The sequence below is a fragment of the Ranitomeya imitator genome, chromosome 4 (genome assembly GCF_032444005.1).
Source record: "Ranitomeya imitator isolate aRanImi1 chromosome 4, aRanImi1.pri, whole genome shotgun sequence".
In the NCBI taxonomy this organism is placed as follows: domain Eukaryota; kingdom Metazoa; phylum Chordata; class Amphibia; order Anura; family Dendrobatidae; genus Ranitomeya; species Ranitomeya imitator.
The window spans coordinates 409,166,334-409,303,093 of NC_091285.1; the positions used below are offsets into that span (position 1 = coordinate 409,166,334).

Below are 136,760 nucleotides of genomic sequence, written 5' to 3' on the forward strand. Positions count from 1 at the left end.
TTTGTGATATTTCACCCATAATCCCCATACAGATCAATAGATATACCCATATTGCTATCAGAAGTAGATGAAATATGTTCCTGGGCATGTGTATTTGTGATATTTCACCCATAATCCCCATACAGAACAATAATTATACCCATATTCCTATCAGAAGTAGATGAAGTATGTTCCTGGGCATGTGTATTTGTGATATTTCACCCATAATCCCCATACAGATCAATAGATATACCCATATTCCTATCAGAAGTAGATGAAATATGTTCCTGAGCATGTGTATTTGTGATATTTCACCCATAATCCCCATACAGAACAATAGTTATACCCATATTCCTATCAGAAGTAGATGAAATATGTTCCTGGGCATGTGTATTTGTGATATTTCACCCATAATTCCCATACAGAACAATAATTATACCCATATTCCTATCAGAAGTAGATGAAGTATGTTCCTGGGCATGTGTATTTGTGATATTTCACCCATAATCCCCATACAGAACAATAATTATACGCATATTCCTATCAGAAGTAGATGAAGTATGTTCCTGGGCATGTGTATTTGTGATATTTCACCCATAATCCCCATACAGAACATTAGTTATACCCATATTCCCTTCTTGCTATATTACAAGAAGTCATTTCCTGGGCTGCATTTGTAAAATGTGCTGCAATCTAGTGGTGGAGTCTAGTATTGCAGCCCATCATCCCAATATGTAGTTTAGTCTGTCCCGTAACAAACATGCTGTTAGATGATAGAGACCTCACACTGAATGAGGATTTAGGATAGGAAAGTGAGATTGATTCTCATGATGAGGTGGAAGAATGTGTCCTGGATTCTGAAACAGAGCAAGATGGTGACAGTGGTGAGGATGAAGAAGTTGGATCATATTATATTGGAAAAGATAAAAATACTAAATGGAACAAGAAGCCATAGTTCAGCTCAAAAGGTTCCGCCCAGAAGATGATGGTGAAAAGTCACCATCTGCACCACCTCACAAAAGAAGGAGATGCACCACCTGCCAAACGGAAAGCGGAACCAGAAGGCTTTCAAATTATGAATGTCTCAAATGTCATAAAGCAATTTGCCTGACACATGCAAAAATGGTGTGCAATTCTTGCTATTTGCTCTGCAAGTGTGACTTTTCTGGGGAAACCTCAGCATCTACTTCTGATTGAATATGTTTTTAATAGTACTTAAGGTACCTTAAAATTAAGCTTGTGTTCAAAAATTTTCTTTGTACATTTTTTTGAGAGAGTCGAACTGGGGACTATTTGGCGGGAGTTTTGAAAAGTTTGTATTTCATAGTTATTAGTTTTATGTTAAGTAAATGTTTTTTTTTGCAACTGATTATGTGTAGTCTCTTTTATTACATCCCTATGAAGGTCACTGATCACTTTTAGAGCACTGAAATTGCAAACATTAGATATTATAGGTATTTTTCCAGCAGGCGCCTGACAGGCACATTGTATGTGAACTCGTTAGTCCGAATATTGTATGTGACGGAGGGTTAAGTATAGATTGGATGATTGGTAAATTATGAAGAAGTTGAATGCATCTGCTTAAAAATATCTAATGACCGAAGATCAGCCTAAATGCTTTATGATGTAATACACCAACAGAAATGAAACCGGCGAAGGAGCGATTGCCTGGGAAGAATAGCAGCATCAACTTTAACTGGCAACTGCTCGTCTTTCTCTCAAAATAGCATCCAACCAAACATGCTTCATAGGGTGATCAGACGGAAAAAAAAATGGTTTAGCGAACTGGTATCTTGGTATTAGAACAGCAATTAAAAGAAAATACCCATGAATTGCATTTATTCTTCTTCGAGAAGCCGAAGGCTACATTCAATAGTAAAGTAGGTAGTATACGGCATTCCAGGTTTTTATTCATGGTGCTCGAGTAGGGTTCCACTCAGTGTTCTAGCATGGATTCAAGAACTGGTGTAACACATATAGCAACAGATGATGCAATTAGGTTTGTGCTGTTCATCCTCCTCTACCATTGCCTCTCCGTGGCAAATGGTTTTGGTCAGACCAAGGTCCAAAATGGGGACTGAGACGGTACTCTTATGTTTTGTATTGCATATGAAGAAATGACCATACCTGCCTTTCATAGTGGAGTTCTTTCATCTATGTAAGGCTATGTTTACACATCATTTTCTGCTTTTACAGCAATCAGAAAACAAACCAATTTTCTCCAATGTATCATCCGATTTGCATGCTATTTTTTTTTATAGCTAAAGCCGGTAGATTGTCTGAACTTTTGTTTATCACAGATTTTTTTTTTTTTTAAAGAATCCCATAGACTTTAGTGGCCAAGTCTGATTCACAAAACAGATGCGAATAGGACTTGCTCGGAGTCTCACAGACAAGACGGATCAATTTTTTTAAACAGATGCAGTGTATGGATAAATTTAACTCCATAGGTCGGTGAGCTGTCCAAGAAAAAAAAGTGTAAGGCTATGTGCACACGATGCGGATTTGCTGCGGATCCGCAACGGATTTTTCCACGCAGACACGCTGCAGATCCGCACTGTGATGTGCAGTACAATGTAAATCAATGGGATTAAAAAACAGCTGTGCAGATGGTGCGGAAAAATCAGTGCGGAATTGCTGCGGATTTCTAAGAAGTGCATGTCACTTCTTTTGTGCGGATCTGCAGCGTTTCTCCACCCCTCCATGTTAAAAATCCGCAGTGGCAAAAACCGCAGAAAATCCGCACAAAATCCGCATAAAAAATGCACAAAATCCGCATAAAAACCACGGCAAATCCGCAGCTGCGGATTCTGCCAGGAGATGCAGATTTTGTGCAGAAAATTCTGCAACTCTCTTCCTACGTGTGCACATAGGCTACATTTAGCCTATCCAAGAGAACTGGTATACAGAGGTAAGCACATACTTTTCTGCGCCCATACTATCATCACTAATTTCCACGTTAATTTCATGGTTTATGTAATATACTTACAAAATATACCATATCTATGACAAGCTCAAAGGAGTTTCTCATGGTAAAAAAGCAGTTTCCTAAACCAGTGCCTCTCCAGCTGTTAGAAAAGTAGACTTCTGATCAAGAACTGACTGCAGCAGGCGATCACTTATCAGTAACATATGCCACCACTATGATTTGTGAAGGTCTGACCTCTGGGACCCTCACGCCAACACTAGGTCACGGGTCCTACCAATGTGTCAGGGATCCCGGGGAGGATATCTTTATCGTCCCCACTACTCACACCAATTTGTCACGAACCGGAGTTGTTTGGTTGCCCCTGGTTTCTTCTGAAGGGGATTTATCTATATCCCACTTCCCAGTTCCAGTTTGGAACTTGCAGCTTTCTGGAGCCTCCCTTACCCCAGGTCAGACTAGGTACTGCACCTGGGGTAATTAGTCGCCAGAAAGGCTGCCTGCTATGTACTGGCTATTGGGCACGATGCAGCGAGGGCGATATAACTACTCCTACTCAGGCAAGAACAATAATTATCAACGCTGTCCATCGCTACGAGTCCCAATTGCACAGAACAAGTATGCTGCCACCAGCTCCGATTAAGCGGGTCCGAAGCCAACCCCAAATCAGTAGCACAATTCACTTCAGAGGACGCACAGTTCGTAATAGAGCAGAAGAGACAAGCTAGCAATTAAATATTTTACTCCATTATAAACACTGCCTAATTTTTAAAGTATAAAAAGATATTAGAAAGGAGTCGATTTGTATATACCGTATTTTTCGGACTACAAGACGCACTTTCCCCCCCCCCCCCCAAAAAGGGGGGGAAAATGGGGGGTGCGTCTAATAGTCGCAATGCAGGCTTACCGTGGCGGCAGAGGTCCGGTGGCAGAGGTGCAGCGGCAGAGGAGGCGCAGTAAGCGGGGTCCCTTTCCCCGGTATGGAGATGCAGCAGCCCGGTATGCAGCAGAGCCGGGTGAATCCTGTTGTTATCGGTGGGCGCGGCCATTTTCCTGAGGCCGCGCGTGCGCAGATGAAGCGCTCTGCTTCCCGGGGCCTCAGGAAAATGGCCGCGGGAGGCCGCGCGTGCGCAGATGGAGATCGCGGTGGCCATTTTCCTGAAGCCCCGGGAAGCAGAGCGCTCCATCTGCGCACGCGCAGCCTCAGGAAGATGGCCGCGCCCACCGATAACAACAGGATTCACCCGGCTCTGCTGCATACCGGGCTGCTGCATCACCATACAGGGGAAAGGGACCCCGCTTACTGCACCTCCTCTGCCGCTGCACCTCTGCCGCCACGGTAAGCCTGCATTGCCTGCACGGTAAGCCTGGGACCCCTCTCACGCCATACCTCTCACTGCACCTCCTGATCCCAGCACCTCCTGATCCCAGCACCTTCTCATCCCAGCACCTTCTCATCCCAGCATCACCCCACCTCTGCCGACACCTTGCCTCCTGTGACCCTGCTCTGCCACCGCCAGCCCTCAGGTAAGATACTGTAAATTCGGACAATAAGACGGACCCCCATCTTATAAAAAATCTTTTTTTCTGCAATTTTCACCCCAAATTTGGGGTGCGTCTTATGGTCCGGTGCGTCTTATAGTCCGAAAAATACGGTACATTGCAGATTACAAAATAAAATAAGGATTAAAATAGAAGATTACACTCACATTTTGCTTAAGTCATTGCAGGCTAACCATGCTGGTTGAGGATCCAGACATCACAGTGCATGACAAAGACTCTTCATGGATTAAGCTCCCAGGTAAGACTAAAAGCCGGGCTAAGTTCAGAATCCTATACCTCTGAGCTTGTGACATCACTAAAGAGCTGGTTAATGATATGCACTGGTCTCAGAGATATTTACATTCTCCAAGGTCTGAGACAAAAGAAATTCCTGAGTGAGAAGGGAGGGACAACAGGTGGCTTTGCAAGATTGGTCATCTGCAGTTTAAAGCCACACTGCTCACACACTAGCTTCAAGTTACCCAGTGTCTTGGCCATATGGCTTGTTTGTTGTATTCAGGGGGGAGAGAGGGGGGTCAAAGCTGCCATGTGCTTTCAGGACCATGGTCACATGTGCAAAACTCCCTCAGCTATGGTATTTTACATTAACGTGACACCTCCCCCTTTTGGACTGCGCTACGGAGGCAGAACTTCTCGGTACTCCTCCATGCGTACCTCAGCAGGTTCACACTGGCGGGATAACCCATCCACATTGCCATGTTCCCTGCCTATTTTGTGTTTGATGGTTAAGTCAAACTGCTGAAGGGCAAGGCTCCAGCGTAGCAACCTTCCGTTGGTTCCACACATGGCGTTTAGCCAGCGCAGAGGGTTGTGGTTAGTCACCACAGTGAAGGTGCGACCGTACAAGCAGGGCTGCAAGCGCTGCTGAGCCCAAACTATGGGCATGCACTCCTTCTCGATGGTTGGCTAGGCCACTTCCCTTGAGAGAAGTTTAGCTCGGGCTCAGGTACAACACGGGGTGCTCTTGGTTCCCCGAGTCGACCTGGCTGAGCACAGCACTGAGGCCAAACTCGCTGGCGTCGGTCTGCACCAAGAACATTCGACTGCTTTCAACACGGGCATTGCACAGTGCTGTTTTCAATGCCTGGAAGGCCCCCTCACAGCCGTCGGTCCAGTTGACGATGTGGGATAGCTTCTTCCTGGTGAGGTCCGTCAAGGGTTTTGTCAGGCTACTATAGTGCTGTACGAAGTGCCTACAGTACCCTGCGGTGACCAGGAATGACATCACCTGTTTCTTGGTCTTGGGAGTGGGCCAGTTCACGATCGCTCCCACTTTCTCAGGCTCTGGCTTTAGGGTGCCCCAGGTAGTGGACCTCACTCATGCCCATCTGGCACTTTCCCGGCTTGATAGTCAGACCAGCCCGATGAAGTCGCCTGAGAACCTCCTCGAGATGCTGCGGGTGTTCATCCCAGGAGGAACTGAAGATGGTAATGTCATCCAGGTATGCCACCGCGTACTTCTCCAGTCCCTGAAGAAGGTGGTTAACAATCCGCTGGAGAGTGGCAGAGGCATTCTTCATGCCGAAGGGCATGACCATGGACTCGTACAGTCTGAAGGGTGTCATAAAGGCGGACTTTTCCTGCGCTTCTGGGCTCAGGGGAATCTGCCAGTATTCTCGACTCAGATCCATTATGGTCAGATATTCTGCGCCAGCTAACCTCTCAAGCAGCTCCTCGATGCGCGGCATTGGGTGCGTGTCAGAGGCTGTGATGGCGTTGAGTCTCCTGTAGTCCACGCAGAACTGGGTGGTCCGATCCTTCTTTGGCACGAGAACTACAGGTGAGGCCCATGCGCTTTTTGACCATTGAATCACCCCCAGCTGTAACATCTCATCGATCTCCTGGCACATAACCTGCTGCACCTGGTCGGAGATTCGATAGGGTGTTCGCCATAATGGGACATGATTCCCGGTGTCCACCTCGTGGACCGCTAACTCAGTCCTCCCAGGTCGGTTGGAGAACACGGCCCGGAAGGGTTCCAGCGTTGTCCGCAACTGCAACCGCTGGGGTTCGGTTAGCGAGGCTCTTACCTCCACATCCTTAATGGATGTCCAGGAGGGAGTCTTTCTCCCTGTCTTCGGGCAGGCTACAGACCGGTAGGACGAAAGGTTCACGTTCGTGATGAGCCTTCATCATGTTGACATGAAAGGCCTTTTGCCTACCCCGAGAGTGGTCAAGCGTGACCACGTAGGTGACCGGGTTGAGCTGTTGGTGGACGACATATGGGCCTACCAAGGCTGCCTGAAGCTTATCCTTTGGTACGGGGACCAGCACCCACAGGTCCGCTCCAGGGCGTTCTGGTCGTACCAGTGTTTGTGATTAGTCAAATACCCAAAGATTAAAGGGCCTCTGTCACCCCCTCCAGCCGTTATAAACTAAAAGAGCCACCTTGTGCAGCAGTAATGCTGCATTCTAACAAGGTGGCTCTTTTAGTTTTTGGTGCAGTTATTGCCAAAATAAAGTGTTTTATAATTTCGCCAAAATACCTTTCTTTAGACAGGGAGGCAGGTCTTAACCCCCCTGCTGGAAACGCCACACTGCCGTCACTCAAAGCTTCAGGGGCGCCGCCCCCTCCGCGCTGTTTTCCCATGAAATCCAGCGCCTGCGCTGTTTACTACTGGCTGGTGCAGGCACAGTGAGCTCTGGCCGTCTGACCTCACATGCAGTCTTGCAGACTGCGCCTGCACCTGCACCAGCCAGTACTAAACAGCGCAGGCGCCGGATTTCATGGGAAAACAGCGGAGGGGGCGGCGCCCCTGAAGATTTGAGTGACGGTAGTGTGGCGTTTCCAGCAGGGGGGTTAAGACCTGCCTCCCTGTCTAAAGAAAGGTATTTTGGCGAAATTATAAAACGCTTCATTTTGGCAATAACTGCACCAAAAACTAAAAGAGCCACCTTGTTAGAATGTAGCATTACTACTGCACAAGGTGGCTCTTTTAGTTTATAACGGCTGGAGGGGGTGACAGAGTCCCTTAAAGACCAAAGTAATCATATGGTATACTCCCAAAAGTACATGAAACCACAGAAGGGAAGTACAAGACCAAAAAAGTAAAATTTAAGATATTTTTTTCACAATGAATTAAAATCAGAAATCATCATTGTACAAAAAGGGGATTTAAACAAGGCAAAGTGAGCTCCAAGCAATCCATGGCATAAGTAAAAGATATCAGTCAAATGCAAAGTCTTAATGGTAAGTATGTCAAATAGTTCCAGTATATATTACACAACAGTGAAACAGCAGGCTCTGGATTGTAAAAGACAAGTTTCACGGTAAATGCACAGACTGCCTATAAAGACTATCAACTATTAAAGTGCAAGTGCATGGCCCCAAAAATTTATATCGGTGTATACAGTCTATTAAGGAAGATCCTATAGAGTTATACCAGTGTATAAGGTCTATAAAAGAGGATCCTATAAAAATTAAGGATGACTTTTAGTAAGGTGCAAGTGCATCATTGTAAAGTAAATGCAAGTATAAGGAGACTATTCAGGGGTGTCAATGTAAACAATAAGAAGGCAGCAACACCATGCTGTTACCTGCATTCGTAAGGATTGCTGTGAGAAAGGAAACCCGTTGTACTTCCCTTCTTCTTTGGTTTCAGTGTTTCTGATCAGCCTGAGCCTGTGTCATGTTGTCATGCACCAACTGCGTCAAGGTCTGCATCTTGTCACGGAAGTGCATGACATACTCCACGATGGACACTTCAGAAGAGTTCAGCTCCTCTTCCCAGGACTCTCTTACCAACGCAAGGGGTCCCTGGACTCACCTGCCGTACAGGAACTCGAAGAGGGAAAACCCCATTGAGGCCTGCGGAACCTTTTGGAAAGCGAACAGCAGGTGTGGGAGGTACAGCTCCCAGTCGCGCACTTGGGTCTCAACCAGCATGTGGAGCATCTGTTTGAGGGTACCATTGAAGCGTTCACACAAGCTATTGGTCTGTGGATGAGAGGCACTCAATACCAGACGCTTCACCTGTATTCTCTTACAGAGAGCCTCCATTAGGCGAGACATGAATTGGGTCCCTTGATCGGTAAGCATCTCCCTGGGAAATCCTACATGTGAAAACTTAGCCAACAGTGCATCCGCCACCTTATCTGCCCTAGTTGAGGACAGAGCCACTGCCTGTGGGTACCGGGTAGCGTAGTCTACCACAGTAAGGATGTATTGCTTTCCAGAGCTGCTGGGGACGGCCAGCGGGCCCACAATGTCCACCGCGATTCTCTGGAAAGGCTCCTCTATCACTGGCCTTCCCCACTGTTTGACAGGTGACACAGGAGCAGCAGTAGTTTGACACATCTGTCCCCATCTTGGGCCAATAGAAGTGTTGAGGCAGCCGGGCCTTAGTTTTGCTGATCCCCAAGTGCCCAGCGAGCGGGATCTTATGGGCAATCCGCAACAACTCCAGAATTGACAACCAGCTGTCTTTCCCTCAACCACTCCTTTTGTGATTTTCCAGGTACTGTCTCCCGGTACAACCTCCCTCGTTCCCAAAACACCCTCTCCTTATCAGTCACGGAGGTGGGCATCTCGGCAAGTTGTCTCAAATTCTCCAGGCTCGCATCTGAGCGCAGAGCAACCTGGAACTCCTGGCTAGGTGAAGACAGAAGCGACGTCAGGGTCCTTACCTCAAGGGAACCCTCTGGGACCCACTCTGAGTCCTTCTCTTGTTCAGTCACACCTGTGACTGAGGAGGGTCCAGAAGGCAGACCGTTATCTGCGTTCCGGGCACTCTGACTGCGGGTGACAGCAGCTACGTAGGCTGTCTCCCCAGGGATTTCTGCTATAGGAAAAAAAATGGAGACACAAAGCGCAAAATAGGGTCTTATCCTCTAGATAACCAAGAGAGTTTCTTAGAATTGCTCACCTGATTTTGTTGAATGAAAAGCATGTAGCGATTTTGGCTGCTGCAGATCCACAAGCCGATCAACGGCCGTATGACAATATAAACTGTGCACGATGTTGTATGTGGAATTTCCTGAAGAAGAGGTCACACTGACCTTGAAACGCGTTGAATAAACCACCTTTTAAATTTATTATCCTTGGAACTTCATCATTAAGGCAGCGCGGATTTAACCCACACCACCTGCACAGTTTACCGTATATACTCGAGTATAAGCCGAGATTTTCAGCCCAAATTTTTGGGCTGAAAGTGCCCCTCTTGGCTTATACACGAGTCAAGGTGGGTGGCAGGGTCGGTGGGTGAGGGCGCTGAGGCATACTTACCTGCTTCCAGCGATCCTGGCGCTCCCCCTGCCGTCCCACGGTCTTCGGTGCTGCAGCTCTTCCCCTCTTCAGCGGTCACGTGGGACCGCTCATTAGAAAAATGAATAAGCGGCTCCACCTCCCATAGGGGTGGAGCCGCCTATTCATTTCTCTAATCAGCGGTAACGGTGACCGCTGATAGAGGAAGAGGCTGCGGCACCGAAGACAGCTGTCCGGGAGAAGGAGCCGGACGCCAGGACCAGGTAAGTATCACATATTCACCTGTCAACGTTCCAGCCGCCGGGCGCCGCTCCATCTTCCCGGCGTCTCTGCGCTCTGACTGTTCAGGTCAGAGGGCACGATGACACATATAGTGTGCACGGCGCCCTCTGCCTGATCAGTCAGAGCAGAGAGACGCCGGGACCGGGCGCCGGAACGAGACGCCGGGAGCTGCAAGCAAGAGAGGTGAGTATGTGTTTTTTTGTTTCTTTTTTTACTGCAGCAGCAGCGACAATGGCAGAGCTTTCTATGGGGCAATATGAACGGTGCAAGAGCACTATATGGGGCAGAGCTACAGGGCAATAATGAACGGTGCAGAGCACTATATGGGGCAGAGCTATAGGGCAATAATGAACGGTACAAGAGCACTATATGGGGCAGAGCTATAGGGCAATAATGAACGGCGCAGAGCACTATATGGGGCAGAGCTATAGGGCAATAATGAACGGCGCAGAGCACTATATGGGGCAGAGCTATAGGGCAATAATGAACGGTGCAGAGCACTATATGGGGCACAGCTATAGGGCAATAATGAACGGTGCAGAGCACTATATGGGGCACAGCTATAGGGCAATAATGAACGGCGCAGAGCACTATATGGGGCAGAGCTATAGGGCAATAATGAACAGCGCAGAGCACTATATGGCACAGCTATGGGGAAATAATGATCTATTTTTATTATTGAAATTCACCGGTAAATGCTGCATTTCCACCCTAGGCTTATACTCGAGTCAATAAGTTTTCCCAGTTTTTTGTGGTAAAATTAGGGGGGTCGGCTTATACTCGGGTATGTACGGTATATTCCCCGGGGATTTCCACAGACCCATCAGCCGGCGCTGCTATGGGTGCTACCTCCCCATCCACCCCCATTACCTCTGGAGCAGTGCTACTTATGGGCCAGTTACCTTCCTCGGTGGCACTGGTAAGTTGCATGGCATCACCTTCCTCACGGTCCCCATGTACCTCCCCATTTTCTTGAGCACCGACGCTTGCTCCTGTTAGGGGTTCCTCAGCCATCCCACCCCACGGAGTGACATGGCTGAGCACTACTGCACCTGTGGACACATCAACCTTTGCAGAAAAATGGTTATCAGGTTCAGTTGACACATTTACAGCAACGTTCCTAGGGAAAAAATGGTTATCGGGTAAAACATGCCTATGCTCATCATTAGCATCATCAATATTACTCTCGGCGCTTTCTGAAAAATCATTATCAAGTACATCATTACCCGGGGAAGCAGTGTCAGGTAACACATGCAACTTCCCATCATTATCAGCATTCAATTGGGGAGAGGAGTCAGGGACATAGTATGCAACCATTCTCCCCAAATCAGTCCCAAATAAAACGTCAGTGGGCAAGTTATCAGACAGCCCCACTTCCTTCACCCCGCTCATGGCACCCCAGTCAATGAAAACCCGGGCCATCGGCAATGGACAGCAGATGCCCCCAATCCCGGTGACAGTCAGGGTTTTCCCGGGAATGGTCTCTTCAGGGGCCGCCAGTTCGGGTCGGATGAGGGTCCATTCTGCCCCGGTGTCCTTGAGGCCTGTAGCAACATGGCCCCACACGGTGACGTGCTGTACGTTGTCACACACCCTCCCAACTGCCCCCCACCTGCATTAGGCTCTGGGGCCTTGGCTGGGGGGGGGGGGGTTCTTCTGTTTCGCTGGACAGTAGGGACTGATATGACCTGTCTGTTTGCAGGAAAAACACTGGCGGTCGGTGGTAGGTCTGGGGCTGTTGGTAACAGGGACAGGGCCTCTGTTGTGTTGGCTGGCAGGGGCACTGGCGTTGGTTGCAGGCTTACCCCCTCTCAAGCTGGTGGTGACTGGCTTCCGCACTTCCGATCTACGGTTGGCCTTGTAGGCATCTACAATCTGCGCTGCTTTCGTCACGTCTTTGGGCTCTCTGTCCATCACGAACTGTCGCAGCTGGGCAAAGATGTAAGAACTGGTCTTTGATCATCAGGTCTCCCAGCTGCTCAAAGGTAGTCACTCAAATAGAATATGTAATTCACCGCACACTCTTGTGGATTCTCATGCCAAATTTGTACAGATTTATTACTTCATAATCTGGGAGCATAACAGAATAGGTGAAATATACAAGGAATGCAATATATAAGAATGTTTCGGCTCCCCCGAAGCCTTTTTCACAATCGCTTATTCCAGATTAGAGAGAAGCGAGTAAGAGGAAGGGATGAAGATCCCAGTGGTGTCATATAGAAACTATTGAAGTATGAGTGTCTCAGTGCAAACGCACATAGCTTGCTGCTGAGGATCTGTGGGTAATGTTATAGGTAGCGGATCCACTGGTTAAAGTGGGTCCTGAGTCCATGCACCACATCACCGTAGCTGTCGTGTGGGCCACGTTGGAGGTTCCGAAATTTTCTACTGTAATCCTCAGGTGTAAGCTGGTACTTTGTTATCAGGGCCTGCTTGATGGCCTCATAGTCACATCTTGCTCTTGAGGAAGAGCCGCAAACGCCTCCAGAACTTTACCTCTTAGCCCTGGGGTCAGGTATCGGGCCCATTTGTTCCCAGGCTTTCTCAAAGGCCGGCAGGAAAGTGTCCAAGTCCCTGTCCTTTTCCATCACAGGAAAGTGCTCAGGCCGGGGCTTCGGTATCTGAGCGTTGTTGGGCTCACGGCTACGAGTGGTGGAGTGTAACCCCCCTGCCGGACCATCTCCAGTTCATATTCTCGCTGGGCTTGGCGCTCGGGTCTCTCCGCCTCTTGGAATTGCAGGACCAGCTGCAGACGTCACTCTATGTCGTCCGCGGAGCATTGTTGCAGAGCCAGCTGCAGGCGGAGGACCGCGCTCCCCTGGTTTCAAGTAGGGCCATCATTCAGTGGTTGGACCTCTGCGGCAGCACCATTTTCGCGGGAGCCGGCATCTGCGGCCACTGGGCTCAGAGCGGTCTGTAGCGGCTTCCTATTGCACCAGTGCCGCGACCAGTTGGTCTTTGTTTTTGCCTGCAAAGTCAATCTGCTGTGACATGCACAAGGCCATAAGAGTGTCCTTGGACTGCTTATAAAAGGTTTCTCCCAGCACCACCATGGTTGCCAAATAAAAGATAGGATAGAAAAACAAAGAGAAAGGGAGGGGGTAATCGCAAGTACACATGGTATCGTCTCAGGACTAGTAAACACTGAGCTTGCTCTCCAAACTTATTTGCGCAGAGTCCTCGCAAAAACTTTGCAAGTTTTTAGTGAGAGGAATGACTGCGCAAACCAGATTACTAATGCTCTATTATCCCACCGCCTGCCGCCAATATGTCCTGATTCACACCGTGACTGCCAACACTAGGTCACGGGTCCCACCAATGTGTCAGGGATCCCAGGGAGGATATCTTTATCGTGCCCACTACTCACACCAATTTGGCATGAACGGAGGTTGTTTGGTTGCCCCTGGTTCCTTCTGAAGGGGATTTATTTATATCCCACTTCCCACTTCCAGTTTGGAACTTGCAGCTCTCTGGCACCCCCTTACCTCAGGTCAGACTAGGTACTGCACCTGGGGTAATTAGTCGCCAGAAAGGCTGCCTGCTATGTACTGGCTATTGGGCACAATGCAGCAAGGGCGATATAACTACTACCACTCAGGCAGGAACAATAATTATCAATGCCGTCTGTCACTACAACGAGTCCCAACTGCACAGAACAAGTATGCTGCCACCAGCTCCGATTAAATGGGTCCAAAACCAACCCCAAATCAGTAGAGCAATTCACTTCAGGGGACGCACAGTTCGTAATAGAGCAGAAGAGACAAGCTAGCAATTACGGTAAATATTTTACTCCATTAAAAATTAGGCAGTGTTTATAAAGTATAAAAAGATATTAGAAAGGAGACGATTTGTATATACAGTGCAGATTACAAAATAAAATAAGGATTAAAATAGAAGATTACACTCACATTTTGCTTAAGTCATTGAGGGCTAACCATGCTGGTTGAGGATCCAGACATCACAGTGCATGACAAAGACTCTTCATGGATTAAAGGGCCACTGTCACCCCCCTGCAGCCGTTATAAACTAAAAGAGCCACCTTGTGCAGCAGTAGTGCCGCATTCTAACAAGGTGGCTCTTTTAGTTTTGTGTTCAGGTATTACTAAAATAAAGCATGCGCACTGGGCATGCGCACTGCGTGTGTCAGCCACTCACCCAGGTCCCCCCGCTGACACACGCAGTGCGCATGCCCAGGAATCCCAGCCCCTCACTGTGCATAATGCATAACACAGTGCGGGGCAGGGATTACCGAGGTGGGTGGCCGCACTGCCAGCATAGGCGCAGTCTGCAAGCCTGGCTGGGATGTCAGACCGCCAGAGCTTACTGCGCCTGCCCCACAAATATTTACACAGCGCCGGCGCCGGATTTGAAAAGAAAACAGCGCGGAGGGGGCGGCGACCATCGCCCCAGAAGAGATGAGTGACGGCAGTTGGGCGCTTCACAGAGGAGGCTTCAGACCCGCCTCCGTGGACAAAGACAGGTATTTCTGCAAAGTTTCAAACTGCTTTATTTTAGTAATACCTGAACACAAAACTAAAAGAGCCACCTTGTTAGAATGCAGCATTACTGCTGCACAAGGTGGCTCTTTTAGTTTATACCGGCTGCAAGGGGGTGACAGTGGCCCTTTAAGCTCCCAGGCAAGAATAAAAGCCAGGCTAAGTTCAGGAACCTATACCTCTGAGCATGTGACATCACTAAAGGGCTGGTTAATGATATGCACTGGTCTCAGAGATATTTACATTCTCCAAGGTCTGAGACAAAAGAAATTCCAGGTGGCTTTGCAGGATTGGTTATCTGCAGTTTAAAGCCACACCCTGCTCACACACTAGCTTCAAGTTACCCAGTGTCTGGGCGATATTGCTTGTTTGTTGTATTGGGGGGGGGGGGGGGGGGGAGAGAGAGAGGGAGGGGGGTCAAAGCTGCCATGTGCTTTCAGGACCATGGTCACGTGCAAAACTCCCTCAGCTATGGCATTTTACATTATCGTGACAACTTGCTATGCAGGAAACTGCTTCATTGAAGGGGCGAGGTGAATGGCACTCTGTATGGTAAAGATAAAAGAGAACACAGCCCTAAACATTATTGTCTAAGAGTCCCTGGGGTCTCAGAGGATGGACTCCCTAATTATAAGGGGGATGACATATTCTACAGATATGTTATCACTTTACATAGACAAGAAAACACCCATTTAGAAGAATATTATAGTAGAAAGTCACTGATCTATACATATATTTGTGCTTAAGAATTAAAACCTAAAATAACGCTCAACCTGTTTATAAAGGGACAATAGCAGCTATATCCTTTACAATAAAAAATAAAATAGCCATAAGCCAACTCTTATGTATCATAGCATTTACGCTGCAGCAAAAACAGTACAAGAAGGTATTGCTTAAAAACCACAGAGACTCCCTTTTCTTTATCATGTTTTAAAGGAGATTTCCAGAATTCCTGAATGACAAGATGTTGATGACCCTTATGGGTCAATGTCAGATGGGTGGGGTCCAACATCCCACACTAATACTAATCAGCTGTAAGGCTACGTTCACACTAGCGTTGCGCCGCCCTGCGTCGGCGACGCAACGCGCGACGCACGAAAAAATGCGCACAAACGCACGCAAAAACGCGCGCGTTTTGCGACGCGTGCGTCGTTTTTTGACGAGAATCGGACGCACAGAAAATGCAACTTGTTGCATTTTCTTGCGTCCGACGCTAGCGTCGTAAACGACGCAAGTGTCAAAAAACGCCACCCAAAAAACGCACGCGTCCCCTATGTTAAACATAGGGGCGCGTCGCCGCTGCGTCGCCGGCGCAACAGCGACGCACATTGGCGGAACGCCAATGTGAACGTAGCCTAAGAAGCACAGGCAGCTTGTACACATATTAACAAGAGCTGCACAGTGTAATGCTGCTCAACATGTAGTGGCCGCTGCAGAGTACTGCAGAACAGCGTCTATTCGTCTCACACGCAGCCCTAGTCCTATTCGGTGTTGTGGTCACGCAAGTTTACTTTGGATTGGTACATTACTGGCAAAGGATCAAAATTTCTGTATTTTTTGCCTTTGGAAAGTGGATCAATTTTCAGAAAGATTCATATCTCAGCATAAAAAACACACAGTATTTTACAATTTAACGTAAGACATACCAAAATTGAAATTTATTTGTCACAGATAAAATGAAAAAATATTAGTGAACATTTTAAATAGCACTGCAGTGCTGTTATCCAATATTACCGTGATTGCTGGAAGAAAGAGTTGCACTAAATGCAGAATTTACATTTGTTTGACGAAGGTCTGTAGTACAACGCTGGCAAACTGTAGCCTGTACTCTATGGACTTAGGAAGGGTAAGGGGACTTGACAGAAAGGAAACGTCAAAACGGTCCCTACACATGGTACAAACCAGACTGAACGCCTGGTATCATGTATTATATTATTATATATTGTATTAGAAAAAATGCAGATTAGCAGAAGGTCTTCAGTCACAATGAAGGTGACATTTATACTTATAAAAAAAAAAAAAAAATCAGACACCTAATTTTGTTTGTGGTTTATCATATACCCCAGGGGGTTGTAAGGACACATGAAGCCAGCTAGTCACACAAAAAAAAAGTTTGCACGGCTAATCTAAGTGTTCAGTCACAATGGATGGGGCCGTGGGTTGTAAGGACAGACACAAAGTCAGGTAGTGAGACGTAGACCATGGAGTGTTATGCACAAAAGTAAAAGTAAACCTGAGTCCAGGAGCCCTTGGGGACCTGATCTATGGCCTACAAGAAAACTGCAACCAACTACATATAAATAAAAACAACTTAAATTAATTGTTCCTTCTATACATTGATTTAAATAATGTGTAAACAGCGTTCTATTTGACCCGCACCCCTCCAACCAGTGTCAAGCTAGGAATACTGCTGGAGCATGGGTAAGAACTGCTCTACTGGGATAGACATGTGGGGATGAGCGAGAACAGTTGTCTATTACAGAGGGTGAACACTAATTATTTCCAGGGTTTGGAGTGTGGGCTGATGCTGCGGACAGACCGGGAACTGACGGAGCTGGCAGACGACGGGACTTGGCTGTTTCTGGAGTTGGCCGTTTTAGACTCTGATCTTCCAGTGGATAATCTGCTGAGACGACCTAAAAGCAACAAAATGTAGTGATACAATCTATATTGCAAATAATGTCTATTATATTCTGGGTTTAAGGTCCCCAGTAATAAATCCCAACAGTAATTTTTCTTTTATGTATATATTTAGCAAGAGCAGTAAAAATATCTATTCACAGTAACGCACCAGTGACCAAAACATCTACTGTAAATGTTACTAATGGCATCTCCCAGGCATAAGTCACTATTATTATAGTGTATTAAAGCAGATCTGTCACTAGGTTTCTCAATGCAAACTACAAATATTATTAAAGGGAACCGGTCATCAGGTTTTTTGATTATAAACCGTGCCCGTTACCTTTAAAGGGGTTGTCTGGTCTAAATCGATAAGTGGACAGCAGGGTCACTAGACGGGAAGCAACCTTGGCTCAATACAAAAATGAAACAGAAAACTGAGCCAGAGTACGACTTGAAAACATGCATGATGTAAGAGCATGTTCACACTGGCCACGGAAACAAAGAAAACCAAAGAAAAACAAACAATATGTGCATATACCCTAAAGAAAGTAAATAAGTAAAAAGCAAGTGCATTAAATAATTAACATAGGGTACTTCGTAAACACTGTTTTTGATAAAAAAAAAAGGATAAAGCTGATCCACCGCGGCAAGGTGTACCCAATTGGAACAGTAACTACACGCTCTAATGTTAAAACCTACCTAGTGTGAATAGTGGCAGAGAGTCACAGGGTCCCAACCGGACACCCAGCTTTGGAGGAACAATATATAAACTGCCAGCTCAGTGAAAGGGGGCCAAACCCTATTTGTACTGAATACAAAAATACGAAAAAGAAACAGAAAACTGAGCCAGAGTATGACTTGAAAACATGCATGATGTAAGAGCATGTTCACACTGGCCATGGAAACAAAGCCAAAGCACAGACCTTGAAAGGACAATAGACCTTCAGTACTAGCAGTTTCTCCACTATTTTCTATACAAATATTAATATTTTCTTAGTATTTACAAATTAGTAAAATGAGTTTTGTTTTCCCACAAAGCCATTTCTGGCAATAGAAACAGACAGCACAAGCCTGTACTTCTTCTATGCACCAGAATTGTACCCCATGAGCCATTTTGGGCTTGGTATCTGGGTCTATATCAACTAGTAGGTGTCAGGTTATCTGGGTACGGGCAGATTCTCTGCCTCTGGCACTCCGATTCTCACTGCACCTTTGTCCCAGCTCTCCTGCTGTCAATCATCTGACTACAATATGACATTTTGGGTGCATATACGGGAAGAACTCATTACAGTCACAAGTAAATGTTATCATAGCATAAATGTATGTTCTTCTTGCTCTCCTGTTCCATCACAACTTCATGTATGATGACTGAAGAAGAATCCTAGGAACATGAACCCATGAATGTAGGGAAGCAGTGGCAGCAACCTTTCTACGTATCAGAACAAGGGAAATGGTATTCTCTGCCATAAATCATATTCCTAAACAGATCAAGGTTTCATTTCACAAACCTATACTAGTGAGTACTCACTGGCAGTGTCTGATGGCATGAGTAATTTCTCTAGGTGTTGTTCTATTTTCTCCAGGTCGTCGCAAGAAAATCTGCATTTCTTCTCTGCAGCTGTGACAGGTTCTTTCAGACAGGTCCGTTTGCGAGCAGATTTGGTTTGGTCTGGTTGGGGTAGGCAGGTAGATGGGAATGAACCGGTTGTAAGGCCATCTTGGAATTTCTGAGCTATGACTTTCAAACCTGGGAGAAAACTACTTGGGTCAGAGGTCAACTCAGATCATATGATCTACAGTGATTACATGCTACATTTCAAGAATATTTAACACTTCTTGTATTCCGAAATCCCACATTACACTTTAATATTTTTCAAGCATATACAGTGGGTACAGAAAGTATTCAGACCTCTTTACTTTTTTCACTCTGTTTCATTGCAGCCATTTGGTAAATTTAAAAAAGTTCATTTTTTCTCATTAGTGGACACTCTGCACCCCATCTTGACTGAAAAAAAAAGTAGAAATGTTTGCATATTTATTAAAAATATCAAATTGTCACAACTATTCAGATCCATTGCTCAGACACTCATATTTAAGTCACATGCTATCCATTTCCTTGGCCATTAACCTGGCGAAGGTTACAAAAGAAGTTCTGCAGTACTCAAGGTTCCTAAAGAGCACAGAAGCCTCCGTAATCCTTAAATAGAAGAAGTTTGGGACCACCAGAAGTCTTCCTAGACCTGTCCGTCCAGCCAAACTGAGCAATCGTGGGAGAAGAGCCTTAGGGAAAGAGGTAAAGAAGAACCCCAAGATCACTGTGGCTGAGCTCCAGAGATGCAGTAGGGAGATGGGAGAAAGTTCCACATAGTCAACTATCACTGCAGGCCTCCACCAGTCGGGATTTTATGGCAGAGTGACCTGAAGGAATTCTCTCCTCAGTGCAAGACATATGAAAGCCCGCATAGAGTATATTTTATATTTTTATATATATATATATATATATATATATATATATATATATATATATATATATATATATATATATATATATATATATATATATATATATATATATATATATATATATATATATATATTTATATTAGTGGGGCAAAAAAGTATTTAGTCAGTCAGCAATAGTGCAAGTTCCACCACTTAAAAAGATGAGAGGCGTCTGTAATTTACATCATAGGTAGACCTCAACTATGGGAGACAAACTGAGAAAAAAAAATCCAGAAAATCACATTGTCTGTTTTTTTAACAATATATTTGCATATTATGGTGGAAAATAAGTATTTGGTCAGAAACAAAATTTCATCTCAATACTTTGTAATATATCCTTTGTTGGCAATGACAGAGGTCAAACACAAGGTTGCCACACACTGTTGTTGGTATGTTGGCCCATTCCTCCATGCAGATCTCCTCTAGAGCAGTGATGTTTTTGGCTTTTCGCTTGGCAACACGGACTTTCAACTCCCTCCAAAGGTTTTCTATAGGGTTGAGATCTGGAGACTGGCTAGGCCACTCCAGGACCTTGAAATGCTTCTTACGAAGCCACTCCTTCGTTGTCCTGGCGGTGTGCTTTGGATCATTTTCATGTTGAAAGACCCAGCCACGTTTCATCTTCAATGCCCTTGCTGATGGAAGGAGGTTTGCACTCAAAATCTCACGATACATGGCCCCATTCATTCTTTCATGTACCCGGATCAGTCGTCCTGGCCCCTTTGCAGAGAAACAGCCCCAAAGCATGATGTTTCCACCACCATGCTTTACAGTAGGTATGGTGTTTGATGGATGCAACTCAGTATTCTTTTTCCTCCAAACACGACAAGTTGTGTTTCTACCAAACAGTTCCAGTTTGGTTTCATCAGACCATAGGACATTCTCCCAAAACTCCTCTGGATCATCCAAATGCTCTCTAGCAAACTTCAGATGGGCCCGGACATGTACTGGCTTAAGGAGTGGGACACGTCTGGCACTGCAGGATCTGAGTCCATGTTGGCGTAGTGTGTTACTTATGGTAGGCCTTGTTACATTGGTCCCAGCTCTCTGCAGTTCATTCACTAGGTCCCCCCCGCGTGGTTCTGGGATTTTTGCTCACCGTTCTTGTGATCATTCTGACCCCACGGGGTGGGATTTTGCGTGGAGCCCCAGATCGAGGGAGATTATCAGTGGTCTTGTACGTCTTCCATTTTCTAATTATTGCTCCCACTGTTGATTTCTTCACTCCAAGCTGGTTGGCTATTGCAGATTCAGTCTTCCCAGCCTGGTGCAGGGCTACAATTTTGTTTCTGGTGTCCTTTGACAGCTCTTTGGTCTTCACCATAGTGGAGTTTGGAGTCAGACTGTTTGATGGTGTGCACAGGTGTCTTTTTATACTGATAACAAGTTTAAACAGGTGCCATTACTACAGGTAATGAGTGGAGGAAAGAGGAGACTCTTAAAGAAGAAGTTACAGGTCTGTGAGAGCCAGAAATCTTGATAGTTTGTTTCTGACCAAATACTTATTTTCCACCATAATATGCAAATAAATTGTTAAAAAAACAGACAATGTGATTTTCTGGATTTTTTTTTCTCAGTTTGTCTCCCATAGTTGAGGTCTACCTATGGTGTAAATTACAGACGCCTCTCATCTTTTTAAGTGGTGGAACTTGCACTATTGCTGACAGACTAAATACTTTTTTGCCCCACTGTGTATATATATATATATATATATATATATATATATATATATATATATATATATATATATATATATATATATACATACACACATATATATATACACACACACACCGTATATACTCGAGTATAAGCCGACCCCCCTAATTTTGCCACAAAAAACTGGGAAAACTTATTGACTCGAGTATAAGCCTAGGGTGGAAATGCAGCATTTACCGGTGAATTTCAAAAATAAAAATAGATCATTATTGCCCCATAGCTGTGCCATATAGTGCTCTGCATGTTCATTATTGCCCCATAGCTGTGCCATATAGTGCTCTGCATGTTCATTATTGCCCCATAGCTGTGCCATATAGTGCTCTGCACCGTTCATATTTCCCCATAGCTCTGCCATATAGTGCTCTGCACCGTTCATATTTCCCCATAGCTCTGCCATATAGTGCTCTGCACCGTTCATATTTCCCCATAGCTCTGCCATATAGTACCCTGCACCGTTCATATTTCCCAATAGCTGTGCCATATAGTGCTCTGCACCGTTCATATTTCCCCATAGATGCTCCACATAAATCTCTGCCATTGCTGCTGCTGCTGCAATAAAAAATAAAAAATGCCATACTCACCTTTCTTGCTTGCAGCTCCCAGCGTCCGGTCCCGGCGTCTCTCCGCTCTGACTGATCAGGCAGAGGGCGCTGCGCACACTATATGCGTCATCGCGCCCTCTGACCTGCACAGTCAGAGCGAAGAGACGCCGGGAAGATGGAGTGGCGCCCGGCGGCTGGAACGGGGACAGGTAAATATGCGATATTTACCTGGTCCCGGCGTCCGGCTCCTTCTCCCGGACAGCTGGTCTTCGGTGCCGCAGCCTCTTCCTCTATCAGCGGTCACCGGCACTGCTGATTAGAGAAATGAATGTGTGGCTCCACCCCTATGGGAGGTGGAGCCGCTTATTCATTTCTCTAGTGAGCGGTCCCACATGACCGCTGAACAGTGGAAGAGCTGCAGCACCGAAGACCGTGGGACAGGTGGGGAGCGCCAGGATCGCTGGAAGCAGGTAAGTATGCCTCAGCGCCCTCACCCGCCGACCCTGCCACCCACCTTGACTCGAGTATAAGCCGAGAGGGGCACTTGCAGCCCAAAAATTTGGGCTGAAAATCTCGGCTTATACTCGAGTATATATATATATATATATATATATATATATATATATATATATATATATATATATATATATATATATATACTCAGACTATGAGAAATAAGATACTCTGGTCTGATGAGACAAAGATAGACCTTTTTGGTGATAATTCTAAGCGGTATGCGTGGAGAAAACCATGCACGGCTCATCACCTGCCCAATACAATCCCAACAGTGAAACATGGTGGTGGCAGCATCATGCTACGAGGGTGTTTTTAAGCTGCAGGGACAGGACGACTTGTTGTCATTGAAGGAAACATGAATGCAGCCAAATACAGAGATATCTTGGATGAAAACCTCTTCCAGAGTGCTCTGGATATCAGACTTGGACGAAAGTTCACCTTCCAGCAAGACAATGACCTTAAGCACACAGCTAAAATAACAAAGGAGTGGACCATTCTTGACTGGCCCAGCCAGAGCCCTGACCTAAACCCAGATGAGCATCTCTGTAGAGGCCTGAAAATGGCTGTCCACCAATGTTCACAATCCAACCTGACGGAACTGGAGAGGATCTGCAAAGAAGAATGGCAGAGGATCCCCAAATCCAGGTGTGAAAAACTTGTTGCATCATTCCCAAGAAGACTCATGGCTGTACTAACTCAAAAGGGTGGTTCTACTCAATACTGAGCAAAGGGTCTGAATACCTACGACCATGTGATATTTCAGTTTTTTGTTGTTTTTTTTTACACATTTGCAAAAATTTCTACATTTGTTTTTTTTTCAGTCAAGATGGGGTGCAGAATGTACATTAATGATAAAAAAAAAGTTAGTCTTACCAGTAGTTCGGTTTCTAGGAACCTTCCATGACCGCATAGGAGGTTGTTTCCACGCCCTAATGGGGAACAGGAAGAACAAAGAGGTTAAAAGACCCTCCCACCTCTTACTCGCCCATGACTTATAACAAATCCCAGAGCTCCTGGATATTTTAAAATCCCAAGAAATAATCAAGGAACATAGGGAAGGCTATTAGCGCTGTCGTGGAAGGTCCCTAGAAACTGAATTACCGGTAAGACTAATTCTATTTTCTCTAGTCACCTTCCACGACAGAATAGCAGGATTACCAACCTATTTTGCAGCTGGGGGGGGGGGGGGGGGACCACGGCCTGGAGAACCTTCCAGCTGAAGGTCAGGTCCTTGCTGGACAGCAAGTCCAACCTATAATGTTTTGTGAAGGTATGGATGGACGACCATGTGGCGGCCCTACAAATCTGTTCTGTAGATGCGCCAGCTCTTTCTGCCCAGGAGGCTGAAGGGTCATTCCATAGCAAGTGATCCAAATATGAATATTTTTTTTACCTGACGTCTTTAGATTTTTTTTATTTTGTTTTTATGAAGTACAACTTTTGTTAATTACAAATTAAAAGTTTAGAATTTTTTTCTTCATCAGTAAATTTTTTACAGATTTTTAAAGTTTTGAAAAAGTGCGGATTTTGGCCTGGTATGGCTTTACATTTTTTATCATATCTCGGGCTAGAATTAAGATAAAGAGGTGGGAGAGGCATCATTGTTCTCAGAACGGTGCCAGCTTTCATTTGATATGTCACAAGACTTGATATTTTGTTTTGGAGAAATCAAATTCAAAATTTTGATGCGCAATTGTGAAAAAAACGTATGTTTTAAAATTGTTAAAACATGCATGTGTGTTACTTGTGTTCTTGTTTATGTTTGCACAGGGATTCAACTTGGGACCTGTCAAATTTGTATTTTTTTTTTTTTAAGCCTTGAATTATCTGATTTTATGTTTGTGTGAGTTTCTTCCCTTTTTCTTTTCAAATTACAACGTATTGAACTCAACATTTATATACAACAATAAAGAAACACAAAAAACAAATCCCAGAGTGCCAGAATAATAATAATAATAATTACATCTTAATCATCATAACACAACATGCTCAGCATTTTCAACCTGAATTCATTGAACAAGCCAAAAGAAAAAAGGTCATCATATCCTCAAGTGTGATTTTCCAAATACAGTCTCATCCTAATTATATGTTAAAAACAAGATTAAAAAAGAACCAATATTTTTACCACCTATTTATACATGTAACAATTTTTTTTCTATATCACTAAACATGTCATTTATGAAGTGTTTAAGAAGAATAGTCCAGGAGTTAAATCCTCGTTTTATAAAATATGAACTAATCAAACAATTAATAGTAGGTTGTTACACTGGCCTTTTATCAATGTGTCCCTTCTAGTGGGTGAAATGTCATCTTGTCCATAAGTGCTCACTAGCAATGGCCATTTCCTTTTGTGTCAGAGTATGGACGGCCGGTCATGGTGCTCGGCTCCACCTGAGTCAATATCTGATTTTTGTAACTTTTACAATGTCTTGTTTTCTTGGATACACAAAGGACGGCGCTGGACCAGAAGCTGCAGAAAAGTCACTTCTACTTCTTCATTTTCACAATCTTTGGAGAGTACAGTAGCCACAGGTCATATTCACAGGTCACATCACCAGTTCGGTCATCCATTGCCGATCTTGTGCCGCCTTCTACCACGTCATGGACGTCACTCTCTTTGCTGAATGAAAAAACCCTTCTGTTTCACTACATTGGATGACAGTCCGGTATTGCTGCTGAGTCCCCTTTCTGCTTCCTGTAACCGAGGTTTTCACAAACTCTCCTCCTCTTCGTAGTCCTGGTTTGTACAATACATGGACTGGATGTTAAGAATATTTTTCTCCCTCCATTTGAGGAGTTGCCTGGGTGTTAAGATTTGGTGTGAATTTGGCCTCTGGAGGCCTGAGCTGCCGGCCGGTCATCTGCTCTGCAGTCACTGTCTACCCCTGGTCATTCTCAGGTTGAGCCCTAACAAAGCTTTCTCCTCTGTCCTCTTCTGCTTATAAGCTGTAATATAACAAAATAATACAGTAATATCTAAAAATCATGGATTATTTGGTATATATAGACCCCACAATGTTAGACTACAGGCTGAACAGATCTGAATGCGAGATTTTCGAACTGACACTAATAGTTTTATTTTTTAAAATATGATCCCATCACGATCCCAGCTTGTATTTTGGTACAAATATGGCTAGGAGCATAGCAGGCACATGTGCAGTTTTTGAAATTTTTAAATTAAACTTTTTTTTGGAAATGCGTTTTAAAGTTTTGCACTTGCATTCGCATAGGTAAAATATTAAATCAAAGATACTCTTGTGACATATCTGGTGAAAGCCTGTACAGTTCTGAGTAGAATGGTGTTTATTTTGTTTCTCTATCTTTTTTCTAGCCTCAGTTATGGGGAGAAAGGTAAAGGCAGGCAACACCGAAATTCGTACTTTCCGAACTTTGAAAATCAATGAAAAAAATTTTTAAAAAAAAATCTAGAATTTTTTTTTCTTCACATTTTGCATTCTCTGACACACTATTACCAAATAACAAAATCTCAAAAGAATTAAAAATATAGTGGTAAAAATCATTGGTTCACTTGACATGGAATGACCCTGAGGTAGCTCTTGTGGAGTGAGCTTTAATGCCCACCGGCGGCGTCATAACTTGAGCCAGGTATGATTCAGCAATCACTCTTCTGATCCATCCTGCAATGGTACTTTTTGCTACTTTCCTACCTTTATTCCACCCTGAAGGGTTAATAAACAGGTTTGAGTCTATTCTCCATGATTTGGTCTGCTCTAGGTAATATAAAATCGTTCTATGGACATCAAGAGTATGAAATTCTCTCTTCTGCATTTTTGGGGATTTTGGCAGAAGGAGGGGAGCAGTATTTCCTGTAAGCGGTGGAAGTCCGAAACAACCTTGGGTAGGAATGATGGATCAAGTTGTAGTACTAAACGGTCATCTCTAGCCGTAAAGTAAGGGTCTCTAATGAACAGTGTTTGAAGTTCTCCAAACGTCTTGCTGTGGTAATTGTCACCAAGAAAGCTGCTTTAAAGGAAAGAATCTGGGGAGTACATGACAAAAGAGGTTCGAATAGAGATCACGTGAGGCCCTTAAGAACTATATTTAAGATGGAGGAATAATAAGCTGTTTCCGGGGACAATTCCTTAGAGCTGACACCATGAATCTTTTAATCCACTGGTGGAAACCTAGGTCGCAGAGAGAGACGGAACTAAGGGCCGAGACCTGGACCTTTAAAGGTACTAGGCCTCAGACCTAGCTCTAGGCCTTTTTATAAAAAGTCCAGGATCTGAGATCTATTGGGGTGAAAAGGGTCTGATAGGTTAGGCATGCACCAGGATGAAATTTTTTTCCACATTTTATTGTATATCACATTAGTGACTGGTTTTCTGGACGTCTGTAGAGTGGCAATTACTTTGTCCGACAGCCCCTTCGCACGGAGTACCTGGGCTTCAGGAGCCAGGCAGCTAACTTCAGTCTTCCGGGATCCGGATGATGTATGGGTCCCTGAGATAGAAGTGGAGCGCCCCCAGACACAGGGCCACGACGTTTTGGTACCGGGCCTCTCTGGTTCAGTTCTGAGGCAGTCACGGTGGCTAGGCCTGGTCCGCGACCCTGCTAAGGGGCGTCCAATGAAGGTGGAAGAGTACAGTCTGTCAGGGGTTTGTGACGCCATCTGTGGTGTTCGGTCAGGGTGACCGACGCTGCTGTGGGGTCCGCTGGGGTGATGGAATAGCAGCCAGATGGTATACCTTCCCACAGGTGAAGTAAATCCCCAGGGCTTCCCAGTAGTGTGGATGGAGATGGTGTGAGGTGCAGGCAATAACGAGGACACAGGATTGCAGTCTCTTTACCTTTTACTGAAGGCTTCAGTACACTCAGTCCAGAGCACGTTCAACCGGGCTATCAGAGACCGGCCGGTCCGATGGGCACATCCAGAGTTTCCCTCGCAGATGGAAATCGTTGCCTACCAATAGCGCCTGTGTGTTGTAGTCCTACCGTGCTGAGCATTCGGAATAGTCCTCACAACTGCTGTTCTCTTTCATTCGTTCTCTACAGCTCTCTCTCTCTCTTTCTTTGGTTCCAGATGTTGCTAGTTTCTAACATCCCCCAGATATGTTATGGCTAGGACGCCACCCCTTTGGCGGGAAGGCTTGGAGGTCTTCCGGGACCCTAGAGACGCCCCTCTCCCAATGTTGCCACCTATGTCTTCGTAGGTGTAGAGGTAGACAGCCAACCTATAATCAACTGTCCAGCGGAATTTGAATTAATGCGTGAAGTCAGTTACTCCTACGGTGATCCGGCCACCGACTACGCGCCTCAGTAAGATGTTGCCTTCCTCGGCACGACTCTTACTGGCTCTCCTTTGTGCTGATCTCGTTTACACTGTTCCACAATATTCTTCCCCTCTTGTCTCTTCCTTAGGATACCGCCGCAAGGTGTGCAGGTGCGGTTCCGTAACATTCTGTTCTGTCGCTAGGCACCTGCCAGGTTCCCACGCCTGACAGGGACCCCCCTGTGCCTTCTCCCCGCAACACCCCCTGCCACGGGATGTTGCCTGGTTCCAACCCAGTCAGCTTCTGACTAACTTCCTCCCCAACCCCTAGTTTTACCAGTGTGAGGAGTGGCCCAATAAATAAAGCCTTTTGCTCCCCCTAGTGGCCGGAGTGTGAAGTGTAATGTGTTCTGGTGAGGAGAACTCTTTAGTGCCATCGGACGTACCGCTACTCGCCTTGGGGCCATACTGCAACGACCAGGTCTCTGGGGCGCTGCAGAAGGTCCATGTTGGTAGGTAGCTGTACTGGGCCATCCACTTGGAGATTGATTACCAGACTGAACCAGCTTCGTTTTGGCCACATCAGTGCCACCAGGATAGTTGGAACTCGATCCTCCCTGATTTTGAAGGGTTTTACCTAACATTGGGATTGGGGGATAGGCTAGGCGAAAGTTCCATTGCTGAACAAATGTGTCTACCCCTTTGGAATTGTCCCTGGGATTTAGGGAGAAATTATTGCGGAGTTGCGAATTTTGAGCCGAGGCAAACAGGTCGATGTCTGGTAGACCCCATCTGGACACTAGCATTGCAAAAACCTCTCGATTCAGTCTCCACTCTCCCGTATATTCTGCCGACTTAGAAAATCTGCCTGCAGGTTGGAGGATCCTTTTAAACGAACAGCTGTCAAGGACAGGAGATGCCTTTCGACCCAACAAAATATTTGGCTTGATATAGTCTTTAGATTGTCGAACCTTGTGACCCCCTGATGGTTTTAGGTTGGCCACTGTGGTGACGTTGTCTGAATATACTCATATGATGACCTGTAATCATCCTGCTTGCTGCCAGAAAGGTTTCCTCTACCGCCTTCAGTTCTCTGACATTGGATGATCTGGCAGCCATCCCTGGACTCGAGACCCTGAAAATAGGTATGTAGAACTATACCCCCCCCATCCCCTCTGGCTGGCATTTGTGGTTACCATGATAAGAGGTGACTGATCCCACATGCTACCCCTTTTCTGGAGATTTCCAGGATTTAGCCACCATGCCATAGATGCCCTCACTCTGCCAGGGGTCTGAACTCTTGTTTAGGGAATTGGGGTTCACCATCCAGTTATTTAAGATGTGAGCTTGTAGGGTCCTGGAGTTTGCTTGGGCCCAGGGTACCGACTGAATGCACGCCGTCATGGAGCCCAAAACAGACATTGCCACTCAGAGGGTAGGAGATCTCAGTTTTTTGAAATTCACAATTTTTTCCATCAGGTTGAGGCGATGATCTTCTGGGAGGAAGGTCATCTGCCTCTTGGAATCTAGAACTAGTCCTAGGAATTTCCTTGCTGTGGAGGGTTGGAGCTCTGATTTTTTTAAATTCAGGATCCACCCTAAAGACTGAAGGACATCTAGCACTTTCCGTACGTGATCCCTGAGGATATGAGTAATCGGGGCTATGATTAACAGGTCGTCTAAGTATGGTACTATACAGATGTCCTGTCCGCGAATGTAGGTCACGGTCTCTGCCATAATTTTTAAAAATATCCTTGGCGCTGACGAGATGCCGAAAGGGAGCACATTGTATTGATAGTGTTTTATTTGTTGATTTTGGAGAACCGCAAATCTTAGATATTTTCTGTTACGGGGAAGAATAGGAATATGAAAATAGGTATCTTTTAGATCTATTGTTGCCATCACAAAATGGGGGCCTATTACTGGAATTGCCGTTTTTACTGATTCCATATTGAATTTTCGATACGTGACATGACGATTTAGACCCTTCAGGTTATTATACGTGCATCCCCAGAAGGTTTCCTTACTATAATGAGTCGAGAGTAGTGACCTCTCCCCAACTCGTGATCCGGTACTGGTGAGATAACATTCACATTCAGAAGGCCCTGAAGATCTGATACTAAGAGGTCCCGAGCACCTGGGGAGGGAAGAGAGGTGACTCTTAACCCCTGAGGGGGAAGGGATTGTAATTCTATTAAGAGACCTTCCCTGATGATGTTGAGAACCCAATCGCTTTCTGAAACTAACATCCACTGGGAAAGGAACCTTAAGAGCCTCCCCCCTACAGTGCCAGAGTCATTGTTTGTCTTCCTGCTGTTTTGGGGGAACAAGGATGTTTTTGCCCCTCCCCTTAGCATAGCAACACCTTCCCGTTTCCCCCCCAAAAAAAAACAACTCTTTTTTGTCGGTTTTTGTTCAGGTAGAGACTTCTTGTCTGTGGCCTTTTCTAAAATTTAATCTAGGGCAAGCACGAAAACATATTCACCTTTAAATGGGATGGAGCAAAGTTTAATTTTTGACGATATCTCCGCTCCACATTTTAAGCCATAGGGCCCTCCTAGCAGAGTTGGATTGGGCCATAGCTTTGGCGGCTACACGGACCGACTTGGCTGGGGCATCAGCCAGGAACCCCGATTAATTATTCAGTAACTGATATATGGTTCGCTAGTTGATCCATCCACCGGCAAAGGGACCTAGCCACACATGTGGCGGCGATATTAGTTTAAGGGAAGAAGCAGAAGTCTCCCAAGATTTTCTCAAAAGACTCTCCACCTTCCTATCCATTGGGTCCTTTAGCTGAGAGGAATCCTCAAAGGGGAGAGAGGTCCTTTTAGCTACCCTTGACACCTGTATGTCCACTTTAGAGATCTCCCAATTAACAGATTCTCCCTCCAAGGGAAATCTATGTTTTAGTTCAGATGGAGTACTTAAGCGTTTTTCCGGAGACTCCCACTCCTGGGAAATCATGTTTAGGACATTCTCATGGACAGGGAATCCTATCTGTTTTCCGCTTTTAGACCATCAAACAATTCATACTGGATCATTTTTGGGGGTTGCTCCTCCTCAACGCCCATAGTATTACGTACTGAGCAAATTAGGTCCTCCATGAATTCTATGGAGAAAAAAATATTGTCTTTTTTCAGAAGATCTTCAAGGTGAAGATTCCTCCCATCTCATTGAGGCCGAACTGAAGGATTCCTCTGAATCAGAGTCAGAGGGCTCAACATATATCTTCCTTTTCTTAGGGGCAGATGGACCTGGAGACAGAGGTGTAGGGGGAGGAGGTGTCAAAGAAGCAAGGGAGGACTGAACCTCTTGTTTCACAAGGGTCCGTATTTCTTCTATTAGAGAGGGGTGTTCAGCCCTAATCACTGTGTCAGTACAACCACGGCATAATTTCTTCTCCCATCTGGACGGGAGCTTCTTGAAACAGATGGGGCATTTAGGTACTGATTTAGAGTTTGTGTGTGTAGACTTGTCTCCTTAAGACAGAGAAAGGGAGAGAAGTAACACACAGGGACTGAAACTTAAACCCCTGTACTAGGACCCCCCTCCATTTCCCATACACTTACTGGGGCAGGGTTAACGCTGAGCTCTGCAGACGCAGGGTCGGTTGCAGAAACATCTTCCATGCGGCATAGCTTACCTGAAGGCATCTTCTGGAGGGTTTATATAGGTTATAAACCCTCCCTCAGCATAGTTATCATTCCCCCTCTTCCTCCCTGGGTCCTGAGCAGGCATTCGCTAACTTCAGCGTGCTCCGCAAGCCGTTCAGTCCTCCGGAGGCCGCAATGGCCGAAAACCCGGACGCGCTTGCGCTTCACGGTGTTACGCAAGGCCCGGAAGTGATGCACTATGACGTCACTTCCGGGATGCCGAACAATGCGCGCAGGAGGAGGAAGGCCGGAGGGGTCGGGAGGCCTCTGACCAGCGGTCACTGGCCCGCTTATCCCCCAGAAGAGGCGCAGGAGGGCCAGGAAAGGTCCCTGTATCCACTGACGTCGGGGAGACTGCAGCAGCTTTTCTGCAGAGGAGGGCTCTTGACCGCTACTGCCTGGCTAGTCAAAGCAGGCAATACTGTAGTTGCCGACCACACAGCATACCCTATAACCTCTCCGTGCCCCATGGGGTCAAGGAAAGATACTAGCGAGTAGGAGGTGGGAGGGTCTTTTAACCACTGTGCTTCCTGTCCCCCATTAGGGCGTGGAGACAACCTACTATGCTGGCGTGGAAGGTGACTAGAGAAAAGAACATTTTTGAATTTACCAAATGGCTGCAATGAAACAAAGACTGAAAAATTTAAAGGGGTATGCATACTTTCCGTACCCACTGTACTTAGTGGAGACAAAAATGTATTTCAATGTACATTCTGTCTACAACTATAAAGGCTCATACCCCTCTGCCTGATCTTACATGCCACGTCATGTGATTTTACCACTATTCAAGGTAACCTCAGAACACAGAACTAATGTTGGTTCTGAATGCTCCCCTTCTCTTATGGGGTGTTATGTCAGATCAGGACTTGCATCTCATGCAAGCCAGCCCCTTGACCAAGTCTGTTCTCTGTAGTCACAGATCAGAGGTGGTGATTTGCTACATGCAAGACAGCCTTCAGTCCAAGCCTCATCACAGGCTGTGTCCCAGGTTTGATTTACTTAAGGTACCGTCACACTAGACGATATCGCTAGCGATCCGTGACGTTGCAGCGTCCTCGCTAGCGATATCGTCCAGTGTGACAGGCAGCAGCGATCAGGCCCCTGCTGTGCTGTCGCTGGTCGGGGAAGAAAGTCCAGAACTTTATTTCGTCGCTGGACTCCCCGCAGACATCGCTGAATCGGCGTGTGTGACACCGATTCAGCGATGTCTTCACTGGTAACCAGGGTAAACATCGGGTAACTAAGCGCAGGGCCGCGCTTAGTAACCCGATGTTTACCCTGGTTACCATCCTAAAAGTAAAAAAAACAAACAGTACATACTTACCTACAGCCGTCTGTCCTCTGCACTCCTCCTGTACTGGCTGTGAGCGTCGGTCAGCCGGAAAGCAGAGCGGTGACGTCACCGCTCTGCTTTCCGGCCGCTGTGCTCACACAGACAGTACAGGAGGAGTGCAGAGCACAGCGCTGGAGGACAGACGGCTGTAGGTAAGTATGTACTGTTTGTTTTTTTTTACTTTTAGGATGGTAACCAGGGTAAACATCGGGTTACTAAGCGCGGCCCTGCGCTTAGTTACCCGATGTTTACCCTGGTTACCGGCATCGTTGGTCGCTGGAGAGCGGTCTGTGTGACAGCTCTCCAGCGACCAAACAGCGACGCTGCAGCGATCCGGATCGTTGTCGGTATCGCTGCAGCGTCGCTAAGTGTGACGGTACCTTTACTCCTCTTCACCTTCCCTGCTGTGGTATGCAGCCATCCTTATAATGTCACATAAGAGCTGTGCTGGAGTGCTTCACAAGCTATGAATGTGCATAATGTAACAACACGCAGAAGAGAAGAGCCGACCATAAAGTCCAAAGTGCGGTGAGAAAATAAATAAAAATGATTAATTACAATAGTATGCAGGTTAAAAATGGGAAAACCAAATCAATGTACACAGAAAAGATCATTAAAAACAAGGTTGCACATCCATTCCACATAACTTCTTGTATGCACTTTATTGATTATAACCTTTACATCGGTACGGGCACTTTGTAATTGGCCGAGTTTACATCTTATTGTTTATGGCCATTTTTCATCTGGGTGTGCGACCTTGTTTTTAATCAACTTTTTGTGTACATCGATTTGGTTTTCCCATTTTAACCTTCATACTATTGTAATTAATAAATATTATTGATTTTCTCACCACACTTTGATTGGACTTTATGGTCGGCTCTTCTCTTCCGCGTGTTGTTTCTCTATGATACCCCGTCTGTCCTATTTGAATGATATATAGTCCAGCTTCACATTTGCAGGGATATTACCTTTAGTCACATGGTAGTTTGATTATTATTACACATTGGTACCCTGCGGGTGTGTGCACACGTTCAGGATTTTTCGTGTTTATTTCACAATAAAAACGCTTAAAAAACGCATACATATGCATCCTATCATTTAGAATGCATTCTGCAATTTTTGTGCACATGATGCGTTTTTTTTCCACGAAAAAAAACACATCGCAGTAAAAAAAAAAAAAAAAAAGTAGTATGTTCATTAATTTTGCGGATTTTTCGCGTTTTTCCCGCTATTTAATGCATTGGGGGGGAAAAACGCGAAAAAAAAAAACGCATGCGGATTTCTGGCAGAAATGTCCGGTTTTTGTCAGGAAATTTCTGCAAGAAATCCTGAACGTGTGCACATACCCAGCCACTGTGAGCATCCATTGTTTTTGTTTACTATGTGCATAATGTGTATGGACATGGCTCCTGTGCCACCTGCCTGCACCTTCATAACTTATATGTGATCTGTCAAGAAACATGGAGTGACAGCTGCAGAAGCAAGGAAAAAGCAGCAGCAGTATAACACAAAAAGGAAGATGGGAGAGAGGGAGGGGTGGAATATCAAACCGCCATGCCACCTGCAATAAGTCGTGGTGGAGGGGCTGGCTCACAGAAGGAGCAAGAAGCAAGCTATGCCCACTGATGTGTGACTGCAGAGAGAAGCCTTGGACAGGGAGCTAGCTTGCATAAGGAGCAAGAAGCAAGCTATGCCCTTTGATCTCTTACCAGAAAGGAGCGCTAGCAGCAGCGCTGTACTAATGTGATAGTGAGTACTAGTAAAATGACGTGGAGTGGCATATAAGAACAGGAAATTTTTGGTGAGAATGTGGATTGGGCTACTTTTTTTTAATCATTCCAGAGTATCCCTTTAACAATCCTAAGAGGGAACATGAATCAGGAATTGGTTATATTTATTAACTTTTAGCACCCTATTATAATGGGACCATTCATTGTAAATAAAATCATCCCCTTACCTCCTGAAAGCATGAATAAGTTTTCAAATCCTCTCTCACACATTGTTGTTGCAGCTTGGCTGGCTATCCGCTCATCTTCGTCATAGAGGATAATAATTTTGCCATGGGCGTTTTTCTTATTACAGTTGTTAAGTAGAAAAGGTAAGTGGTAGTTATGATGCTAATATCTAAAAGATGGCCATACACATTGTACTATGGTTGAAAATTGACACAATGATTGTTTCAGCTGACCGATAAGAGATCAGCATTGTCTGAGGAGACATTGACAATCTTTGAAACAATGTTCCCAGAAGGATTAGGGTACCGTCACACAGTGCCATTTTGATCGCTACGACGGCACGATTCGTGACGTTCCAGCGATATCCATACGATATCGCTGTGTCTGACACGCAGCAGCGATCGTCGCTGGATCTCCCGCTGTCATCGCTGGATGTGTGTGTGTGACACCGATCCAGCGATGCGTTCGCTTGTAACCAGGGTAAACATCGGGTTACTAAGCGCAGGGCCGCGCTTAGTAACCCGATGTTTATCCTGGTTACCATCGTAAATGTAAAAAAAAAAAAAAAAACAGCACATACTTACATTCCGGTGTCAGTCAGGTCCCTCGCCGTCTGCTTCCCGCACTGACTGACTGCCGGCCGTAAAGTGAAAGCAGAGCACAGCGCGGGAAGCAGACGGCAAGGGACAGACACCGGAATGTAAGTATGTAATGTTTGTTTTTTTTTACGCTGGTAACCAGGGTAAACATCGGGTTACTAAGCGCGGCCCTGCGCTTAGTAACCCGATGTTTACCCTGGTTACCCGGGGACCTCGGCATCGTTGGTCGCTGGAGAGCGACCACACAACGACTTACCAACGATCACGGCCAGGTCGTATCGCTGGTCGTGATCGTTGGTAAATCGTATAGTGTAACGGTACCCTTACCCTTCTTTTACCATATGTCCTCGAATGTGCATGGCCAGTTTGAAGGATGATGGAGCAGTTATTCACCACACAGTTTGTTTAATGGCTGCTCCACCATAGATACTAAATAAAATGCAAACAAAAAACCCTCATGTATCCCCATAAAAGGTACATATCAATAAGGACAGCTTGTCCGTAAAAAAAAAAAAAAAAAACAAGTCCTCACACAGTTAAATCAACACTTAAATTAAAAAGTCATGGGTCAAAAAAAAATTGCAATGGGGGTGGAGGTTTGGTTTGCCTGGAGATCGAAGGAGACGTGTGTTTCCGAGCTCCTGCAATTCCTCAGTCGAATTGACTTTAAAAAGTATAAGATTTGTGGTTCTATCAACCAAAAAGCTAGCTAAAGCCTTCAGGACCAAGCCTGGATGCCAAGGAAGAGGAGGATTCAAGTCCACAAGGATATGACAGCCTGTTTTACATGGACCCGGGAAGCGAACGAACATCGAAGGCACAAGTTTCTCTGTTACCAAGAAGGTGACGTTGGAGAAAATTGACATTATACTGCTCATTCATCCCAAGACTCTATGTCCTCAATTAGTTTAAACACGGAGTACAATGAGAATCTGCCTGAAAATGACAACAACAATCCATCCAGCTCAGATGACAATATCTCACTAATAATATTAACAATGGCATCTCATTGCAGGAAGTACAATCGGACACTATCTCTTAAAGAAAGGGACATATGACATTGATCTGACATTCAGTCTGAGGTGGACACGGATATAAACCATATTGACCTGTTTGAGAATATTAAAGCCTCGGATCTCCCAGTAACTGAGGAATATACCGTGTATTGGAACTGTGTAATGTGCTATTCAAATCATTTACAAAATCACTTACAAAGCTTTCTTCTGCTTTCAAAATGAAAGACACGATTCTCAGTGATCCTTCTATAAAAAAGGATTCCTCCTCTAATAAATCAAGTAGCAGATCTGAAACAGACTAGGATGTTAAGGGACCTGACACACCAAGACTTAACACATCTGCTCACATATCTTCGCTAAGAAGACAATAAAAGACTAAGAACCGCAAGGTTCGAAACATGTCTGCCCATGCTATTCTTCCCACACTGGGGGTTGTGATTTTTATGCTGATTTGATGACTCATCTTAAAGAAATTTTTCAATAAAATGTAAAAGTTGTTATGGGACTGTTTGAGCTGGATTCCCTACTTGATTGATTGCTCTTCCTGCCGCACTGCAGTTTCCGTGCTCGGAGTCCTGGAAGATGTGATGGGCGAGCTGACTTTTTTGTACTTTTTTTTGCCATACGAGATTTAAGTACGACAATTCAACAGGTACTCGAAACTCAAAATGCGTTAATTTCCTCAGAAATTATAAATACCAACATGAAAATCGAAAACACACAAAGTATTGTTTTAGATCTGCAACAAAGTCAAAAAACAAACTGCAGCTTCCTTTAAATCACTACAGAAGGAGGTGTAAGGAAAAATTACTTGAAAATTAGAGGAGTACCAGAAAAAGCAAATTTATCAGTTAGATAACTTTATTACAAACATGGCATCCCAACTCATCCTAGAATTATCTAAGGAAAAAAATTGTCCTTAAAGGGAACCTGTCACCCCCCCCCCAGGCGTTTGAAACTAAAAGAGCCACCTTGTGCAGCAGTAATGCATTCTGACAAAGGTAGCTCTTTTAGTTATTGGTGCTGTAAATGCAGAAATAATCCGTTTTGTAATTTGTCCGAAATACCTGTCTTCAGTCCTAGAGGCAGGCCTTTCCCCCCTGCTGCAGACGCCACACAGCCGTCACCCAATTTTTCTTGAGTGTCTAAGCCACTCACCCAGGTCGCAGTGCGCATGCCCAGGAATCCCAGCCCCGCAGTGTGAATAAATCATAAGACAATGAAGAGCGGGGATTCACAAGCAGGGCGGCCGCACAGGAGCAGTCAGCTGGACTGCATATGGGGACAGATGGGCAGCGCTCACTGCACCTGCCCCAGGCAAGACAAAAGAGCGCAGGCAGATTTCAAAACAAATAGCGCTGAGGAGACGACGCCCGGCGCCAAGAAGACTTGAGTGATGGCTGTGTGGCGTCTGCAGCAGGGGGGAAAGACCTGCCTCCAGGACTGAAGAAAGGTATTTCGGACAAATTACAAAACGGATTATTTCTGCATTTACATCACCAACAACTAAAAGAGCCACTAAAAGAGTGAGGAGTGACCTAATAAATAGAACCTTTGCTCCCCCTAGTGGCCGGAGTGTGAAGTGTAATGTGTGCTGTGATACCTGGTCAGATGAACTCCTTTAGTGCAATCAGACATAACATCACCCTCCTTAGCGGCAGTGCGACATTACTGCAACGACCAGGTGTCTGGGGCGCTGCAAAAGCTTTCCAGAACACTACAAAAAGGAGCTGATCCGAGCTGGAATTAGATGAGTTGACATTTTCTTCTACCTTGGAGAACCATTATGGAAACACAATATACTCCATTTCATCTACTGAGGTTGGGCTAGATCTTCTACAAAGACTTAATATCTGTCCTACAACAGAATGAGAACACAACCTCAATGCTTAATTGGATTTCATTTTTGTTTTTTATTATTTTCCTGCAAAAATGTTCACCTTTAACTAAATTTCCTGGCTTACTCAATGTCACTGTAACCTGGATTGCAAATCATATTCCTTTTAAATAACCTTCTAAAAAAAAAAAAAGCAACACTGAACAACAGACTGGATTATAATTTTTATATACCTACCTGGATTATAAGACTGGAGTATAAAAGAGCAGATTGTCTGGTTCATCAGACATTAGTCTAATGTGTATGGGGGCCTTATCTATTCTTTAAAGGGCATGGGCACTTTTAGTCTGACTTTCAAGTAGAGGACCATTTAAAGTGCCTAGGCCTTAGGTCATCATGATCAACAAATAAGGCCCATAAAAACCCTATATAATCTTTACTATATGGAGGGGGGCACAAAAGGATACATAACTCAGGATTTCTGTTGTGAATGGATTCATTGTTCTGGAAAGCATTGCAGTAGGATAGCTGTAAGCTGCAAAGAAAAAAATAAATCTATTAAGCACAAATTAAAGCAGATCACATGGCAAAACATATAGTATTCTTTATACATAGGTGGCAAAGCTTTTCATCAATGCATTTGGGGCATTCTATATACTTCATTATTTGTGCAAATAATTTATTTATATAGTGCTATCATATTCCACAGCACTTTACAGATATCATTACTGTCCCCAATGAGGCTCACAATCTAAATTCAGTATCCTTTGGAGTGTGGAAGGATGCTGCAGAAAACCCACGCAGACACCGGGAGAACATACTAACTCCTTGCAAATTGGGATTTGAACCCAAGACCCCAGCACTGCATGGCAACTGTGCTAACCACTGAGCCACCATAGTGCCCAATTTGCTTAGTAAATCTCTTCCACTGCCCTACTAGTTTGTCGTGAGATGCAAAAAGAAAACAAAATCTCCTAGAAATATACATATGGTACATAGGCAAGGGAACACCATCACTATAAACGCTGCCTATGCCATCGCCGACCAAAAACCTCAGTTCTGTAATTATAGGTGCAAATTCACATTTTCCATAGAACTAGATAAATACTATTTGTTCAACTCTGGTACAGTGGCTTGTGAAAGTATTCACCCCCTCACGCCCTTGGCTTTTTACCTATTTTGTTAAATTAGAACCTATACTTAAAAATTTTTTGTAATCCGATTTGTGTGTGATGCATCAGCACTAAATTGTGTAAGTTGGTGACGTGAAGTGAGAAAAATATAGGCAAAAATTAAATTTATGGGATCAAATAACTAAAAATTATCATGTTCACCCCTTTTGCTATGAAGCCCCTAAAAATTTCTGGTGCAAGCAATTACCTTCATAAGTCACATGTTTAGTGAAAGCAAGTCCTCCTATGTGAGTTCTAAGTGTCACATGGTCTGTCAGTATATACACCTTTTCTGAAAGGCCGCAGCGCCATTAAGCAAGAGGCACCACTAACCAAACACCACCATGAAGGCCAAGGAGATCTCCAAACAAGTCAGGGACAAAGTCGTTGAGAAGTACAAGTCAGGGTTGTGCTATAAAAAAAATACTCCAACCTATGACAATCCCCCCGGAGCATTATCAAATCCATTATCATCAAATGGAAAGAAAATGGTACCACCATAAACCTGCCAAGAGAGGGCCACCAACAAAAACTCTCAGTTTGGGCAAGGAGGGTGTTAACCAGAGAGGCGGCACAGAGATCATTGGTAACCCTGAAGGAGCTGCAGAGTTCCCAAGCAGAGACTGGAGTATATGTCAATACGACCACAATAAGCCATACACTCTATAGAGATGGCCTCTATGGAAGAGTGGGCAGAAAAAAGCCTTTACTTACACACAAAAATTGTTAGGCTCATGTTGAGTTTGCCAAAAGACATGTGGGAGACTCCCCAAATGTATGGAGGAAGGTAATGTGGTCAGATGAGACCAAAACTGAACTTTTTGACCACCAAGGTAAACGCCATGTCTGGCACTAAAGCAACACCGCTCATCACCCCAAAAACACCAGTAAAACATAGTGGTGGCAGCATCATGCCCGGGGGCATGTTTTTTGGCAGAAGGGACAGGGAAAATTGTCAAAGGAGTAGATGGACGGCACGAAATACAGGGATATTCTTGAGCAACTCCTGTTTCAGTCTGTGAGTAGTTTGAGACAGGGACGGAGTTTCACCTTCCAACAAAACTGCTAAAGGAACACTTGAGTGTTTTAAGGGGAAGTGTGTACATGTTTTGGAGTGGCCTAGTCAAAGCCCAGACCTTAATCCAAATGATAATCTGTGGTCAGACTTGAAGATTGCTGTTCCCCAGAGGAAACCATCTAACTTGAAGGAGCTGAAGGCGTTTTGCCTTGAGGAAAGGGGAAAAATCCCAGTGGCAAGATGTGGAAAGCTCATAGAGACTTATCCAAAGTGGCTTGCAGCTGTAACTGCCTGAAAAGGGTGCTCTACAAAGTACTGACTTTAGGGGGATGAATAGTTACGCACACTGACGTTTTAAGTTATTTTGTCCTATTTGTGGTTTGCTTCACAATAAAAATAAAATGTCCACAGTTGTAGGCATGTTCTTTACATGAGCTGATTCAAGCCCTAAAAAACCCCCAGAAACCCTGAAATTCCAGGTTGTGAGGTAGCAAAACACTAAAATTGCCACTGTAAATAAAAGTCTTTGTAATGTAATGCAGTTACCGTATATACTCGAGTGCAAGCCGAGATTTTCAGCCCCAAAAAATGAGATGAAAGTGCCCCTCTTGGCTTATACTCGAGTCATGGTCGGCGGATGAGGGGGAGCGACGACTAGCAAATACTCAACTGCTCCTGACGCAGTCCCTGCATGTCCCATGGTCTCCGGGCGCGGCAGCTTCTTCCCCTGTTCAGCAGTCACTGGTACCGCTCAATAAAGTAATGAATATGGACTCCACTCCCGAAGTATGCCCAAAGACCGATCAGTAACATGAGCGTTCAGTGCATGCAAAATATATACAGTGGGGCAAAAAAGTATTTAGTCAGTCAGCAATAGTGCAAGTTCCACCACTTAAAAAGATGAGAGGCGTCTGTAATTTACATCATAGGTAGACCTCAACTATGGGAGACAAACTGAGAAAAAAAAATCCAGAAAATCACATTGTCTGTTTTTTTATCATTTTTTTGCATATTATGGTGGAAAATAAGTATTTGGTCAGAAACAAACAATCAAGATTTCTGGCTCTCACAGACCTGTAACTTCTTCTTCAAGAGTCTCCTCTTTCCTCCACTCATTACCTGTAGTAATGGCACCTGCTTAAACTTGTTATCAGTATAAAAAGACACCTGTGCACACCCTCAAACAGTCTGACTCCAAACTCCACTATGGTGAAGACCAAAGAGCTGTCAGAAGACACCAGAAACAAAATTGTAGCCCTGCACCAGGCTGGGAAGACTGAATCTGCAATAGCCAACCAGCTTGGAGTGAAGAAATCAACAGTGGGAGCAATAATTAGAAAATGGAAGACATACAAGACCACTGATAATCTCCCTCGATCTGGGGCTCCACGCAAAATCCCACCCCGTGGGGTCAGAATGATCACAAGAACGGTGAGCAAAAATCCCAGAACCATGCGGGGGGACCTAGTGAATGAACTGCAGAGAGCTGGGACCAATGTAACAAGGCCTACCATAAGTAACACACTACGCCACCATGGACTCAGATTCTGCAGTGCCAGACGTGTCCCACTGCTTAAGCCAGTACATGTCCGGGCCCGTCTGAAGTTTGCTAGAGAGCATTTGGATGATCCAGAGGAGTTTTGGGAGAATGTCCTATGGTCTGATGAAACCAAACTGGAACTGTTTGGTAGAAACACAACTTGTCGTGTTTGGAGGAAAAAGAATACTGAGTTGCATCCATCAAACACCATACCTACTGTAAAGCATGGTGGTGGAAACATCATGCTTTGGGGCTGTTTCTCTGCAAAGGGGCCAGCACGACTGATCCGGGTACATGAAAGAATGGATGGGGCCATGTATCGTGAGATTTTGAGTGCAAACCTCCTTCCATCAGCAAGGGCATTGAAGATGAAACGTGGCTGGGTCTTTCAACATGACAATGATCCAAAGCACGCCGCCAGGGCAACGAAGGAGTGGCTTCGTAAGAAGCATTTCAAGGTCCTGGAGTGGCCTAGCCAGTCTCCAGATCTCAACCCTATAGAAAACCTTTGGAGTGAGTTGAAAGTCCGTGTTGCCAAGCGAAAAGCCAAAAACATCACTGCTCTAGAGGAGATCTGCATGGAAGAATGGGCCAACATACCAACAACAGTGTGTGGCAACCTTGTGAAGACTTACAGAAAACGTTTGACCTCTGTCACTGCCAACAAAGGATATATTACAAAGTATTGAGATGAAATTTTGTTTCTGACCAAATACTTATTTTCCACCATAATATGCAAATAAAATGTTAAATAAACAGACAATGTGATTTTCTGGATTTTTTTTTCTCAGTTTGTCTCCCATAGTTGAGGTCTACCTATGATGTAAATTACAGACGCCTCTCATCTTTTTAAGTGGTGGAACTTGCACTATTGCTGACTGACTAAATACTTTTTTGCCCCACTGTATCATGTTATCAGCAGCACATCACTTGCTGATGGATATGTGCTGACGAAATCAAGGATTATTAAGAACACTTAAAAATCATTTCACACGACGAACATTTTTGCTCATTCGTCAGGTGATTGGCAGACTGTTTACACAGGCCAATAATCGGGAAAGAAGGGTTCCTAGGACACTAGGATTATCTGCCGAAGTAAATGTATCCTAAGAAAATGGAGCTGAGGCAATATAATAAGCTGTCAGTTGGATATACTGTACAAGCTTATATAATTAATGGTATATCCTTATATTACTGTGGATGTGTTCCCAATTCCTCTAAAGTAGGAGCGCACTACCTGCTGCCTGGGAGGGTCACATACGGCCCACGATGCCCTTAACTATCTGGTCATAGACAAGCCTGAAATTATCTAGTGCTAGTGCCTGATTATATGTATTTTCCATGTTCGGGAGTAGATGAGTGGCAGGCAACAATGTAGGGATGGGTAACAACTGTGTGGCCAATGGCCATGCCATTTTCTATACAAGGAGTAGAAGGGAAACACCCGGCTGTCAGCGTCTCACAAACTACAAAAGATAACGCTGAATCCATCGTCTCTTCCTTTCTGGACTGAAAATGGAAGAGGACCTCTATCCCCCCAATAGGTGTATGTATGAAGTTTTTTGCAGCCTAAATGGTTGTTTCAATCTGACAATGTGCTCAAACAATTGCAATGTGTGAGGTTAGTTGTACCCATTGAAATGTAAAATGCTAAGGAATATGCTGGAGTTATACAAGGAAAATTATTACTTTTATATAATGTAGCCTGGAAGTGTTCATCCATTATATATTTGCCAAGAGAAAGAAAAACAACCCATCCACTGCCGTATCAACAAACCTAGACAAAACAAACAATTCCATTTTTAATCATAGTCTATGAAAACATGTTTTATTAGGACATACAAACTAGCAAAATAAAAGAATATAACAAATAACAAAAATCCAATTAATTTACCCTTAACCACTTTGAAACATATCCCCGATCATGTCCACAATAGATTTCAAAAAGCGAATTAATAGTGAAGCTTACTGGAGGACATGCGCTAAAATCATGAAGGACACGCGCTAAAACCGTGGAGGACACGCGCTAAAACCGTGGAGGACACGCGCTAAAACCGTGGAGGACACGCGCTAAAACCGTGGAGGACACGCGCTAAAACCGTGGAGGACACGCGCTAAAACCGTGGAGGACACGCGCTAAAACCGTGGAGGACACGTGCGAAAAGCATTAAGCTACTTACTGGTAGCGGCATTTTTCGGAGGCCCATGACAGCACTACGAGAGAGAGGATCCGCCCTTAAGGAACAGGAAACCTACAGATACAAAAGGGTGGCACCTCTCCCATGCATCAGTTGTATTTCAGAGCCTGAGAGGACTACCGCGGTTAGTGGTACACAAATATACATTATATACATTTGGAAACAAAAAATAATCTACTATATTGTAACCAGACACCATATGTGAGATTTACATACTACACTATTTACATATCAGGAAGTGCTACCCCCACGTGAATAGGGAGGGAACTAAGGGTGCTGTCATGGGCCTCCGAAAAATGCCGCTACCAGTAAGTAGCTTAATGCTTTATTCGGACTCCCATGACAGCACTACGAGAGATTTACAGAGATGTAAGCTACCTTAGGGAGGGACTATAGTCTGTAGCACCCTTAACCCAAAGGAGAGATCAGAGGAGGACCCCAAATCCAACCGATAGTGTTTAAAGAAAGTGGAAGGAGATGACCAAGTGGCCGCCTTACATATTTGCTCCACTGACACTCCAGATCTCTCTGCCCAGGATGACGCCATGGCCCGGGTGGAATGTGCCTTTAGATTCTGCGGAGCTGGCCCCCCACCTGCTGTGTAAGCTAGAGAGATAAGGCCCCGTCACACATAGCGAGATCGCTAGCGAGATCGCTGCTGAGTCACAAGTTTTGTGACGCAACAGCGATCTCATTAGCGATCTCGCTATGTGTGACACGTACCAGCGATCAGGCCCCTGCTGTGAGATCGCTGGTCGTGTCGGAATGGCCTGGACTGTTTTTTGATCGTTGAGGTCCCGCTGACATCGCTGAATCGGCGTGTGTGACGCCGATTCAGCGATGTCTTCGCTGGTAACCAGGGTAAACATCGGGTAACTAAGCGCAGGGCCGCGCTTAGTAACCCGATGTTTACCCTGGTTACCATCCTAAAAGTAAAAAAACAAACGCTACATACTTGCCTATCGCTGTCTGTCCTCGGCGCTCAGCTTCTCTGGTCTGGCTGTGAGCGCCGGGCAGCCGGAAAGCAGAGCGGTGACGTCACCGCTCTGCTTTCCGGCCGCTGTGCTCACAGCCAGACCAGAGAAGCAGAGCACCGAGGACAGACAGCGATAGGTAAGTATGTAGCGTTTGTTTTTTTTTTTACTTTAACGATGGTAACCAGGGTAAACATCGGGTTACTAAGCGCGGCCCTGCGCTTAGTTACCCGATGTTTACCCTGGTTACCGGGGACCTCGGGATCGTTGGTCGCTGGAGAGCTGTCTGTGTGACAGCTCTCCAGCGACCAAACAGCGACGCTGCAGCGATCCGGATCGTTGTCGGTATCGCTGCAGCGTCGCTATGTGTGACGGGGCCTATAGTTTCCCTAATCCAATTGGCTAGTGAATATTTTGACACTAAATCCTTTCCTTGGACCTTGGAAGGAAAGAAACAGTGCTCCATCTTTCTTCCAATTATCAGTAGCTGAGATATACTGAAGGAGAGATCTCCTAACGTCTAACGTATGAAGCTCCTGCTCTTTAGGATTAGAGGGATTAGGAATAAAGGATGGCAAAACTATCTCCTGTGATCTATGGAAACGTGTCGCTACCTTCGGCAGATATGCCGGGTCTGGTCTAAGGACTACTCTGTCTGATAAGATTTCTGTGTATGGAGGAGCTCTGGAAAGCGCCTGGATATCCCCTATCCTGCGAGCTGAGGTTATGGCAATCAAGAAGGCTGTCTTAAGTGTCAACATTTTGATCGAGGCCTCTTGCAGAGGTTCAAAGGGGGGTTTTGTTAGAGAGGACAGAACTAAATTTAAATCCAATTGAACTGTTCTATCCTTATATACCGGTCTAGATCTACTAACTGCCTTCATAAACCTCGCTATCCAATAATTGTTAGCTATATTGCATGAAAACAGGGCACCCAGAGCTGAGACCTGTACTCTAAGGGTACTAGTAGAGAGTTTTAACTCGAAACCCCTCTGTAGGAACTCTAAGATTTGTTGTATTGGTACCCCGTCTCGGATGTCAAATCTTGAACAAGACAAGAACTTCCTCCAAGTTCTAGAGTAGATTTTTGTAGTTATTTGCTTTCTACTCTTTAGGAGCGTCTCGACTAAATTTGGAGAGAAGCCTTTCCCCACTAATAGTGACCGTTCAAACTCCACGCCGTTAAATGGAGCACTCCCTGTTGATAAGTTCCTGTATCTTTTCATTCAGAGGAAAGACTCTGCGCTTCCTCTGTTCTAGGCCGCTGAACATCATTTGTTCCTTAGATAGCTGAGGCTTGGGTTCTGTTATACCCATTGTGCCTCTGACTGCCTTTATCAATTTGTCTATCCTCTCTATGGGTAAACAAAAACGGGCAGCGTCTTCTCCCGACGAGGAGGATGATGCTGCTGAATCATCCGATTCTTCACTCTTGTCTTTATCCACAGATGAATCAGATGCCCACTGAGTTCTCTGCTTAGAGCCTCCTGACAGTGAAATATCCTTAATGGATTGCTTGACCTCCCTTCTAACCATTTCCTTCAGACTGGCCACCATAGAAGAGGATTCTTCTGCTACCTTCAGGGATAAGTAAGGTAGACTAGAGTGTAAGATCTACATGCTATATCCCCTCCCCTCTTTCCAGGACCTCTCCGTCTCCTGGATACAGGGGTCACATAGTTTTTTAGGGTGTGAGTCAGGCAAGGGAACCCCGCAGATGGCACACTCCCTATGCTTCGCCTTACTGACGCTTTTCTTTCCCTGCATAAAACATATGAGGGGAAACTAGTCACTAAGTGAACTTTCTCGAAGATCACTTACCAGAGGCTGCCTACACCCATAGAGATACCGAAGCACGAGGGGGATCTTTTTTGGCTGATGCTCCAGACCCCTGTCTGGAGGAGCTTCTGCGGCCAGATCCATCGCTCCTTTTCTCACGTTCCTTCTCCATAAGCTTCTGGGGTGCTTCATCCAGCAGCAGAGGCTGCTGATCCTGATCAGACTCCATCTGAAGCAGTTTGGAGACCAGGAGCAAGGAACGCGCACCTGGAGCCGATATATAGCCCCTCCTTCGGCCAGCGTAATTGCACCGCGCTGCCAGTTGATCCCCTTCCCCCATGCAGCTGCAGGGGATCAGCCGACACCTGAGGGTGATGAGCGCACATTTTCCGGTGGGCGCCGCCATCTTGGAGCCCCTGCGCATGCGCAGAAGCTCCGCGACCCGGAAGTCACAGCTGGCTCCGCCTTCCGACGTCATCCCCGGCCCACAGCGCCTCCAGTTAGCGCTGTGAACAACGTGGGACGCCGAGCCTTGCCAGGAGACTCCGGGTGGCGCCCCCTCAATGCCGCCTACCCCTCAGAGCCCCCCTAAGCCGCTCAAGGGAGGGGAACAGTACACTTACCAAGCGCCGGCTTCGGAGATCGGACACCCCCTGGCGACCGCTCCACGCTGATGAGACACTGCCATGCAGCCCCACCAGAGCCACCGTGTCTCCTTCAGGTACCCCGCACCGGCCGAGGTAGGAGACCCTCTCGCTACCTAATTCGGTCAGGCCAGCCTGGAATCCTGGTAATCTTTCGTAGGATCCAGTCCCTTCAGGAACAGGAAACCAACTGATGCATGGGAGAGGTGCCGCCCTTTTGTATCTGTAGGTTTTCTGTTCCTTAAGGGCGGATCCTCTCTCTCGTAGTGCTGTCATGGGAGTCCGAATAAATCGTGGAGGACACGCGCTAAAATCATGGAGGACACGCGCTAAAATCGTGGAGGACACGCGCTAAAATCATGGAGGACACGCGCTAAAAATCATGGAGGGCACGTGCTAAAAATCATGGAGGGGACGCGCTAAAAATCACGGAGGACACGCGCTAAAAATCATGGAGGAAATACGCCAAGAGGTTAAACATAATTAAGGACCGGATACATTAAAAAATAGCTATATCCTCATATTATAACATGGATTGAACTAATATGTTTTATATAAGCATTTGAGATTTACAGGTCTTTGAGTTTTTATGAAGTTTTTATGTATTTTTGCCACAATTCATCAATTACTTGCGCAAACCGTCACACCCTACCCCTCTAAAGGGGATGGGTGTTTTTTTTTGTGTATTATACCTGAAGAAGGAGAGGGGGAGTTGAGAGCTCACCACATTTGCTTAATTTAAGTGCACAGAAATGTGTCCGATGGGTGCCGATTCTGCTGGTGGGGCACTGCTATCCATAGGAACAAAAGTGGAAGGTTTGAGGCACGACCATCTGGTGATTAAAAAAATATTTATTGAAAAATGTTAAACAGATTGACCCATGAGATATAAGTTAAAACTAACCTGTATCTGATGCATCCAACTGTAACATTTTTCAGTAAATATTTGGTTTAATCACCAGATGTTTGCTCCTCAAACATTCCACTTTTGTGCCCTTGAAGAAGGAGATGATCCAATTCCGAAATAGTTTTTTAATACATCCATTCCCTCCATGCCTTGTTCATCACTACATCCATGGCAGCGCCTGGACAACAACGCCGGCTTGTCTTTATTTCCTTGATCCATTATGTATTTATTACCCTACACATGGTCCTATCTTCCGTGGAATACCTTTATTAATAAGGACGTTTCCCACCTTAGAGAGCATTGGCACAGCACTAGGATATGCCATCACTTGCTGATCAGTAAAAGTACAGCTGCCTGGACCCCCACAGAATCCTGCCTGGATCCCCAAAGAATCACAGAAGTCTTTCACAGCTTTTCAATAGACACCAGTGCATTTAACCTGAATAGAGCTGCTAGAATGTGTTCACACAGCAGATTTGCGCAGGCTATTTCTGCAACAGGTAACATTTTATACTTGTGAATAGGGTTATGTCTTCAGACCTCATGAGTAGTACAGTCACAAAAATATCTGCATCCATCTGCTACTTGTGAATATAACAGTCACATATAGATTTTCCAATGAACTTTATAGCCGTTCCACCAAAAACTGCCTCAAAATCTTTGAAATGTTCAATGCAGATTTGTCACGAATTACACTCCGTGCCTTTCAAAAACTCAAATCTGTGTGTGGGATCCAGACCAAAAAATAGAATATGGATTCCAAATCCGAACCATAGGTCAATTACTGCTGCAGATTTTTACTCTGCATGGGCACGAGATTTGGCATAATCTCTTCCACTTTGATAAAAAAGCCACAACCAACATGTATGCAGAGTGTGAACATACAAGTACAGTTCTCCGCCCATATGGCCAGAATATTGAGTGCCTGTGAATTATCCAGCAGACACATCAATCCGTAGAATTAATATGGAAAACAGGCACCTGAACTCGAGGGACAGTGTCATATTTTGTAACCATGTGTTTCCTTTATTTCCCTACATATTAACCTAAAATACAAAGGAATAACTTGGAATCACTTGTACAATTATACACTGACCTCCAATGATATGGCACTGGTCATAACAGTCCTTGTCACGGACATCAAGGAGAAGGAATGGGCAATCTTGGTACGGCTTTTCCAGGGATCGGGGGCTACACACAGGACCTTTTTTACTTGTCGTCTTTGGATCATTATCCAAGTCTAGTTCTCCAACTCCACTGATAACACTGTGAACGGGAAAGCCGCAAAATGGCATCATAAAAAACCTACTAAATAATAAAAAGGTAGGTAAACATCTGGCACGTTTTTGATAAAAAAAATAAAAAGTAATGTATTCCGTTAATGACAGCCACGTTTTTTTTTTTAAATTTTTCCCTATTTTCTTGAAATAGTCATATCTTTTTTCCGTCAACCTAGCCGTATTAGGTCTTGTTTTTGTGGGATGCGTTGTAGTATTGACATCATTCATTTTACCATATGTGGTTTCGAAAAATGTGAAAAAAATTCCAATTGAGGTGAAATAGTGAAAATTCCAAATGAGATGAAATGGTGTTAACATTTATTTAGTGGCTTAAAACAATACTGAACATTTTCTGTAACCCATAACCTTTCATATTTTTATGTCAATGGGGCTTCACGGGGACTTGCTTTTCTGTGTGGTGATCGACGGTAGTCATTTTTGGGTATACGCAACATTTTAGTATAATTTTTTTTTTTTTCCCCATTTACATTTACCATATGGGTTAAATATTTTTAGAATTCCATAGATTGCACATACTTATTTACGGTAATCAAAGAAGAAAAGGACCAGCTCACTGTCGTCACTTTAGTGAACGAATATAAACCAACTAGTGATGGTAAAAACATAGCATGTGATAGCTAAAAGATGGGGCGATCATCAGACCACCGAACTATGGACTTTGCATCTGTCTTTTAGCTTTGACATGTTATTACCCTCACTGCTGGATTTATATTTGATCACTAAATAAAGTGTTTATTCCATGGAGCTGGATCTTCTATGATGCCTAGCTAATACCTTTAAAAAGCCTGTTTAGAACTTTTTTATGCTAGTTTTCATAGAGAACTTAAATCTGCGCATTGTATATACTGTGCAGAATCACAGTCTCTTATGAAGCCAAGCTCATGACTGGTCTTCCCAGGAATACCAACAAAGGAAGATTCCATCATGGCGTTCCCAGAGGTGGGACCTGTATCTATAACTGTATCAGTCATTTATTAATAATAAAAAATAAAAAAAATATGGCGCATGAGGTAGCACATCCAGTAAAATGAACTCTTTGTGATCCTGTGTGATGTTTTAGCTCGAATGAGCTTAACCCCTTCATGGCCAGAGGTATTTTTGTTTTTGCATTTTAGTTTTTTGCTCCCCTTCTTCCCAGAGCCAAACGTTTTTTTTTTTTTTTTGGTCAAAATGGCCATGTGAGGGCTTGTTTTTTGCAGGACGAGTTGTACTTTTGAACAACACCATTGGTTTTAATATATTGTGCACTGGAAAACAGGAAAAAAAATTCCAAGTGCAGTGAAATTGCAAAAAAAAGTGTAATTCCACAGGGTTTTTGTTTGTTTGTTTTGTTTCATCATGTTCACTAAACTGACCAGCCATTACGATTCTCCAGGTCATTACATGTTCATAGACCCCAAACATGTCTAGGTTCTTTTTTTATCTAAGTGGTGAAAAAAAAAATCCAAACTTTGGTATATATAAAAAAGGAGCCATTTTTCAAGACTCTTAGAGTCTCCATTTTTGGTGACCCGTGATTACGTGACAGGGTCACCGATGGGCGGGATTTCTGTTGCGCTTCCGGTGAGTGCAAGTTAAATGCCACTGTCGGAGATTGAAAGCGGCATTTAAAAGGTTAACAGCCACGGGTGGATCATGCTTCCACCTGCAGCTGTAGAGGCACATGTCAGCTGTTCAAAACAGCTGACATGTGCCGGGAAAGATGTGGGCTCGGTGCCGGAGGGATTCCGACGTGGGCGTACTATTACACCCAACATTGGAAAGGGGTTATACCCTTACGGACATCCACCGTATATGTGGGGGGTCTATGGAGCGGCTCACAGGGTTAGCCCTCCCCATATCCAGCAAATAATGATTGTTTGTTACAGCTATGACCTGCCTCTAACAATCACAGGTGGTGCAAAGTCTGTTGAAGATTCAATGATGGTCATTACAGAACGCCATTGAAAACACAGCCTTATTAATTATGCTTTCCTTATATAGCGCCATAATTCTGCAGCGCTTTACAGACATTATTGGCACGGTCCCCAATGGGGCTCACAAGCTATATTTCCCATCAGTATGTCTTTGGAGTGTAGAAAGAAACCGGAGAACCCAGAGGAAAAAACCCACGCAAACACAGGCTTCAGAGACAAGCACTGTGCATGCATGAAAGCCATCTTCTAAACATGTGCAGTTCGCGTCTCTGAAGCCTAAAAGCGTACACCCGACTTCAGAGACGCAGTGACACTGCTGGAATGAGCAGAACAAGTGCACAGACTTGCATGAGTTGGCGATGAGGCCGGCTTATGCAAATTATGTAATCATACCCATATGGGCATGAAAACATGGAAAGAGGGCTGACTGGGAAACTAATGTCCAATCAACTAGTCAGAGCCTTTATTAGCAGAGAAAAAGCAGAGGTTATAAATGAGTTTTTAAAGCATTTATTTCATGTCATACAGGGCTGGTTAGGGAGGAAGTCTAATCACACATTGCTGAATGCTGCTGGATTGGGGGACCTGACAGGTTCCCTTTAACTGTTCACAATAACAGTAATTGTGACCAGGGGTGCACGAGCCTTTACATGTCGCTGTAAACTACCTACACACAGAAAGGCATCCAAGAAGTCTATCTCGCAGCAGAGACGACCAGAGGGTCGACCAGTCAGCGAGACCACTCAGCATGAGGAGGTTTCTCGTCACTGTGGTTCATTGCACTTTCACCTCTCATGAACCAAAGTATGTGCAGTCCAAGTTTCAGTACGACCGATCGTTTCTTTTAGAATTTACAGCAATTTTCTGGGTAAAGTAGTGAGTTCATTACCCTGTATAACACACAGAAATCTACAACCATTACTCACCTCTGCAGCGTAGATCTGGCAGAGTTAACGCAGTCTCCTCCTCCTATGGTGTCAATTAACTGGACTGGACTTAAAGGGACATCGTCGGGACTTCCTTTTCCATTACTCCGGTCAGTTGCAAGTTCTGTATCAACTTCTGACATGACAGAATGACTCCCTAAGTAACAGTGATATCGAAAAATAGATTTTTATTTTTTAAATATTTTAATATTAAAACATATGCAAAAAAAGATTTCTCGTAGGCACCAGATAATAAATATCATTAGTGGGGGAACTCTGGGAGTGTCAATTAGAAAACCTGTAAATGAGAGCTGATACTCTCTGTAATTTTGGCTGCACTCATTTTAATACTCAAGAACCTTATATAATTCATATTTTGCAAAACTGCAACACAACAACCACAAATTTCCCTTCAGACTAAATATCACTGGATTGTAATAGGTTTTTAGAAAGGTAATCAGGTATGCGACTTTAGGGGCCACGGAAAGGTTTCATGGGTGGGGGGGGAAGGGATATTTATAAATATTTCCTGCGTGAAATTGCTATAAATTGAAGTTAGCAATGACAGCTACAAAAGAAAGCCGAGAATACAATGCTAGGGGACAATGAGTCGGATTCTTAACATCTGTCATGAAGAGAATCAGGTGCCGGATACTCAATACAGAGCAGTGAAATATTCATTACCTTCCAGCCTCAGCAGCTCCTCGCTCGTAATGTCAGCCGGCTCGCTCTCATCCGATACAGATGCCACTTGAAGGACCTGAACACACAACACAGATTCTTTAGAATCCAATATGGACATGACACCTATTTTAATTTAGCTTTTAAGTTAAAGCCCGGACTAGGTAAGCCTACCTGATATAAACCTGGCATATTATATAAAATCCAATAATATACTTGAATCTAACAAACTAATCAGGCATAGTAATCATGCAACGCAAGACACCTCGATTTATCGTATGGGCGCAAGCAAAAAAAGCCGTGCCAACAAAGTGGTCTTCTACCAGTTGACCTTACCGCGTAGCCTAGAAGTGTGCACACTATGAAGGGTGTGACTTTTTATGGCGAGAGACTACATTTCTATATTTTTGATAATGTTAACCAAGAGGAACCAAGAACAAAACAAGTTTTAGTCTACAGTGATATATAGTTCTTTTCAGTGCCAAGTCCATCAGTGATTTAGGGGGCATATGCAGTGGTCGGTACCTTGGAGAACTACCAGAGAATCAAGGTGGTCATATACAGTCTTACACGTAAGGTCAGCCTAACATATTTAAACAATTCCATTTTTTTTTTCAGACAGGCTTCTATACACCCTAATATGTAAATGATGGTGCTCCACTAGGAACCGGTCTAGTCAGAATTCCCTCAAAGTAATGTGCACACAACGTTTTAAGACACCGGCAGAACCGCCAAGGTATTCCTAGGCAAATCCACTTCAGGAAAAAGCTGGTTGTCCTTTTCCTGATGCGGTTCCCTATACATCCATCTATAAAGAGCGGGCAGCTTTGAATCGATGCCCCATGAACGAACTTCTTTTAACCATTTCTGAATGTTAAAGCAGTTAAATAAAGTATTAAGAGACTGAACATGTGCACAGCAAGTCGTTTTTACATTGCTGTGCATTATGTTCATCACTTAAGGCAGTTTTGCGACGTGAGCACATACCCTTTGCAGGCTAGGGATAATTAGATCAGCAATTACAAGCTCTATTAAAAGACTTTGTAAACATAAAGCATGCTCAGTCATCAATACTAGACTGCAGGAATGGTCGATAACCTATGCAACAATTATTAAACCATTAAAATTCCCATTGATTTTTATAAGAGGTAAATTGCAAAGTTGTTTGCTTTTACGAGTACCATTTAATAAGATAAGACACCCCCTTTTAAGAAGGTTTTTTGTTATCTAGCACAAAGATTTTACAACTAAAGATATATCAATTTTATTTGAACATAAATGGAGATGTTCTTTCTTACTTTTTAATGTCATTTTGCATTGATAAACTCCCTTTAAATGTACTGTATACTTATAACTAGTGTTGAGCATTCCGATACCGCAAGTATCGGGTATTGGCCAATATTTGCGGTATCGGAATTCCGATACCGAATTCCGATACCTCCCGCGTATCGGATACCGGAATCGGAAGTTCCCAGAATTCAAACTGAACGCAGCAGCCAATGAGGAATGATTGGAAGTGTGGGCACATCCTGTTTAGCATGGTGGGCATGTAACTACTGGCAAGGCTGTGATTGGCTGCTGAAATGATGTCACTCTGCACTATAAAAAACGCTGCCGCCATTTTGCGCTCACTCTGCTGTGATTTCAGTTAGGGACAGGACGCTGTGTTCTAACTGAGGGCCAGTTGAGATAGCTAATTGCTTTATTTTCCTTTCCCAAGGCTAATTTAGCAAAACGCTGTGTGTTCTTCACTGTTCACCTTGCTCTTGCCTTGCAGCGCTGTTTTAACAGCGTTCTGCAAGGTCTCTGTGTGTGTGTGTGTGCAGCTCACTCTGTAGTCTGTGTGCAACCATATACCCGGTTGTATTCAGCTCAGGGGGGGGTTCACACTGCCTCACACAGTTGTCCTTTTTTGCTCATAGTGCAGCCCTGCTGCACATTTTTTCTCAAATTTCCTATTAGTGTTTTTCCACCCGTCTCCAGCTAAATTGTGGAAAAACACTACATAGGATAACCTAGAGGGGTTTTTTTGGGCCTTGCAGCGCCGTTTACGGCTGTCTGCACGGTCTCTGTGTGAGCGCAGCTCGCCCTGTAGTCTGTGTGCAGCCATAGCCGGTTGGATTCAGCTCAGGGTGCGTTACTGCCTCATACCTTGAAAAAAAATTTACTTTTTTTCAAATAGTGCAGCCTGTTTAAAATTTTTAAAAAAAAATTCCTATTAGTGTCTTTCCACCCGTCTCCAGCTAAATAGTGGAAAAACACTACATAGGATAACCTAGAGGAGGGTTTTTGGGCCTTGCAGCGCCGTTTACGGCTGTCTGCACGGTCCCCGTGTGAGTTAAACTTGCTCTGTAGTCCGATCTGCAGAAACAAAAAAAAAAAAGGAAAGTTCACCACACACAACTTAACACTTGTGTAGGCCACATTTGAAAAATAATAAAGTTTAGTCCACACTTTACAACATTAGTGTTTCTTACACCTGTTAGGAGGAGCATTTCAGGAATAAGCACACTAAGGCCTTAAGGTACCGTCACACTTAGCGACGCTGCAGCGATACCGACAACGATCCGGATCGCTGCAGCATCGCTGTTTGGTCGCTGGAGAGCTGTCACACAGACAGGTCTCCAGCGACCAACGATCCCGAGGTCCCCGGTAACCAGGGTAAACATCGGGTAACTAAGCGCAGGGCCGCGCTTAGTAACCCGATGTTTACCCTGGTTACCAGCGTAAAAAAACAAACAGTACATACTTACATTCAGCTGTCTGTCCCTTGCCGTCTGGTTCCTGCACTGACTGCTGGCCATAAAGTGAAAGTACAGCACAGCAGTGAGTCACACAGCGGTGACTCACCGCTGTGGCTGTGCTCTGCTTTCACTTTACGGCCAGCAGTCAGTGCAGGAACCAGACGGCAAGGGACAGACAGCTGAATGTAAGTATGTACTGGTTGTTTTTTTACGCTGGTAACCAGGGTAAACATCGGGTTACTAAGCGCGGCCCTGCGCTTAGTTACCCGATGTTTACCCTGGTTACCAGTGTAGACATCGCTGAATCGGTGTCACACACGCCGATTCAGCGATGTCTACGGGGAGTCCAGCGACGAAATAAAGTTCTGGACTTTCTTCCCCGACCAGCGATCTCCCAGCAGGGGCCTGATCGCTGCTGCCTGTCACACTGGACGATATCGCTAGCGAGGACGCTGCAACGTCACGGATCACTAGCGATATCGTCTAGTGTGACAGTACCTTTAGTACTTTTCTGCTTATCTTTATCTGTCAACCAAGATGAAGAGGGCAGGGAGTAAGGCACGTGGGCGTGGGCGAGGAGCAGGGAGAGGACGTGGTGATTCTGTGCCTGCTGCGGGCACCGGTGACTCGTCGTCACTCAGTTTCAGCAGGGAACAGTCCTTCATGCGCAGCTTTGTCGGAGAGCGCCGTGCACCGCTGCTGCGTGAAGACCAAATTGAAGCCGTTGTCGGGTGGATGGCAGCTAACGCCTCGGCATCGACTTCAGTTAGTGCTACATCCTCTCAGGCACAGAGCACTGGAGAGCAGCCTTCTGTCTCTTCACCACCTGCCAAATTGGCCAGGCAGTCAGAGAGCCCAGGACAGGAGCCGTCTCTACTTCTGTTCTCTGAATCTCTTGGCTTGGAAACAGGGGGCCAGCCAAGCAGCATTGGAGAAATGGAAGAAGAGGCAGTGTGCAGTGATGCCCAACAGCTTTGTCTCTCTGACTCTGAAGAGGCGGGTGGGCCAGTGCCTCCGGTGACCACAGCGCAGTACGCATCTCATGATGAAACTCAGGTGCCGCTTTCTGGTGCGTACTGTGCTGCCGAGACTACCCAGGAGGAGCAGTTGGTGGCAGAGGGTAGTGGAGATGATGAGGTCGTTGACCCATCGTGGCGTGAGGAACAGGAAGGTGGTGGGAGCAGCTCTGAGGAAGAGATTCCCCTTACGGGCCAAAGAGGGAGAGGGAGGGGGAAGACTGCGGAGCCTGTAGCCTCCACTTTGGCACCCGTTAGGAGCCTGTCTCTTTCCAAAGCCAAAAAGGGCGCTCCCAAGACTTGCAGTGCCTGGTCCTTTTTTGACACAGTTGCAGATGACATTTGTTTTGTCAAATGCAAGCTGTGTCATCAGAAAGTAAAAAGAGGGAAAAATGTCAGCAACCTCAATACCACAAATATGTGGAAACATGTGCGGAACAGGCACGCGGTGGAGTTACAGAAACACACTGAAGATGTAGGCCAACCAACAGCGGCAGCTACCACCTCTTCAGCTCGTGTTGCCTCTTCCTCCAGCTCACGCACAGCTGGTTTGGCTTCCTCCCAGGATCGCCATGGAAGAACCTCTGGCACTGTTGTCCAGAGACCTTGTGTAATTCCACCCACAGCACCACCTTCCCAGTCATCCTCACACTCCTAGTCTACTCTACAGCCATCGGTAGTACAGGCATGGGAGAAAAGGGGGGCATTCTCGGCCAACCACCCCCGAGCACAGGCTCTGAATGCAGGCATTGCCAAACTGTTGTCCCTGGAAATGCTCTCATTCAGGCTGGTGGAGACTGACAGCTTCCGTGACTTGATGGCATTGGCAGTCCCACAGTACAAGGTGCCCAGCCGCTTTTACTTCAGCAGGCAAGCTGTCCCTGCCCTGCACAGGCATGTTGAGGGAAGCATAAAACATGCGCTACTGAACGCCGTCAGTAGCAAGGTCCACCTCACCACCGATGCGTGGACCAGTCAGCATGGACAGGGGCGATACGTTTCCCTCACTGCCCATTGGGTTAATGTTGTTGAGCCAGGTACAGATCGTGCGAGTGGCGCAGGACGTGTCCTGCCCACTCCAAGGATTGCAGGAATCCAGTCTGTACGCATTGACTCCTCCTCTTACACAAGTTCCTCAAAATCATCTCTGCAGGAGCCGTCACAGTCCACCTCCACATGGACCCGTGAACGTTTACCTATGACCGACATGAGCACAGCCGTGGCCAAACGTCAGCAGGCCGTCTTGAAACTAGTTTCATTGGGGAATCGAAGCCACACAGCGCAGGAGCTCTGGAATGCCATCAAGCAGGAGAGCGATGTGTGGTTACTGCCAGCGAATCTCCAGCCAGGCATGGTAGTGTGTGACAATGGCCGAAATCTGGTGGCAGCTTTGGCCCTTGGCAACCTCACTCACATCCCATGTCTGGCACATGTGCTCAATTTGGTTGTGCAGAGTTTTCTGAGGGACTATCCGGATCTTGATGCCCTGCTGCACAAGGTCCGCCTAGAGTGTGCTCACTTGCGGCGTTCCAGCTTGGCAAGATCCCGCATTGCTGCTCTGCAGCGCCGATTCCGCCTTCCGGAACACCGCATCATATGTGACCTACCTACCCGGTGGAATTCCACGTTACATATGTTGGAGCGGTTGTGTGAGCAGCAGCAAGCAGTTATGGAGTACCAGCTGCATCAGGCGCAAAGAAGTCGCAGTCAGCGCCGATCAGACTTCACAACCACAGAGAGGGCCACTATGAAGGACGTCTGCCAGGTTTTGCGTCCTTTTGATTATTCCACGCGGATGGCAAGTGCAGATGATGCACTAGTCAGCATGACTGTCCCCCTTATCTGCCTGCTTCAGCAAACTTTGCAAGGGTTAAGGGATGATGTTGTGGAAGAGGTGGAGGATGAGGAGTCACCTTTTCCATCAGCTTCTGGAGAGTCAGCGCCACGTGGTTCCTCACAAAGGGGTACGCAGGGGCCACTTTGTGAGGAGGATGAGGAGGAGTCAATGGAGGAGGAAGAGCTCCGTCCAGAGGAGGGAGCGACACAATTGTCCAGTGGTTAGTGTGTACAGCGAGGGTGGGGTGATGACGAGCGGGCAGAGATCATGTCTCAAGCAGGGGACAGCGTTTCTGGGCCAGTTGGCAGTCTGCAGCACATGGTGGATTTCATGCTGCAGTGCCTGAGAAACGACCGCCGCATCGACCACATTCTCAACATGCCTGATTATTGGGTGTTCACCCTCCTCGATCCTCGCTACCGGGACAACATCCAAAACCTCATCCCAGCGTTGACCCGGGAGCGTAAATTGCGGGAGTACCACGACACACTGGTGAATTCCATCATCTTCTCCAGTCCAACTGAGAGGAGTGCTGCTAGTGCTTTACAAAGCAGCTCAGTGCGTCGAGGCAGTGGGGGAGGCTCTGCCCAAAGAGGGAGCAGAAGCAGTGCCTCTGCCCAAGGCAAGCCCAGTATGGCACAACTCTGGCACACTTTTGTGTGCCCGCCCCAAATGTCTACACCATCACCGGCGGCTCCAGTCAGCAGGAGGCAACGGTTCCGTCAGATGGTGACAGACTACATGGCTTGCCCTCTTACTGTACTCCCAGACGGCTCTTCCCCGTTCAAGTTTTGGGTCTCTAAGCTGGATACATGGCCAGAGCTAAGCCAGTATGCATTGGAGGTGCTGACTTGCCCTGCGGCTAGTGTCTTATCGGAACGTGTCTTTAGTGCCGCAGGTGGTGTACTAACAGACCGTCGCATGCGACTATCCTCCGATAACGTTGACCGGCTTACTTTCCTGAAAATGAACCAGGCCTGGATCTCGCAGGAATTTGCCACTCCTCTGCCTGATTAAGTAATTGGGTGTCATCCAGGTCTCCTGCTGTGTTCATTTTTCTACCACCTGAACTGCTATTCCTGGGCTCCAACACCGCCAGTTGCGGCTCAGAAGTGCAGGCTGCACAGTAAAAACATACGACCCAGTGTTATTGGGTTTCAGTAAAGTCAGCTGATCCCCAGCTGTGTAGCCGGCAATGTGTCCTGCGACCGCCACGCTGGCACAACAACCTAAATGTAAGGGAACCTGTCCCCCCCCCCGTCGTTTGTTACTGAAAGAGCCATCTTGTGCAGCAGTAATGCTGCACAAGGAAAAGGTAGCTCTTTTAGTTTAGCTCCTTGCACACGCAGAACTTAACACTTATAAAATGTGTTCACGGATACCGTTATACAGTCCCGGAGCTGGGACTTTCCTTCGTAATGTGACGCAGCACAGCCGTCATTCCTACCCCCTTGGTGCCATGCGCTGCCTCCTCAGCGTTGTTTTAAGCTGTCACGGAGCCTGCGCTGTTCTGTTATCCCTTGGGCATGCCCTATTTGCGCTGCCTGTCTTCTGACATAATTTGGTGTCAGGCTGTCTGCGCCTGTGCGGCCGCGCTGCCCGAGATCCCGCCTCGCAGTGTCTTCTGATTGAATCACACTGCGGGCCTGGGATCCATGGGCATGCGCAGTGCATATCTTCCCCTCGGGCTCTCGCTCATCTCCCTCCGCCTTCTTTAGACTGTGCGCCGTCAGCTGATCCCTAATAGCATGCCACGGCCGTGACACCGCACAGTCTGAAGAAGAGGGAAGGAGGGGAGTGAGAGTCGAGGATATGCACTGTGCACGCCCATGGATCCAAGGCCCGCAGTGGGATTACGTTAGACGACACTGCGAGGTGGGATCTGGAGCAGCGTGGACGCACAGGCACTGACAGCCTGACACCAAATTATGTCAGAAGACAGGCAGCGCTAATTGGGCATGGCCAAGGGATAACAGAACAGCGCAGGCTCCGTGACAGCTTAAAACAACGCTGAGGAGGCAGCGCACGGCACCAAGGGGATAGGAATGACAGCTGTGCTGTGTCCCATTACGAAGGAAATTTGCACCTCCGGGACGGTTTAACGATATAAGGGGACACATTTTTAGTGTTTACTTCTGTGTTTGCAAGGAGCATAATTAAAAGAGCAACCTTTTCCTTTTGCATCCTTAGTGCTGCACAAGATGGCTCTTTCAGCTACAAACGTCTTGGGGGGGGGGTTAAAGGTTCCCTTTCAACTTGCTCCAATCAGGCTTCGGCCTACACTCTGTTCCTCTGCTCCTCCTGCTGTCCCTGGGCTCTAACACCGCCAGTTGGTGCCTGGAAGTGCTGTCTGCACAGTCAACAGTCGCTCCTCTGTTATTGGGGTTCAGTAACGTCAGCTGATCCCCAGCTGTGTGTGCGGCAATACCTCCAATCTGCTCCTCCTGCTGTCCCTGGGCTCTAACACCGCCAGTTGGTGCCTGGAAGTGCTGTCTGCACAGTCAGTCGCTCCTCTGTTATTGGGGTTCAGTAACGTCAGCTGATCCCCAGCTGTGTATCCAGCAACGTGTCATGCGACCGCCATGCTGGCACAACTAAAATGTAAGGGGACCTGTTCCCCCCCCCTCCCCCCCCCAAGCGTTTGTTACTGAAAGAGCCACCTTGTGCAGCACTAATACTGCACAAGGAAAAGGTCGCTCTTGAAATTATGCTCCTTGCAAACGCTGAACTACACACTCATGTAATGTGTCCCCTCACACCGTCCAACCGTCCCGGAGGTGGGACTTTCCTTTGTAATGTGACTCAGCACAGCCGTCATTGCTACCCCCTTGGCACCGTGCGCTGCCTCCTTAGCGTTGTCTGATTCCGTCATGGACCCTGCGCTGTTATGTTATCCCTTGGCCATGCACAGTTTGCGCTGCCCGTCCTCTGACATCATTTGTTGTCGTCCTGGCTGCGCCTGTGCGTCCACGCTGCCCGAAATCCCACCTCGCAGTGTCGTCTAATGTGATCACACAGTGGGCCTGGTATCCATGGCCATGCGCAGTGCATATACTAGCCTCTCACTCCCCTTCTTCACGCTTCTTCAGACTAGGCGGCGTCAGCTGATCCCTAATAGCATGCCACGGCCGTGACGCCGCACATTCTGAAGAAGCAGGAAGGAGGTGAGCGAGAGGCGATGATATGCACTGCGCATGCCCATGGATCCCTGGCCCGCAGTGGGATTACATTAGATGACACTGCGAGGTTGGATCTCGGGCAGCTTGGAGGCACAGGCACTGCCAGCCTGACACCTAAATGATGTCAGAAGATGGGCACCGCTAACTGTGCATGGCCAAGGGATAACATTACAGCGCGGGCTCCGTGACAGAACCAAACAACGTTGAGGAGGTGGCGCACGGCACCAAGGGGTTGGAATGACGGCTGTGCTGTGTCACATTACAAAGGAAAGTCCCACTTCCGGGACGGTTTGACGGTGTGAGGGGACACATTATATGAGTGTGTACTTCAGCGTTTGCAAGGAGCATAATTTTCGGAGCCACCATTTTCCATGTGCAGTATTACTGCTGTACAAGATGGCTCTTTCAGCAACAAATGCCTGGGAGGGGGGGGGGGGGGGGTTAAAGGTTCCCTTTCAACTTGCTCCACTGCAGGCTTCGGCCTACACTCTGCTCCTCTTTGATTCCCTGGGTTTCAACACTGTCAGTTGCCACCTGGAAGTGTTGTCTACACAGAAAAAACACTAGCTAATGTGTCAGTGGGGTTCAGCACCGCCAGCTGTTCCCCTGCTGTGTAGTCGGCAACATGACCTGCAAACGCCACGCAGGCACATGAACTGAAATTAAAGGGACCCTGCCACCCACCCCAAGGTGTTTCTATGTATAACAGCTACCTTGTACAGCAGTAATGCTGTATTTGTACAAGGTGGCTGACTTTTTCTCATTGCCAACGTGGAACTCAACACGTACAAAATGTGTCTCATTGAGACCATTCCACTGTCCCTGAGGTGTGACTTTCCTTTCTAATGGTACGCAGCACCACCCTTGGTAGCGCTGCCCGTCTTCTGACATCATTGGTTGGCTGCCTGTGCCTGTGCGTCCGCCCTGCCCGACACAACCCCCCTCGTTGTCTCATATTTTGGCTGCAAGGGTGTGATTGATGGGCATGTGCAGTGCATATGTTCGCCTGTCTTAACTCATCTCCTTCCGCCTTCTTCAGACTGTGCGGCCTCATGGCCGTGGTAGGCGATAAGGGATCAGCTGAGGCCGCCCAGTCTGAAGCAGGTGTAAGGACATGTGTGAGTGGCAAACATATTTACTGCACAAGGGCACGAATCCCAGCCACGCAGTGTGGTTTTTTGAAAACACACTGCGGGTCTGGGATTCATGGCCATTGCTAACCGCACCGGCCAACATGAAATGAGGTGAGAAGACAGGCAGCGCTCACAGTGCATGGCCAAGGAATCACAATAGCGCAGACTCCTGTACAGCAAATAGCAACGCTCAGGAGGCTGCGCCCAGCACCAAGGCGTTATTTATGTGCACCTGTGCTGCGTCTCCTTAAAAAGACAAGTCACGCCTCCAATACAGTTCTACTGTTCAATGGGCTAAATTGTGTACGTCTTTCATTCTGCGTGTGCAATTAGCAAAACTTAAAGAGCAACCTTTAACTTGTGGAGTTTTACTGCTGCACAAGGTGTGGCTCTTCAACATTGTAACACCTGAGGGTGGGTTAAAGGTTACCTTTGAAATTGGTTCAATTAGGCTTCGGCCTACACTCTGCTCCTCCTGCAGACCCTGGGCTCTAACTACGCCAGTTGGGGCCCGGAAGTGCTGGCTGCACAGAGAAAAACACCCACCATTGTGTCAGTGGGGTTCAGCACCGCCAGCTGTTCCCCTGCTGTGTAGCCGGCATCGTGTCCAGCACAAGCCATGCTGGCACAACAGACCAAAAGCTGCCACCAGTGCAGGCTTCGGCCTACACTCTACTCCTCTCCTCCTCCTGCTGACCCTGGGCTATAACACCGCCAGTTGTAGCCTGGAAGTGCTAGCTGCACAGAGAAAAACACCAGCCAATGTGTTAGTGGGGTTTAGCACCGCTAGCTGTTCCCCTGCTGTGTAGCCGGCATCGTGTCCAGCACAAGCCACGCTGGCACAACCGACCAAAAGCTGCCACCAGTGCAGGCTTCGGCCTACACTTTGCTCCTCTCCTCCCCCTGCTGACCCTGGGCTCAAACACCGCTAGTTTTTGCCCGGAAGTGCTAGCTGCACAGAGAAAAACACCAGAAAATGTGTTAGTGGGGTTCAGCACCGCCAGCTGTTCCCCTGCTGTGTAGCCGGCAACATGTCCTGCAAACGCCACGCAGGCACATGAACTGAAATTGAAGGGAGCCTGCCCCCCACCCCCAGGTGTTTCTATGTATAACAGCCACCTTGTACAGCAGTACTGCTGCATTTGTACAAGGTGGCTGACTTTTTCTCCTTGCCCACATGGAACTCAACACGCACAAAATGTGTCTCATTGAGACCATTCCACTGTCCCTGAGGTGTGACTTTCCTTTTTAATGACACGCAGCACCCCCATTGTTAGCGCTGCCTGTCTTCTGACATCATTGGTTGGCTGGCTGTGCCTGTGCGTCCGCCCTGCCCGACAACGCCCCTCGTTGTCTCATATATTTTGACTGCGAGGGTGTGATTGATGGGCACGAGCAGTGCATATGTTCGCCTGTCTTCACTCCCCTCCTTCCGCCTTCTTCAGACTGTGCGGCCTCATGGCCGTGGCAGGCGATAAGGGATCAGCTGAGGCCGCCCAGTCTGAAGCAGGTGTAAGGACATGTGTGAGCGGCGAACAGATTTAATGCACAAGGCCACGAATCCCAGCACCGCAGTGTGACTTTATGAAAAGGCACTGTGGGTCTGGGATTTATGGCCATCGTTAACCGCACCAGCCAACATGAAATGAGGTCATAAGACGACCTGCACTAACAGGGTATTGCCAAGGGATAACACAAGAGCGCAGTCTCCTGTACTGCAAATAACAACGGTAAGGAATCTGCGCCCAGCACCTAGGTGTAAATTTTGACACCTGTGCTGCGTCTTCTTCAAAAGAAAAGTCACGCCTCCACTACTGTTTGACAGTATAATGGGCTAAATAGTGTACGTGTTTTATTCAGCGTGTGCAAGGAGCAAAATTAAGAGAGCAACCTTTGACTTGTGCAGCATTAATGCTGTTCAAGGTGTGGCTCTTGTACCTTGCAACACCTGAGGGGGGGGTTAAAGGTTACCTTTGAAATTGGTTCAACTAGGCTTCGGCCTACACTCTGCTCCTCTCCTCCTCCTGCTGACCCTGGGCTCTAACACCGCTAGTTTTTGCCCTAAAGTGCTAGCTGCACAGAGAAAAACACCAGCCAATGTGTTAGTGGGGTTCAGCACCGCCAGCTGTTCCCCTGCTGTGTAGCCGGCATCGTGTCCAGCACAAGCCACGCTGGCACAACCGACCAAAAGCTGCCACCAGTGCAGGCTTCGGCCTACACTCTGCTCCTCTCCTCCTGCTGCTGCCCCTGGGCTCAAACACCGCTAGTTTTGGCCCGGAAGTGCTAGCTGCACAGAGAAAAACACCAGCCAATGTGTTAGTGGGGTTCAGCAACGCCAGCTGTTCCCCTGCTGTGTAGCCGGCAACGTGACCTGCAAACGCCTCGCAGGCACATGAACTGAAATTGAAGGAAGCCTGCCCCCCACCCCCAGGTGTTTCTATGTATAACAGCCACCTTGTACAGCAGTACTGCTGCATTTGTACAAGGTGGCTGACTTTTTCTCCTTGCCCACGTTTAATTAAACACGTACTAAATGTGTCTCATTGAGACCATTCCACTGTCCCTGAGGTGTGACTTTCCTTTCTAATGATACGCAGCACCACCCTTGGTAGCACTTCCCGTCTTTTGACATCATTTGTTAGCTGGCTGCGCCTGTGCGTCCGCCCTGCTCCAAACAACGCCCCTCGGTTTCTTATTTATTTTGTCAGCGAGGGTGTGGTTTATGGGCACGAGCAGTGCATATGTTCGCCTGTCGTCACTCATCTCCTTCCGCCTTCTTCACACTGTGCAGCCTCATGGCCGCGGCATGCGAGAAGGGATCAGCAGAGGCCGCCCAGTCTGAAGCAGGTGCAAGGACGTGTGTGAGCGGCCAAAATATTTACTGCTCAAGGCCACGAATCCCAGCACCGCAGTGTGACTTTATGAAAAGGCACTGTGGGTCTGGGATTTATAGCCATCGTTAACCGCACCGGCCAACATGAAATGAGGTCATAAGACGGGCAGCGCTAACAGGGCATTGCCAAGGGATAACAAGAGCGCAGACTCCTGTACAGCAAATAACAACGCTCATGAAGCTGCGCCAAGCACCAAGGCGTTATTTGGGACACCTGTGCTGCGTCTCCTTAAAAAGCCAAGTCACGCATCCACTACAGTTTGACTGTAGAATGGGCTAAATTGTGTACGTCTTTCATTCAGCGTGTGCAAGTAGACAAATTAATAGAGCAACCTTTCACTTGTGCAGCATTAATACTGCACAAGGTGTGTCTCTTGTACTTTGTAACAACTGAGGGGGGGTTAAAGGTTTCCTTTGAAATTGGTTCAACTAGGCTTCGGCCTACACTCTGCTCCTCTCCTCCTCCTCCTGCTTCACCACGGGCTCTAATATCGCTAGTTTTTGCCCGCAAGTGCTAGCTGCACAGAGAAAAACACTCGCCATTGTGTTAGTGGGGTTCAGCAACGCCAGCTGTTCCCCCACTGTGTAGCCGGCAAAGTGTCCTGCAAACGCAACGCAGACACAAAGCTGCCTCCAGTGCAGGCTTCGGCCTACACTCTGCTCCCCCTGCTTACCCTTTGCTCCAGCACCGCTAGTTGGGGCTCTAGGAAGACAATCTTTAATAGGCAACGCATCTGGGTTCCAGCACCGCCAGCTGGTTCTCGGCAGTGTTTTTGTCACGGGTACTCCCTCGTGCCCAGCCTGGTTCCAGCACCGTCAGCTGTTTCCGGGTACTGTCAAACTCACTGAGACACCTATGCGTTGCCCCGTCGTGTTGCGGTCGAGTTAGCCAACTCCAGGGTGCCTCCAGTTTAGGAGCTTCCTATGTGGGCTGCATGAATTGGTAGTCAAGGCTGGTTCTGTAGTGCCAGTAGGCCCAGCTCCCCCTGTAGGACTGTTGGGGTTCGGTAACTGCGGCTGCCTCGCGGCCTAGCTGTTCTCTCCTCTCCTGTGGGCCTTCGGGTCCACCACCTGGTTCCAGCACCGTCAGCTGGTTCCGGGCCGAGCCTTTGGCTTAGGTGCCTCCTCCTGGGTATCCGAGTTCCGCCAACGCCAGGCGGTCCTTGGTAGTGCTTTTAAGCGCGGGCACCTACAGCTTAGTAACCGGGTTCCAGCACCGTCAGCTGGTCCTCAGTCGTGCCATTGGCTCTTGCACACTGGGGCAACGCATCCGGTTTCCAGCACCGCCAGCTGGTTCTCGGCAGTGTTTTTGTCACGGGTACTCCCTCGTGCCAAACCTGGTTTCAGCACCGTCAGCTGTTTCCGGGTTGTGTCAAACTCGCTGAGACACCTATACGTTGCCCCGTCGTGTTGCGGTCGAGTTAGCCAACTCCAGGGTGCCTCCAGTTTAGGAGCTTCCTATGTGGGCTGCATGAATTGGTAGTCAAGGCTGGTTCTGTAGTGCCAGTAGGCCCAGCTCCCCCTGTAGGACTGTTGGGGTTCGGTAACTGCGGCTGCCTCGCGGCCTAGCTGTTCTCTCCTCTCCTGTGGGCCTTCGGGTCCACCACCTGGTTCCAGCACCGTCAGCTGGTTCCGGGCCGAGCCTTTGGCTTAGGTGCCTCCTCCTGGGTATCCGAGTTCCGCCAACGCCAGGCGGTCCTTGGTAGTGCTTTTAAGCGCGGGCACCTACAGCTTAGTAACCGGGTTCCAGCACCGTCAGCTGGTCCTCGGTCGTGCCATTGGCTCTTGCACACTGGGGCAACGCATCCGGGTTCCAGCACCGCCAGCTGGTTCTCGGCAGTATTTTTGTCACAGGTACTCCCTCGTGCCAAACCTGGTTTCAGCACCGTCAGCTGTTTCCGGGTTGTGTCAAGCTCGCTGAGACGCCTATGCTTGCCCCGTCGTGTTGCGGTCGAGTTAGCCAACTCCAGGGTGCCTCCAGTTTAGGAGCTTCCTATGTGGGCTGCATGAATTGGTAGTCAAGGCTGGTTCTGTAGTGCCAGTAGGCCCAGCTCCCCCTGTAGGACTGTTGGGGTTCGGTAACTGCGGCTGCCTCGCGGCCTAGCTGTTCTCTCCTCTACTGTGGCCCTTCGGGTCCACCACCTGGTTCCAGCACCGTCAGCTGGTTCTCGGCAGTGTCTTTTGCTCTTGTACCTTCTGCTCCCCATCCTGGTTCCAGTACCGTCAGCTGGTTCCGGGCAGAGCCTTTGGCTTAGGTGCCTCCTTCTGGGTATCCAAGTTCCACCAACGTCAGGTGGTCCTTGGTAGTGCTTTCAGGCACGGGTACCTCCTGCTTAGTAACCGGGTTCCAGTAACGTCAGCTGGTCCTCGGTAGTTCCATAGGCTCTTGAACCTTCGGGTAGCCATCCGAGTTCCAGTTCCATCAGCTGGTTCTTGGCATTTTCTCAGCCTTCTTGTACCTTCTGCTACATTTCCAAGTTGAAAACCCCAACGTCGACGACCCGGAAGACCACCCCGATGACGACGACGGCGGAGACGACGACGGCGGAGACGACGACACTGGAGACGACGACACTGGAGACGACGACATGGAAGACCGAGAAGCAGAAGAACAAGAGGCTGCAGAACAAAGAGCAGAAGAACATTAGCATAACACTTAATATCAGAGCAAAAGATATTATCTAAATTATATGCAGAAGAAGACTAAGCAGTGTATGGGGGTGAGTCCGTTCCTCCTCGTGGGGCCCCTGGATAAAGCCTGATGCTGCAGGCCAAACTGAACGCGGACAAATGTAACTTTTGTGACTGGCAGAACGGAAGGTGTAATCTTCCAACTTTTATAGATAACAACTACGGGAATGCCTGTCACAAATGAGAATATGATGAAGAAATAGAATAGGAAGAATAATAACAGTTGAATAAAATGAATATGTAGAATAGGAAGAATAATAATAGTTGAATAAAATGAATATGAAGAATGTATTAAAAAAAAAAAAAAGGTAAAGGATGAAGAAGAAGATGAATAAGGTGAAGAAGAAGTTGATGTCAAAGATGCTGATGATGATGATGATGAAGATGAAAGTGTGGGAAAAGTAAAAAAAAAAAAAAAAGAAGGGGAAGGGCGTGGAATAGTAAAACAACAATATCTGACAAAATAAAAAAAAAAATTTACATAGTCAATATCTTTGTCACTCCGAACGTCTTTAAAAAAACAAAACAAAACATGCTATTCTATTTGATTGGGCTAAACCTCTATGACTTTAATGTCTCCGCCACCTCCCCAAATACATCCTGCATTATTCTTAGTTGTTTTCCTTCATGTAGAATGAACCTACAAGGAAAGAAAGGGTTTATTTTAATTCCGATATTTTGGTCCCATTGACTTGCATTGGGATCGGGTATCGGTATCGGCGATATCCGATATTTTTTGAATATCGGCCGATCCTATCCGATACTTTCAGATATCGGAAGGCATCGCTCAACACTACTTATAACACCATAGGTATTACATTTAGATTCCGACTCTTAAAAAGGGGTTGGCCACTTTTTCCATTACTTTAACAAATATGTCCAGATCATGATTTTGTAGCACTTACTAATCTAAGTACAGTATTACAGGTTCTCCTCCTGCACATGTTGGTGCAACCTAAATCATTTGGTTCCTCTTCTTAAAGAGGTTGTCCACTACTTTAGCATAGATGACGTATCCTTAGGATGACCTATCCTAATAGATCATCAATGTCTGTTTGTTTGGGGTCCGACACCTCAGCCGATCTGCTGCTCTTGGTGGCAGACGCTGGCCAGAAGTGCTCAATTGCAGAGCTGGCTGTCTTCTGCTTTTGATTTGAAGAGGAGGCAGATGTGTAGTACCAAGCTACGGCCACTATCAGAAGACGGCCAGCTCTGGCCGCCAACACAGAACAGCTGACCCCGACCAATCAGACATTGATGACCTATCCTAAGGATAGGATATCAATGCTCATATAGTGGACAACCTCTTTAATATAGCATTTGGTGGAGGACCATGAAATAAGACCTGTACATCACCTTCCTCCAACTGGAAAACAGTTTTTCCAGGTGAGGGGTTTTTAAACTGGAGGATAATTTTCCTTTAACATTAGTTCATGCCACAAATATCATGTTCCCAACACATTTGTTAAAATGGTCAACTCCTTTAAACTGTAACAAAACTTTCATATTTTATTTTTCATCATTATTGCCAGCTTAGAAAGTTTTGAAAGTTTGTAATGGACTTCAATAGGCGATTGAGCTGCTTTTCTGTATTAAAAAAAAAAAAAAAAAAAAATAGTGATAAAATTGGCCTCCAAACCCCTAGTTACTGCAGGTTTTTCCTATTGTTGCGCAACATGCATACTCCATGTGCATGTAAATTTTAGTATAGGTAGATTGTGTGCGCTGAGGAAATAGCACTTAAGGAGGGTTCTTGTTCCCTAGGTAAAGTGGGTACGGAAAATATTCATACCCCTTTTAAATTTTTCAGTTTCATTGCAGCTATTTAGTAAATTCAAAAAAGTTTTTTTTCTCATTAATGTACACTCTGCACCCCATCTTGACTGAAAAAAACAGAAATGTAGAATATTTTGCAAATTTATTAAAAAAGAAAAACTGAAATATCACATGGTCATAAGTATTCAGACCCTTTGCTCAGACACTCATATTTAAGTCACATGCTGTCCATTTCCTTGTGATCCTCCTTGAGATGGTTCTACTCCTTCATTGGAGACCAGCGGTGTTTAATTAAACTGATAGGACTTGATTTGCAAAGGCACACTGTCTATATAAGACCTCACAAGCTCACAGTGCATGTCAGACCAAATGAGAATCATGAGGTCAAAGGAACTGGCCAAGGAGCTCAGAGACAGATTTGTGGCAAGGCACAGATTTGGCCAAGGTTACCAAAGGATTTCTGCAGTACTCATGGTTCCCAAGAGCAGAGTGGCCTACATAATCCTTAAAATGGAAGAAGTTTGGGCGCACCAGAAGTCTTCCTAGACCTGGCAGTCCAGCCAAACTGAGCAACCATGGGAGAAGAGCCTTGGTGAGAGAGGTAAAGAAGAGCCCCAAGATCACTGTGGCTGAGCTCCAGAGATGCAGTAGGGAGATGGGAGAAAGTTCCACAAAGTCAGCTATCACTGCAGCCCTCCACCAGTCGGGCCTTTATAGCCTCTCCTCAGTGCAAGACATAAGAAAGCCCGCATCGAGTTTGCTAAAAACCACATGAAGGACTCCCAGACTATGAGAAAAAAAAGTCTCTGGTCTGATGAGACGAAGATAGACCTTTTTGGTGATGATTCTAAGAGGTATGTGTGGAGGAAACCAGACACTGCTCATCACCTGCCCAATACAATCAGTGAAACATGGTGGTCGCAGCATCATGCTATGGGTGTGTTTTTCAGCTGCAGGGACAGGACTGGCTATTATTGAAGGAAACATGAATGTGGCCATGTACAGAGATATCCTGGATGAAAACCTCTTCCAGAGTGCTCTGGACCTCAGACATGGCCGAAGGTTCACCTTCCAACAAGCCAATGACCCTAAGCATACAGCTAAAATAACAAAGGAAGAACCCTGTGACCATTCTTGACTGGCCCAGCCAGAGCCCTGACCTAAACCCAATTGAGCATCCCTGGAGAGACCTGAAAATGGCTGTGCACCAGCATTCACCATCCAACCTGACGGAACTGGAGAGGATCTGCAAGGATGAATGGCAGAGGATCCCCAAATCCAGGTGTGAAAAACTTGCATCATTCCCTAGTTGACTTAGGCTAGGGTCACACTGCGTTAGCGCAACCCGCTAACGCTAAACGGATTGCACTAACGCAATGTTTTTAATGGGGCCGCGTCCCGGGGTCGCGGTAACGTCCCCGCTCTCGCACATCCCCAATCTGCAAGCAGCGTCCGCGGCGCGCCAGGAAACACCGGCGCGTCGCTAGCGCGTGCCGAACATGGCACGCGCTAGTGCTGCGCGTTCCCATTGCCGTGAATGGGCGCGCTAACGGACGCGTTGCACGGCGTTAATTTCGCCGTGCAACGCTGTCCGTTAGCGCTTTCCCATTAACGCAATGGGAACCAAGCCTAATGGCTGTACTAGCTCAAAAGCAGGGCTGTTGAGTCGGACTCGTAGCCTATTTTGGTGGAGTTGGAGTCGGTGTCATTGAAGTTGAGGAGTCGGAGGTTTGGCTTACCGACTCCACAGCCCTGGCAGTAGAGTTCCCAGTACCGCTTGTTCCCAGGCACTGGTACGTCTCACACAGACAGATATATGGATGTCACACAGATGTCACATACGGACACGGATCATAGCTCTCACCAGAATTGGTTTTCCCTGTGCAGGAATCACCAGGACCTGCAAAGGAGGCCTAGCACAGAAGGGAGCTGGCTGTGAATCGGCATGATATTGGCCCAGATGTTCCGTCGACAGAGCAGACCAGTAGAGAAGGAGCTCTTCTATTGATGTCAGGCAAAAAGAAGCAGGAGAGTCACAGCCTGATCATTGTGCGGCAGAACAAGAGCGTATTTGCTAACTAAACACCTGCCTCTAAGTTCTTAGGCCACTTTCACACATCAGTTTTTTGCTGTCAGTCACAATCCGTTGGCGTGACGGATCCATTGCAGATTGTGAAAAACTGATGTGACGGATTCGTTTTTTTGATGGATCCGACTAGCGGATCTGGCTAAATAAATCAGAGAACGCTCAGTTAAAAAAAAAAAATCCGTTGCCAGATTCAGTCATTTGATGGATCTGGTGCCCATAGGCTTCCATTCGAGCAAACGACGGACGGCGACGGATCCGTCTGTCCGTTTTTTTTTACGTACACAAAAACAGGATTTTTGGTTGCTTACCGTAAAATCTGTTTCTCGGAGCCATCATTGGGGGACACAGAAACCATGGGGTGCATGCTGCTGCCACTAGGAGGCTGACACTATGCACAAAAAAAGTTAGCTCCTCATCTGCAGTGTACACCCCACCAACTGGCATTATGAGCTTCAGTTAGTGAGAAAGCAGTAGGAGAAAAAACAAGGTTGAAAGAACACCACCACAAACATGAGAACTGTAAACATAAGAACTGTAAACATGAGAACAGTCATAGAACACAGAACAACCGAGAACTGAATAATATGGGAGGTTGCTGTGTCCCCCAATGAAGCCTCCGAGAAACATTTTACGGTAAGCAACCAAAAAATCCTGTTTTCTCTATCACCTCATTGGGGGACACAAAAACCATGGGACGTCCCAAAGCAATCCCTGGGGAGGGAAAAACAGACTTCCATCAGGTCAGATGACTCACCATTGCCGCCTGCAAGATCCTTCTGCCTAGGCTGGCGTCCGCCGAAGCGTAGGTATGGACCTTGTAAAATTTGGTGAACGTGTGGATGGAAGACCAGGTTGCCACTTTGCAAAGCTGTAGGGCGGGCGCCCTGTGGTGCACCGCCCAGGAGTCGCCGACTGCCCGGGTAGAGTGAGCCTTAATCCCGGGAGGGGGCACTCTGTTTTTGACCCGCTAAGCCTCCAAAATTGCCATTCTGATCCAGAGAGCAACAGTCGCCTTGGAAGACGGCAGGCCTCTATGCGTGCCCTCAGGAATGAAGAAAAGAGAATCCATCTTCCGGAAAGAGGCCGTTCTAGCCAGGTAGATCCTCACAGCCCTGATGAGGTCCAGTTTGTTCAAAGACAAAAGGACAAAAGGAAGGTAGAACGATGTCCTCGTTGAGGTGAAAGGTAGAAACCACCTTAGGAAGGAAGGCGGAGGCCTCAGGACCACCTTGCCCTGGTGGATAACCAGGTAAGGAGGTCGGCAAGAAAGGGCCGCCAACTCGGAAACGCGTTGGATAGAGGTGATGGCCACAAGAAAACCCACCTTCCAAGATAGAACTGACAGGGAGACCTCCCTGATAGGCTCAAAGGGGGAACCTCTCAGAACCTCCAGCACAAGATTAAGATCCCATGAAGCCACAGGAGCCCTGTACGGATGAACAGCATGGGCTACTCCCTGAAGGAAGGTCTTAACCTGTGGCTGAGAAGATAACGTCTTCTGGAAGAGGATAGATGGGAACTAAAGGGCAAGGCCCGCATCCAGTACGGAAGCCGTCCAGGTACGATAGTAGATCCTGGAAGACGAAGGCTTCCTAGCCTGGATCATAGTATGAATCACCCGATCCGAAAGGCCGGACGCTCTTAGAACTGCGGTCTCAACAGCCACGCTGAAACTGAGCGATCAAGAATTCGGGAGGCAGATCAGACTATGAGACAGCAGATTGGGCCTGTCTGGAAGCCGCCGGGGGGGCGTCCGCGAGAAGATTGACTATCTCTGCAAACCAAGATCTCTTGGGCCAATCCGGGGAGATCAGAATGACCGGCACCCCTTCTGCCTTGATCTTTTTCAACACCTTGGGAAGCAGGGAAAGGGGTGGAAAAAGATAGGGGAGCACGAATTGCAACCAAGGAATGGCCAGAGCATCGACGCCCACTGTGAGAGGATCGCGGGACCTGGAGACGAACCGAGGGACCTTCCTGTTGATTCGGGATGCCGTGAGGTCCACATCCTGAGTCCCCCATCGAAGACAAATCTGATGGAAGACCTCCTGATGCAAGGACCATTCCCCTGCCGCGAGGCCCTCACGGTTGAGGAAGTCGGCGGCCCAATTGTCCACGCCGGGGATATGCAGCACAGATATCACCGGGACCATTGCCTTTGCCCAAATGAGGATCTTGGATACGTCGGCCGAGGCCAGAGAGCTCCGAGTCCCCCCCTGGTGGTTGACATATACCACTGCTGTGGCATTGTCTGTCTGGATTCGAATTGGCAGACCCTTGAGAATCCTTTCCCAGTGAAGAAGAGACAGAAAGATGGCACAAATATCGAGGACATTTATCAGCAGAAATGACTCCTGAGCCGACCAGCGACCCTGAACAGTCAGGTGACGAAACACCGCACCCCAGCCGAGAAGGCTGGCATCCGTCTTCACCACCTGCCAGTGAACTGGTAGGAAAGACCTGCCCTGGGAGATGAGAGGTGACGTCAGCCACCAGATGAGGGACCGTTTGACCCGGGGAGAAAGCCGAATCGGACGATCCAGGGAGAAGACAGAATTGTCCCGCTGTGATAGAATAGCCTGCTGAAGAGGTCTTGAGTAAAACTGGGCGAAGGGAATCGCTTCCAATGTTGCCACCATCCTCCCCAGACCTTTCATGGCCGATCGGAGGGAGGGAAGCCGAGGACCCTGGAGAAAGTGAACCCTTCCGAAGGATGGATCTCTTGTCTTCGGGAAGAAAGACTCTGGTCTGATGAGTGCCGAAGAGCATGCCCAGAAAAACGAGGCGCTGAGAAGGAACAAGACAGGATTTCTTCCTGTTGACAAGCCACCTGAAATGGGCTAGAGTGTCGAGGATGATGGACAGACTTTCGTGAGCCTGAGAAAAGGACGAGCCTTGATGCGAACGTCATCGAGGTATGGAAAAAGAACCAGGCCCCTGACCCTCAAGATGGCTAGCAGCGCTGCCATGATCTTCGTGAAAAACCCTGGGAGCGGTTGCGAGACCAAATGGCAGGGCGACGAAAATGCTCCTGAAGTACTGCAAAACGCAGGAATCAGTGATGTCCCGGGAATATCGGGACATGGAGGTAGGTGTCCTGGTTGTTTATGGAGCACAGAAATTCCTGAGCCTCCATGGAAGCAATTATTGAACGAAGGGATTCCCTCCTGAAATGTCTGAGACGAACCCTCTTGTTCGGCAATTTCAGATCCAGAATGGGACGAACTTTGCCGTCTTTTTTCGGTACCGCAAAAAGATTTGAATAGAAACCTGTGAACCGTTCTTTTTTCTGGGACGGGACCGATTAGCCCGGATTTGAGGAGAGAAGCGATGGCTGCGAAGAAACCCGGAACTAGAGCAGGATCTCTTGGAGGACAGGTTTCGAAGAAATGATCCCGTGGCTGTGAAACAAACTCTATTTTGTATCCTGAGGATACAACTTCCCTGACCAAAGCGTCCTCTACTGAGGAGATCCAGACATCTCTGAAGAAGAGAAGACTGCCGTGGGCTGGCGTCTTTTCGCGAGTCATGCCGAGGTGGGTCTTCCAGGCCTAGACCTGGAGGATCTACCTTGGGAGTAGCGAGAATGCCAGGAAGGAGTGGGTCTAAAGGCTACCACCTTCTTCTCTTGACGTGCCTGTGGCCTCTGCTGTTGGGAAAAGGATTCTGATGCCGCAAAATGACAAAAGGGCTGAAAGGACCGAAATTGCTGCCTAGGAGGAGGACGGCGAGGTTTAGACTGGGGAAGAAGGGAACTTGTGCCCCCGGTGGCGTCCTTAATAATTTGGTCCAGCTTGGAACCTTGAAAAGGCAGGCTGGTAAGGGGCTTTTTTGATGATAGATCCACTTGCCAGGCCTTGAGCCAAATGGTGCGACGTATGGTAACAACATTACTGGACACCTGAGCAGCACAAGACGCGGCATCCAGGGAAGCGGAAACCAAATACTCCCCCGCGTGAGAAATCTGGATGGCGAGTTCCGCCAGCTGCTCTGGTGGAGCTCCAGCCAGAATGCCCTGACGGAGTTGATTGGCCCATTCAGATACAGACTTCGAAACCCAGGTGGAAGCAAAGGCCGGGCATAGGGAAGACGCGGCCGCTTCGAAAGCCGACTTCGCAAAGGATTCAATAATCCAGTCGTTGGAATCTTTCAGAGACGCGCCTCCAGACAGCGGAAGGACTGTGTTGATGGAAAGTCTAGAGACTGGAGGATCGACAGAGGGCGAAAAAGTCCAGTTGGCGATGAGATCCAAAGAAAAGGGATATAAGATGCCAAGGCGCTTTCCTCTGAAAACGTCTGGTCTGATTCTCTCTTTCTCTGGCCAGAAGTTCATCGAATTCAGGATGAGGAGCAAAGGCCTTGGGAGGTGGTTTATACCGTCTAAATGAAACTGCCTGATCTGTGGGTTCCGTAGAGGAATCTTTGATGCCACAGGTCTGATTGATCGCTCCAATGAGACTCTGAACCATATCACGCATGTAAGCGATTTGGTTCAAATCCAGATCCAAATTATCCTCCGAAGGCGCATCAGAGAACGCCTCGCCTGACTCAGGGGAGGAGGACCGGGGGGAAGCCGATTGCAGAGAAGGGCCGTGGGGCAAAATGGAACGGGAAGAAGACTCAGACCGGCGCTCCTGTCTGGATCTTTTGCGGCCTATAGTGGAAGGCTCGGATGGAGCTTCCTGCGACCCGCTGGCTACTGCGGGAGTCTGCAGGGGTAACCGATCAGGCACGGACACAAGGGTCTGGGACACCTGTGTCAGATCCGCTACCGATTGTAACAGAGAGGAAGCCCAACCTGGAGTGGGGTCTTCACTCTCAAGCGGAGCAAAGGGGGGACCCTGGATGGTGGGCATAATGGGGTTGCTGCAGGCCTGACAGAGAGGAGAGGACTGACCTGGGGGAAGCTTGCAGTTACAAGACGAACACACAAAGTGTTTGACTATAGCAGAGAAAGTAGAGGGAAGAAGTAGGAGGACGAGAGCGACCTCCTTTAGAATTAGACATGACAAACGGGCCCCTGAGGAGAATACGAGAAGGTTAGGGGACGGGAGGGCAGAGGAGAGTGTCAGTCTGCAGTGCAGAGCTACTCACGGCAGACATCTTGTAGCATCCCGGCTGTAGGGGCTGCAAAGTTAGAGTGGGTCCTGCAGAAGAATCAGCGCTGAATCCCCCACCAAAAATGGCCACCAGGAGAAAATTGCTGGGAGACTCAAGTCCAGCGTATCTGTCTAGCGCTGGATTTGGGGGGAGCAGGCGGGCTGTCCGCAAATCACCGGGGGACCAAGACGGCGCCGGTGGGCGGAGCTCGCCTAGATTATAGGAGGAGCTAGTCGGGCAGGAGAATGCCCGCACGAGGAAGAGGGGAAGGGGCAGAGCTGCAACCAGGCCCAGGCAGAAGCCGGAAAAAGGAGATAGTGCGGCAGCCGGCCGCCGATGAAGGAAAACAGCACAGCCGCCTGCAAAAAGGCATCCGCGCAGGTGCAGCGGTGACCCCCCCGTGCAACCCAGCCAGAGAATCGCAGCGCCGGAACCAGGAGTGCGGCTGCTGGCCGCCGGGGAGGGAAGTAGCGTGGCAGCCTGCAAAGGCCACCGCACAGATGCAGCGACGACCCCCGCCTGTGGACAGTGGGTGAAGGAAGCTCACAATTGGGGCAGAAGGAAGTTCACAAGCGGGGCAGAAGATAGAGAGGTACAGTGCCTGGGACAGCTCTGCACCCTTTAAGTAAGACTTAAGCTCCCGGGTAAAAGTGGCTAACTTCCATATCTGGGGCGGGGGGGCATATGAAATACTCACCCACATATCCCACGCCGTCAGCTAGTATGGAGGCCTGGCTCTCATGAAGTCCTGAAAAAGAGAGAGAGGTACCTCAATCTAGGAAAGGTATCAGACGTCCAGGGAGCTGCTGATGGACGTCCTCGTCTCCGTAACCGACAGGCTCTGGTGGGTGAGAGACGGAGCTAGGACCGGACTTCTAAGCACGCTTGTGTGCTAGGATCTTGGTCCTGCTGTGGGATCTATGAGGATACGGGGTGGCAGTACACGCCGTACTCATGGTCCGCATTGTGGGAATACAGTTGTGACTGCTCACAATGTATCCCTCCGGAAACCTGAAAGAAAACTACGCACATTGAGGTAGATATGGGTATAATGAAAGACCCGTGTCCACCTCCTACTGACACTAAGCTAAACTGAAGCTCATAAAGCCAGTCGGTGGGGTATACACTGCAGAGGAGGATCTAACTTTTTTGTACATAGTGTCAGCCTCCTAGTGGCAGCAGCATACACCCCATTGTTCATGTGTCCCCCAATGAGGCGATAGAGAAAAAAACATTACTTTGTCCGTTGTCTCTGGCCGCCAGAAAAAAAATTTTTTCGACGGATCTGGTGAACGACGGATAAACCATGAGGCCATCTGTCGCAATCCGTCGCCAATACAAGTCTATGAGAAAAAAAACGGATCTGGCGGTATCAGTCGCCGGATTCATTTTTTTAAAAATTCGACGAATTGCGACTGATAGCAAAAAAACTGAAGTGTGAAAGGGGCCTTAGCCTCATAGAAAAAAAATAATAGAAGTCCCGGTTCACTCCTTTAAAACAATAAGAATGGAAATTGTTTGGGATTTGGAGACCACTTCAATCATATTTTCGAAGAGGAAAAAAAGCCAAATCGCCTAATGAAGTCAATCAAAAACTTTCATAAATTTCCATGCTGCACACAATAATGAAAATCAATTAAATAGAGTTTAGTTATTCTTTACTTGTAAAACAGAAAAATCTAATCAACATTGACCTCACAAACTATACAAGTTCAGACATAAGATGAAAGATATTCACAAAATATACAATGTACAATCACTGCTATTTTCTCTCACCAGTTGAGCGAAGGTAGTAACTTTAATCCGTTTGAAAAGTTCATCTTTTTTATATCTGTAATCTGAGAATGGAAAAAACAAAAAATGCAACTCACTCTTATAGCAAAAGCAACCCTCAAAATGAACTGTGGCATCGACCATCAATAAAAGCTTGGGTACTTCTCAGAATTTAAAACATAGAATTGCGGATTAGGCTGTGTTCACATGTCAGTTTCGGATCAGTTTGTGATTGATTCAGTAGAACAAGAGAAAAAAAAAAAAGTATATATATATATATTTTCTGCTTGGCTTACTATTTGGGTGGACATGTGGATGGTCTTACCCAGGAGGCTTGGCCACCGGTGAGGATTGTGCTATATATATATATATATATATATATATATATATATATATTTTATATATATATATATATATATATATATATATATATATATATATATATATATATATATATATATATATATATATATATATATATATATATATATATATATATATATATATATATATATAGCACAATCCTCACCGGTGGGTGCCAAGCCTCCTGGGTAAGACCATCCACATGTCCACCCAAATAGTAAGCCAAGCAGAAAAAGAAGGCAGCACTCCAATAGTTTGTAAAGGTGAAAAAGCTGTGAAGTTTATTTCAGACCTACATCTCAGCGGGATGTGGGTCTGAAATAAACTTCACAGCTTTTTCACCTTTACAAACTATTGGAGTGCTGCCTTCTTTATCTGCTTGGCATATGTATATATATATATATTATAGTGTTTCAGTTTGGTATTTGTTTGGATCTGTTTTATATAATGGTGTATGCGTCATTCTGTCCAAAGTTGGAATGGGTGGCGCCTGAGCAGTGTGGTGCGGGAGTCAGTGTGTGCGCATGCCGCACTACGGCGCCATTTTATTGAAGACACTGTAGGTGTAAATTCGCAGACCTAGTGTCTTCAGCAAAATGGAGCTAAATATTGATGGGTGGATATGCATGGAGTCTGGCGCAATTTTATTGAAGAATTGAACTACATCGTCAACCTAGCAGTGCGCACACACCGGCCGCCCCATTATCCCTATGGATGGCGCATGCGCACTGCTAGGCTGACATTGTAGAAAATTACTTCAGTAAAATGGTGATGGAGTCCGTGCGTATGCATTCCACGATCTCCAGCACCATTTTATTGAAGACCCTGTATATGCAAATTCGCAGACACTGTCTTCACAAAAATGGAGCCAGATAGCACAGTATGTGCACACTCTGACTAGAAATGTGCATGTGTCGGCCATGGCCATTATGCCTACGGCCGGCGGGTGTATACTGCCATGTTGATATTGTAGTACATTACTTCAATAACATGGTTTCAGAGTGTAGGCATAACGCGATCTCCAGCGCCATTGTATTGAAGACATTGTATAAAATACCAATAAACATTTTTTTTTCGGGAGCGTAGAACGTAGATCTCTGCTAATATATATGCATACATACATAGAGAGGGAATCCAAACAAATACCGGACTGAAACCAAAACGTCCGTTTATGAACAGATTGCCAAACAGATCCGTTTAAAACGTTTTGGATCCAATTACACCCATTCTTCTGTCGTGAACCAACATGTGTTTTACTAGACATGTCTCAACACCTCTAGTGTTTTAGACTATCGCAGCACTAAAAAACGGCGGCACTAAAAAATGGTATTGTGTCTCAGGGCTCAATGGATCACTGAAGTCAATTTTAAACACATGTGATAATTAGTTTTCCAGGTGACTAATTAACCCCTATCTGACCTTGGACGGGATAGTACGTCCAAGGTCAGATCCCCTGCTTTGATGCAGGGCTCCGCGGTGAGCACGGATCAAAGCCGGGACATGTCAGCTGTTTTGAACAGCTGACATGTGCCCGTAATAGACGCGGGCAGAATCGCGATCTGCCCGCACCTATTAACTAGTTAAATGCCGCTGTCAAATGCAGACAGCGGCATTTAATTACCGCTTCCGGCCGGGCGGCCGGAAATGACGTCATCGCCGACCCCCGTCACATGATCGGGGGTCGGCGATGCGTCTCCATTGTAACCATAGAGGTCCTTGACACCTCTATGGTTACTGATCGCCGGTGGCTGTGAGCGCCACCCTGTGGTCGGCGCTCACAGCACACCTCCATTTCTGCTACATAGCAGCGATCAGCAGATCGCTGCTATGTAGCAGAGGCGATCGCGTTGTGCCTGCTTCTAGCCTCCCATGGAGGCTATTGAAGCATGGCAAAAGTAAAAAAAAAAAAGTTGAAAAAAATGTTAAAAAAATAAAAAAAATATAAAAGTTTAAATCACACCCCTTTCGCCCCAATCAAAATAAATCAATAAAAAAAATATCAAATCTACACATATTTGGTATCGCCGCGCTCAGAATCGCCCGATCTATCAATTAAAAAAAAGCATTAACCTGATCGCTAAACAGCGTAGCGGGAAAAAAATTCGAAACACCAGAATTACTTTTTTGCTTTTATGCTATCATTAAAAACGTCATCTCGGCACGCAAAAAATAAGCCCTCAACCGACCCCAGATCACGAAAAATGGAGACGCTACGAGTATCGGAAAATGGCGCAATTTTTTTTATTTCTTTTTTTAGCAAAGTTTGGAATTTTTTTTCAACACTTAGATAAAAAATAACCTAGTCATGTTAGGTGTCTACGAACTTGTACTGACCTGGAGAATCATAATGTCAAGTCAGTTTTAGCATTTAGTGAACCTAGCAAAAAAGCCAAACAAAAAACAAGTGTGGGATTGCACTTTTTTTTGCAATTGCACCGCACTTGGAATTTTTTTCCCGTTTTCTAGTACACGACATGCTAAAACCAATGATGTCGTTCAAAAGTACAACTCGTCCCGCAAAAAATAAGCCCTCACATGGCCAAATTGACGGAAAAATAAAAAAGTTATGGCTCTGGGAAGGAGGGGAGTGAAAAACGAACACGGAAAAATGAAAAATCCCATGGTCACGAAGGTTAAAGGAAAACTACGGTACTTAAAAATGATGTTCCACATTGTTAAGCAGGCCACAGTTTTCAAGTAACATGAGAAAGAAAAAGGATCTCTCTGCTGCCGAAAAGCATCAAATAGCGCAATGCCTTGGTCAAGGGATAAAACCATAAGGCTGTGTGCACACGTTCTGAATTTTTCAGGGTTTTTTTTTCACGTTTTTTCGCTATAAAAATGCTTAAAATACACATACATATGCATCCCATCATTTAGAATGCATTCCGCAATTTGTGCATATGTTGTGGTTTTTTCCGTGAAAAAAAAAACACATCGCGGAAAAAAACGCAGCATGTTCATTAATTTTGCAGATTTTCTTGCGGATTTCCCACTATATTATTGCATCCCAGAACCTCCGGAAAAAAACGCAAAAAATCCTCAAATAAAAAAACCGTGCAAAAAACGTGCGAAATATGTGAAGAAAAACGCAAAAAATCCGCATGTGGATTTCTTGCAGAGAATGTCCGGTTTTGTTCAAGAAAAATATTTAGAATTGAGAGTCCTCAGTGGTTGATACCTTTTAATGGCTAACTGAAAAGATTTTGTTCAAGAAATTTCTGCAAGAAATCCTGAAGTGTGCACATAGCCTTAGATATCTTCGGAAAACTTAAGCGTGATCACCGTACGGTTAAGAGATATGTGGCTGAATCTGAGCACAGAGAGAGTTCGTGCTGATAAAGGCATAATGAGGAAGGTTTCTGCCAGGCAAGTTCATCGGATTAAGAGAGTAGCTGCTAAAAAGCCATTACAAACTAGCAAACAGATATTTGAAGATGCTGGTGCCTCTGGAGTCCCTCGAATCTCAAGGTGTAGGATCCTTCAAAGGCTTGCTTTGGTTCATAAACCTACTGTTCGGCCACCCCTAAACAGTGTTCACAAGCAGAAACGGTTGCAGTGGGCCCAGACATACAGTACAGACCAAAAGTTTGGACACACCTTCTCATTTTAAGATGTTCCTGTATTTTCATGACTATGAAAATTGTACATTCACACTGAAGGCATCAAAACTATGAGTTAACACGTGGAATTGTATACTTAACAAAAAAGTGTGAAAGAACTTAAAATATGTCTTATATTCTAGGTTCGTCAAAGCAGCCACCTTTAGCTTTGATGACTGCTTTGATATACTACGTGGCTGGGCAATATACTACGTGGGCTGTGCAATATACTAAGTGGACATGCATATTCTAGAATACCCGATGCGTTAGAATCGGGCCACCATCTAGTGTCATATAGCTGAGATGTCAGGATCAGAGAACAGGGAAACCGTCTTGACTCAATAACAGCACAGACATTTTACAAGGGAACCAAAACCATTCATTAGAAGCAACTACGGTAAATGGACCGGATAAAAGGGACCAGTGACTATGGGGCTGATAAAAAGGAGATTATGGAATCAAACAACAATGCCAGAGACAGGTGTGTGTGTGTGTGTGTGTGTGTGTTATACATACAAGATAAATGATAAAACATTAGATATCAAACAGTACATGCAAAGAGGTTTAGTTTGTTTTACTGTTAAAAAACAGAATGTAGGAATATCGGTAATATAGATAGGTCACTGTAATGGTAGAAGTGGAAGTGCAGAAATCCATTACCTGGTTCTGTCTGGCCAGAAGCTTCATCAGAACTCTGTGACATAACTGACAGACGGGTTATATATCCAAGCGCATACGTTCTGGTCCAAATAGTACACTGACTCTACAGGACTGAGAGCCGGGCAGGAATGGTTCTTCTCGTCCCATCGTCCCTCACTAAGCCATGCCCAGGACAGTCCCAACCATTGTGCTGGTTGTTATCAGATTTTATACTTTCAGCCATCATATTCTCAGCATTGTTCTCATAAGACAGAATTACTGTACCAGGGGTCTGATTTCACATGGATAGACGGTACCCTTACCAGGAGGTACAAAAGTGCCTATTCTCGGAAATCAAGATGGTGAATATTATACAGCACATGGGACAGACAAAGATCTGTGTGTGCTCCACACAAGAGTATAAATATAAAGAGAAATCTGAGGAGCACTCAGGGAATTAAACTCCAGACAGCAACAAAACCGTATTTGTGCGCCCGCTACCGTGAGGACAGCGGGGAAGAATGTGGAGGGGTAAGGGGAGATACGCCACCCAGATATTGGAATGTCACAGTTTATCAGGCCAATGAAAACCATCGCTTCATAAGGCATTTTCATTACATGCCATCTGGCGTCATGCCAACATTAGAATCGTCAGCTTTTCATTGTTGCCCTATGTCATAGACATACAGGCAGGCCACAACATGGCACGACCTTCTACATTATCACAAGTGGTCCCGTTACCCACTTCATATATGCCATCCTCCAGGTAGAATGAATAGGTTATCTACTATATAATTGTCTAAGGGTCACTCCCGTCTTTCTGTCTGTCCTTCTGTCACGGATATTCATTGGTCACAGCCTCTGTCTGTCATGGAATCCAAGTCACTGATTGGTCTCGCCAGCTGCCTGTCATGGCTGCCGCGACCAATCAGCGACAGCCACAGTCCGATTAGTCCCTCCCTACTCCCCTACAGTCAGTGCCCGGCGCCCGCTCCATACTTCCCGCAGTCAGTGCCCGCTCCATTCTCCCGGCAGTCAGTGCCCGGCGCCCGCTCCATACTCCCCTCCAGTCACCGCTCACACAGGGTTAATGCCAGCGGTAACTGACTGCGTTATGCCGCGGGTAACTCACTCCGTTACCGCCGCTATTAACCCTGTGTGACCAAGTTTTTACTATTGATGCTGCCTATGCCTATACTACGTGGGCTGTGTTAGAAACCGCGTGGCTGCTATATACTACCTGGCCAGTGTTAGATAGTATGTGGGCTGTGTTCTATACTGCGTGGGCTGTGCTATATACTACGTGGGCAGTGTTATATACTGCGTGCTATATACTACGTGGCCACTGTTAGATACTATGTGGGCTGTGCTATATATTACGTGGGGTGTGTTATATATTACGGGGCCAGTGTTACATACTACGTGGGCTGTGTTATATACTGCGTGGCTGCTATATACTGTGTGGGCTGTGTTATATACTGCATGGCTGCTATATACTGTGTGGGCTGTGTTATATACTACGTGGGCTGTTATTTACTGCGTGGCCTATATTAACGCATCAGGTATTCTACAATATGTATATAGCAGCCACATGGTATATACCACAGGCCACGTAGTACTCCTGTATACTACGTGGCCTGTGCTATATACTAGAATACTATAGAATCTAGTGCAGATATATTGACAGAAAGCAATATTTTTTTTATTTTATTTTTTTTACTTACTTCTCTTAATTTCTTCTATCTTTTCCAGATACTTGGTCATGCTGTTACCTGGAAGAAGAGACATGGCACCTGTAAATGTCAGCTCCATCACGATGTCCTGATTCCGCATGCGGTGGAGGCACGGGTCACTCCTATGGGGTCATTGTGACTCATGCATTTTGGGCTTAAAGGAAAACGCCTTCATATAAAACATGGTAAGATGTTCCACGGTAATATAGTAGAACAAATAAAAAATACATACTGGAAGACACTACATATTACCCCGAGGCACACAAGGAGCCAAGCTAGGCCGCATATGGACGCTCCTTTTGGCACAAGCTTGGCCCATAGAACCGCTAGATACAATTAGATGCCTTTCAGAACTTGTTATAAATCAGCATGGGAAACTTCAGAAGAGATACAAATTCTGCCTTCAGAACAAGCTCACTGATGGATTCCCATTTAACTTATCCTGCTATGTACAGTGATACTGCAAAAGCCAAAAGGGTTAAAAGATTTTACTTAAACCTAGTTTCAAAACTAACTTTTAGCCAAAAACCCATACATTTTAAAGAAAAATAAAATTCTGGGGCCTCACCAGACAGACCAAGGTGATGGCCAGGCTTCCTCACCTGTCATAGAAAGCCATGCCAAAATGACTGCTCCATTTACATTATATCTGTCTCATGAACTCTGTATAACGTATAAGTCAATGTCGCTGAACTAGACTGCTGACGCCAGAGACAGGACTGAGTGTCCGCTTGTAACCTTTGTGAGTACGGCCTCCTTTGCCTCATCAACAACTAGGGGGCGCCTCACAACTCAAGGACTAATAGAAGTCATGCATTTGTAACAATGATTGTGGCAACTATACACTCAGAGAAAATGGTGGCTTTACAAAATGCAGTACTTTGTCAGTTAGACACATTTTTTCTGCTTCTAAATTAAAAGGGGTTATCCATTACTGAGAAACCCATTTTAGGTTCAAAGGGTGCTGCATAAATTACAATCTATACTTACCTACTAGACCAATGCCAGTCCTTGGCTGGTCTCCTAACAGACAATGACACACGACTGATTGGGCAAAAGTGGTAAGGCTGCTGCCAATCAAAAATATGAAGGCAGCTGCAGATTGGCTGCAGATGTCACGTCACCATCAGGAGACCGGCAGAAGACACAGGGCTTATAAGAGGAACGGCATTGGTCCAGGAAATAAGTATAGATTGTTTTTGTAATTTATGCAGCACCCTGGGGCCATTAATATCTGGTTGTTCAGTAGCGGACAAGCACTTTAAAGCACCACTCCAGCGGGTTTTCTTTGTTTTTGTATTTCAGTGCTTGAGTGGTGCCACTAATCTACATTCCCTGACCTTGTATTATATTCACCAGCCACCATCTTCAGTTCTTCCTGGCCCGGATCCGCCATCTTGAGATGTAACTTCTGATTGACCGGAGGTCACAAGCTCTCAATGTAAGTCTATGAGAACCTTGTTCTGGCAGCCTTCTGGCTCTCATAGACTTATATTGAGTTGTCATTAGTGATGAGTGAATGTGCTGGTATAAGGTGTTATCCCAGTCTGCTCATGTGCCAACAGCGTCCTCAGCGTGCTCTACAGCCGAAAGACATGCATGGATTGCCTAACAAAAAGGAAATTTCTGCATGTTGTGGATGTCAAACAGCCGTGAGACATGCAGCGCGGGGACTCAAACATTTTTCAAGCACGCCGAAGACACTGTTAGCACCCAAGGATGCTTGGATTACACCTTATCCGAGCACATTCACTCATCATTAGTAGTGACTTGTGTCGTCCAGCAAACACTGGAGCGATCCAACAGGTCACAACCTGCAGAAGACTAATTGGAACGGCGCCGAAAAGAGATGAAGATGGCAGCAGGTAAGTATAATACTAAGGGCCAAGAACTTACATTAGTGGCACCACTCCACTGGTAAAATTAAAAAAAAAAATGCTGGAGTGGTGCTTTTAGTGAAAACACAAGGCACATGCCTGGAAAAGAAAACCCTCAAGGTGACATTCAAGATGAGAACAAGCGTTTCATTCCCAAGTCTAAATGATTCTGTAACTCCTAAGGCCCTGGGCAGAGCACATCGGACTGTAAGATGACCTGAGAGCGGAGAGAAGAGCGCCTTTATTCTTCACTCAGGCGTGCCCTGCTAAATACTGTTTGGCGAAACATTCTAGCAACAGTCACCATTTGCTTTCAATCGTCCTCAACAGTGAATTCAGACAAAGACAAAATTCTTTACCCCCCTGAAGCATAAGTAACACTTGTTTGTTGTCCCAATACTGATCAAGCCTAATAATAAAATACATACCTATACGTTCTACTAGAAAATGTAATCAATAGCGGCAGAGTATACGAGCAGGTATAAGAAGTTGGCCTTGAATATTTCTGACAATAATAAATCTAAATGCTATGGAAACAAGTATTAAAGTGAACCTGACAGGTGATAAGTCCAGCCTAAACCTGTTGCAGAATGTATCAGCCACAGGCTGTATGATCACAGCCATGTATATTTGTCTCTGAAACACTGCAGTTACAGAGAAAACCATCCTTTTAATAGCTGCCGGGGACTGAGCTGCACTGTGCACTAGTCGTCCAGGCTTCTCCCCGTCTGCCGACAGTGACTGTAAATGCAGAAACTTGTCGGTCACTGACGGCAGGCAGGGAAAAGGTCAAAGATATCTGGCTGTGCTCATACAGCCAGTGGCTGATACCTGCTGGCCATGGATTAGGAACGTGTATCATCACCTGTCAGGTTCTCTAAAGGGCACCTGTTAAGTTATAGCTGAAAAGGTTATGTCATTATGAAATTAAGAAAAAATTAATTCAGCAAAATCTTTCGAGAGGCACACAATTCTCGTATTGCCCTGAAAAACTCAATTAAATCAGTTTTGAATATTCAATATAAATAGATTTACCAGATGCAAGTGCATGATATCTTAATTCTCCCCACAAGATGGTAATGAATACTCCTATTGAACCAAACCCATGCTGCAGTATGGCTGAAATGCTCATGTAATAAATGTATTACCTGGGTAGCGGTGATAAAGTGACCCGTGCAGCTGGCTGTGCAGAGCAAGGGATGGTGTGGCAGAGCTGTGCTTCCCTCACACCGGACGGGCGCCGTTTCGCTGCTCGCTTCTTCTGGGGGCCTGTCACATTGACCCGCCCCCGGCCCTGTCTTGTCTCTTACTAAAGCAACAAAATCTCTGATTTCCATGAGTAGAAAAGGCCTGGAGCCAGAAAAACTGTACTGTATACTATTCATCAGGTAGTATATCACAAATACACACAAATGTGTGCAATGTACCGCAGACACAAAGCCGAACCCAAAACAGGCTCTTCAATATTATCCTCTATATAATTGAAACCGTGCAATTAAACTTGCCTGATTCATTGATCTCCACATTTTCGAAAGTTATGTTTGTTCCAAAACTCAAAGAAGAAATTATTTACAATAGATAATCCCCCATAATGTGCACGTTCAGAGTACTGAGGAACGCCTCTATTAGTTTAGTGTTCACCGACATCTTTTCAGTCCGTATACACAACAGGCTGCATACGGGCCAATGTTAGACTATGTGCTAGGGCATATGGGATTTTTTCCACACCCATCTCAGTTCTGCAAAGAAATAAAGAAAGGAGAACGCACTGGTCTGGCCCACTTTACTAGTGCATGTAAATAGTTGGCAGCTCTTGTACCCGTCTGTTGGGCACGCAAGTGCACGGAGCTAGCCATGTCCGCAGTTGGCATTCATCTGAACATAGCCTTAGACAAACCTAAGTGGCATCTAGAACACATGCTGACATTTAATGCCACTTAAGAGAATGAAGAAAACCAACTGATCTAATTGGGTTATAACTGTAATGCACAACTGCTATCATCGATTATCTGGGCAGCAATTCTGAACATACACTTTAAGATTGTGGAATTCAAGGGCTTGTCCAGGATGTTGATATTGATGGATTATCCTTAGGATAGGTCATCAATACCAGCCATTGGCAGGTCCTGTAGAGCAGAGGTCCCCAACTCCAGTCCTCAAGGCCCACCAACAGGTCATGTTTTCAGGATTTCCTTAGTCTTGCCCAGGTAATAATTGCATCACCTGTGCAATGCAAAAGAAATCCTGAAAACATGACCTGTTGGTGGGCCTTGAGGACTGGAGTTGGGGACCTCTGCTGTAGAGGCCAGAAGTTTTGTAGGGTTATCCCAAAGACCCCACTTCCAATGGTGTCACAACACCAAACACCTTGACACTGTGTACGTGCCCCGTTCTTTAGGACACATGAGCGATAACTGCCGGGCATTCACATGTCATCGTCATCTGCACGGCTCACTTCCAATGTGAGCACCACTTTAGTAGTGTATGGAGCCGGGACATCACAGCTGAACAGTATAGGAGCTGATCTCCAGTGCCTATGAATGGCCACTACAGAGTGTAGGGAGCTGTGGTTTCCCGGCTCCATACTCTGGTTTTTTTTTTGTTTTTTTAGAAATCTATTAATACTTGGCTGCCAATTATTCCCCACTAATGGGATACTAAGGACCTATCCTAAAAACAGGTTATCAAGATAAAAAATCCTAGCCAGCCCCATTGGCTTTTCTCAGTCATAAATGCTCAAACAGAAACTAAACGTAACAGCTCATAAAAATCACAATTATAATCAAACCACTTATTTGAAATAAATATAAAATATAAAATAACTATGTCCAGTAATTTGAATGGCAGACCATTCGGGTTAAACACCAAAAAGAGCCCACAGGACATGCAATATAAATTAAATAAAAAGGGACAAAAAAACGGAAAATAACTATTGTAAAAATGCCTTTATTGAGGTGAATGGCAAATTGATACAAAGTGCAAGAGTGCCCGCACAAAAATAAAATACCGCTAAATTAAAATCTTGGAAATAATGCCATAAAATGTCAGGGATCGCAAAAGGAAAATCTTGAAAATACCGTAATAGTATAAGGCTATGTGCACACGTAAAAAAATCCGCTGCGGATTTGATAAATCCGCAGTGCAAAACCGCTGCGGTTTTTACTGCGGATTTATCGCGGTTTTTAATGCGGATTCTGCTGCGGATTTCCATCTGCATTTTTCTATTGGAGAAGATGGAAAACCGCTGCAGATTCCGCACAAAGAATTGACATGCTGCGGAAAATAATCCGCTGCGTTTCCGCGCAGCTTTTTCCGCAGCATGGGCACAGCGTTTTTGGTTTCCCATAAGTTTACATTGTACTGTAAACTCATGGGAAACTGCTGCGGATCCGCAGCTGCGGAAACGCTGCGGATCCGCAGCAAAATCCGCACCGTGTGCACATAGCCTAAATGTAGAGAAAAATACCAATAAATATATTGGATTATAGAGTGATGATAAATACCATAACTAAATATTCGAGTATAAAAAATAAATCACAAAGATATATCCAATCATAAATCATGCTGAACCATGAATCAATAAAATTGAAAATAATAGACTGGCTAATATACAATACTATATCCAATCACATTTCCAAACGGTTGTTTGGAGATAATAATCATAAATCCCCCGGTCAAGAAAACATAGCTGTGGAGGGCTGACTGCAAAAATCAGTCATAAATGGGTCAACTTTCAAAATGATTTTTAAAAAACAAGAGATTTCAATTTTAAATCCTCTCTGCTTTGATGAATGGAGGGATTTTTAATGTTATTGTGTATCAGAGTTGGCTGGTTTCCTAGACAGGGAGCATGTTTACAAGCTCATTACTATAAAGCTTGCAAGCGCTGCTCTGAAGCTGGATCAGATCCATCTCCTGAGCTTCTCCACTGCTGTAGCGGCAAAGACGGCTATGTTTGCAGCAGGTTGGGCCTGTGGCGCAGCCATCCCACCGGCCCGAACATTCAGTCTTAGGCTACTTTCACACTAGTGTCATGTGACGGACGTTGCAATGCGTCGTTTTGGAGAAAAAAACGCATCCTGCAAAGTTGCCAGCAGGATGCGTTTTTTCTCCATAGACTTGCATTAGCGACGCATTGTGACGTATGGCCACACGTTGCATCCGTCGTGCGATGGATGCGTTGTGTTTTTGGCTGCCGCGACGCACAAGAAACGTTCCATGTAACTTTTTTTGTGCGTCGGGTCCGCCATTTCCGACCGCACATGCGCGGCCGAAACTCTGCCCCCTCCTCCCCGGAACTCACAATGGGCAGCGGATGCGTTGTAAAACTGCATCCGCTGCCCACGTTGTGCTAATCAATCACACTGTCCGTCGGGCTGACTGTTTGCGACGGCCCGTACCGACGGACTAGTGTGAAAGTAGCCTTAACGAGAACACTGCCCCACTGCAAGCAGAAAGCCGGGAAGCAGAGCAGTAGTGCGTCTAAGAAAGGAGAATAACCACTTAGGCCATGTTAATTCCAACAAACCACAGCTACAGATTGTTACAGCTAACCTAACAGAATTCTACGACATTGTTTTCCTTGCATTACATAAGCTCGTAATATTAGATAAACACTGACCTGTATCAAGCCTTGTTTTGACAAACTGGTACTTTGGATTCTGTGGGATTCTTTTCTTAAGAATCTAAGAGAAAAATAATTACAGTAAACAGAATATAAAAAATTGAATGTACAAATTAGAAAATATTGGTGACATTTGTGTTGTGCATTTATATACTGCATATTTTATAATATTTCAGAACCAGTATCCATTAATAGTCATACTTGGGGGGAGCGGGAATTTAAAAAAACAAAACAAAAACAAAAAAACTAGGGTAAAAGAAAAAGTGAGAGATGAAATCCAGTTGGATTTGTTGTAGTCACTATTTTTTGCAGGGTACTGATATAGGTAGTTTATCCAGACAACTCAATCATCCTCTTCCTAGCATTTAAGAACAGAGGATAGGCCAACAATATCAAATAAGTGGAAGTCCGATACAAGCACCGATCAGCTGTTATGAGTCTCTAGTGGTGGACGGAGGGAACTAGTGAATGGAGTTGTGGTGTCCCGCTGTGTACTTGCTGTTTCCAGGTGCTGAAGGTCAGATTGTATTCATTATAATAGCAGGTGAGAAGCAGGGTACTAATGAATGGTCTTATGAAGTGAGTAGGCTAAGGAAAATGAAGGAAAAATGTGCATATGTGAATACATAAACACTGCTCAAAAAAATAAAGGGAACACTAAAATCCCACATCCTAGATATCACTGAGGTCTGGAGTTGGAATGATGCTCAAAATCAAAGTGGAAAATGAAGTTACAGGCTGATCCAACTTCAGTGGAAATGCCTCAAGACAAGGAAATGATGCTCAGTAGTGTGTGTGGCTTCCACGTGCCTGTATGACCTCCCTACAGCACCTGGGCATGCTCCTGATGAGGCGGCGGATGGTCTCCTGAGGAATCTCCTCCCAGACCTGGACTAAACCATCCGCCAACTCCTGGACAGTCTGTGGTGCAACGTGACGTTGGTGGATGGTGCGAGACATGATGTCCCAGATGTGTTCAATCGGATTCAGGTCTGGGGAACGGGCGGGCCAGTCCATAGCTTCAATGTCTTCATTTTGCAGGAACTGCTGACACACTCCAGCCAAATAAGGTCTAGCATTGTCCTGCATTAGGAGGAACCCAGGGCCAACCACACCAGCATATGGTCTCACAAGGGGTCTGAGGAGCTCATCTCAGTACCTAATGGCAGTCAGGCTACCTCTGGCGAGCACATGGAGGGCTGTGCGGCCCTCCAAAGAAATGCCATCCCACACCATTACTGACCAACTGTCAAATCGGTCATGCTGAAGGATGTTGCAGGCAGCAGATCACTCTCCACGGCGCCTCCAGACTCTGTCACGTCTGTCACATGAGCTCAGTGTGAACCTGCTTTCATCTGTGAAGAGCACAGGACGACAGTGGCGAATTTGCCAATCCTGGTGATCTGAGGAAAATGCCAAGCGTCCTGCACGGTGTTGGGCTGTGAGCACAACCGCCATCTGTGGACGTCGGGCACTCAGACCATCCTCATGTGAGTCGGTTTCTAAGGCTAAGTTCACACTGCGTTAGTGCAGTCCGTTCAACACATCCGTGTTCACATCCGGACTGCACTAACACAACTAGTGCAGTCCGTTCAACACATCCGGACTGCACTAACACAAGTACCGACGTTTGCACAGCGCTAGCGCAGATGGAGCATCTGCTAGCTCCATCTGCGCTAGCAGTGCGCTAGCAGTGATGGACCCGGAAACGCTGCAGCCCGCGTCTCGGGTCCGTCACTCAATGACGGCACATCGCTAGCGCATGCCCATTGTGGGCGTGCGCTAGCGATGCGTCCACCATTGAAAGTAATGGCGGCGTTAACGGACTACCTTGCCTTGCGCAGGCGTGTACTACGGAGGACATAGAGTGAACTTCAATCCAATATTGCGGCCAGCATGCAGCCAGCGGGTAAAGAAAGGGTGAATCAAACACCCGAAAACTCCGCCCATATGACCGAAAACCGGTCCCGCCAAATTCAGGAGACTGGTTCCCTTTAAAGGGAAAAAAAAATCCAAACCTACAGGGCCCTGTGTGAAAAAGTGTTTGCCCCCTAAACCTAATAACTGTTTGGGTCACCGTTAGCAACAATAACTGCAATCAAGTGTTTGCAATAACTAGCCATGAGTCTTTTACAGTGCTCTGGAAGAATTTTGGCCCACTCATCTTTGCAGAATTGTTGTAATTCAGCCACATTGGAGGGTTTCTGAGAATGAACCACCTTTTTAAGGTCATGCCACAGCATCTCAATTGGATTAAGGTCAGGACTTTGACTAGGCCGCACCAAAGTCTGCATTAGGTTTTTCTTAAGCCATTCAGGAGGTGGACTTGCTGGTGTGTTTTGGATCATTGTCCTGCTACATAACCCAAGTGTGTTTCAGCTTGAGGACACGAACAGACGGCTGGATATTCTCCTTCAGGAGTTTTTGGTACACAGCAGAATTCATGGTTCCATTTACCACAACAATTTTTCCAAGTACTGAAGCACCAAACCATCACACTACCACCACCATATTTTACTGAACTTTTGATCAGGGTCATTTGGATGTTTTGGGTTGTTGTTATGATTTAAAAAGAGAAAACAAAGTAGTTTGACAATAAAAGGCTTCACCCAACCACTAACCATGAGTGGAGAAAAAATTTTTGGCGTTATCATTCATAGTCTCTGAAAAAGGCCAAGAAAGCAAAAATTCTGCCAGGATATGTAAAATTTTTAGCTCAACTGTATTTTGATTTAATATTTTATTCTCAATATTACTACATTTACTCATTGCATAATGGCCCTAATAGAGTATAGAAATATAAAACCCCAATCTCAAATGACCTGCAGTACATGATCTGCACGACTGTCTTCACCGTAATGTGTGGAGTCATTCCTGTGGGAAATTAGATAGAGCACCAAGCTAGCGAGACAGCGCCATTCCCCTGACAATGCTTGTCCCCATAAAAGGTGAACACTTTGCCATGCAGATATTCGGCAGCTCCCTGACCCATGTAATCCTCTTCAATAACTCCCTTCAATTTCCTGGGCTTCTTCTGATCCGCATAAAGGATAGTTATGGTTTCTATGATTGTAGCATGGATTTAAAGGTTAATTGCCATCACATAGAAATCATAGGGCCCAAAGCAGATTTTTCTTTCTCCACAAGGATTATTCTGACCAAAATAAAAAATCCAAATTATAAATTGTTTGGGGTGGAACAGAATTTGATGCATGAGGCATTTTTTCTTCTCCTAATTAATTCAGTAGCCTAATTTACAGAGCATTCATTTTTTCTTCCAGAAAGTGTATGAAGCAATTTTTTTTTATTTTTTTTTAGCACAATCTGCTCCAAAATCCTAATCTAGAACCTTTCTTTCAAAAGGATACAAAAATGAACAGGTGTTAAGGTTCAGACTAACAAGGGAGGACGTACGTCTACATGCTGGTACATGACGTCAGGCCTGGCTATTGATCAGCGACAACTACCTACACTAATCCAAGGCACAGAAGACAAATGCCATTCTTTTATTTATCACATTTTGCTGAAAACAGCAGAAGTTAAAAAAAAAATAAAAAAAAAAATAAAAACTTTATTCTGTGTCTAGTTCAACATGGAAGATTTGGAGAAAAGTTTTATGACGTTGTATAAAGTTTTCTTTTACTTTCATATTAGCAATCAAAGCCCTTAATGAGTTATTTTTCATTAAGTCCAAATGGGTATCAGATAGTTTTCAATGGAGGCGTGTCCTTCTTCACCCTGTATGATGCTGACCAATCATAAGCAGGCAGCAACAGTCAAAGGAAAGAACACGCCCCACCATTGTTTACAGCAGACTTCTCAGGGTGTGAGATCTATAATGTCAGACAACCTCCTGCATGAGTCAGTGTGTGTGGTGGGGGGCAGCACAGCCGAGTCTTTATGTCACTTTACAGACCCTTCCATCAGCTTTTCTTCTCTCATGGCACTGTCACCTCTGCTGTACTGATCCTCCCCCCCATAATGCCTGTCTGCAGATGAACACTGATAAATGTTAGTATCACACCTATGGCTATGAAACCACTGCTGATTGGCTGATTACATGTAGCTATGATCAGGCTGCCTAAGCGTATGTTCGCACAACATATTTTGGACGCATTTCTCGGGCAGGTCTGCTCTGGAAAACTGATGTCAAAGAACACAAAATGCTTCAGGAAGTGATAATAGAACATTACCAAAAACACTTCTGGATATTAAAAAAAAGTCTGATATTTCCTAAGGTGATTTACACTTCAAAAGCTCGGTGATTTTGATTTAACCCCTTTCTGCCATTAGACGTACTATTGCGTCCATGTGGGGTGGGCTTTACTTCCCAAGGACGCAATAGTACGTCATATGCGATCGGCAGCGCTCACGGGGGGAGCGCCGCCGATCGCGGCCGGGTGTCAGCTGTTTATCGCAGCTGACATCCGGCACTATGTGCCAGGAGCGGTCACGGACCGCCCCCGGCACATTAACCCCCGTCACACCGCGATCAAAGATGATCGCGATGTGCCGGCGGTACAGGGAAGCACCGCGCAGGGAGGGGGCTCCCTGCGGGCTTCCCTGAGCCCCCCGCAGCAACGCGATGTGATCGCGTTGCTGCGAGGGTCTCACCTCCCTCCCTGCTCCCTCCAGGCCCGGATCCAAGATGGCCGCGGATCCGGGTCCTGCAGGGAGGGAGGTGGCTTCACAGAGCCTGCTCAGAGCAGGCACTGTGAAGCCTGCAGCGCTGCAAGTCAGATCAGTGATCTGACAGAGTGCTGTGCAAACTGTCAGATCACTGATCTGTGATGTCCCCCATGGGACAAAGTAAAAAAGTAAAAAAAAAAAATTTCAAATGTGTAAAAAAAAATAAAAAAAAATATTCCAAAATAATGAAAAAAAAAAAAAATATTATTCCCATAAATACATTTCTTTATCTAAATAAAAAAAAAAAAAACAATAAAAGTACACATATTTAGTATCGCCGCGTCCGTAACGGCCCGACCTATAAAACTGGCCCACTAGTTAACCCCTTCAGTAAACACCGTAAGAAAAAAAAAAAAAAACGAGGCAAAAAACAACGCTTTATTATCATACCGCCGAACAAAAAGTGGAATAACACGCGATCAAAAAGACAGATATAACTAACCATGGTACCGCTGAAAACGTCATCTTGTCCCGCAAAAAACGAGCCGCCATACAGCACCATTTAAAAAATAAAAAAGTTATAGTCCTGAGAATAAAGCGATGCAAAAATAATTATTTTTTCTATAAAATAGTTTTTATCGTATAAAAGCGCCAAAACATAAAAAAATGATATAAATGAGGTGTCGCTGTAATTGTACTGACCCGTAGAATAAAACTGCTTCATCAATTTTACCAAATGCGGAACGGTATAAACGCCTCCCCCAAAAGAAATTCATGAATAGCTGGTTTTTGGTCATTCTGCCTCACAAAAATCGGAATAAAAAGCGATCAAAAAATGTCACGTGCCCGAAAATGTTACCAATAAAAACATCAACTCGTCCCGCAAAAAACAAGACCTCACATGACTCTGTGGACCAAAATATAGAAAAATTATAGCTCTCAAAATGTGGTAACGCAAAAAATATTTTTTGCAATAAAAAGCGTCTTTCAGTGTGTGACGGCTGCCAATCATAAAAATCCGCTAAAAAGGGGCGTGGCCTATCTGCTGATGGAGTAGGTCGCACAGAGTGGGAGCTCCTCAGCCAGGAACCTCAAAGCGGCACACTTCTACCTCTCAGGTGTCCTCCTCTGCCTTCACGACATCGGTGCTGGCTCCCGGAGCGTCGGTGAGTGCATGGGGAAATCCAGAGCGTGCAACCGCGATCCCCCTAGGAGAATTCCCGACTTCTTTGCAGTCACCCCGCAGCCACCGCCGGAATCCAAGATGGCGCCGTCCTCCCCCAGGGCTTCCCGCTCCTCACAACGCAACGCTCAGGCGTCGCGGTCCGGCGCTGCGGCGTCGCATTCAGACGGAACAGCGTCACATTCGGACGCAGCAGCGTCGCATTTTGGCGGAGCAGCGTTAAATTCAGGCGGCTCGGCGTCTGACTCAGCTGATGGCCCGGTGACCGCATCTCTCCTTAAAGGACTGCTTGGGGACCTTAGATCCTCCATCCAAGAGGACTTGCGTTCTATGCTGGTTGAGCTAAGAGGAGAGGTGGCAGAGCTGGGCAACCGCACGGACCGCCTGGAGCGCAAGATGGCGGAACTGGTCTCCTCTCATAATGAGCTCTGGGACGCACATGAATCCCTGCAAACCCTAGCTGCTAAAACTCATGCTAAAGCCCTGGACCTGGAAGATAGGTCCAGGAGAAATAACGTTAAACTGAGAGGCATCGAGGAATCTGTCCTGGCAGGGGATTTGAAGCCATTCCTGCAGGACTTTATGGCGGCAGCCTTACCGCAGTTCGCGCCAAAGGACTTCATAATAGACCGCGTGCATAGGATCCCTAAACCCTCTGGCCTGGGGCCCTCCATTCCCAGAGATGTGCTGGCGCGCATACATTTTTTTGAAATAAAGGAGGACTTCCTACAGGCCCTAAGGAGAACCCCAGCGCTCACTGAACGATTTGCAAACATCTCAGTCTTTCCGGATCTCTCTCCGGGCACTTTGGCTCTGCGGAGGACCTTCGCCCCCTACACTGCCATCCTCAGAGAGAAAGGCATCCTGTATCGCTGGGGATTTCCGACGAAGCTGCTCATTCGCAAAGACGGATCAATCACTACCTGCCTAACTCCGTCCCACGCGGCTTCGGCTCTCGCTAAATGGGGACTCCCGACTCCAGACTCCTCGAGTGCCGTGAACATTCCTAAGCATGGGTCTGACTGAGGTCCCAGGGCCCGTATCACACCGGACTGGGAGGAGGCTTGAGTCTACTGTATCTTTGGTTCCTGGCTATTTTCCCGCATGGATTTACTTGGTTTTTCTTTTTTTTCCTTTTTTAAGCTGCGTTGGTTTCTCGCTTGAGAGCTACAGCAGTTTCTGTTTGCCCCATAGGTGAACTGTTTTTTTGATTCTCACCTTCTGGACTCAGGATATTCCTGAATGGACCTTGGTCTGCTGGTTTTTTTGTTGTATGTCCTGTTTGTTTCCCTATGTTCTCTCTCTCCTGTTTCTGTTTTGCCCTTTCTTATGTCCTGCTATATTGACCACATGTTTTCTTTGCCTTTGCTCAGGTTATCAGTGTCTGAGGACTGTAAAACTGTTCTTATGCCTTTTCAATGAGTATCTCACTGTATTCAATTAACGTTAATGGCCTCAACTCGCCGGGTAAGAGGTCTGTGGTTTGGCGTCAGTTGAGCAAATCCCGTCATGATATTTTATGTCTCCAGGAAACGCACTTGCTGGAATGTGATAACTCCAGAATGCAATCAGGTCTGTACCCGCATCAGTTTTTTGCCAATGGCCCGTCAAAAAAGGCGGGTGTAGCCATTTTCTTCAGCAGGTCCAACTCCTTCCAACTGGTTCGATCTATAGCGGATCCATTGGGTAGATTCATTGTGGTGTTGTGTCTCATTAATAATGCCCCATATACTATTGCCTCGATATATGCCCCTAATGTAGGCCAACTTAAGTTTTTGGAGGGTGTATTCAAAACTCTTAATGATATTCAACATGGGCACAAGCTGATAGCTGGTGACTTCAATGCCCCAATGTCCAAAGTCCTTGACTGCTCTGCCTCTTCACTGTCTAGATGTGAAGTCGGGCCTCTAGCTGACTCTTTCCACTTGCATGATGTCTGGCGGTACCTGCACTGTGGTGAGAGAGACTACACATTTTTGTCTCCCAGACACGGTTCTTATAGCAGGATTGATTTTGTGCTGGTGAATGACGTGGCTCTCCCTCACTGCATCGCAGCAGATATTGGCAGTATCACCTGGTCAGATCATGCCCCGGTGTCCCTTACCCTGAAGGACCCCTTGGCCATCAGACCCCCTGCGCGTTGGCGCCTTAATGCCCACCTCCTGGCTGACCAATCTAATTCCCAATGTATAGAGGAGGCCTTGGGAGAATTTTTTGCCTCCAACGACACTCCTGACATTGGTGACGATACCCTCTGGTTCGCCCACAAGGCGGTGATTAGGGGTCACTTCATCAAGCTAGCGGCAAAGGCTAAGAGGAAATACAATGCGGCACTTCAGGTAGCCTTAGACGAATTATCTCGCCTGGAATCTGCTCATAAACTTTCTCCTACTCCAGCGCTTCTCTCTGACCTTTCTAAAGCCCGCATACATGTTCGCAATCTCCTCCTCCATAAGGCTGAGAAGGCCCTGAGGAAAACCAGAGCCAAATTCTACACAATGGGGGATCGAGCGGGTGCTGTTCTGGCTAGACGTGTTAGGAAGAGAGAGGCCCAATCCAAGATCCCATTCTTGCTCCGGTCTGACGGCTCCCAGGTTCGCAACCCGATTCAGATTGCGGAGGAGTTTGCTTCTTATTATTCCTCGCTTTATGACCTCGGGTCTGACCTGGGGATTCCCCAACCTACGCGGGAGTCAATTTTGGCGTTCTTGGAGAGGGCTAATCTCCCCTCGGTCACTCAGGAGCAGCTCTCCTTCCTAAATTCCCCCATTGTCGAGTCTGAACTCTCGCAGATTGTCAGAGAGGCCAATAAGGGTTCCTCCCCGGGGCCTGATGGCTTTCCCTTCTCCTACTATGCTCAATTTTTCCCTGTCCTTGCCCCCTTTCTGTTGCGTCTTTTTAATAATTGGCTGGCGGTTGGCAGTATTAGGGCTGAGGGGTTGGAGGCTGCCATTGCGACTCTCCCCAAACAAGGGAAACCCACAACATCTCCGGGGAACTTCCGCCCGATAGCACTCTTAAACTGCGACGTTAAGATCTACGCAAAAGTCTGGGCCAATAGATTGTTCTCAGTCCTTCCTGATCTCATTCACCCCGACCAAGTTGGGTTTGTTCCTGGCAGACAGACTAGGGATGGTACCAGACGACTGATAGATCTCTTGGATGTGGTGGAGAGGGGGAGTCTCCCCAGTGTATTCCTGTCGCTCGATGCCGAGAAGGCGTTTGACAGAGTGCACTGGGGCTATATCGAGCTCACATTGGAGAAATTTGGGCTTACCGGGCAGATTAGCAAAGCGGTTATGGCATTGTATTCCAACCCATGCGCGTCGGTTCGATCGGCGGGATTCGGGTCTCGAACGTTTCCTATTAGGAATGGTACTCGTCAAGGCTGCCCCCTCTCCCCTATCATCTTTGCTCTGATCATGGAGCCCTTGGCCGCCATGGTCAGGCAGTGCGCGGACATAAGGGGAATTGCGGTGGGGGGAACTGAACATAAAATTGGTCTTTATGCCGACGACGTGGTCCTGACCTGCACCTCTCCCTTAACTTCATTGACTGCAATCACCACCATCCTATCTGAGTTTTCGGCGGTTTCATATTATAAACTTAATCTCACCAAATCCACAATTTTCCCCCTCTTCCTCCCCCCCCCCCCTTCAGATTCAAATCCAATCTCAATATGCTTTTATTTGGGCTCCCTTGGGCTTTACATATCTGGGCATCAAGATTACTAGGCTAGATAACATAGTCCGAGTAAATTGCGAAGAAACTCTTTCGGAGGTCAGGAGGGGCATGGAACAAATATCAAGCGCGTCCCTCTCGTGGATGGCCCGCATACAAACGGCGAAAATGCTATTCCTCCCCAAAATAATGTACCTCTTTCGGTGCCTTCCCCTTTTTATCCCCTCGAAGTTTATTTCGGCTTTTCAATCTTTGATAGACCGATTTATCTGGAATAAGAAGCCCCATAGGATCAGGCGTCGGATTATGTCCCTTCCGTACTCTGCGGGGGGGTTGGGAGCTCCTGCGGTCCAGGCATATTACAGGGCGGCGATCCTTGAGCCCCTTAAAATATGGTGGGAGGGGAACTCATGTTTGCCCTGGTTTCTGATTGAATCCCATTTTGCTCCCCAAAACTCGCTTAGATTGCTTTTGGAGCTCCAACTACTTCAAGTTCCTCCTGTGGGCCCCTGTCTCCGTTCTATTAGGAACGCCTCTAAACTATGGGCGCTCCTTAGCACTTCTCTCCTAACATTCATGTTTGACTATGTCTCTCTGCAGGCTGTGGAGTGTGCCATTGCCCACATTTCTCTTGCCTCCTGGACGAGGCGTGGGGTGCACCGGGTGGCGGACCTTTTCGGCTCGGACGGTCTCTTGTCGTTTGAGGACCTTGCGGGGAGATTTTCCCTCACTGGGTCTGACTTCTTTCAATACCTGCAGATTCGCAGCTTCCTCAGATCGTACCGGTCATTCGGTGCACCCCCGCCTCAGACAGAGGACCCGGCCCATAGATTCTTCAGACCATCCACCATTGTGCCACATGGCATTTCCATAATTTATAAAGCCCTCATTTCATTTGGTTCTACTGACAAACTTCCTTTTATGTCTTCCTGGGAGTCAGCGTTGGGCTTTGAGGCTTCCCTGGAGGATTGGCAATTTGCTATGGTACACCCTTCTAGGTTCTCGTCTTGTTTGGGCCACTTGGAGCAGGTGAAAAAAATTCAGCTCCACTGGTACCTCACCCCCGCCCGATTGGCGAGGGTTTTCCCGGATACCTCTCCGCGCTGCTGGAAGGGATGTGGCGCCCTTGGGTCCTCCTCTCATGTCTGGTGGTCGTGTCCGCAGGTCCGGGTCTTCTGGCGTGAGGTAGAGACTTTGATTGAGGATCTGATCCGTTTGCCCCTTGTTCTGAGTGGCCAACTCGCTGTCCTGGGCATCTCCCTCATCGATCTCCCTGCCCCCCTGCGCCCCATAGTTTCTAATATCCTAGTGGCTGCTAGGCAATGTATCGCGAAACATTGGAAGACCTCCGTTTCCCCCTCCAGAGCAGAGCTGATCTCCAGGATTGATTTACATTTTTGTTATGAGGTCATAATGGCAGGGGGTCTATTGAAAAGAGCTAAGGTCCTCTCGTGGTGGGACCCTTGGACGTCCTCGCCATTTGTATCTCAGTCTGCCCTTTCCCTTATTTAAACTGTTTGCTCCTACAATTCTGCTCTTGTTTTTTGGTTTTCTGTTTATTTCTTCTATCCTCTATATGACACTGTATTTATGTATTTTGTATTGATTACATTGTGGTCCTTAATACGGTATGCATTGGATTTTTCCCCTTATCCCCCCCCCCACCTTCCCTTTTCATTCTGATATGTTGTTTATTGTGAAAAATGTTCAATAAATACTGATTGGTTAAAAAAAAAAAAAAATCCGCTAAAAAACCCGCTATAAAAGTAAATCAAACCCCCCTTCATCACCCCCTTAGTTAGGGAAAAATTAAAAAAATGTATTTATTTCCATTTTCCCATTAGGGTTAGAGTTAGGGCTAGGGTTAGGGCTAGGGTTAGGGCTACGGTTAGGGCTAGGGTTAGGGCTACGGCTAGGGTTAGGGCTACGGTTAGGGCTACGGTTAGGGCTAGGGTTAGGGCTAGGGTTAGGGCTAGGGTTAGGGCTAGGGTTAGGGCTAGGGTTAGGGCTAGGGTTAGGGCTAGGATTAGGGTTAGGGCTAGGGTTAGGGCTAGGGCTACAGTTTGGGTTGGGGCTAAAGTTACAGTTAGGGTTTAGATTACATTTACGGTTGGGAATAGGGTTGGGATTAGGGTTAGGGGTGTGTCAGGGTTGGAGGTGTGGTTAGGGTTACTGTTGGGATTAGGGTTAGGGATGTGTTTGGTTTAGGGTTTCAGTTATAATTGGGGGGTTTCCACTGTTTAGGCACATCAGGGGCTCTCCAAACGCGACATGGCGTCCGATCTCAATTCCAGCCAATTCTGCGTTGAAAAAGTAAAACAGTGCTCCTTCCCTTCCGAGCTCTCCCGTGTGCCCAAACAGGGGTTTACCCCAACATATGGGGTATCAGCGTACTCAGGACAAATAGGACAACAACTTTTGGGGTCCAATTTCTCCTGCTACCCTTGGGAAAATACAAAACTCGGGGCTAAAACATATTTTTTGTGGGAAAAAAAAAAGATTTTTTATTTTCACGGCTCTGCGTTATAAACTGTAGTGAAACACTTGGGGGTTCAAAGTTCTCACAACACATCTAGATTAGTTCCCTGGGGGGTCTAGTTTCCAATATGGGGTCACTTGTGGGGGGTTTCTACTGTTTAGGTACATTAGGGGTTCTGCAAACGCAATGTGACGTCTGCAGACCATTCCATCTAAGTCTGCATTCCAAATGGCGCTCCTTCCCTTCCGAGCTCTGCCATGCGCTCAAACGGTGGTTTCCCCCAACATACGGGGTATCAGCGTACTCAGGACAAATTGGACAACAACTTTTGGGGTCGAATTTCTCCTCTTACCCTCGGGAAAATACAAAACTGGGGGCTAAAAAATAATTTTGGGGGGAAAGATTTTTTTTTTTAATTTTCACGACTCTGCGTTACAAACTATAGTGAAACACTTGGGGGTTCAAAGCTATCACAACACATCTAGATGAGTTCCTTAGGGGGTCTAGTTTCCAAAATGGTGTCACTTGTGGGAGGTTTCTACTGTTTAGGTACATTAGGGGCTCTGCAAATGCAATGTGACACCTGCAGACCATTCCATCTAAGTCCTCATTCCAAATGGAGCTCCTTCCCTTCCGAGCCCTCCCATGCGCCCAAACAGTGGTTGCCCCCCACATATGGTGTATCATCGCACTCAGGACAAATTGGGCAACAAATTTTGGGGTCCATTTTCTCCTGTTACCCTCAGGAAAATACAAAACTGGGGGCTAAAAAAATAATTTTTGTGGGAAAAAAATTTTGTTTTATTTTTACGGCTCTGCATTATAAACTTCTGTGAAGCACTTGGTGGGTCAAAGTGCTCACCACACCTCTAGATAAGTTCCTTAGGGGGTCTACTTTCCAAAATGGTGTCACTTGTGGGGGGTTTCAATGTTTAGGCACATCAGTGGCTCTTCAAACGCAACATGACGTCCCATCTCAATTCCTGTCAATTTTGCATTGAAAAGTCAAACGGCGCTCCTTCCCTTCCGAGCTCTCCCATCCGCCCAAACAGTGGTTTACCCCCACATATGGGCTATCAGCGTACTCAGGACAAATTGTACAACAACTTTTGGGGTCCAATTTCTTCTCTTACCCTTGGGAAAATAAAAAATTGGGGGCGAAAAGATAATTTTTGTGAAAAAATATGATTTTTTATTTTTACGGTTCTACATTATAAACTTCTGTGAAGCACTTGTTGGGTCAAAGTGCTCACCACACCTCTAGATAAGTTCCTTAGGGGGTCTACTTTCCAAAATGGTGTCACTTGTGGGGGATTTCAATGTTTAGCCACATCAGGGGCTCTCCAAACGAAACATGGCGTCCCATCTCAATTCCAGTCAATTTTGCATTGAAAAGTCAAATGGCACTCCTTCGCTTCCGAGCTCTGCCATGCGCCCAAACAGTGGTTTACCCCCACATGTGGGGTATTGGCATACTCAGGACAAATTGTACAACAATGTTTGGGGTCCATTTTCTCCTGTTACCCTTGGTAAAATAAGACAAATTGGAGCTGAATTAAATTTTTTGTGAAAAAAAGTTAAATGTTCATTTTTATTTAAACATTCAAAAAATTCCTGTGAAGCACCAGAAGGGTTAATAAACTTCTTGAATATGGTTTTGAGCACCTTGAGGGGTGTAGTTTTTAGAATGGTGTCACACTTGGGTATTTTCTATCATATAGACCCCTCAAAATGACTTCAAATGAGATGTGGTCCCTAAAATAAAATGGTGTTGTAGAAATGAGAAATTGCTGGTCAACTTTTAACCCTTATAACTCCCTAACAAAAAAAAATTTTGGTTCCAAAATTGTGCTGATGTAAAGTAGACATGTGGGAAATGTTACTTATTAAGTATTTTGTGTGACATATCTCTGTGATTTAATTGCATAAAAATTCAAAGTTGGAAAATTGCGAAATTTTCATAATTTTCGCCAAATTTCCGTTTTTTTCACAAATAAACGCAGGTACTATCAAATAATTTTTACCATTGTCATGAAGTACAATATGTCACGAGAAAACAACGTCAGAATCACCAGGATCCATTGAAGCGTTCCAGAGTTATAACCTCATAAAGGGACAGTGGTCAGAATTGTAAAAATTGGCCCGGTCATTAACGTGCAAACCACCCTTGGGGGTAAAGGGGTTAAAAGAAAAAAAAAAAACATGGTGTGAACATAGCCTTTCTGGCTGATCCCCCATTAGGCTACTTTCACACTAGCGTTAACTGCAATCCGTCACAATGCGTCGTTTTGCAGAAAAAACGCATCCTGCAAAAGTGCTTGCAGGATGCGTTTTTTCCCCATAGACTTGTATTGACGACGCATTTGCGACGGATTGCCACACGTCGCATCCGTCGAGCGACGGATGCGTCGTGTTTTGGCGGACCGTCGGGAGCAAAAAACGCTACATGTAACGTTTTTTGCTCCTGACGGACCGCTTTTTCCGACCGCGCATGCACGGCCGGAACTCCGCCCCCACCTCCCCGCACCTTACAATGGGGCAGCGGATGCGCCGGAGAAATGCATCCGCTGCCTCCGTTGTGCAGTACGTTAAACGCTAGCGTCGGAATCTCTCCCCGACGCCAGTGTGAAAGTAGCCTTTGCTGCTTTCAGATTTCTACTGGGTCTATGGAATACTGACTAATGCTCCTCACAATAAGTTACCATTATAGAGCGATAACATTCCCATAAGGTAAATCACGCCAACAAGCCTACTTATAGCGGCACTGGGGAGATTTACATCTGAAAACGGATTTTCACGTCTTCCTTGGGCTGCGGACTGACGGACATGGGGGAGGGTGAGTAAAGGGGGCTCAGGACTAATGGTCTCGTGATAGGGGGGAGTCCCAGCACTGAATGGACGATAAACATTGGACATCCACAAAGAAGATATTGCAAATCCTCAGCAAAATCCAATTTTTTCAGAGCAGAAACTGAAAGTTTTCAAGGAGTTTGGAGAATTTTACGAGGATTTGGAGGGTTTCTGTTCAAATTCTGCTCAAGAAAAAAATCCAAGTGCTTTAATGACAGAATACATTTCTCAATCTCTTACAAAGTCCTGAATAAAGGACAGCGCATGGGCAGAACGGATTCAGCTTGGGCAGAACACAGCCCACCCGTCACTGGACCCCTCCATCACTGGTAGACTACAGCCACATCCTCAGGGTCTCTCTCTGTGACTGAGATTCACCAATACACGGAGCCATGTCCTACTCTGGGTGCTATGCGGACAGAAGGCGGCCATTCAAATGTGCAGAGCATTAAAGCGAACCTGCCCTCACGTAACGGGACGAGATGTGAGCGGCTCCGCACCGCACACACCGAGCACACACGGACACAGCGCTGCGTGCGGCGGGGATGCGTCCCGCACCGAGCTGTAGCCTGGGCCCAGCCCCGCGATCTCACCTCCGGGTCCCCGATATTCCTCCTCGCAGACATGGTTTCCTTTTTTCAAACAGTAGCGCACGGACGGCAGCCCCAGACCCGGCCGCCCGCCTCCTCCACCTCAGCCGCAACACCTGCCAACAAGCGCTGCGCTGATTGGTGGAAAGCAGAAAGGAAGCTAATGAGAAGCGGCGTTACTCAGCGGAGGGGCGTGACTTGCGCGGCCAGTGACAGTTCCCTGTGGTTGCTAGGTGACAGGGACGCTGTGGCCACCCGGTTGTGAGTGCTCGTGTTCCCGCCTGGGTGCCCGGGGCTGAGGGCGGCTCTAGGGTAACCGGTCCCGTAACTCAGTCTTCCTGGAAGCAGGACTATGGAGACTGGGATGTGTGCACTCATCTACGTACTCCTGCCCAGTGGCGTAACTACAAAGTTATGGGCCCCGGTGCGAACTTTCAAATGGGGCCCCCCACCATGCCAAAATATTTTCCACCCAAATTCACATTTTCCCTATTAATATTGCACACTATAGCTTTATTGCAAAGTTGTATAGTGTGACCTCAGTTGCATAACTATCCAGGGCCCCATCCTGGCATATATTTGTCCCCCGTACTGCCATTGTTATGTAATGTATAAAAGAAAATAAACCATTATACTCATCAGGGGATAACATAGAAGTCATGGGGATCCATATGAGAAGTATAATGCACCCCCATAGTACTCCTTATAGTATAATACACTCCCCATAGTCCCCCATATAGTATGGTACACTCCTCAGTCCTCCATATAGTATAATACACTCCTCCGTATATTAAAATACACTCCTCATAGTCCTCCATATAGCATAATACACTCTTCGTAGTGCTCCATATAGTATAATACACTGCTCAGTCCTCCATATAGTATAATACACCCCTCATAGTCCTCCATATAGTATAATACACTCCCCATAGTCCCCCATATAGTATGGTACACTCCTCAGTCCTCCATATAGTATAATACACTCCTCCGTATATTAAAATACACTCCTCATAGTCCTCCATATAGCATAATACACTCTTCGTAGTGCTCCATATAGTATAATACACTGCTCAGTCCTCCATATAGTATAATACACCCCTCATAGTCCTCCATATAGTATAATACACTCCCCATAGTCCCCCATATAGTATGGTACACTCCTCAGTCCTCCATATAGTATAATACACTCCTCCGTATATTAAAATACACTCCTCATAGTCCTCCATATAGCATAATACACTCTTCGTAGTGCTCCATATAGTATAATACACTGCTCAGTCCTCCATATAGTATAATACACCCCTCATAGTCCTCCATATAGTATAATACACTCCTCAGTCCTCCATTTAGTATTATACACTCCACATAGTCCTCCATATATTTAAATACACTGCTCAGTCCTCCATATAGTATAATACACTCCTCATAGTGCTCCATATAGTATAATGCACCGCCATCGTCATCCATGTTGTACAATTCACTTCCCATAGTATGATGGACCATAGTTCTTCATATAGTATAATATATTCCCCATAGTCCTCAATTCAGTATAATGCAGCCCACATATAGTATAATACAGCCACCCCACAGAGTATACTGCAGCCCTGCCATACAATACAATGTAACCCCCATAGAATATAATGCAGCCCCCCTCACAGTGTAATGCAGCCCCTCCATACAGGGGCAGTGAGAAAGACATGAGCAAATGGTGACTAGGGGGCAGGGGACAAGGACACAAGGGGAGTAGGGGAGACAGGCACAATGGTAACATAGGGGGGCTAGGGAGCAAGGAAGACAGGCACAAGGGGACACGTGGGGGCTAGGAGGCAGGGGAGAAGGTTACAAGGGGACTAGTGGGCAAGGGAGACTGACACAAGGGGACAAGGGAGACTGGCACAAGGGGACACACAGGGACTAGTTGGCCATAGGGTTGAGCGAAACGGGTCGGTAATATTCAGAAGTCGCTGACTTTTGGCAAGGTCGGGTTTCATGAAACCCGACCCGACCCCAGTGTGGGGTCGGCCATGAAGTCGGCGATCTTCTGAATCTGGAATCGGAATTCCGATACCGATTCCCGATATGTTTAAGATATCGGGAATTGGTATCGGAATTCAGATTTAAGTGTAAAATAAAGAATTAAAATAAAAAATATCGCTATACTTACCCTCTGACGCGCCCTGGTACTAACCGGGAACCTTCCTCCTTCGAATCAGCGCTTCCAGGACATTGCGGTGACGTCGCGGTGACGTCGCGGTGACGTCGCGGCTTGTGATTGGTCGCGCGACCGCCCATGTGACCGCTCGCACGACCAATCAGAAGCCGTGACGTCACCGAAGGTCCTTCAAGCGCTGATTCTTAGGAAGGAAGGCTGTCGGAAAGAAGCAGGGCGCGTCCGAGGGTGAGTATATACCTAATAGGGCGCGTCCGAGGGTGAGTATATACCTAATAGGAATATACTCACCCTCGGACGCGCCCTGCTTCTTTCCGACAGCCTTCCTTCCTAAGAATCAGCGCTTGAAGGACCTTCGGTGACGTCACGGCTTCTGATTGGTCGCGCGAGCGGTCACATGGGCGGTCGCGCGACCAATCACAAGCCGCGACGTCACCGCAAGGTCCTGGAAGCGCTGATTCGAAGGAGGAAGGTTCCCGGTTAGTACCAGGGCGCGTCAGAGGGTAAGTATAGCGATATTTTTTATTTTAATTCTTTATTTTACACTAAAATATGGATCGCAGTGCCTGAAGGAGAGTTTCCTCTCCTTCAGACCCTGGGAACCATGGAAACCCAATGCACTGCATTGGGTTTCGGGTTTCGGCCGACCCCGACCCCGACTTTTTTATAGGATCGGCCGATTTCACTCGACCCGACTTTTGAAAAAGTCAGGTTTCGTGAAACCCGACCCGATCCTATAAAAGTAAAGGTCGCTCAACCCTAGTTGGCCAGGGAGACTGAGAAGGGGACACACAGGGACTAATGGGCAAGGAAGACTGGCACACAGGGACAAGGGACACAAGCATAAGGGGACAAGGGAGACAGGCGCAAGGGGACACACAGGGACTAGTGGGCAAGGGACACTGACACAAGGCTACACACGGGGACAAGGGATAGAAGCACAAGGGGACTCATAGGGACTAAGAGGAAGGGGAGAAGGGCACAATGGGACACACGGGGACTAGGGTGCAATGGAGAGGGGCACAAGAGGACACAAGGGGACTCCGAGGGCAGAGTAGATAGGGACGCAAGGGGACAGAGGAAGATGGGGGGGGAGACTTGGGAGGAGGGAAGAAGGGGGCACAGGGATTACAAGGACAGGGTAGATGGAGAACACACGGTGAGAAAGGGGACAGGGGAGACTTGAGAGCAGGGCAGACGAGTCACACGGGGACAAGGGGAAGGGAATGCATGGTGGGTGCAGGAGGACTCAGGGCATTGGAGATGAGGAGCATTGGGAGACCAGGGGAGGAGGAACAAGGTGTGTACGGGGAGCCCAGAGGAGCACCATGACCTGAACCTGGGGACCTACTAGGACATGGGGCACGGGACAGCAGGGACGAAACGGGGCTGGTGTCACAGGGGGCCAGGGACGCTGGGGGCCGAGACGGCGACAAACGGGCAGCAGACACACCTCACTTCCGCCGGTCCCGTACACCTCCATGTTCATCCCCGGATCCTCCATATGGCTGAGCCGCTGCGGCATCCCCCTCCTGGGCGGCTTGGTCCACGTGCCCCCCACTAGCTCCGGAACCGCCTGTTCCCAGTCCCAGCAGCCGCCACAGGCTTTGCCAATATGGCGGCCACCATCACCTGTGCAGATGCTGCACTGCCTTGGCCCCACACACAGCGGGTGCGCGATGAAGTGATGTCATCACGCACCCGCAGTGTCAGAGGCAGAGGGGAATGATGGGAGAGGGAGCATCAGCTGACGCTCTCTCCTCCATCATTGCTTTGAACTGTACCGGCATCATAAACGCCGGTATAGTTCACTGCGACGGGGGCAGTCGGGTGCCTATGACCTATCAGGCCCCTGATTTGCCAGTCTGTCGTAGTTACACCCCTGCCTCACACACACTACAGATATCACACACACTTCAGATATCACACACACACACACACTACAGATATCACACACACGCACACACACACACACACTACAGATATCACACACACACTACAGATGTCATACACACACTACATATATAACACGCACTACAGATATCACACACACACACACTACAGATGACACACACACACACACTACAGATGACACACACACTACAGATATCACACACACACACACTACAGATACCACACACACTACAGATATCACACACACACTACAGATATCACACACACACACACTACAGATGTCATACACACACTACATATATAACACATGCACTACAGATATTACACACACACACTACAGATATCACACACACACACAGACACTACATATATAACACACGCACTACAGATATCACACACACACACTACATATATAACACACACACACTACAGATATCACACACAAACACACCAGCTCATACACACATCTCACACTCCTCTCTGGTAAAGGGGAGGCTGATATTAACCTGCAGCTCCTCAGCGTCTCCTGCTTGCACACCGCTGTCATGTCCCGCCCCTCCCCTGCTCTCCCCTTCAGTCCCGGGGCTCAGAGCAGGAGACGCTGTCACAGTCTCACAGTGCTGACTGGAGCTGCTTCCAAGTTCCTCTCCCATACCCCGGCTGCCCCCTCCCCCTAGATACGCCTGGGACTGTTGCCGTGCAGGAGGGATCTCCTCCTGCACTGCAACATGGTGTCGGCCGGTGCCTCTGACCTGCCGGGCGGAGGGCCCCTGACCAGCCGGGCCCCGTCGCAATGGCGACCGCTGCGACCGCGGTAGTTACGCCACTGCTCCTGCCGCTAACTACAGAGATAATTAGATAGACGTCCATTCTGGGACATCCCACTTTATTCTGCAGATCAGGAAACTCTGCATTATCAGTCTTTCTGAATTACTGGATGACCCTGTTAGGGTATAGTCACACCAGGGCGTTTTTGCTGCGTTTTTATGCTAATTTTCAGCTGCTTTTTACAGTACTAGCAAAACCTATGAGATTTCAGAAGTCTCATGCACACACATTGTTAGTCATCACGATTTTGTGCTTTGCAGCGTTTTTTTACATAGAGCATGTCACTCAGCATTTTTTCAGTGTTTTTCACCCATTGACTTGGATGAATGGTGATAAAACGCAGCAAATACGCAGGTTGCTTTTCTTGCAGCGTATTTGCTGCAGAAAAGTCAAGGAGAGCCGGATGTGACTTCACACTCAGCCCTGCTTCCTCTAGGTGGCAGGCTGCATGATGCGTCCATGCAGCCTGTCATCCAGCAGAGCGGACCCGAACCCCATACACTTGAATGGGGGTTCCGACATTGAAGTGTTTGACACGGTGTCGTATGCATGACAGCACGGCACACACCGCTTCTGATCGGCTGGGAAATCATCCCCGCCGGTCAGAGAGCCGCGCTTCCCACGCTGTCAGAAGAGAGCGGGGAGCGCTCAGCTGTGATCGGAGGTGTAAACTCACCTCCAATCACTGGTGTCAGCTGATGGGACTACTGCTCCCATCATTGGGAGCAACCGCTAATTACAGTGAGATAAACATGTACCATCTGGGACCACATAAATAAAGGGGTGCCACAGAGACAAAAACCCATGTGGACGTCTCAAAGATACACCACACGGACACTCCCAAACATATTAGCAAACATATGAAAAAATGGAGTAAAAAGTCCAAAAGTAATACAAAAATAAGTTTATTACAGAGAAATGATAAACACAACAAATAAATGGACTAGGACCAGGTAATAACAGGACACACAAATCCTGACCAAAGATGTTCAGTATTAAGGATGGGTAAGGTGCCAAAGTGCCACATAGAGCGACCAAAAATGTCCGGAATGCATTGGTAAATAAGTGACCAAATCAATATGCGTGCTATATCATTCCAGGGACAAGGTCCCAAACTAAGAAAATCGCTTACCCATACTAATGTACTGTCAGGATCGGTATCCCCGCCGCCACCGACGCGCGTTTCGCTTTCTTCCTCAAGGTGCGGTTAATATGTTTGGGAGTGTCCGTGTGGTGTATCTTTGAGACGTCCATATGGGTTTTTGTCTCTGTGCCACCCCTTTATTTATGTGGTCCCAGATGGTACATGTTTATCTATATATTTTCTGTGTTTTCACAGTTACCATTAAGGAACAGATGGATTTTCGAGAAAGGGAAAAAACTTGGCTCACAGAGCTTGACAACGTTTTTAACCCCTTCATGACCCAGCCTATTTTGACCTTAAAGACCTTGCCGTTTTTTGCAATTCTGACCAGTGTCCCTTTATGAGGTAATAACTCAGGAACGTTTCAATGGATCCTAGCGGTTCTGAGACTGTTTTTTCGTGACATATTGGGCTTCGTGTTAGTGGTAAATTTAGGTCAATAAATTCTGTGTTTATTTGTGATAAAAACGGAAATTTGGCGAAAATTTTGAAAATTTCGCAATTTTCACATTTTGAATTTTTATTCTGTTAAACCAGAGAGTTATGTGACACAAAATAGTTAATAAATAACATTTCCCACATGTATACTTTACATCAGCACAATTTTGGAAACAAAATTTTTTTTTGCTAGGAAGTTATAAGGGTTAAAATTTGACCAGCGATATCTCATTTTTACAACGAAATTTACAAAACCATTTTTTTTAGGGACCACCTCACATTTGAAGTCAGTTTGAGGGGGCTATATGGCTGAAAATACCCAAAAGTGACACCATTCTAAAAACTGCACCCCTCAAGGTGCACAAAACCACATTCAAGAAGTTTATTAACCCTTCAGGTGCTTCACAGCAGCAGAAGCAACATGGAAGGAAAAAATGAACATTTAACTTTTTAGTCACAAAAATGATTTTTCAGCAACAATTTTTTTATTTTCCCAATGGTAAAAGGAGAAACTGAACAACAAAAGTTGTTGTCCAATTTGTCCTGAGTACGCTGATACCTCATATGGGGGGGTAAACCACTGTTTGGGCGCACGGCAGGGCTTGGAAGGGAAGGAGCGCCATTTGACTTTTTGAATGAAAAATTGGCTGCACTCTTTAGCGGACACCATGTCACGTTTGGAGAGCACCCGTGTGCCTAAAAATTGGAGCTCCCCCACAAGTGACCCCATTTTGGAAACTAGACGCCCCAAGGAACTTATCTAGATGCATAGTGAGCCCTTTAAACCCCCAGGTGCTTCACAAATTGATCCGTAAATATGAAAAAGTACTTTTTTTTCACAAAAAAATTATTTTAGCCTCAATTTTTTCATTTTCACATGGACAACAGGATAAAATGGATCCTAAAATTTGTTGGGCAATTTCTCCTGAGTACACCGATACCTCACATGTGGGGGTAAACCACTGTTTGGGCACATGGTAAGGCTCGGAAGGGAAGGAGCGCCATTTGACTTTTTGAATGTAAAATTATCTCCATCGTTAGCGGACACCAAATGACTTTTTGAATGGAAAATTAGCTCCAATTGTTAGCGGACACCATGTCGCGTTTGGAGAGCCCCCGTGTGCCTATGCATTGGAGCTCCCCCACAAGTGACCCCATTTTGGAAACTAGACCCCCAAGGAACTTATCTAGATGCATACTGAGCACTTTAAACCCCCAGGTGCTTCACAGAAGTTTATAATGCAGAGCCATGAAAATAAAAAATAATTTTCTTTTCTCAAAAATGATTTTTTAGCCTGGAAATTCCTAATTTGCCAATGGTAATAGGAGAAATTGGACCACAAATCTTGTTGTCTAGTTTGTCCTGAGTACGCAGATACCCCATATGTGGGGGTAAACCACTGTTTGGGCGCACGGCAGGGCTCAGAAGGGAAGGCACGCCATTTGGCTTTTTAAATGGAAAATTAGCTCCAATCATTAGCGGACACCATGTCGCGTTTGGAGAGCCCCTGTGTGCCTAAACATTGGAGATCCCCCACAAATGACCCCATTTTGGAAACTAGACCCCCAAAGGAACTAATCTAGATGTGTGGTGAGCACTTTGAACCCTCAAGTGCTTCACAGAAGTTTATAACGCAGAGCCATGAAAATTAAAAAAAAAAATTATTTTCTCAAAAATGATTTTTTAGCCCGCAATTTTTTATTTTCCCAAGGGTAACAGGAGAAATTTGACCCCAAAAGTTGTTGTCCAGTTTCTCCTGAGTACGCTGATACCCCATATGTGGGGGTAAACCACTGTTTAGGCACATGCTGGGGCTCGGAAGTGAAGTAGTGACGTTTTGAAATGCAGACTTTGATGGAATGCTCTGCGGGCGTCATGTTGCGTTTGCAGAGCCCTTGATGTGGCTAAACAGTAGAAACCCCCCACAAGTGACCCCATTTTGGAAACTAGACCCCGAAAGGAACTTATCTAGATGTGAGGTGAGCACTTTGAACCCCCAAGTGCTTCACAAAAGTTTATAACGCAGAGCCGTGAAAATAATAAATACGTTTTCTTTCCTCAAAAATAATTTTTAGCCCAGAATTTTTTATTTTCCCAAGGGTTACAGGAGATACTGGACCCCAAAAGTTGTTGTCCAGTTTCTCCTGAGTAAGCTGATACCCCATGTGTGGGGGTAAACCACTGTTTGGGCACACGTCGGGACTCAGAAGGGAAGTAGTGACTTTTGAAATGCAGACTTTGATGGAATGGTCTGCGGGCGTCACGTTGCATTTGCAGAGCCCCTGGTGTGCCTAAACAGTAGAATCCCCCCACAAGTGACCCCATTTTGGAAACTAGACCCCCAAAGGAACTTATCTAGATATGTGGTGAGCACTTTCAACCCCCAAGTGCTTTACAGAAGTTTATAACGCAGAGCCGTGAAAATAATAAATACGTTTTCTTTCCTCAAAAATAATATTTTAGCCCAGAATTTTTTATTTTCCCAAGGGTTACAGGAGATATTGGACCCCAAAAGTTGTTGTCCAGTTTCTCCTGAGTACGCTGATACCCCATATGTGGGGGTAAACCACTGTTTGGGCACACGTCGGGGCTCAGAAGGGAAGTAGTGACTTTTGAAATGCAGACTTTGATGGAATGGTCTGCGGACGTCACGTTGCGTTTGCAGAGCCCCTGGTGTGCCTAAACAGTAGAAACCCCCCACAAGTGACGCCATTTTGGAAACTAGACCCCCCAAGGAACTTATGTAGATATGTGGTGAGCACTTTGAACCCCCAAGTGCTTCACAGACGTTTACAACGCAGAGCCGTGAAATTAAAAGATCATTTTTCTTTCCTCAAAAATGATGTTTTAGCAAGCAATTTTTTATTTTCTCAAGGGTAACAGGAGAAATTGGACCCCAATAATTGTTGCGCAGTTTGTCCTGAGTATGCTGGTACCCCATATGTGGGGGTAAACCACTGTTTGGGCACACGTCGGGGCTCGGAAGTGAGGGAGCACCATTTGACTTTTTGAATACAAGATTAGCTGGAATCAATGGTGGCGCCATGTTGCATTTGGAGACCCCCTGATGTGCCTAAACAGTGGAAACCCCTCAATTCTAACTCCAACACACCCCTAACCCTTATCCCAACTGTAGCCGTAACCCTAACCACAACCCTAACCCCAACACACCCCTAACCACAACCCTAACCCCAACACACCCCTAACACTAACCACAACCCTAATTCCAACCCTAACCCTAAGGCTGTGTGCCAACGTTGCGGATTCGTATGAGATTTTTCAGCACCGTTTTTGAAAAATCCGCGGGTAAAAGGCACTGCGTTTTACCTGCGGATTTACCGCGGATTGCCAGTGTTTTTTGTGCGGATTTCACCTGTGGATTCCTATTGAGGAACAGGTGTAAAACGCTGCGGAATCCGCACAAAGAATTGATATGCTGCGGAAAATACAACGCAGCGGTTCCGCGTGGTATTTTCCGCACCGTGGGCACAGCGGATTTGGTTTTCCATATGTTTACATGGTACTGTAAACGTGATGTAAAACTGCTACGAATCCGCAGCCAAATCCGCACCGTGTGCACATAGCCTAATTCTAAAGGTATGTGCACACGCTGTGGAAAACGCTGCGGATCCGCAGCAGTTTCCCATGAGTTTACAGTTCAATGTAAACCTATGGGAAACAAAAATCGCTGTACACATGCTACAGAAAAACTGCACGGAAACGCAGCGGTTTACATTCCGCAGCATGTCACTTCTTTCTGCGGATTCCGCAGTGGTTTTACAACTGCTCCAATAGAAAATCGCAGTTGTAAAACCGCAGGGAAATGCGCAGAAAAACCGCGGTAAATCCGCGATAAATCCACAGCGGTTTAGCCCTGCGGATTTATCAAATCCTCTGCGGAAAAATCCGCAGAGGACCAGAATACGTGTGCACATCCCGAACCCTAACCCTAGCCCTAACCCTAACCCTACCCCTAACGCTACCCCTAACCCTAGCCCTAACCCTACCCCTAACCCTACCCCTAACCCTAACCCTAGTTCTTACCCCACCATTAGTGGAACAAAAAAAAAAATTCTTTATTTTTTTTTATTGTCCCTACCTATGGGGGTGACAAGGGGGGGGGGGTCATTTACTATTTTTTTTATTTTGATCACTGAGATAGGTTATATCTCAGTGATCAAAACTCACTTTGGAACGAATCTGCCGGCCGGCAGATTCGGCGGGCGCACTGCACATGCGCCCGCCATTTTGGAAGGTGGCGGCGCCCAGGAAAGAAGACGGACGGACCCCGGGAGGCTAGGTAACTATAAGGAGGGGGAGATCAGGGCACGGGGGGGCGTCGGAGCACGGGGGGGGTGGATCGGAGCATGGGGGGGTGGACCGGAACACGGGGGGTGGATTGGAGCACGGGGTGGGGGATCGCTGTGCGGGGGGGTGGATCGGAGCACGGGGGGGATCGCAGTGCGGGGGGGTGGATCGGAGTGCGGGGGGGTTTGATTGGAGCACGGGGGTGTGATTGGAGCACGGGGGGAGCGGACAGGAGGACGGGGGAGCGGAGCACAGGACGGAGGGGAGCGGACCACAGATCGGGGGGCTGGGGGGGCGATCGGTGGGGTGGGGTGGGTGCACATAAGTGTTTCCAGCCATGGCCGATGATATTGCAGCATCGGCCATGGCTGGATTGTAATATTTCACCAGTTTTTTAGGTGAAATATTACAAATCGCTCTGATTGGCAGTTTCACTTTCAACAGCCAATCAGAGCGATCGTAGCCACGGGGGTTGAAGCCACCCCCCCTGGGCTAAACTACCACTCCCCCTGTCCCTGCAGATCGGGTGAAATGAGAGTTAACCCTTTCACCCGATCTGCAGGGACGCGATCTTTCTGTGACACAGCATATGCGTCACAGGTCGGATTGGCACCGACTTTCATGAGGCATACGCTGTGTCACAGGTCAGGAAGGGGTTAATGAAGGACCGGGTAGTAGTTTGGAATGTAAAACTGGGGATATTAGTATGCTGACTAACAATTATAAGGACTTACTTAACAAGCGCACGCGCCTATGGTGGAACAAGGCCTTTTTAGAGAGATACTTGGCATGTGGCCTTATACCCAGAGGGCTACGAGTTCAGGTTTTTCCCTCTTTTACTATTAATGATAAATACTTTGTTAATGAATGGGAAGATGCGGCCACAACTTGCTCCAAAAGGTTTATGGAGTTGCTATCCAGGTCCAACGAGAAACAACTCATGGACCTGGATACTGAAATTGGCACAATACAAGATGAAATCAATAAACTCTTCACCATGGACCAGGTATCTAAATTCAAAATTGAATTGGACATCTGTCTTAAAAATGGGAGACTGAAATTGTACAAAGAAAGACCAAGAAATATCAACGTGATGTTGCTGATCGACAACAGGACCATGTGTATAAGTGGCGGGGACGTCATATTAATACCAACAGGACTCCCGCTAGGGATAGATCCACCTCAGTCTCATCAGTCTCCTCAGTGGAGGATCTAGCTCCTGGACCTGAGAATGCTAGAACTCTCTGGGAAAGGAGGGACTATGGAAGAGAGGGCCGTTGTAATTGTGGACGTATGCACTATAAAAGGAAAAATGCTACACCACCAAGACATGATAAAAATGCTCGTACTAATGCCCTCTCTGATTTTCAGAAAAAATTGGGTAAAATGTTAGATCTGGCATATGAGAGAGGTATTATCACAAAAAAAGTACTGGGGGGCTGGTGGTCCAGAATCCTGTAATTCCCACATTTTATCTCCTCCCCAAGATCCACAAGGATCCTGTCTCTCCACCAGGTCGTCCCATTGTGTCCGGCATGGGGGGGTTGTGTGACTCGACCTGTAAATTCATTGAATATTATCTGCACCCGCAGGTTGAGACACTTCCCTCCTATGTCCGGGACATTAATGATATGTTGAGGAGACTTGATGGTTTACATGTGGACGCGGATGTGGTCATTGTTACCGCGGACGTTGAGTCCTTATACACTAACATCCGCCATGAGGATGGCGTAAGGGCATCCAGATTTTTTCTGGAGAACAGTAATCTTGATCCTGACATGCGTGAGTTGGTGTTGGAGCTGTTGTGGTTCGTGCTGACTCATAATTTTTTTACTTTTAAGGATAGATTTTTTCTGCAAAAACGAGGGACTGCCATGGGAGCGGCATATGCGCCATCCTATGCTAATTTATTTTTGGGGTATTGGGAGCGGGATATTTTGCTGGATGGCGCACCTGCCGCTCCCCATATTATGGGATGGTATAGGTACATTGACGATGTGCTTTTCCTATGACAGGGTCCCATTGCTGAATTGCATGATTTTATGTCAGGACTGAACCGCAACTACTCCAACATCCACCTCACGTATGTATACCATCATAAGGAAATTTCATTTCTTGATATTACTCTTAAAGTACAGGATGATGGTCTGATCCATACTGACCTCTATCGTAAGGGGACTTCTGTCAATGCCCTGTTACACGCCACCTCATCACATCCGCGTCCCACCATCAGGTCGATACCAGTGGGGCAGTTCCTCTGAGCTCGGAGGATTTGTACCACTGAGACCTTATTTGAGAGACAGGCTGTGGATCTTGGGGAGAGATTCTCTGATCGAGGATACAGCAGGAGATGCTTTAAACGTGGTTATGTTAGAGCTAAAAAAACCTCTAGGGATGGTCTGCTGGCGGGCAGTGGGAGAAAGAATGGATGTGACCGAGAGAAGGAGTCTGGTGAGCTGAGATTTATATCCACTTTTAACCATAGATGGGACCTTATGAGATCAATTCTCGATCGCCACTGGTCTGTCCTAAAAACTGACTCAAGTCTACAAAAATGTCTTCCACCACGTCCACTCATGACAGCAAGACGGAGTAACAACTTAAAAGATATACTGGTCAAGAGTCACTATGTGGCCAAGATTCCAAACCCCTTCAACCTTCATGCACCTAAGGTGGGTTTTTACCCTTGTGGTGATTGCCTGGCGTGCAAAAACCTAGGCGTGCCACATCTTTTACTTCTTCTGATGGTTTGAGGGAGTTTGGAATCCGTGACTTTATCACATGTCATACTTCCTGTGTAGTGTACTATGCAGTGTGCCCGTGCGGCCTTATTTACATCTGGCTGACATCACGTGAATTACGTGTTCGCATTCGCGGAACACCGCGGGAGTAACTGACTCTAGGCCTTACTTCGAACTCCGCAGGACAGTTAATTATAGGTTGGCTGTCTACCTTACTACACCTACGAAGACATAGGGAGCAACGCGTGGAGAGGGGCGTCTCTAGGGTCCCGGAAGAGCTCAGAGCCTTCCCGTCATACGGGTGTGTCCTAGCCATAACACTCCTGGGGGACGAGAAACTAGTAACATCTGGAACCAAAGAGAGAGAGAGCTGTAGAGAACGAACGAACGAGAACAGCAGTTGTGAAAACTATTCCGAATGCTCAGCAGGGTAGGACTACAACACACTGGCGCTATTGGTAGGCAACGATTTCCATCTGCGAAGGAAACTCTGGATGTGCCCATCGGACCGGCCGGTCTCAGATAGCCCCAGCGGACCCCACAGCAGCGTCGGTCACCCTGACCGAACACCACAGGTGGCGTCACGAATCCCTGACAGACTGTACCACCTTTATTGGACGCCCCTTAGCAGGGTCGCGGACCGGGTCTAGCCACCGTGACAGCCTCAGAACCGAACCAGAGAGGCCCGGTACCGAGAACTCGTGGCCCTGTGTCTGGGGGCGCTCCATGGACAGGTGCCAAGTCCTGCTGGAGAATTACATTTCCATCTGCAAAAAGCTTGTCGGCAGAGGAAATCATGAAGTGCTCTAAAATTTCCTGGTAGACGGCTGCTCTGACTTTGGTCTTGATAAAACACAGTGGACCTACACCAGCAGATGACATGGCTCCCGAAACCGTCACGGATAGTGGAACCTGAGCTTCCATAACACCTCAGCAGTGCCACAGGATGATCCCATCCATGCCACGCCGCATTGATGCAGTAATTGATGCAAAAGCAGCCCTGACCAAGTATTGAGTGCATTTACTGAACATACATTTCAATAGGCCAACATTTTGGATTTTAAAATCATTTTTCAAGCTGATGTTATAAAGTATTGTAATTTACTGAGATAATGACTTTTGGGTATTCATTGTCTGTAGCCATAATCATTAATATTAACAGAAATAAACACTTGAAATATAGATCACTCTGTTTGTAATGACTCTATATATTATTACTAGCTATTGAACCTGTTGTGAATTCTGTGGCTGAATTCACTCCTGTGGTCACAAGTGGTACTGCAGCTTCTGAGCTTCCTCCCTCAGGTGTTCTGGTGAGCTCGTTAACTGCTTCATTACTTAACTCCGCCTGATGCTGCTATCCTTGCTCCTTGTCAATGTTTCAGTGTTGGATCTGAGCTTCTCCTGATTGTTCCTGTGACCTGCTGCTCTGTATAGCTAAGTGCTTTTTGCTTTTTTGTTGCTTTTTTTCTGTCCAGCTTGTCTTTTGTTTTGCTGGAAGCTCTGAGACGCAAAGGGTGTACCGCCGTGCCGTTAGTTCGGCACGGTGGTTTTTTTTTGCCCCCTTTGCGTGGTTTTGCTTTAGGGTTTTTTGTAGACTGCAAAGTTCGCTTTACTGTCCTCGCTCTGTCCTAGAATATCGGGCCCCACTTTGCTGAATCTATTTCATCCCTACGTTTTGTCTTTTCATCTTACTCACAGTCATTATATGTGGGGGGCTGCCTTTTCCTTTGGGGAATTTCTCTGGGGCAAGTCAGGCCTATTTTTCTATCTTCAGGCTAGCTAGTTTCTTAGGCTGTGCCGAGTTGCCTAGGTAGTTGTTAGGCGCAATCCACAGCCGCTTTTAGTTGTGTTTAGGATAGGATCAGGTGTGCAGTCTACAGAGTTTCCACGTCTCAGAGCTCGTTCTTGTATTTTTGGGTATTTGTCAGATCACTGTGTGCGCTCTGATCGCTAAGCACACTGTGTTTCTGGATTGCCTTCATAACACCTGTCATTAGCAAACAACATGAACCCGTTCTACGCCCGGGTGGCGAGCATTTATATTGGTATATGGTCTCCATCCTGGTATGTGCTGCTCCATCCTGCATCCCCATCCTGTCATGTGCTGCTCCATCCTGCGTCCCCATCCTGTCATGTGCTGCTCCATCCTGCGTCCCCATCCTGTCATGTGCTGCTCCATCCTGCGTCCCCATCCTGTCATGTGCTGCTCCATCCTGCGTCCCCATCCTGTCATGTGCTGCTCCATCCTGCGTCCCCATCCTGTCATGAGCTGCTCCATCCTGCGTCCCCATCCTGTCATGCGCTGCTCCATCCTGCGTCCCCATCCTGTCATGTGCTGCTCCATCCTGCGTCCCCATCCTGTCATGCGCTGCTCCCATCCTGCGTCCCCATCCTGTCATGCGCTGCTCCCATCCTGCGTCCCCATCCTGTCATGCGCTGCTCCCATCCTGTGATGCGCTGCTCCCATCCTGCGTCCCCATCCTGTCATGTGCTGCTCCATCCTGCGTCCCCATCCTTATGTGCTGCTCCATCCTGCGTCCCCATCCTGTCATGCGCTGCTCCATCCTGCGTCCCCATCCTGTCATTTGCTGCTCCATCCTGCGCCTCCATTCTGTCATGTGCTGCTCCCATCCTGCGTCCCCATCCTGTCATGCGCTGCTCCATCCTGCGTCCCCATCCTGTCATGCGCTGCTCCCATCCTGCGTCCCCATCCTGTGATGCGCTGCTCCCATCCTGTGATGCGCTGCTCCCATCCTGCGTCCCCATCCTGTCATGTGCTGCTCCATCCTGCGTCCCCATCCTGTCATGTGCTGCTCCATCCTGCGTCCCCATCCTGTCATGTGCTGCTCCATCCTGCGTCCCCATCCTGTCATGCGCTGCTCCCATCCTGCGTCCCCATCCTGTCATGCGCTGCTCCCATCCTGCGTCCCCATCCTGTCATGTGCTGCTCCCATCCTGCGTCCCCATCCTGTCATGTGCTGCTCCCATCCTGCGTCCCCATCCTGTCATGTGCTGCACCCATCCTGTCATGTGCTGCTCCATCCTGCGTCCCCATCCTGTCATGTGCTGCTCCATCCTGCGTCCCCATCCTGTCATGTGCTGCTCCATCCTGCGTCCCCATCCTGTCATGTGCTGCACCCATTCTGCGTCCCCATCCTGTCATGTGCTGCTCCATCCTGCGTCCCCATCCTGTCATGTGCTGCTCCATCCTGCGTCCCCATCCTGTCATGTGCTGCTCCATCCTGCGTCCCCATCCTGGTATGTGCTGCTCCATCCTGCGTCCCCATCCTGTCATGTGCTGCTCCCATCCTGCGTCCCCATCCTGTCATGTGCTGCTCCCATCCTGCGTCCCCATCCTTATGTGCTGCTCCATCCTGCGTCCCCATCCTTATGTGCTGCTCCATCCTGCGTCCCCATCCTTATGTGCTGCTCCATCCTGCGTCCCCATCCTTATGTGCTGCTCCATCCTGCGTCCCCATCCTTATGTGCTGCTCCATCCTGCGTCCCCATCCTTATGTGCTGCTCCATCCTGCGTCCCCATCCTTATGTGCTGCTCCATCCTGCGTCCCCATCTGTATGTGCTGCTCCATCCTGCGTCCCCATCCTTATGTGCTGCTCCATCCTGCGTCCCCATCCTGTTATGTGCTGCTCCATCCTGCGTCCCCATCCTTATGTGCTGCTCCATCCTGCGTCCCCATCCTTATGTGCTGCTCCCATCCTGCGTCCCCATCCTTATGTGCTGCTCCATCCTGTGTCCCCATCCTTATGTGCTGCTCCATCCTGCGTCCCCATCCTTATGTGCTGCTCCATCCTGCGTCCCCATCCTGTCATGTGCTGCTCCATCCTGCGTCCCCATCCTGTCATGTGCTGCTCCATCCTGCGTCCCCATCCTGGTATGTGCTGCTCCATCCTGCGTCCCCATCCTGTCATGTGCTGCTCCCATCCTGCGTCCCCATCCTGTCATGTGCTGCTCCCATCCTGCGTCCCCATCCTTATGTGCTGCTCCATCCTGCGTCCCCATCCTTATGTGCTGCTCCATCCTGCGTCCCCATCCTTATGTGCTGCTCCATCCTGCGTCCCCATCCTTATGTGCTGCTCCATCCTGCGTCCCCATCCTTATGTGCTGCTCCATCCTGCGTCCCCATCCTTATGTGCTGCTCCATCCTGCGTCCCCATCCTTATGTGCTGCTCCATCCTGCGTCCCCATCTGTATGTGCTGCTCCATCCTGCGTCCCCATCCTTATGTGCTGCTCCATCCTGCGTCCCCATCCTGTTATGTGCTGCTCCATCCTGCGTCCCCATCCTTATGTGCTGCTCCATCCTGCGTCCCCATCCTTATGTGCTGCTCCCATCCTGCGTCCCCATCCTTATGTGCTGCTCCATCCTGTGTCCCCATCCTTATGTGCTGCTCCATCCTGCGTCCCCATCCTTATGTGCTGCTCCATCCTGCGTCCCCATCCTGTTATGTGCTGCTCCATCCTGCGTCCCCATCCTTATGTGCTGCTCCCATCCTGCGTCCCCATCCTTATGTGCTGCTCCATCCTGCGTCCCCATCCTTATGTGCTGCTCCATCCTGCGTCCCCATCCTGTTATGTGCTGCTCCATCCTGCGTCCCCATCCTTATGTGCTGCTCCCATCCTGCGTCCCCATCCTTATGTGCTGCTCCATCCTGCGTCCCCATCCTTATGTGCTGCTCCATCCTGCGTCCCCATCCTTATGTGCTGCTCCATCCTGCGTCCCCATCCTGTTATGTGCTGCTCCATCCTGCGTCCCCATCCTTATGTGCTGCTCCATCCTGCGTCCCCATCCTTATGTGCTGCTCCATCCTGCGTCCCCATCCTGTCATGTGCTGCTCCATCCTGCGTCCCCATCCTTATGTGCTGCTCCCATCCTGCGTCCCCATCCTGTCATGTGCTGCTCCATCCTGCGTCCCCATCCTGTTATGTGCTGCTCCATCCTGCGTCCCCATCCTTATGTGCTGCTCCCATCCTGCGTCCCCATCCTTATGTGCTGCTCCATCCTGCGTCCCCATCCTTATGTGCTGCTCCATCCTGGTCCCCATCCTGTTATGTGCTGCTCCATCCTGCGTCCCCATCCTTATGTGCTGCTCCATCCTGCGTCCCCATCCTTATGTGCTGCTCCATCCTGCGTCCCCATCCTGTCATGTGCTGCTCCATCCTGCGTCCCCATCCTTATGTGCTGCTCCATCCTGCGTCCCCATCCTTATCTGCTGCTCCATCCTGCGTCCCCATCCTTATGTGCTGCTCCATCCTGCGTCCCCATCCTTATGTGCTGCTCCATCCTGCGTCCCCATCCTGTCATGTGCTGCTCCATCCTGCGTCCCCATCATTATGTGCTGCTCCATCCTGCGTCCCCATCCTTATGTGCTGCTCCATCCTGTGTCCCCATCCTGTCATGTGCTGCTCCATCCTGCGTCCCCATCCTTATGTGCTGCTCCATCCTGCGTCCCCATCCTTATGTGCTGCTAGATCCTGCGTCCCCATCCTTATGTGCTGCTCCATCCTGCGTCCCCATCCTTATGTGCTGCTCCATCCTGCGTCCCCATTCTTATGTGCTGCTCCATCCTGCGTCCCCATCCTTATGTGCTGCTCCATCCTGCGTCCCCATACTGCCTCTGACCCGCTCGGCGCCGAGTGCTGGGGGGCCTGAGCAGGCGGGGACACCGGCGCGCTGTGGGGGTCAGGTGCCGGTATCGCCGCCAGCTCAGGCCCCCCAGCATTTACTATACTCACCTGTCTGTCCCGTTCCACCGCTGAGCGCCGTCATCTTCCCGGTCTCCTGGCTGTGGCTGTTCAGTCAGAGGGCGGCGCCGGTGCGCATTAAGCGCGTCATCGCGCCCTCTGAACTGAAGGTCACAGGCCGAAGACCGGGAAGATGGCGGCGCTCAGCGGTGGAACGGAGGACAGGTGAATATGGCCGATACTCACCCTCCTGGCGGCCCCTGCTTCTCTGTTGGAGACGCGGTGTGCTCCCGGGAGCGTCACTCTGTGAGGCCCAGACTGCGCCGGCGCTTGCGCTTGCGCAGTCTATAAAGGCTTCGGACAGAGTGACGCTCCCAGCGTTATATTATAGATTATTTATATATCACCATTAATTCCATGGTGCTGTACATGAGAAGGGGTTACATCAAAATACAAATATCACTTACAGTAAACAAACTAACAATGACAGACTGGTACAGAGTGGCGAGGACCCTGCCCTTGCGGGCTTGCATTCTACAGGATTATGGGGAAGGAGACAGTAGGTCGGGGTTGCAGTAGCTCCGATGGTATTGAGGTGGCCGTGTGGTCATTACAGGTTGTAAGCTTCTTTGAAGAGGTGGGTTTTCAGGTTTCTTTTGAAGGATCCAAATGTGGTGGATAACTGGACGTGTTGGGGCACAGAATTCCAGAGGATGGGGGATACTCGGGAGAAGTCTTGGAAGCGAATGGGTGAGGAGCGAATAAGCATGGAGGAGAGAAGGAGATCTTGGGAGGACTGGAGATTACATGAGAGAAGATATTGAGAGATAAGTTCGGAAACATACGAAGGAGAAAGGCTATGGATGGCTTTGTAGGTCAGTCTTAGGCCTGTCCCACACGTCCACATAATTACGGTACCGGAAAAATCGGTACCGGAATTATCCGTGTCCGTGTGCTCACGTGGCACATCAGTGTGGCACACGTGCAGCATCTGTGTGCCGCCCGTGTGCCGACTGGGTACCACACGCACCGTGCAGGGAAAATTAATTGCCCACCCCTGCTTTACATGAACGGTGCGTTACCAGTGTAATATGTAAGGCCGGGGTCAAACCTAAAGTATAAAAATACAGTCCGTTTTTTACGGCCGAGATACGCAGAAAGGCTCCTGAACAGTGATCTGTATTCAATGCGAGGATGCGACTTTTTCTCCAAAAGATATCCGTGTGTCATCCGTGTGTCATCCGTATGGCATCCGTATGGCGAGATTTTCTCTCCGGGCTCAAATATTCGTGAAAACATATATACAGTCTATATATACAGTACAGACCAAAAGTTTGGACACACCTTCTCATTTAAAGATTTTTCTGTATTTTCATGACTATGAAAATTGTACATTCACACTGAAGGCATCAAAACTATGAATTAACACATGTGGAATTATATGCTTAACAAAAAAAGTGTGAACCAACTGAAAATATGTCTTATATTCTAGGTTCTTCAAAGTAGCCACCTTTTGCTTTGATGACTGCTTTGTGTGTACTACTTTGTACACTCTTGGCATTCTCTCGATGAGCTTCAAGAAGTAGTCACCGGGAATGGTTTTCACTTCACAGGTGTGCCCTGTCAGGTTTAATAAGTGGGATTTCTTGCCTTATAAATGGGGTTGGGACCATCAGTTGTTTTGAGCAGAAGTCTGGTGGATACACAGCTGATAGTCCTACTGAATAGACTGTTAGAATTTGTATTATGGCAAGAAAAAAGCAGCTAAGTAAAGAAAAACGAGTGGCCATCATTACTTTAAGAAATGAAGGTCAGTCAGTCTGAAAAATTGGTAAAACTTTGAAAGTGTCCCCAAGTGCAGTGGCAAAAACCTTCAAGCGCTACAAAGAAACTGGCTCACATGAGGACCACTCCAGGAAAGGAAGACCAAGAGTCTTCTCTGCTTCTGAGGATAAGTTTATCTGAGTCACTAGCCTTCGAAATCGCAGGTTAACAGCAGCTCAGAGACCAGGTCAATTCCACACAGAGTTCTAGCAGCAGACACATCTCTACAACAACTGTTAAGAGGAGACTTTGTGCAGCAGGCCTTCATGGTAAAATAACTGCTAGGAAATCACTGCTAAGGACAGGCAACAAGCAGAAGAGAATTGTTTGGGCTAAAGAACACAAGGAATGGACATTAGACCAGTGGAAATCTGTGCTTTGGTCTCATGAGTCCAAATTTGAAATCTTTAGTTCCAACCACCGTGTCTTTGTGCGACGCAGAAAAGGTGAGCGGATGGACTCTACATGCCTGGCGCACACCGTGAGGCATAGAGGAGGAGGTGTGATGGTGTGGGGGTGCTTTGCTGGTGACACTGTTGGGGATTTATTCAAAATTGAAGGCATACTGAACCATCATAGCTACCACAGCATCTTGCAGCGGCATGCTATTCCATCTGGTTTGCGTTTAGTTGAACCATCATTTATTTTTCAACAGGACAATGACCCCAAACACACCTCCAGGCTGTGTAAGGGCTATTTGACCAAGAAGGAGAGTGATGGGGTACTACACCAGATGACCTGGCCTCGACAGTCACCAGGCCTGAACCCAATCGAGATGGTTTGGGGTGAGCTGCACCGCAGAGTGAAGGCAAAAGGGCCAACAAGTGCTAAGCATCTCTGGGAACTCCTTCAAGATTGTTGGAAGACCATTCCCGGTGACTATCTCTTGAAGCTCATCAAGAGAATGCCAAGAGTGTGCAAAGCAGTCATCAAAGCAAAAGGTGGCTACTTTGAAGAACCTAGAATATAAGACATAATTTCAGTTGTTTCACACTTTTTTGTTAAGTATATAATTCCACATGTGTTAATTCATAGTTTTGATGCCTTCAGTGTGAATGTACAATTTTCATAGTCATGAAAATACAGAAAAATCTTTAAATGAGAAGGTGTGTCCAAACTTTTGGTCTGGACTGTATATTATAATCTACTATATAATTGTCTAAGGGTCACTTCCGTCTGTCCTTCTGTCTGTCTGTCACGGATATTCATTCGCTGATTGGTCTCGCCAGCTGCCTGTCATGGCTGCCGTGACCAATCAGCGACGGGCACAGTCCGGAAGAAAATGGCCGCTCCTTACTCCCCGCAGTCAGTGCCTGGCATCCGCATACTCCCGCTAACACAGGGTTAATGCCGGCGGTAACAGACCGCGTTATGCCGCGGGTAACACACTCCGTTACCGCCGCTATTAACCCTGTGTGTCCCCAAAATGTTACTATTGACGCTGCCTATGCGGCATCAATAGTAAAAAATGTAATGTTAAAAATAATAATAATAAAAAAACCTGCTATACTCACCCTCCATAGTCCGCTGAGCCGCTCGCGCCGGCCGCCATCTTCCGTTGCAGGTTCCGGTGGCAAAGATGGTATGAGAGAAGTACCTGCCATGACGTCACGGTCATGTGACCGCGACGTCATCACAGGCCCTGCGCGAGAAGGACCTGCCATGACGTCACGGTCATGTGACCGCGACGTCATCACAGGCCCTGTGCGCCTGCGCGAGAAAGACCTGCCATAACGTCACGGTCATGTGACCACGACTTCATCACAGGTCCTGCGCTCATACCAACCCTGGGACCGGATGCTGCCGTGGACTACAAGGGGTCCTCGGAAAGGTGAGTATATGTTTATTCTTTATTTTTTAACCTGTGACAAACGTGGCTTGGCAATATACTACGTAGCTGGGCAATATACTACGTGACTGGCCAATATACTACGTGGCTCTGTGCTGTATACTACTTCGCTGTGCAATATACTACGTGGCTCTGTGCTGTATACTACGTCACTGGGCAATATACTACGTGACTGGGCAATATACTACGTGACTGGCCAATATACTACGTGGCTCTGTGCTGTATACTACGTCGCTCTGCAATATACTACGTGGCTCTGTGCTGTATACAACGTCACTGGGCAATATACTACGTGATGGGGCAATATACTATGTAACTGGGCAATATACTACGTGGCTGCGCAATATACTACGTGACTAGGCAATATACTACGTAACTGGGCAATATACTACGTAGCTGTGCAATATACTACATCACTAGGCAATATACTACGTGACTAGGCAATATACTACGTCACTGGGCAATATACTACGTGACTAGGCAATATACTACGTAACTGGGCAATATACTACGTAGCTGCACAATATACTACGTCACTAGGCAATATGCTACGTGGCTGGGCAATATACTACGTAACTGGGCAATATACTACGTGGCTGGGCAATATACTACGTGGCTGGGCAATATACTACGTGACTAGGCAATATACTACGTGTCTGGGCAATATACTACGTGGACATGCATATTCTAGAATACCCGATAGTAGAATATACTACGTGGTTGGGCAATATACTACGTGACTGGGCAATATACTACGTGACTGGGCAATATACTACGTGAATGGGCAATATACTAAGTGACTGTGCAATATACTACGTGGCTGGGCAATATACTACGTGGTTGGGCAATATACTATGTGGCTGGGCAATATACTACGTGGGCTGTGCAATATACTATGTGGACATGCATATTCTAGAATACCCGATGCGTTAGAATCGGGCCACCATCTAGTGTTTTTTATATATATATATATATATATATATATATATATATATACACATATATATATATATTGTGTGTGTGTCACTGACATCTCTCTATCTATACTGTATATATTCTATGTGTATATATCTATTCTATTCTAACCTGTCAGTGTGATTTTACTGTACACCGCACATGAATTGCTGGCTTTTCAAAGGACACCGGTGCGTAAAAATTGGACAGCACTCACATGGTCCAAGTGCTATGCAAATTTTTTTATCACACCCATAGACTTACATTGGCGAGACTCGGACAATATACTCGTACAATCGCAGCATGCTGCGATTTCTCTCGCACGCAGAATACGGCCAAGAAAAAAAAAAAGGTGATGGGAGCTGTCCCATAGATTAACACTGGTCCGAGTGCTATGCGATGGTTTCTTGCATAGCACTCATCCATATTCAACGCTATTGTGACCCCGGGGTAACTTTTGGGGGGTTTCCTCTGTTTGGTTGTGTGCACGCGTAGCAGATTTTTAGCGTTTTTTTGCGGTTTTTCGCTATAAAAACGCTATAAAACTGCGAAAAAAATGCTCACATTAAGCATCCTATTTAATGCAATCCGCATTTTTTGTGCACATGCTGCATTTTTTTCCTGAGCAGAATCGCATTCCAGAAAAAAACGCAGCATGTTCATTAAATTTGCGGAATCGCGGGGATTCCGCACACCTAGGAATGCATTGATCTGCTTACTTCCCACATTGGGGCTATGCCCACCATGCGGGAAGTAAGCAGATCATGTGTGGTTGGTACCCAGGGTGGAGGAGAGGAGACTTTCCTCCACGGACTGGGCACCATATAATTGGTAAAAAAAAAAAAAAGAATTAAAATAAAAATTCGTGATATACTCACCTTCTGATGGCCCCGGAGTCCTCCCGCCTCTCAGCGGTGTACGCGGCCGCTTCCGTTCCTATAGATGGTGTGTGTGAAGGACCTGAGATGACGTCGCGGTCACATGACCGCGATGACGTCGTGGTCACGTGACCGCGACGTCATCGAAGGTCCTGCACACACACCATCTATAGGAACGGAAGCCGCTGCGGAGATTGGGACGTCAGAAGGTGAGTATAACCATTTTTTTATTTTTTTTAATTATTTTTAACATTCTATCTTTTACTATTGATGCGGCATAGGCTGCATCAATAGTAAAAAGTTTGTCACACTTGTCAAACACTATGTTTGACAAGTGTGACCAACCTGTCTATCAGTTTTCCAAGCGATGCTACAGATCGCTTGGAAAATGCTAGCATTCTGCAAGCTAATTATGCTTGTAAAACGCTAGTTTTCTGAGGGAATATGCATGCCAATTCCGCATGCGATATACCCGCGGCAGGAGTTGCAGAATTGCCGCGGAAATTTCTGCGGCAATTCTGCAATGTGTGCACTTAGCCTTTAGGTACACCAGGGACTCTACAATTGCAACATGACACGGGCAGACCATGCCATCAAAGTTTGCATGACATTGCTATTGGTCGATACCCCGAAGGAATTTTCCCCTTCTTTTATGTTAACATCCCCATATTTGTCGCCGAATGACCCACTCCAAATAACGACAGACTCTAGACTTGGATAATAATTGGCCACAGTGGCCTTTATTATAAACATACAATAACAGTAAAATAACGTAGGGAGGAGTCCTTGAAGCTCCAAACTGGTTGTCAACCATAATAGAGAGTGGACAGAAGCATACCATAAATTTACTCCCAGCCGTTACCACCCAGGCTCGGGAGCACCAAAATACCCCGAAGGGTTAACCATGTCCACTTAAAACCTGGGAATCCGGCCCACCGTTGCCAAGATCCACCCCCCTGAACCACCAGAACCGAAACCTAAGTTTACACCAACTGAAGAATCCGACCCCGACGTATCCCCCAGGCCAATTTAGCACCAACTCCAAGGACCCCTCCCACCGCCACAACGAGGGTATTTGCACGCCTCAAATACCCGAGACCCCCCACACTTGACCGCTATGGCCCTTTCGATACCGTTTTGAAAACCCAGGGCCCACAAATCGATGCCCACCGCATTCAGGTGAACACCATCACCAAGGAGAAAATCATCCCCACCCTTTTCAAGTTCAAAATGACGGACAAACAAGCTTCCGTTCCTGACAACAAAATTAGATACCGCCCAAATAACTTTAATTCTGGCCTTATTAACCTTATCCACGGATCTGGTGTGCCGCCAACATCTCCTCGGGACGATATCCGACCAAACCACGAGTAAATCCCGAAAGGACACCCATAACCTGAGAAGGTCGTGCTTAATATACCGGATCAGCTCCCGACATGGGCAGATCCCCAAGTCATTTCCTCCAACATGTAAAACCAAAATGTCAGGAGGTCTGTCCAGACGAGCGCCATTATGCACTTCCTGCATAACCCCGTTCCAACACAATCCCCGAAAACCCAACCACCTGACCACAGCCACATCTTTGGAAAAACCGAGTTGACGTCCGTCCGCCGAACGTCCGCACGCCTCGCGCCCCAATACACGTAGGAGTGGCCGACGATCCAAACCAACAGGGGATAGGGACCTGAAAAATACAGACAACTTAGATTCCACAACTTTACCACAAATACAAAAACAACGTGAACCCCCCCCCCCCAATCTTTCAGGGTCTAACATAGCTCCTGCAATGCCCAGACTCCCATCTCCCGATCCTCTGAAAAACCTCAGGTGCCAAACCTACCAATGCCGCCTCAGTAGCGGCCCCAATACGGAAAGAGTGAGACGCGAAACAAGAAGCATCCAGCCCCATCACCGACAACGCCCGCCTAAGAACCGCCACAAACTGAAATTTGGACAGAAAAAACACATTCTCATGACACAACAAAGGTCCAGCCCTAGACAGCTGAAAACTATTAAAAACCTGCCAACAACTGACGGGACACATGAGCGAACCCACAACAGCAACCAAAACTACACGTTTACCTCTACCGTCCTGGTCCGTCTTCGATCTATGCAACCAAAATTGTCCCTAGCCAAAAGCCCCCCTTAGCTGTACGTGTTAGGAGACACGATCTCCCCAACCCGCAAAGCACAAAAAAAAACGCCAGGGAAAATGCTAAACGGAAAAGAGCCACCTCAAAGTTGGATATACAAATCTCGTCTAGCTTCGCACCAACTCTTTCCAGCATGCCAAAAGAAATCGGGCGCCTCCGATCCCCCCCGTCCCGCCTTCCTTCTAAAACCTTTCACTGCCTGCCTTACCAGAAACAACTTTGTCAAATCCCGTAATCCTCTAAGCTGGAAACCAAAAGCCAAAGCCGACCTAACTCTCTCCACCTTCGACGCCGACCACCCTTGATCGGCACCACGTCTCAACCATAACAACAAGGCCCCCGCATGATCGTCACCCACATTAGCAGCCCCGCAAGACACCAACCAGGACTCCCGATCACACCATACCGACTGGTACGCTGCCCACGTGCTGGGTGCCAAGGACGCATGAATCAAAGGTCCTGCAGCCCGGATACCACGCTCCAGAGTTCCTGCGGGCAGTCCCGCCCCGCCTCCTCCCCATCCGGGGCCAAAGCACGAAAACGCTCCCACTGGAATCGAGACAAAGAGTCAGCAATGGAGTTCTCAACCCCAGGCACATGAGACGCCGTAACATACGCATTAATAGACATGCAGTAAAACACCAGCTGACGCAAAACCCTGATGACCGGGGGAGAATATGCCGCTAGACTGTTGATAACGCAAACGACTGCCATGTTATCACAATTAAACTGAACCCTGCGATTGCGCAAATCCTCCTTCCACAAATAAACGGCAACCAAAATAGGAAAGATTTCCAATAAAATCACGTTCTTCACCAACCCGGAACCGAACCACTCATCTGGCCACCTGGAGGCACACCACCGGCCACCAAAAAAGGCACCAAAACCAACACCACCCGGGGCGTCCGTAAACAAGTCTAAATCAGAGTTGCCCACCACTTCCTCCATCAGCAGCGATCGGCCATTGTACCGTGCCAAAAAACTATCCCACACCTCCAAATCGGCTTTGTGCTTGCTAGACAAGCGGACAAAATTATGGGGGGCCTTAACCCCTGCCGTAGCACCCACCAGCCTGCGAGAAAACACCCTCCCCATTGGGATGATTCTGCACGCAAAGTTCAATTTGCCGAGAAGGGACTGAACCTCACGCAAAGGCAACTTTTTTAAGTGACGCGCTCGAGCCACCTCGCTTCTTAAACCAACCACTTTCTCCTTAGGTAACCGAAACTCCCATTCCAACGGAATCGATGACAATGCCCAAAAATGAAATACACGTACTGGGCCCCTCGGTTTTTCCAGGCGCCAACGGAACGCCGAACCGTTCTGCCACCCAAATCACTGTCTGTAGTGCTACGTCACAACAGCCGGACTGAGCAGGCCCAATGCACAAAAAGTCGTCCAAATAATGTATCACTGAGTCCAAACCAGACACATCCCGAACAACCCACTCAAGAAAAGAACTAAAAGCCTCAAAGTATGCGCAAGACAACGAACAACCCATCGGCAAACATCTATCAACATAGAACCCCTGGTCCCAATAACAACCCAACAGTCTAACGATATCTGGATGAACGGGAAGTAACCGAAAAGCCGACTCAATATCGGTCTTAGCCAACAACGTGCCCCTGGCGCAGCTACGCACCAAGCGTGTTGCCTCGTCAAAAGACGTATAAACCACGGAGCAAAGCTCTGGATCTATCCCGTCCTTAACGGACCGCCCCCTAGGGTATGACAAATGCTGAATTAGCCTAAACTTGTTAGGCTCCTTCTTCGGAACCACACCCAATGGTGAAATAACCATGGTGCTTCTGGCCCCCCGATTGTCCGGACTGACTTCCTGAACCCGAAGAACTTCCTTGCGCAGCGGTTTGGCGGGTATTTCTGGCCCCGCATTGAAAGGAATGACCAAATTTAGTCGGCGCCATTACCCGCAACTACAGACCAATGTCCTCCTGATCCCACCGGATCGCCGGACGAACCGCCTTCCGCTGTCTAAACTGTTCGCCGTACCGGAGCCAAGCCTGACCCCCGTACGCCCTGTGTGCCTCGCCTATCGAATCTATGTAACAGAATAGTGCCGAACAATTCTCAGGCGCCGTCTCGCCAAGTAGCTCGCCAGAATCGCGAACGCTTGCAACCAGTTCACAAAAGTCTGCGGGATAAGACGCCACCTCCGATTTTCCTCATCCTCCTTCTTACTGTCCTCCTTTTTGCTCTTGTCTAAATTAAATTTTTCTAAAGGAAGAAGCGAAAAAATTTCCACATATTCATCTTTCCAGATCTTCTCCCTCACTTCCTTTTTCAAATGAGCCCCAAGCGGCCCCTCAAAACAGACAT

The 136,760-nt window shown here is 46.9% G+C and overlaps 1 protein-coding gene across 1 annotated transcript; it reads right to left on the reverse strand.

Annotated features, from left to right (window-relative positions):
- Window positions 1–16,085: 16,085 nt before the first annotated feature.
- CEP41 (centrosomal protein 41) lies at window positions 16,086–107,640 on the reverse strand. Its single transcript, XM_069765371.1, has 11 exons — window positions 107,520–107,640; window positions 92,102–92,165; window positions 85,595–85,642; window positions 79,270–79,331; window positions 53,039–53,114; window positions 52,355–52,511; window positions 49,308–49,477; window positions 38,447–38,514; window positions 34,530–34,644; window positions 18,600–18,818; window positions 16,086–17,085 (listed from the first exon to the last, which is right to left on the reverse strand). Exons 1-11 carry the CDS (start codon window positions 107,550–107,552, stop codon window positions 16,946–16,948), a joined length of 1,152 nt encoding a protein of 383 aa, XP_069621472.1. The 5' UTR covers window positions 107,553–107,640; the 3' UTR covers window positions 16,086–16,945.
- Between the last annotated feature and the right edge of the window lie 29,120 nt (window positions 107,641–136,760).

Coding starts and splice junctions, on each gene's coding strand:
- CEP41 (XM_069765371.1), bottom strand. CDS start 107,552: ATGTCTGCGAGGAGGAATATCGGGGACCCGGAG. Junction 92,166..107,519: donor GGAATATCGGGGACCCGGAG/GTGAGATCGCGG, acceptor TTTTTCTCTTAG/ATTCTTAAGAAAAGAATCCC. Junction 79,332..85,594: donor GATAGAAGAAATTAAGAGAA/GTAAGTAAAAAA, acceptor TTCCATTCTCAG/ATTACAGATATAAAAAAGAT.